We start from the raw sequence: 124,805 nt of genomic DNA, 5'->3' as shown, positions 1-124,805 counted from the left end.
TTCCTTGCCTCCTCCCTCATGCCCTAACGCTGGTGTGACATTAGTTGGAGGGGAGCGGGTTACAGCAGGGTGTTTTCCTCCCAAAACCGGGTTGTGTTCATGGAGGTCAGCACAGAGCTGATGGCCATATACAATCCCTTCAGTCAAACTGAAATGCTCTTCAGTTTTGATCTCCAAAAGTAGCCACCTGCTCTTGGGCTCAGGATTGTGTTTTCTCTGGTGAGTTTTCCCTTCCTCCCACCCCGCAAGGTAGACTGGCTGTGGGCTCTTAGGTGTTGGCTGGCTCTTCTCTTGTATGATACAAAGCACTGGATACGTCTAAAGCAAAGCGGAGAAATGCAGAGAGCAAAGAATTAAGGCAACATAGAACTGATTAAGGATTTTTTTTTTACATTTTCTTTGTTATCCTAACTCATGCGATTGAAGCCGGCAGTAAAAATGACTTACACCCCATCGTGGATGTACGAGCGCTGGCAGGGAGATAGATGGAGGGGAGAGTCTGGATACACACAGGATCAGAAGTAGCACAAGGCAGCCTGGAAGTGCCCATGTAACCACCACAGAGGCAGCTACATCAGACACACCCTCATCTTTCTGTTCCGCTGGGCTTCCTGCAGAAGTAACGCTGAATTATCTTCATAGCAAAAAGTCCACAACTAACACCATGAACAACGTAAGGGATGTATGGGAGGCTCAGTCGTACATTAGGAGAGGACAGCCTGTCGATGCAGGCTCGCATTGGCTTTTTTTTTCATCGATCAGAGGAAAAGCAAGACCGTGTTTCTAGTTCATGCATTATGGCAAACAGGAGCATGAATCTGTCAACCCAACGTGCAAGAAGTCAGTTTTATTAAACTTGTTCTCTGCCGGCACAAGCTGCGTGCTCTGTGTGGCAGCCGCGTTGTTTGCTATAACCTTGTTTTAAAGCTTGATACCTTTCACTCCAGAGTTTTTTTCATGGAGTAAAGTACACAGTTCTTTAGAAATAGGAGGTAAAAATGAGATAGCCCCAATAACCCCTGCACACACACACCGATGTACACGAGCAGCTATTCATATACAGAACCAAGCACTGTTTTCATCTTCTGTTGTGAGTCAGAAACCTCTTTGACCTATTCCATTTCTGTCGGTAAATATGCATAACATTTGAAATAGGTTAATGCGTAATGTCTGCTGGCGGGTGACCTGATAGACAGCCTCCATACTTCTCCAAGTGTGCTATGTGGAGACGAGTCATTTTCAGTCCCCTTTGTTAAATAATTTCTCGGGAACATCACACTTTAGAGGTACCTTTGGGGCATTTATTGTGCTCCCTGTTTCTACCTTGAATCCATCACACTTTGTGCTCTTCTAAAGTGATTTTCTAGCAAATTAAGGCATGATATAATGTAGCGCTGCTGCTGAAAATCGAACACTCCTGCCTGATGGTGGCATCTCATGAGGTGGATCGCAGGCTGAATAGCTGACCATCACCTTCAGGCGACGGAAGCAATTTCTGTTTGCTCCCTTCAGCATTTAGAGGTACTTGATGTTAGCACATGCCGCAGTGAATGGTGAATGCACAAAATAAATAGTTCAGTTTGGGTTTTAATTTTGTGTGAGTGTTATTCTTAAATAAGCGTCTGCAGTTCATGTTCGTGTCAACCCCAGTCCTGGCTGCTGAGCTGGAAAAACAGGGGCTTGCTGGGTTTCGGGGCAGCCCCCACAACAGGAGGTCCTTGCAGTCTGTGGGTATGCCAGGACAGCTTTCTGGTGCTTTCTAGATCCTTTCTCCTACTTGCATACTATTATAAAAAAAATCGTAGTTTACCCCCCAGAAGTACCCCACTGGAGTTGCTGAAAGGCTTAATTTTATAATCTTAATAAAACACTGTGCTCACCGGTGGGGACAGAAAAGAGCAAAGTCTATCAAAGCTGAAATGCTGAGCTGTATTCTCTCGTGAGATTTTTTTTTTATTTTTAAGGGGCTGTTATTCAGAAAGTGTTTTCAGTATTTAAGCAAATAATATTTCATGTCATCCTTGAACCCTTTAAAATCTAAATCTCATGGGTTTATTTTCTCAGCGCATCCACTTAGTACCATGACTGTTCATCAGCTGTTTTGAATGGCTGTCTTTGTTTTTCCTTCCCGGGCTCGCCAGCAGTGCACATAGCACTTCAGAGAGTAGCATCCTTGTAAATTTTGTTCTCTTTTTCCCCTGCATGCAAACGCCAAGCTGACAGGCACAGTAGGGCTCAGCATCTCTCACTTTCTGTGTTCACATGCATGCTGCTTTGTTACCAAGGGCTTCCTCATGAAGAGTGCCACTAACGGATTTCCTTTTCATCTCTTTAATTGGGCTTCCTCTTTTGCAAAGTAATATGAAATTAAAATTATATTTCAGGCAGCAGTGCAAAGCAAACAGTAGGTGGGACTGAATTTTGATACCCGCAAACCTGAGTCAGGTTTTATTTCAAGTTTTATAAAAGCATCTCCATAGGAGGGAGAAAATACAGAAACAGTCTTCAGGCACCTTAACCCAGTGAGCAAGACGTGACACTTGGGAAGAAGAAAAGGGGCTTGCTCACAGCTACTGTTTTAAAAACCAAGGTAGAATTGTGATAGGCAACAGCAAAACCGCAAGCCGGAGAGCAAGCGCCACTCAGCTGATGGCGCCAAGTGGGCATTACCTCACTGTGGGTGAAGTAGCTGTGAAACGTAGGTCTTGGGCAGCACAGACACCGTGTGCCGCCTCAGCACTGAGTTTCCACAGCCCTGTATGCGTTGCTGTAAGGTGACTGCTCTGCAGTGCTGCGTGCCTGCTGATGCCCAGCTTGGTGGCCCTGTAATAACTGATTGACAGCAATTTTTCCAGTTGACAAAAGCAAATATATATATATTAGATACATATTTTTAATAAAAATCAGTCCTTCCCCGTGTATAATCAGGCACACACATAAAAGGGGCTGAAACATCCCCGTTGTGCAATGAAGTGGCATGACAAAGAGCATACAAATCACAAAGTAAGGCTAAATAACCATTTCGCTCAAAGGTTGATGTAAACAGTAGAAGAGAGTAAGCAGTCTCTGAAGATCACATAAACTACTCAGAGAAGTTTTATAACCCATCCTCTAAGGAGATTCTCCCTGCTTAAAAGCCAAAGTGATGGAGACTTTGCTGTGTCATACTCCTTGTCTTTATGTGTATGGGAAATTCCAGAAATGGTGATGCTTCTTTGACAAACAGTTGCCTCTACAAGGCTAACTACATGTGCCTCAATAAATGAGTTTTTACGTTGCATTTGATTAGACCCGGCCCTCCAACCATGCATTAGCAGGAAAGAGCTGCCCAGACGTGCAAGCTTAATGCACGCAGCTCTTGCCGCCACAGAGACCGATTTGATAAAGATGTGCAAAGCAGCCCAGTCAGCCGCTCTCTGATACTCACTTCATGCCAGGAAAATTCCTTGGCTCCCAGGGGAGCACAGACACTGGGCCGGGTGCCCAACCCTGTGCCACTGTAACTTCTCTGTCCACAGAGCCCAGGGCAGGGACTTGGGACAGGCTGGTTCAGTCTTGGGCTGGGACAGCACGAAAAAGCAGAACTGGGCAGAGATCTGAGGCCTGTATTAATATTTTGAGTAAGTGGCATCTCAATGATTCAGCTAAAAAGTTTTGGCGGTTTGGGAAGAAAAGCCCAATTGTGGAGGAGAACTCCTCGGCGTATTTCAAAAACTCAACATCCAAATACATTGTGCCTCTAGTGAAGTGGTTATTAAGGGGACCAAACCTGTACTTAAAGTCCTTCCTTCACATGGGGATTTCATGCCCTGAACTCTTCCCAGCCTGGTCTCCTTGCCATTTGGGATGCGTAGCTGCAATAACACACCGCGTCCCCTGGAAGAGCCAGCAGCTCCTCTGTGCAAACAGCAACCGTAGACTGAAGTGTCTGATAACACTGCAAATGACATTTCACTTCTAAAGCTCTGGCTGAATTTCGTCACCACAGAGATGCCAGAAATGGTGGGGGGGGTCTGAGGAGGCAGCACTTTGCACTGGTTTTACGTTGCTCTGCTGAGGCCCACGTCTGCAGGAGAGGAGGGCAGTGATGGGCACCCACCCAGCTGCTCCCGTACCCAAAGCCTTCCCTGATGGCCAAAACAGGAGTGCGTGTCCACCACCCTCAACTGATAAAGAGTGGGACAGTCTTCTGGAAAAGGCCCTGTGCACCCAACAGCCCGATTCCTTGCCGGATGGCAAAAGGCTTTAGCACTGACAACCTACAGGGGTTTTACATGCCTATTTTTAATGATGTAAAAATACTGGTTTCCATAGTAACAGCCATGTGGGCCGGCATTATCCCAACTCTGGAGATACGTTGCAGAAGACTCTCGGAGGGTAAAAATCCCCGTGTGCCCCGGGAACTGCTGTGCATCAGCAGGGTGTTTCCAGGGAAAGCACTCCTGCTCTCCATAACCTCTCTCCACTAGATTTCAGCATAGCTAGTTTATTATTTTATTGTTCTGAATAAAGTTTTGTTGTTCAACTGTAGGGACCTCCACAGAGATCTGTAACACAATGGCAGCATCTCCTGTGTCAGCCTGCGATAACTCGCTAGTGAGACACAGCAGCTCTTTTCCTCCAGGAATGGGTTTTTGATCTCTTCCAACTTTCAGCTAGTCTAAACCCAGAAGTATTGCATCACATTCTGCTGGCTGCATTGCTGAAAAAGCCCTTCTAGTTTTATTACTTGAATGAAAAGCATACTGTCTTCAAGCCTTGAATTCAAAATGGCAATGTCTCTGCTGCTTAATGACAAGGTAAGGGAAGCGGAGCCGGTGACTGCTCCCAGCAGCGCGTGCTGAGGGAACGGCATCACTCATCCTGTCATGGGGGAGAAGTGTCTGCTGTCAGGCAAAAGTAACCCAGAAATCCCCTGCCCCGTGATGCGGCGGTGAGCCTGCAGGCAGCTGCCGGCAGTGGGAGGTTGGTGCATGCCCCCACACCGAGGTGAGAATAACCTCAGGGCTGGGGCAGCCAAAATGAGCTTTCCGTGCTCTGGCCTGCAACAGGCATCTCAGTCATGGGCAGCTTTGGATGGCATTGGCTTGTCTTGACCCATGTGAAATACAGCCCACCTAGTTGGGGGTTGGGGTTTTTTTTGCCTTTCTAGTTATATTTGTGCTGGGGAAAGGGGAGATCTTCACTAAAAAGCTTCCCTGTCCCTGCCAGGATGAGCGAGTGGATTTCCAGCAGCCGAACGCTGTTAACACAGATGCCTCTGGCACGACACGGCCAGGCTCCCCACTCAGCCCCTGCCCTTGGCTGCCCACATCCCCGGCATGTCACAAGTTCAGGCACCATCACTGGGGCTGTATCTTCATTCCCCAGAGCTGAAGGCTTCCTCCCTCAGAAAATAATACCAGAAAAATACCAGATTGTGAAATACAGCTGTTTCATAGTGACTGAAACACTCAGTGACCAGGAAAACCCTCACACACGCTTTCTTTTTTAATAAAGCAAACCGCACTGCCTTGTCATGTGAATTAATATCCCTGCAGCGTGGCTTTGTGTATTTATTCCTTGCTGATGTTGCTTGTGATCACTACTAGATGAAAATGAAATCTCGGATGCTTCGGGGCTGCTGTTAGGACAGAGTCAATGAGATGAAAACGCATTTCAGGAAATACCACTGAAGCCAGTTTTTGTTTTAATTTCCGGTGACACGCAGGGCTCCAGTTCCCTGGAGGCGGGAGGAATTGCAGTCAAAGAAAGGCAGGCTGAAAACACACATAAAAGTCTGTCCTTCCAACCCACAGAAGCAAATGTCATTCAGATGTATTGCTGTTATCCTCCCTCAATCACAAGACTCTTCCTTCTGAAGGGAAAATTTGGGCAATCCAAGTCTCTTTCCTCAGAGGGTTTTTGAAGATGATGTTGACCCTGAGCACAGACCGCAGCCAGGGCTGTAGCACCTCGGCACCCTCTCTACGTGCTGGTCCCACAGCCTCTATCCATCTGTCTGTCAGTCCATCAGTCTGCCCTGTCAGTTCTGTCTCCAGGTTACTCAAAAAACTCACTTCAGTGACTGACTTTCTGCCTGGCTCATAGCCTTGCAGGCAGGTCCCCAGCTGAAGGCATCACCCCTTGCTTGGGGGAGCATGGTGACTTTACCCGCTGCTGAGGTCCTCTTCTTACTCTAATATGGGATAACCTCCTTTCTCTTCTTGAGTTTATATCCCCACATACCCATCTGTGAGGTGTACCTGGTCGGGGAGGTGGTATGAACATCAGATGAGGCACGAGGTGCTCCTGTTACTCTACACTGGTAATTACACAACCGGCCTAAGGCAAATAGTGCCAGACCAGATGATTTATGCTGTGTAAATCACTGATTTTCACAATCTCCTTGGTTCAAACCTGACACCAAGCAGTTTAACCTACTTCTGAAGAAATGGGTCTCTCCTAATTTAAGAACATGACTGGAATCCACCGAGTCTCATAGTTAAATCTGGTCAAGAAAAAAAAAGAAATACTTTTCCCCATACGTTCATAGAAAGAAAAAATCCATATTTGGAAACAGTTTAATTGAAAAAGTCAGACACTCCATTATTGAACATAACCCAGATTAACAGTGACAAACTGTTAATTTTCTCAGAGGGGAAAAAAAAAATCGAAACCACTTCAAAATGAAAATTTTCCTATAAAAAATAGCATTAAATTGGGGAGAGCAGAACTTCTGCCCACATCAGCCTCCCTCTGCACCACAGTGGCAAGGGTCTGGGTGCCCTCACTGTCTCCTGCAAGGGCGTGGGGTGGGCAGGCACAGCTCTCTCCTCCTGCCACCCCTGCTGTGTCAAGGAGGCTTAAAAGGCCAAGAAATTTGGCCCCTTTGGGATTTTCTTTTAGCATTTCCCCGGCTTTCTCCTTATATGCATTGCACATAACCCAGTGGGTTATGACACTGGGTTTTCTAAACACTCATACAAGTAATAATAAAAAGCCCAAACCATCCCCATCTGGGTGTCTCACAGAAACAGTTTTGAAGACTTCATGGTCTACAGACAAGGACAGAGCCTACAGTGATGCTGACAAAATCCTAGCGCCCTGTTGCAAGGCAGGGAGGAGACCTCTGCAGCTCTACGGGGCCATGTTTCTATGCAGAGACCAGCATCAGTCATCTGCAGTATAATAATAAAGATATACAGGTGAAGTGATTGAGGAATTAATGAACAAATAAACCGTACTGCCTTCCTCCTGTCCAAAATTGTAGGTCAGGAGAGGAGGAGATAGCTGAGAAGAGTCCCAATGCCTTTGCAAAGCAAAAAAGTTGCCCAGAGAGGTGGTAGATGCCCCATCCCTGGAAACATTCAAGGTCAGGTTGGCTGAGGCTCTGAGCAACCTGCTCTGGTTGGAGATGTCCCTGCTTCTTGCAGGGGGGTTGGACTAGATGACCTTTGAAGGTCCCTTCCAACCCAAACTATTCTATGATTCTATTTTAATTACCCTGTGAGGGAGCACAGCAGCTGGGTGAGTCTCCTGCTATCCCATGGCAGGGTGTTGTTTCAGCATAAAAAAATACAGCAGAACAAATACCAACCCAGATGGGAGTTTCTGAAAGTCTCCATCAAGTCTTTCCTCTTTCCCCAGATAACCCGAGCTCTCTTATATGGCCACGACAGGGTAATTTCACCTTCGTTTAAAGCAGAAGATACTGAAATGGAAACCTGGGGGGGGGGAAACCCCTTCCAGATTGAAATCAAAACAAATCCCTTTTTTGCATATTAATAAGGCTCCTGATTGAAAGCATTCTAGTTGTTCACGGAGGAATATCAACAGTAGATGCATCTAATTTAAGCCTGGCTAATTAAATGCAGAAAGAAAAAAATCACTCCCCTAGAAACAGTCGCACGTACGACGCACTCACTCAGCACATTTCATCAAGCTCCACTTATTATATCTGGGTTTAGGGAAACAATCCCATGGATTTTTTTCTCTCTTACTGGCTGGGGTTTTCCCCCCGAATGTTGCCTCCAGCTCCCTGCCCCTCTGCAGAGCCAGCAGCAGTGACCAGTGGGACCCACAGAGACATCCGCGGATATGAATGGTTTGGGGCTTGATCAAGGTGTCACCGATGGCCCGGGGCATTGGTGGTGGCTGGGCTGGGAGCATCCCTGTGGCAGAACCTGTAATGATCAACAGATGCCAGAGTGGTGTTGAGAGGAACCCAGCACTTTGCTAAAAGTCCCAGTGGTAGAGGGTGAAATTAAAAGGGTTGTCTCTCTCTAGGGTAACCTAGAAGGGCTAGGAATACCCAGATTCTCCTCTGCTTCCTCAACCCAATAGGTGTCATCATGAGTTCGTCACAGGTGTGCTCTGACCCTTCCCCAGCTCAATGGTAAAAACATGAAACTCTGCCAGCCCCAGAACTGAGCCCCTAACAACCAAACCACATCTCACCAATTTGGCTACAAGGATACTATGGGATATTGTGGAAAAAAAACTCTGTTAAAGTGGGGAGAAATGCCATCCACCACCATCGCCCCTGGCCACCAAGGTGGTCGCCTCACCACAGCCAGCAATCTGGTCAGGTACAATCCTGCTCCCCCTCTCCTTACCGATTATGGATCAGTAATTGCGTTTGACAATGGCACACACAAATGATGCAAAAACTCCGGGAAAAAAAATGAATGCAGGCAAAGCGTAGGAAGAAGGAGGGCTGTATCCTTGACGGCAGAGCGCTGGCGGTGTCCAGTGGGAGCTGGGAGAGTGGGTGGCAGTGAGATGCTGCTTTCACCAAGCAGCAGTTTTGAAGCAGAGCTATTGTAGGAAAAGCTGCTGATGGGCTCTCAAAAAGCCACCGAGAGCTTTGTGCTAACGACTCAGAGGCGTAGGGTTTGGCCAGTGCAGCGGCTTTTATGTTCTAAAGGGATGAGGGGAAAAGAGTCATTTCTGTAACCGTCGGTTCTGCGTGGACTGAGGGTACCTGCTGTCGAGCAGTGCCCATCCGTGGCTGCTCTGCCAGGCGGTGGCCGGCCGGACTCATTTTCTCGCTACCCCTTCAGCAGGCATCCCTCTTCTCCCTGTGCTAATTCTGGGCTCTGCAGCCAGAGCAGGGAGGAGAAGTGTCTCCACAAGTCGGCTGTCAATCAGCATATTCGAACTCAAATGGGAAAAGAGGGGTTTTGTTCTCCTTTTTCTTGTTATTTTATGGTTATTTACTGTGCCTCTTTGAATTTGCATCCCAAGGGCTTCCATATGACAGAACGTTAATAGTATTAGTCACCGTTTTACACATTAGGGAACATAATATTTAGCACTCATAACAATTTCCAGCTTCAAAGTGCCACGCAAACATTAAAAATATACTCTATTTTTCCCTGTTTTTTTTCAGGGATAGCTTGTTCTTGCCTGAAGCTGTACAACTTCTCTTTGTATTGCCCCTCATGAGAAATGGGGCTTTTCTGTCATCACCTTTGTCACACCAGCGGATGCCGGTTTTCTGGCCTCTCACTCAGAGCAGCTCTGAACAAAAGGGATTTCCCTGGCTCCCCTTTCTCCCCATCCATCGACAGCTCCCCTGCACCGGCCTTATTCCTGGCTACTGAAGTCCAAGTCAAGCATTAGACAGCACCAGCAGTGGTCAATCACTCCTTCCTTTGGCAGCTTGTTCCATTGCCTGTAGGATAAAAACTACAAGATGTTAACTTTCTTTCTTCTTTTCCACTTGACGTTTTGCTCACTCTGAAAATAAGCTCATTCTCCATATGGGACTAGAGATACGTGTTGTAACCCCCCTCATGGCCCCACGGTTTGAGTTGTGACAATGGCACAGGTGGTTTGCAACAGGCACCGTTGAACAGCGGAGGACTGCTGAGCTCATGGAGGTCATGGTGAGGCTGCCCTGGGTCATTCTGGGGATCAAAAGGACCTTGTCTGGTAAATTTGTACCCTGAGAGAAATGCTGAATGCATCTAACGGAGAAATAATATCTATCACATTTATGTGGGAATATCCAACTTATGATATATACTCATAAGTTTCACTTGTATACTCATTAGACTGGAAGAAATGCAATTTATATAAACAGTGACATAACATTTTGCATGCTACGACATATTATGACTTCTTGGTCCCATACAGCAGCATATGAAAAGTGGTTAAGAGTTTAAAATCCATTCTCTTAACATCAGTGATTTTTCCACCTTTTCCAGTCTGAAGCTTTTGCAGGATCTATGAAATTCCTCCAAGCGTCCTCCAAAAGAAGACTAGGATAAACGAGCTTGTCTGTTATTCAGTACATGTCTGCATATATTACATTTCCAAAGGGCTCTGCACCTCTGCTGGGAAATGCTTGGGATCCCCAAATTAAAAAAAAAAAAAACACCTTTTAATGTCATGTCTCAAGAAACATTTTTTCATCCTATGCATAACAAGTCTTAATCTTGCCTTCAATTTTGCTGCGTTTAGACAACTGAGAAAGGAGGATTAAAAATACTGTCTCAGTTGGAGACATCACACAGGATTTGTATTCAGTCCCCAATGGTGATTTGTAGTGTGATGAATTCTCATGAAATATCTTAGCCTGGCAAGCGTATTCTTGGAAAAGAATGATTCAGGCTGGGGGAGATGTCTCTTGGGTCACCTAGCCCATCGCCCAGTAGTCATGGCCATGCTATGACAGTGATTGCTTTGAAAGGTCTTCAGTGAAAGAAGAACGAAGTCCGTCATGGTACGTATGTCACGTGCTAGATTTGAAAAACAGAAAATCCCAAATCTAAGAACAATGAAGCATATAAATATGCCAATTCAGGAGTCATAACAATCCACAGTTTCCACAAATTGCACGCATTTTTCTTCCACCAGCCCCAGCCTTACACGCCTCATGCATTTTAAAGCACACTTGCAATGCAAATGATTTTCCAATAATTCCTGTTTGTCAACTGAGCAAAACCCAAAAGTCTCCACCACAAAAAGTTCCCCCAGACTCAACAGATGATCAGCTGTGCTTCCAGCCTCAGCCTCTGCAGACGAGTTGGTGCTTGAGCTTTGGGGAAGGATGGGACACCGGTTCTCAAGCACGCTGCTTTGGGAGGGAACAAAAATTCACGACCAGGAGTTTGTTCTCTTGAATTAAATTCCCTACCTATCCACAATTGCCAGGTTAGAGTGAACTCTGTAGCCCATTTTCACAGAGGAATAAAACGTGCTGCCAGCCAACCACCACAGAAGCACCTGTAGTTTCTAGAGTGCTCCGCTGCGAGCCTGCAGACATCTCAGCGACACAGGAACCGGGGACCCCTATCAGCCCACATTCCTGCCCTCGCCCTACGGCACCAGCCCCTCGCCCCGTTCCTTAGTGCAGGCAGCCAGCAGCCAGGTCCTTCCCACGTTATTTCAACTGGTGTCCTCTGCCACTCCCTTAATCATTTCATTATGGGGGGACAGAAAAAGTCAGGGCTTATAGAATCATAGGATAGTTTGGGTTGGAAGGGACCTTTAAAGGTCACCTAGTTCAACCTCCCTGCAAGGAGCAGTGACATCTCCAACCAGATCAGGTTGCTCAGAGCCTCATCCAACCTGGCCTTGAAATATTTCACCAAGTGCTTCGTACAATGACTCATTTGCAACAGATGTAAGCCTGAATGGATTCTGTACAACTTCTTAGCCACACATGAGAAACTCCTCATCCTGACCCTCAAGGCACCGAGGTCCATGTGCACATCCCTCCTCTTTTCCTGGTTCCATGCAGGGACGGAGCCCTGTGGTGTGTCACTGTAACCCTCCTGCGGTCTGCAGGGCTCAGCCATCAACCAGAAGCTGCCCTGGTAAGGCTGCACCCACTCTCAAAATCTCCCATCAGATTTAGGCAGTGTCTTGTCAAATGAATACGTGTATTTTATCACCTGCAAGGGGAGAATAAGGGTATAGGAAAGAAAAGGCACCTCTAGTTTAGTTTTCATAGACTACCATGAAGTGCATGTCAGTGTGCACTGGTGTAACACACAGCAGGACCAGTCCAGGGTGCAAACCAGCTGTATTCGGGATCTTCATGGGGCTCTGCTTCTGAACCTGCAAAGCTGGAAGCTCTGTTTTGCAAGATGATGGATCTTACCATCATAGGAGATAAAAATGGCTTCGTGCAAATTATGTCCTTTGTTCTCCCAGTTTAAATTGGTTTTTAGCACAACTCCTACTACAGAGCTGCCTCCAGCCTAACTAGGCAGTGATCTTTGTTCCCAGGCTGGAGGAGATGTGGTGAAGTAAAGTCTCTGTGCAAGCATCAGATGTGATGATGTGTGAGAGCACAGAGGATTACTGTGGAGAGGACCATTGGAGCTTGGATATATGGGATCAGATCCATTCCTATGTGAGCCATGAAAAGATCAACTATATGAACAATCCTCATCTTTGGTTGCATCTTCCAAGCCCATGGGGTATGGATTTGACCCAGGGAACCAGAGGCCCATTGCAAGGTCACAGTTTTGAACAGTCTCACCAGCTGGGCTTGCACAGTCCTCTCCCAAACCAGTCATGGAGTCCTTGAGATTTTGCAGGGCTATGCGTATCTTGCTGATATTTAGCTGGAGATCTTTAACATATTTATTCATTTGCAATGGGTCAGAAGCGAAATAGGGCAGATAGATAGATACTAAACCACAAATCTGATACTTCTCCACTTTTGGGACAGATATTTGCTAAAGACTTATCTGGATGCCTGCACCCACTCGGTACCCAGCATTTTCCATATTCACATTTGTAAATGATGCTTTGAAGCATTCCAGTTCTTTTAGGGCAAAGAGATTTCTCTGAAAGGAAAACAAGTCAGCAATGATACACTGCTCTGCCTCTTCCCTTGGGAGCTCTCTGCAGAATCGGGATCTCGCACTGACAGGCAGCTGGTAAACTGCAGGCAGAAGTAACAGCCAGTTTTTAAGTAGCAGAGGTTGCCAATTCCAGTCTGCAAAATGCAGGTACGTGGCAGCACCTAGGATGCAATATGAGGTTAAATAGGGGTCGTAACCCCGCCCAGGCTCACAGCAGAAGCAGGTAATTCAAGGGGTTTTGTCAAGAGGCTTTGCTCCAGGCAGGCACCAATAGAGCAGCTGGGAGAGGGCAAATCTTCCCAGTGCTGGCTCCTCAGCATCAGGGCTGCCCAGGTCTACACTGCACCTCTTAAAGAAGTGGTAGAAACCCCTCAATTTCTGTTTCTCCGCCCAGCTCGCAAACCTCGTGACCCCCTCTCACGCAGACTGAATTAACACTATCAGTGAAGATGCCCTATTGGCAAAGCTAAATGGCTCTATGTACTGTGTTTGGACAATGCAAAGAACTGACAGAAGGCCCTGAACAGCTTTAGAACTATTAGAAGATGTAACCTTCTTCTCCACCTGAAGAAGGAGGCATTCAACCAGGGCCTGTTCATTCCCTATAACCCAAAAACCAGATGCAGGGCTGCTAACTGAGCAAACTGAGCAGAAGTAGGCAGCAAAGAGAATTTGGAGCAACTGAAGATCAGAACAGGTAGAGAGGTCATAAAATAAATAACGAGATAAGGAACCAGATGTGAAGCAGAGACGTCACGCAGAGCATCAAGATGAGCAATTGCCAGTGGGCAGCGCATCCATCACAAAGATGTGGTACATCGGAGGAATCTCACAGGTGATCTGGGCCAGTGGAAAAAAAGCCCTGCACTGCTACAGGACCTACTCCAGGCAGGGGGCTGTCCCTCCTCCAGCAGAAAACAGGAGCATAGGTGAGCACCAGCGGTCTCAGCCTTTTTCTGAGAGTCAGTTAATTTAATGCCCTTCACAGCACAACTCCACTAAGAATGCAGAATTTCAAGTGTCAAGTAAGTAAATTTGTATTAAAGTAACTGCAATTATACACTGCCAGCACTCGCTCCCACGGGAGGCTGTGGCAGGTTTGTGATGGACTTCACTGGAAGCAGAATTAGGATGATAATCGATACAAGCACAGCCATCATTTTGCATTTTCTTGTAGCTGCCAAAGCCTACGATAGTAAAAAGCAAAGGGCTTTTTAGATTGCAGATCAAAGGCCTGCAGAGATTTCAGCTACTCTCTGAATAATGGCATGTGATCAAGTCCTTTTGTGAACAAAAAAAAAAAAAAAAGAGAGAATTTCCCACTACGTGCATGTAATTCCAATGCTGTGATAAGTTATTTGTTTCACCGCTAGTTAGATCGCTGCACAGTGTTCGGTGGCACAGAAGGTTCTGGTCAATCAATGCATTTTTTCATCTCTCATATAAATACTGGTTTGTGCCTGAACTGTGTTAGCGGCAAATGGATCTCTGGTCTAACAAAAGCAAAACTAATTTTAGCGCTGTGAATAACCCACAGTGCTCAAAAATTAACCACTTCCTTCAATTACACACACACAACCAGGTAGCTGAAAAAGTCATTCAATATATTACGAGTTTGATTGCCTTTTTTTTAATAAAAAAAAAAACAGTAGTAATGGAAAGAGCAGCAGTTTGCCCATCCGAGTGGCAGGGGGCCAGAGGGCATTAATGGGAGGCAAGCAGTGCTGCGGGTGGGTGCCGAAGGTTGCTCCCTGGGTGTCTCTGAAATTGGTTGGGAAGAGAAAGGCTTGCTGAGCGCCACTGCCACAGAAAAGCTGAGGGCTGCGAGACTGAAGGTGTGCTTACACTGATGAGTGGCCAGTGCAAACGATGATCAGCCCTCCCAGAGAGCTGCGGCTTATTCCACACTACCATTCTGAAGATTACGAGGAAAATCCTCATTTGGCTGCTGTGCCCAGCTAACCTAAAGAAATATCCAGTCCTCTAAACAGAATTTATTTTCCAAGCAGATACCTCAACCTGCTTCAGGATGAGTTCAGACAATTCCCATGAAACACTCTCAAGGTGGACTCACTCACCATCTCCTCCAAGAGCCCACCCGACTCGAGCAACATGATATCCACAAAAGAAACAGATGGGAGAAAAGGAAGTGCTAAGCACCCGCTGTTCTTCCTCAGACACTATTCTGTAGCTTTCTATTGACAAGACCTCTAGATTTCAGAGGGTACCTACAGAAGCATAGCGAGAAGGATTTACAAAATTACAGAATAGTTTGGGTTGGAAGGGACCTTTAAAGGCCATCTAGTCCAACCTCCCTGCAGTGAGCAGGGACATCTTCAACCAGATCAGGTTGCTCAGAGCCCCATCCAACCTGGCCTTGCAAGGAGGCAGAAGCTCCCTTTCACATCCCAAAGTAGAAACTCATAGTTTGCTATGATTGGGGGTTGGTGATGTGACTCGCCAGAGAACTTCAGTAGTTATCACAGAAACAGACTCAGACAAAAGAGAGACAAGAAGAAAAGGCGGCAGTCCCACAGAACAGCGGGCTACCAGGCCTTCTGAGCAAGCTTGGGTAGTGTCTGTTTTGGAGGGGAGCAGTACAGAGGGCACACTTTGGGTTTTGACAGCTCTGAGAGGAGCTCGAAGACCTAAAGGAGATTGAAATGGAGAAGAGGCTCTATCCACCAGCAGGGCACACAGAGACTCAGCCCCAGCCAGGGTTAAAATCCACGTTGCACAGTGCTGGAGTTAGAAAAATACATATGCATGTGCACAAAGTGTCTCTTGCAGAGATTGGCCAAGAGCAGGTGGAGACAGGGAGGGAAAGATGGTAGGACTGTGGTGGAGAAAATCCTCACTTTAAGCTGCCATGTGGAAACCATTCAAAAGTAAGAGAAGAAAAGGAAGGTAATGACAATGAAATGAGTCATTAGGCTGGGGAATTAGTAGATTATTTTACCTCTGCCATATGTTGAAAGCTCGTGGGAGCTGCCAACCTGCTCCCTGCTGCCTGTTGGGTGCACACAAGTGAGGAACTGGGGAGTGGACCTTCATGGTGGTGACTCATGATGATACTGAGTGGGAGACAGAAAAAGGGGGATCCAGCTCCCTGGTTTCTTACTGGTCCCAAGGCAATCACCCTGCACTCTAATAAGCAAAATCCTTTCAGCAAGGGCTGGCACGATTCCTATGTTTTTTACAATCTTCGGGTTCCCTATATAGCCTTGGGGAGATCTAGTCTCCAGTTTCCTAAACTTCCTCTCTGCAAAGTCTCCTTCTTCACTGGTTGTAGAGAAAACCATGCCTCTTTCCTCCACAGCTGGAGTTAGAGGGGGTCACCATCCCCTCGGTGCCAGAAGGTAAACGAGACATATCTTCCCTTCCTCCTGCAACTCCTGAATTTTTCCTGGGAAGATGGAGATGAGCAGCAAGAGTTGTTCGTGCTCACTTTTTTTCTGACCCTGTGAGGATGCCACACTGCTGAGGATGCAGGGCTGAGACACTTGCAACTTGTCCTGAACTTTGCTCCTCTACCAAGAAAATGCCAGACCCTGAGAAGGTGCACTTTTCTTCCTTTCCCAATCTGCTTTGACCTGCACACAGTCGGGAGGAAGGATAGATCTGAAAAATAGTTGTACAGTTCTCTTAGTAGCAAGTCCTGCTACTATTCAACATGATGCTGGGATTAAAAGGATTTTGCAATTTTCAGCGCTTTCCTCTGCGTATACGCTCGTTTGACAATGTACTGTCCTATTGCAGCTATTTTGCAGATCTCCTAGCTATGTGAGAGAGGTGTGATGGGCAGATTTGGCTCTTGCCTTGTGTCCTCAGGGCACAAGGATAAGGGGGGTCATAGCTGATCTCTGCCTTCCCCCGGTTGCCCTGGGGTCAGCCAGACACAATGTTTGCAGTTTGATTCATTCACCACATTATCAGCGCAACCCACGACAACACGGGTGACATTTGTTGTGAGCTGGCCCCTTTTTCATTAAGAATTGGCCTGAATCCACACACATTTAATGGTAATTGCTAGGCAGGCAGTGCAGAGCAAATACCTTTTATTTCAAATCCAAGACAAGTCAGTGCTGGTTGATAGTTTGTTGGCGCTTTCCTACGTTAATTAAGTACCTCTCATCTAATATTACACGCAGTCTTTCTGAAAACCTCTGGTGAAAAGTCTATTTGTTAAAAGTGCCAGTTGAAGTCAAAACAACGTCCAATATTGCAAATTAGGATTCCAGATTCCAGGATGAGATCTATTAGTCTTTCCCTGTTTAACTAATTAAAAACATGGAGGGACAGAATTTGTTTTGTCATTCTTCTGTCTGTAGGACTCCTTACAGTAGCTAAGAAAAGAAAACGAAATTCCCTTCATTTATCTTAAGATATGGGCTGGCTTACCCATCTGTGAGCAAAGAATGTTTTTGCTTAGCTTGCTTAACTAAATGAATCTTGGTTCACTTGCTTGCAGCTGAAGACAAATTAGGCTGATTATATATGAAAGGGCATACAGTACATCTAGGAATTAAACTGTGGCTGGGTATTTAGGATGAATGAAATGAATAGGCAGCCCCAGCTTTGCGTTGCTCTGAACAATAAGCAGTCCCCTTCTCTCGCAATCTTTTTAAAGGACTTTCCAAATAATCCTTGCTGTTATTTTTGCATGTAAGTTGCTGGTTTGCAAGTATGGATTTTTAAAGAAACAAAAAAAAAAATCTCCCCACGCAAACTTTTTCCCCTCTGGTATGGGAAGCATTACCGAGCTCAGCAGCTCGCTGCGATGCTGCCTTTCACAGCTGAGCGGAGGAATTCCTGCCATGCCACGCTGCCGGGCTGCTCCGTGTACAAATGGCAGAGGCAAGGAATAACATCGCATCCTCCGGCACTTTATTTCCCACTTATCCTCCAGCACTTTATTTCCCACTTCTCTCTTACTCCATAGGACGCCGCAGAACGTATACTGAATCCGCTGCGAGTGCTTGACAGGTGTTATTTCACATTCACTGCTCTTGGTGGTACGGGGAGTAGGCTGAAATACCAAGTTCTTCACATGTCGATGGTTTTCAGTAATTAGCATATTTCAGCCCAAATCACAAACATCCTCCCTTGAAAAGAATGATAATTGGTGACAAAATCCGTGGCATGCAGTTTCATCAAATGCAAATTTGGGCTAAGAAGATAGACACTAGGCTGCACTAGGAAAATAAAATGCACCATAATTTTGGTAAAAAAAGTAATTTTTGCTAACATTTTGGGCATAATGATGTTTGAGAGGACATTTGTAATTTTAATGTTTACATGCTAAAAGCAGGGATTTGAAATACACAGACAAAATGTCTTATGGGACTGTTCTTGTAGCATATCATTGACATGAACCCATCCCTTGTACGACTGCTTCTCAGCATGACCGCAGAAGATCCATACATCTCAAACAAACTGGAGCTTTAGGTGTCTAGATCCCCTCTGAAACACATGCCTTCATTTGCGCTATTCCAAGTACTCACTGAGATGCAGTGGTTCCAGTTTTGTGCTCTCTCCCCTCAGTATGGACTCAAAACAGAGGTGGAAGACTGCCTCCCTGGTTGGTTGAGTCAACACAGGCTTAGGTTGGTGCCAGCTCCTCTGCAGCTTCATAACCCAAGCACAGAGTCAGGAAGATGTTTGCTTCTGTGATTGATGTCAGTAAGGGAAAGAAAAGCAATCCCTCTAGCAACAGAAAACATACACTTCTTGAATAGTGGGTGTTGCCCGTATACTGAAATCAGATGAAAACTGAAAGGCAAATATTTGTGCCCAGGTAAGACAAACCTCTCTTTTTGAAAGCAACAGACAACTTCTGGAAAAGGTGGCAGAGGCTTGAACTGGCCAGAATCCTGCCCGGGAAATTCCCAGGGAAATATCTCTAAACAAAGAACTACACTAATGTGTTTGGAGTGTGTAGACCAAACATATTCCTATATTATGATTATTTTAAGAAGAGACAGTCTTGAGGGACCCCTTGACTTGTATTTGCAAAAACACACAACTCCTCATCCATTTGATCTTGCATGCAGACACACTGCTACCTCTCAGGTGCCCATAGGCAACTGAAAGACAGAAATCCTAAAGTTGTTCCAGCTACTATGACCCAGGGAGCTCAAGCCAAAGCAAATACCGAACCCAGGTCCTCGGGGTCTCAGCTCACAATTTCAGCTTTTCTTCTCATCACACCTTTCCAAAATCTGATTTTTCTCTTCGTCTGCACCTGCTTTGCTTGGTTATCCTCTCGCCCTGCCAGTCCCTCCCTCCCTAGCAAGCGGTGACTCCATCACTATGGGTGCAATGCCCAATGCCTCCAACGCCTCGTGTGTTTCCTGCACTGTTCCAGCAGCACAGACAGCCATGGCAGGCTGACTCTTCTGCCTTCTCGTTTTGGCTGCTCTAACGCATATTCAGGCTATGCAGAAGCAATAGAGCACTATCTAGACCACAAGCACAAGCTTTTTTCTCTTACTAAAAATACCCAAACTACTGCAGCAACTGCAGACCCAGCTTCTCTCTGCCGACTGAAACGTGACTCTCATCTCAGTAAGAAATGAGAACAAAAGTTTTCTTTCAAAGACCTTCTGACTGCAGAAATATGGGGAGCAAATATGACAAGTCAAATCTCCAGCCCAAGATAACACAGTCGATACAAGGCAGGATTTTTTTTGTCTGAATTGGATGCTGTTTTATTAAATGCTGATAGGTGCTCACGAATATGAGTTAGCAGTTTCCTTTTATCTAATGTTTTTGTTTTCCTCTGATATGACAGGCTCCTGTTTTAGTATATAAACTTGCTTTTGATGTAATGATGCACCAAGAATTTATCAAGCATGGGGAAAGCAAGACAAGCGATCATAATATTGGGGTTTTTTTGTAACACAGCTGTTGAGCTTTCATGATACAAGCATCACAGTAAAATGATTAACTACATACAGGAGTGCACATCCAGCTTGCTTTTGAAAATCCAAACACAAACATATATATTTCTATAACAACCATATAAATAGCTACTCAGTCACATCCAAACTTACAAAACATACACGACTGGCAATTGGGGAGATAAAGCCTTGTCTAACACTGAACAGCTTTGTCTCTTCCCTCGCTACAATTCTCTACGTTTTCTCTCTATGTTGAAAACAATTTTGCATCTACTGCTGAATCCAGGCTCTGAAATCTGAAGGCTGCTATATCACCAGACTGTACAATCACCGAATGCCAGATTAAAATATACACAGGCACCGTACTATTCCATTATCAGGAGAGCACAAATACGTCTCCTTTCAAGTATTATTTATATGGTTTTAAGAAGCTGCATTTCTTTCCAGAAAAGACTGTTTGAGACTTTCCACCTTTATAATAATGTTACAGGTATCTAAAGGAAAAAAAACAAATGCAGCAATTCATTGTATACATATTTTGTACAAAATTATTAGCTTTTTAAAAATGAGGACAAAGTTACACCTGCCAGAGATATAAACATTTTCACAGAATCATAGAATCACAGAATCATTTAGGTTGGAAAAAAATCTTTAAGACCATTGAGTAATTTTGTAAAATAACAGTGATTTTCCTGGTGTCACGAAGGATGAAATTTAATTAAAATTTTACATTACTGCTGAAATACATTTAATGTAACAAAAAAACCCAACCCCTTAGTAACGTTAATAGCTAGCTTGCTTTAACAGCCGTCAGTAACTGATCCTCACAATGACTTCACGCAGCACAGAAAGCTGCAGCATCCCCAGAAGTCTACATGCAGGGAAATTCTTAAAAGCAGTCACACAGCGAGAGATAAACCAGGATTGGAACAAAAGTAACCCCAGAAACTCCATTTTTTGTAGCACTTGAGGCACGCCAGTCCTTCTCTTATCCACAGCATCGATGTTTCCTCGCGGAGCTGTGCCAGCGAGAGCTCGGTAGCCTAGGAAGCAGGCACTCCCGGGACTCCACATGGGTCAGGGAATTCTTCCTCTTTTCTGCTGGCTGGGCTGCAGGTACTGTGCTGGCGGTGCAGCTCGGGGATGCAGAGGAGGGAGATGCACTGCGGGGGGCCGGGGAGTTGAGGAGCACCTGGGAATAACCCAAGCTACACTGGCCTTCTGCCTCGCAGGCATTTACAGGAGTTTCAGTGGGAAAAATCTGATTTACAGACAAGACAGAGAGCATCCATCTTCTGTAACATCCACACGTGTGAAATTAAACCTACCTACACGCCGTGGAACTGCAGTCTCCATTCAGCTGCATCATTTTCCATTGCTGCTGGATGAAGAATAGCATTTAAAACCTGACATCAGCCCTTTTAGACATAGACGGCTTCCCCAGACAGATAACTGAACAAGGTGTCATGCGTATTTTTTGAGAATGTCTGTGTCTAGAAGAGACCTCTATGGCCACAATTTTCAAGCGATTCACAAAAGGCTACTTGTTAATAATCTATAATTTCTCATATAGGGTCTTCCTCTCCACTGGAAAAACTGAGGGATTCACAAGCTAAATGTATTTTTTTAAAAAAGGTTCAAAACTGTGGAACTGGCATCACTGAGATGCACAGACGAACAGCAGGGAAGGATGGTGTCACTAACTAGAAAGACTGATGGCTCCATCCCGACCAGCGTGTAACTGGGAGGCTTCCCTGGGGGACTAGCTCATGGAAACACCAGCAGATTCCTCATGCAATGCATGGAAGAAGAACAAAGGCAGAACTTGGGCTCATTTTTACCAACATTTATCTGTATGATGTGCATTCAGACATCAGGAGACACCAAACCTCTCCTGAGCCCAGCATCTGTGTGTCCCCAACACTGAGCAGACACGACACCAACATGCGAGCCACGGCTGGCAGTTCGTACAAGCCCACCACAAGGAACAGAAAGTCATCCTGGAATAAGTCAGTGCAAAACTTTTCCCAGGATAAAACTGGGTTGACTCCATTTTGGTTTCTTACTTTTCCTCATTATCTTCTGTAATTACCTTTCCTCATTACCTTTTTTGTTTTATGCACACTGACATTTCCCAGTTCTGAGTGAATCTGGACAGAAACACCAGCTCTCTTCTGCTGAAGCAGGAAAGCACAGACTGCTCACAACACTCCTGACCAAATTAGCAAACTCACTCCTTCCCCAAATCATCTAAAATATTTGGTTGCTGATTCCGATCTACCCAGCAAGCCCTCCATCCAGGATTCCCTGGAAATGACCAAGCTATTTAGGATACCTAGCAACTCTCTTATCTGGGAGGTTCAAAAGCTAGGAAAATAAATGTGTCAAAGGAGGATTTTAAAGGAATAATTAAGGTAGCAGGAAACACAAGCCAAAAATGGAGCCTGTACCTACTATCCTCTAATATCTTCCCTTTCATATTATCAAAAGATCAAGTTCTTAAGCCTGCTGAACTCCAATGGCTATGAAACCCTGAGCTCAAACAGAAGCTGCTAATGAGAGGCATTTCCTAAAGCTGCTTTAGCAGGTGTTTCCTGCTGAAACAGGGAGGGTCACAAATGTAAATCTCATTTGGAAAGTTTCTAACCCCGGGGACAATATTCAGTGATGCTGTCACTCTACTGCCATCTGCACTAGAAAGTGGTTCAGTCTGAACTAGATAGCACTTGATCCCACTGAGTGAGCCCAATTGTTTGCATTCTTGCACAAATGTGTGAATGGCAGCCTTCCGGCGAAGCAAATGCTGGGTCTGCTCCCTTCAAAGGCTTTGCCAGTGATCCTTGCCCTGCTGGCTTCATCTTTAATTGGCCTACACGGTGGGGAGCAATTAAAAATAAATGGTAGCTTGCTGCGCTGCTGTAAGAGGAAGTTTTGCGACTCCAGGCATGAGCGCAGCTACCTCAGTCCACTGCCTACGCCACGCACGGGGAATGGCAAGAGGAAAGGGGAGAGATCTGGCTATTCTGAGTAACCGCCAAGGAAATAAAACCACATTACAGGCTGCAATAAATTATCATTAGGCTTACAGTTAAAGGTTTGATTGTCTGGGGCAAAAGCACACATTCCCTGGTGTTTCTGCAGAGTCTGGGAACGGCAATTCCCATTACGCCTGTAGTCCAGAAATGGGATTTTTCATACCATCTTTGCAAGAGAGTACATGCTCCCCCCGCTTCCATACAGTCTCAACAGAGAGAGCAGAATGGCTCTTATCCACACGGAAAAATGAGGTTTCTTCAAATGAAACATCCAATACCAGAAGCTGTAAAACTACTCTTTAATGAAAGACGATTAATCTTGAAGAAAAGCAGTGTCCCATAACTGTGTCACCAGGCTCTCTGAAACTTTAATCATAGAGGGGGAAATCTGAAACAGTGATTAACTCGCCATAATCATCCGTACCAAGCAATGGAGTTTCTTAGATAATTTCTTATTACTTACTAATGAAAGTTTGCTATAAGGACGAACCAAAAATCCCAATCCATTATGGAATTAAAACCTGAATTAAAAATACCAACTTTCACTACACACCAACTCATATTTCTTTGACATTCAGAAGTGTATTAAAGCATAAAAAGGAGGAAACTGAGAAGCACTTAATTTTCCTTCGTTCCTTGAAGACATTTGACATGGACAGTGGTCAGCTTCACCTAGGAACTAACCAGGTAACTCATGTCAGCAGCAGCCATTATATAAGCACTGTGTGCACGTCATTAGGAAATGGCAGGTTTGCACACCTCTCTTGCATCTTGCAGCTTCACTATAAAGCATCTTAATGCTTCCTGTATCAGAAATGTGTGTGGTACCTTCAAGGGTGTCTCTTCATTCCACGGTGAAATAAAAAGGAACAAAGTCTGCACCGGAAAATCTCCAAGATATCCTTTTCTCTTGTCTCTCTTTGTTCATAATAAATTCAGGCTAACAAAAGGCTTTACACAGATGATATCCTAATCAATATGTTATGCAGTTTTTAAGAACTTAAAAGCTGGAAAAAGCTACCACTCATTTTAAGGAGATTCAGTGAGCATGGGATAGAGATAGTGTACGGACACACACTTCTTGTTGCACTCATTTTTATGCCCAGTGTTTAGAATGAAAATAAATACATACTTCTAAAAACTATTTCTCCTGTGGTTAACATGTGATGTTCCAATGTCTGCAACACATGTTGGGAAGGAGCCAGAAAGGTGCGTTTGTTACATGCCAGCCCAATTCAGCCTCTGTGATTATAGAGAGCTCCTCTCTCCCAAGAAATTACCTACAAGAAGTGGTAGAGAATTTTTTTTTTTCAGTAGATTTCATCTTCAAAAGTGAAACAGGTTATATAAATCAGATCTCCGCATAGAAATATCTTGTGTCATGTGCTACAATGTAGCAAACCATCTGAATTGCACTGACACCGTATGATTTACTCAGCTGCTGAACTAGGAAAGCACATACATTTGATATGCAAGCACATACATTTAATATGTTGTTTGTAGGCACCTCCAAAATTCACCTTCTCCAAAACAGCAAGATTTCAACAGCAGTAGGATGCCATGGGGGCTGCAGAGATGCTTTTCATGTTCTCTCCATAGAGGGCTGGAGAAGATAATGTAATCCATAATTCTTCAACAAAGAAATCTCACTTTTCTAAGGCACTTTGCTTTTAGTCCATTAATGTACGGTACAGTTTCTAAAAAACAAAAAGTTCGAAATGATGCAAATCTCTCTAAACCAGTTCTGAGCAGAGAAACAGTGAGGGGCCAGTTGCTTAGTGATAATCACAAAGGCAGGGAAGAAAATACTGCAAGCCCTGCTCTATCTGCACAGTCAACATGACGAAAAGGCCGTGGCCTTGCAAGGGAAACAACACTGAGCTGCTTTGTTGTGTTGCTTGTGAAGATTTCTTACAAGCTCATACTACTTGATTGCACTCCATGTTGATAATCAGGTCTTTTGACTCCAGGGTTAAAAACTTCCTACTAAATAATGTTAAGGTTCTAATATATTGTTACTATGGCCTTTGTAATCAGGTATTTAAAAGTCAGATGGTATTTCAAAGCACAGGGTAATCCATAGCATTTTGCAAATGCTTTGTGTTCCTCCCACATACTTGCAATACAGCATTTAAGCACTATGGAATGTGTTTAGATGAGGCACAAATCAGGCTAAAGATATGAAAGCTGCCCTAAAAAGTTTGTCTGCTCAGAGGTAATTAGACAAATTCTGTGTCAATAACTTAATATTAAAAAATTACTATTGTTAGGGCTGGTCTCACCAGCCATTGGGTCCCTTCCCCATTTTTCAGGAACCTTGATCCCCTGTTAGTCACTCATCGGGTCACAGGCAACTGGTCCTCCATGAGGCAGGAGGACTCAGCAAAATTTTTACTGATCGCTGCCAGTGTCTTCCTGTTTGAGAAATGCAAGCCAGAGCTTAGTGAACACTCACATTTTTTTAGGGTCAATTCCTGAGTATAGCACTTGTGATTACAACAGCAAAAAATGTTATTTTATAAAACAAATATAAAAATCTCAGTTTTGCTTCCTAAACTGCTAAATGCTTTTCACATTTACAGGTCACTCCAAAACAGCAGAGTATGAGGTGATCCAAAGATTTTTTTTCTTATTTTTTTAACAAAAGGGTCAATAATTTTTTAATTAAGAGTGGAAGAGGACTAAGAAATGAGTGTGTGCATTATTTCTAGCCCCAGAAGTATGCTGTATATTTATAGAAATTACGCAAACCTTGAGGTAATACAATCAAAGCCAATATTGCACATGAACTAAAGATTAATGCAAACATAACAAAATGCCACAAGGGGAAATTCAGATTGTGCAGCACCTAAGGAAGAAATTTTTTACAATGAGGGTGGTGAAACACTGGAAGAGGTTGCCCAGAGAGGTGGTGGATGCCCCATCCCCGCAAACATTCAAGGTCAGGTTGGATGGGGCCCTGAGCAACCTGATCTGGTTGGAGATGTCCCTGCTCTGTGCAGGGGGGTTGGACTAGATGACCTTCAAAATTCCCTTCTGACCCTAACCATTCTATTCCATGATTCTATGCATATGTGTAAACCACTTCCACATTGCACCTTGACAGCTTCCAGTGTCCTTGGGATCCTTTTTCCCTCAATAAATTTTGTATCTCAAATTGCGCATCACAAAGAGCTGGACAAGAGCTGATCCCAGGATGAGACGCGGTCCTGGGCTCATCCCTTGTTCATGGCCACCAGCGCAGCACCATCTGCTGGGAACTCACATGCTTTGGACAAATCTTTCCAGCACCAGCACTTGTCCCCAACTGTATTCCTAAACACAAGACACCCTGAAAACTTCCACCTCTCTGGTTGTCTGCCATTCTTTTCAGCAAAGATAAAGTGATTAATCACTGCAAGTTAAGCAGATTGTTACCTGAGCAACTGGCAGCTCAGAGGACTTGGGAAAAAGCATGGTACGGCCTGCAGAAAGTTTGGATTTTAAGGTCATATCCAATAAGTCATTTTGATACAGTGGACTCTAATCTTGGTGGGCTAACTTCACAGGTAGACATTTTCAAGAGACTGGGACAGGCTAGTGATGCCAAAATGAAGCCAGGAACCAGAGGCAGGGCCCCTCAGACTGAGCAACGGTTTGGGGTGTTCAACCCTTCTGAGAAGACTGGTTTCAGACATCCAAGTGAGATAGAAAAGGCAAGGGTTAATTCAGCAGAAGGTGGTGCTAGATGAGAGATCTAAGCTAGTAAGCATAGCACTGACTGTGTTGTTTTGCCAGCATTAAAGCTGTGGAAGAATTAGTCACATTCCTACAGTCAAAATTAAGCTTCATTATAAAGTAGGACATCAACATCTTTATTAGCTATGAAAAACACCATGCATCCTCCCCACATAACAGCAAGAGTCAGCTGGAAATTCTTGGCAGGCTTTTTTTTTTCTCTTAGAATTTTTTTCTGCTCAGAAAAACAGCCATTGGAGGAGTCTGAACCTTTGATGGAAATCAGAAAGTTTCCACCCTGAAAGGGTACTCCAGGACAGAATTTCTGCCATCTCAGAACGGCTGGTTAGGGTTATGGACAACACGCTGATACAGTCATACTGCTGCTACTGTGGGAAATACCTCAATTTGTCCTTCCTCAGGCATCTCTCCACCCCATCCCATTGTGTGGCACAGGCAGGGCCAGAAAGACATTCCAGAAAAATGGCCAAACTTTTTTCTTGAAAGAAATACTCTGGTCAGTGATACTCATAAGATTTTGTAGTTTTGGGGTGAGGTGGGTTTTTCTGGCAAAACCTTAACTGGTTGGATCTTCTTTAAAAGATCTTGGATCTCCACTAAAAGGAAAATAAAACCTCTAAGAGCTAAGGATCCCTTAGTAAGATGTAGGTAAGAGTGAGTAGAACTAAATGACATTATCTTAAGGCATAAAGTTTAGATTGAGTAAAAGATCTAGGAAAGACACCCATGAACCCCTCACACAGTTGTAGGCTTTATTCAGTTGTGCATGCCGTGAAGTGGTTCAAGATGACAAAATATATCAGAGACTCAGAGACCAGATGCACTTAGGAGAGCAAATTCATCTAGTTTGCTAAAGAAACTCTTTTCCACTCTTATTAGTAATCCCAGTGGACCAAGTTAGCACAGGCAAATCTGCTTCTGTGTTCAGACTTTCAGGGAGAACCAACTTTTTATTCACTGAGAATCTCATCAGTGAACCCTCAATCAAGAAAGGGCCATTCATTACATTTTTCAAATAAATGTTTCTTGTTTACAGTTAACATATAAAAATGTTACTAGGTTTTCATCACTATCTGTCTACAGCTTTGCAAATTCACTACACCACTGTGTCATTTGTGCCACGATGGTACTTGCAAGTAGAGCAGCAATTCACTCCTGAAAAAGCCAATCTATAACCCACAACTTATATTTCTCCTGAAACATGATTCTGGAAAAAAAATTCTATCACGAGAATTTAATAAAATAGCAGGGAAAACTGAGTGTATAAATCTATATAAATACCAAATTATAACAACCTCTGCCACTTTAATTCAAGATAGTTTAGTTTCCTCCTCATAAAAACAGTTTCATTTCACAAAAGGTACATTTTAACATAAGGATTACTATAGTTTGAATAATGTGAATGACGTTCCTGAATAATTCTTTTTCCAACTACTTTTAGTAACAAAAAAAAATGAACAGGAGGGAAGGTCGCTGTGACCAACAGTGTTCTTAGAATCCAGCTGGAGACTGCTAGCAGTAGCTATTTACAGTTTTAGAAGACAAATCCACAAGCCCCAAATATTTTTCAAGTGCTAAATCAATTAGTCAACATTTAAAGGCCATATATGATAAAACTCTTCATTCAGTTGCCCCTGCAAATGTTATTGCTATTATCTCACCTGTACAGGGTACAACGGCAACTTGCAGGCTCCACCAGCTGGTGCTTCACACCGCAAGTCAGACACCCAGAATAATGGTCCCTGACCCAAAAGCCTGCAGCTTAAAGGGCAAGTCTCCCCAAAAGAATGACATAAATGAGGGCTTATATAAGAGGGGATAATAAAAATGTATAGGTTGTGCATTCTACTGAATACTATTGCAGTGCATATAATTCCTTTTCAGAACAGTATCTCTGAATCTCCACCCGACTAATGAAACGCACTGTTTTAGTTTGCTTTTAGTTCACATAGGCTATGTACTAATTTATATTCTATAGCTTGAAGCCTTCATGCATGGTGCAGCAGCAAGCAGAGGAGGGAAAAGAAATGCCAGTCTCCTTACAGAGCATGTCAGTATTTCTCTCTCCAAAGTCTCCTTGCTTCTCCATTTACTTGTCCTCCCAAAATGCAAAGTTTTGTAGATGCATGAAGTCTGGCTGTGGTGGCAGAGCACAGGCTCCAGCTCACGGAGCCAGCACACGCTGGTTGAGGAGGCTAGCTGTCACTCTGAAAGAGAACAATGCATACAAAACCTAAGGTGAGGGTTCAAGCCTACCGGTTCTGGCATGGAGGGATTTGCTGTATGAACAGTAGTTTTCATTCACACTGGGGTATGCCCTTGGCATCTACTCATACATAAAAGATGATGACATAGGTGTCAGGGAAAGTGCTGGCCAGCCATTGATTTCAAATAGCTTTCAGCTCATCTTTAAATCCTTACATCACTTTATTGAGAGAAAAACATGGTCAAATGCCAGGAATGTGGGCACTCATTCAAAATGAAGGGTCAGTTGAAACATCACCTGAGGCTTCAAACCCCGAGGCCAGTGCTCCACAGAAGCAAGAGCAGGGCTTCCTCACAGCCCCCAGGCTAGCACCGGAGGATTATGCCCGCCAGAAACAGGCACTGGAGGGTCTTGTCTGATTTTCACATTTTAGAAACATTTGTGTTGGCTTTTGACCTTCTAATAATATCCAGTTGTCGTAGTTCAGCCCCGACTGGAACCAGACTATGCAGTCTCTCTCTCACTCTCCCTACCCTCTGAGAGAATAGGGGAGACAATATAAGAAAAAAAGGCTCAAGGTTTGAGATAAGGACAGGGAGAGATCCTTAATGTTACCATTATGGGCAAAACAGACTCAGCTTGGGGAAAACTATTCATTTATTACTGAAAACAAATCAGGATAATGAGACAGAGAACAAGATAACCTCCTCCACCCCTCCCTCTTCCCAGGCTTAACATTATCTCTACCACCTTCCCCCTACCAGAGCGGCACAGGGGGGAAGAGGGAATGGGGGTTACGGTCAGTTCATCACGCGTTGTTTTACACCGCTGCTTCCTCGTCAAGGGAAGAACTCCTCACATTCCTCCCGTGCTCCATTGTGGGGTCCCTCCCACGGGCTGCAGTCCTTCTTCAAACTGCTCCGGCATGGGTCATCTCTCCCACGGGGTGCAGTCCCTCCAGAACAGTTGTCCCAGAGGGCCCTCCATGGGCCACAGCCTCCTTCAAGTACCTGCCTGCCCCGACGTGGGGTCCTCCATGGGCTGCAGGTGGATCTCTGCTCCTTCGTGGACCTCCATGGGCTGCAGGGGGACAGCCTGCTTCACCATGGTCATCACAACAGGCTGCAGAGGAATCTTGGCCAGGAGCTGCATTACTCCTCCCCCTCCTTCTTCACTGACCTTACTCCTCCGCCTTCCTTCTTCACTGACCTGCAGCCGTTCTTCTCACAATAAATTCTTCACAACAGGCAGGCTGACGCCTCTCAGGATCTCTTCACATCTCATCTCCTCTCCATTTTTTGCAGCTGGGCTGGGCTGAGTCAGACCCAGTTGGTCACCTGGCAGGAGGCCAGACGGTGAGGCCTCCAAGGCCCACAAGGCTCGCGCCTCCCCCTCTCTGCCCCTGCTCAACATCTTCTCTCCTTTTTTTTTTCTGTTTCTTAAATACGTTATCGCAGAGGTATTATCATGGAACATTCTGCTACCAATTGGCTTGGCCCTGACTAGCAGCAGGTCCACCCTAGGCCCGGCTGAGTCCACTGGACAAAGGGGAAACTACTTCTAGAAGCTTCTTACAGAAGCTACCACCATAGCTAAATAAAAGCTACCACCGTAGCTACCACCCCTCACTAAATAAAACCAGAACACTAGTTCAATCCAACTGAAATTGCAGTCTCAGCCTAGCATTCACTGCTCAGGATGCCTGGGCGCAAAAGGGCATACCGGAGTGCAAGGGTGTTTTACTAAGAGATCAGGCAACGACTTGCATGGGACCATTTCATTGCTATTTGTCTGGAGTTAAGCAATACCAAAAAAAAAACCTATCGCAGAACTCTACATGACCCCATGCACAGCCTCTCAGCAGTATGGTACATCCAGTAGCACCAACAAATTCCAAAGGGAACTTAGGCACTCGATGCAGCCCCTAAACTACTTACAATAACCTTCCCATCTCACTCCACAGAAAACATTTATTTAGGCAAAGAGAAGAGGAGGTTAAGGGTATCAGAAAATAGGTCTCTGAAAAAGCAGCATAAAAAATAAATGCTGTACATAGTGCCTGACTTTTTTAATGAGGCAGCAATTTTTTAGTTCTGTTTTAATAAATATAGCCTATAAAGTAAGGGAACATATTGTATTTGCAGAAGTCTGTAACTACACCAAAGGAAAGATGGTAGTTAAAAATATCCAAACAGATTCCTCATTAGAAATAATTATTTGTCTTTGGTTACAAATCTTTTAATTTCCTCAATGGCCAGGAACAAGAAGATAATACACCCCAGGAAGATCTCAGTGTAGATTTATGTGACAAGCCACTACCTGAAAATGAAATGTAAATGTTATGGAAGGGTGGGGAAAGGACAAGGCACCAAGTGTATCCCTGCACCACAGGTAGAGGTTTCAGTTCAGCATTTGCCTAGCCCTGATCACCTGAATCCCTGAAGGCATCATTCTTAGCCCACATATGGCAACTGACTGATTTCACTTGTCTCTTTTCAGACTGTTGAGCATGCAAAATGAATACCAATTATTACCCGGCTCTTTTCAAGGCTCAAAACAGAATAGGAAACACAAACATAGGCTGCAAAGATAAATGACTATTTACATATTTACAAGAGCAATTTATGTACTTTTAGTGTAAATACAGATACCGTTTATCTATAGTTATTCATAGTACTATTACACAACACAAACTATATATACAAATTATTTTGCTGTAAATTCACATGGACCAAGGCAGAGGCTCAATTATTGTAACAGTCCTGAAAAATCATTCAGATGGATCATGTCTAGAAACGTATTAATTCACACATGGATTAATGCTGCTTTGCAGCTACTAGCCTGAGTGCCCCAACTTTAGGAAACCTTCAAGAACATTTAAAGCCTTCTACTCATGAAGCTCTGCTAAGAAGTGTAATTCCCACGGGAGCTCCCTCCCCTCCAGCAGGTCTTCTCATAAGCAAGATGTCCCTTGACAGTAAGCCCTGCCTGAAACCCTTTTCAAGAGCTTATAATTAGAAGTTCTGTAAGCAGTAGGACAAGACCTGATATCTGACATCCCTCTTTTCTGTGGATTTTCTGATGTTTAACAAAGGGTGAGCCTTTCGTTCCATGGACAATTTCTCATCTACCTGGATGTCCATCTTCATGAAATATGCAGGAACTTAGTAGCTCTGTGGTCTCAACCCCATCACAGTCAAATTTAGACAAAATTGCCAAATGTTTGCTACTTACTCAGAGGCTAGGAAGGAACGACTGACATAAGCAAGGCACACAAACAGTGAGTGCGGCACCATCATTGCAGCCAAGAAGGAAACAGACTGTTGAACGGTGACAACATCATCGCTATTAATGGAGAATTATCACTTACTGCCAGCCTTACTACAGGTAAGTAAGCTTTTCAAAGAGGGGCTCCCAAGGTGCAAGGAAGGTAGTCCTGCATAGATACAGTAACTTCAGAAAAGACCTGCTCTTCTTGATTTCTGTACCCTATGCCATGCAAATGTGTAACCTCACTTTTCACCTGATCATCACAATATGATTAATGCAAAGCTCTCCAATTCTCATGTTGAGCAACATGTCAGATAAGCAGTGAAAATACAGTTCTAATTATCGTAACGAACGAAAGTCTTTAAACCATCCATGTACAGTTTCTGCTCAGAAAGTCTTCATAAAACTAGCACTTGAAATGGCTCATTCAACCATCCTCAGCTGACTGGCCTGGGCACCAGAAATATAATTACTCACTTTAGGATTCTACCAATGTAATAGTAATACTAATATTATTCAGAAAGCCTGTAGTGGAGTCATGACTCATAATGGGGTTTCAGAGCTGTTGTGAGCATTATATCATTAAAGGAGTTTTTCTTTATTTAGAGTCAAAGGAATTGCTCTAGAAAGCAGCAAGGCTGAAGGGCAGTCTAGCAAATAATTCCTCCTTTAACAGTGACACATCTGATTTCTTCAGAAAGTACATCTTTGTCTACACCTTACAGGTACAGAGACATTCTGATCAGTTCTCTGAAGTCACAGAATTGCTGTTTGTGGGACACTGACTCCAGAAATAACACTTTCCATTATTTTTTGCGTGCCCAGTCTGACTCACTGGATGACAGCCAAGCAGAACAGTAGACACTCTTGTTGTTAACAGAGTATGGAATCTGGACCATCACAAACACATCATCAATCCTCTTGCTGTTTAGAATAATATTTATCTAGGTGAAGAGATGAAAAAGGAATTATCCATCTCCAAATGATGGTTAAACAGCAGAGCACACAGGCAAGGAGTATTTACATTTTAAACGAACCTATCTTCTCATACACAGACCACAAATAGCTGAGATACCACTTGGAGGTTATGATCCAGTCATTCAGCTCATCAAAGTATGAAGGTATGCAAGTGACATTGATATTATCTGAAGAATTTATGCTGGATGCAACTCCCTGCTGAATGGGTGCCTTGCAAGGCACTTAGCATCAATGAATTTTACCTCAAACCATCACTACAGCACCTAGCACGTGCCTGATTTATCTGAAGATCATTTTCTGTTGTTTTCAAATAGCATAACTAATTACATAAAAGGAAGTAAGCAGAAGTATGAAAGCAAAACCAGGTAAATCTCTGGTCTCCTCTCCCCTTCCCTACATAGCAATTTGTTGTACCCATGAATCAATAACGTCAACTTTCATGCAACTCTTACCATAGATTACCCTGGATAAGCCAGTGGGAAAATGTTAATGGGTTAAGTCAGTATATGTTTTTAAATGGTTGTATGCTGCTTTGGTTACAGGAAAATTCATAGTCAGTCCATTGCTCAATACAGTCAGCAGCCATTTCCTCAATCTGCAGTTCTAAAAAAACTCACATTCAAGTTCTGAAAACATACAGTAACTGCACATACACTTCTCAGGTTCAGAACTATGTATATAATAATATATTGGGGGATGTTGTGTGATCTGATGCTTATGGATGAAACACCCAAGGAAGAAAAGACACAGCAAGTTACTCTGAGGCTCCACACTTTTCATGTCAGCCACCTTGACGCTATTAAGCAGACAGAGATGTAAGGCCTTAATGGATGACCCTAGTACAAGAAATTGAACCTAGGAGACAGTCACTCTTAATGCCCAACAGCAAGATTAATCAGGATTCAGATTTGGATTCTAGCTTGCAATTGATCACAGTCACCATTCAAAGTTCAAGGCTTTCTTCACTTTTCCTAGGAGCAGTGCTGAAGATGATCCTCCACTGTTTCTTCAGTCAGCTTGAATCACAAAAAAAAAAAGTTCCTCATTACTGTGTTTTGCCTGCATCTCTGCTTTCTTTTTTTAAGGGTGATTTTCTGAAGCAATTTCCCATTTTATTTGGTCTGATTTCTGTCTAGCACTGTTCTCCCTGCTTATCTACTGGTTTATCATATTCTGATCATACCTCACCCAACCCCCACCATTTCTAATCCTATGCCTTTTCTAGCTCTGATTTACTTAACTTCTATTTCCTCTTTTACTATCTTTAATTTTCTCATTTAGAAATCACATTTCATAATCCTTTTTGGTAGTGAGACAGAAGTGTCACGTAGTTGCTGGTGTGCAGATGCTTTCCTCTTAGTCCAACATATTTTTCATCCAGCCACTAAAACAAGCTGATTCAAAAGGCAGATTTAGTAGTAGGTGCATGGTTACCTAGTTAAAGCAAAGGTATACTTTATTTGGAGAATTTTAAAATAAATTAAGACTGAATGTGTAGTCTCCTATTTGACTAGTTAATTCCTCTACTGCATCTGTATTGTTTGAATCTCAAATTTCAGCTAGCTAGCTAGTTTATTTCTTAAACTCTTAGCAGTGGAAGTTTTAGAAAAGAGCCACAAATGAAAGGGAATAAAACGAAATACAAGCCTAACACAGAGTTCCCTCGTGGAAACTTAAAACCAATTAGTGCCATTTTGTAAAAGGTTCAGAACAGATGTGATCATCTGGAAAGCTGGTCTTCCAGAGTAAATGTCAAACAGCATGATTTCTAACAAAGGGCAAATGGTATAGATGATTTTCAAGGTTTGCAAAGCTCAGCATGAGAGGTCCTTACCCCTCCTATGACTGTCTTTTGACAGAAACTGAAGGAGCACAAAATGTGCCAGAGGGAAACACTGATTCCACACAATCAATAATTTTGATTTTCATGCTGTCACAATTCAGTAATAAATTACGAATTAGAAGATCTACAAAAAAATGCCAGATGGTTCATTGTGAAATACACCAGCTGTCCTTTTTCCTCTAACATCTCATTTTAAACTGGTGGAAAACAAAGTTACTTTAATCTACTCCATACAGCTCTGTAATAAAAACAGCCACCAAAACAAAGCTTGAAATATCCAGCTACTCACTAGATTTACCTGGTCTACCATCACAGTGTTACAGAGTGCAATCATTCAGCTACTTTGCAAAACAGATCACTGAGGTACCTCTGCTCTCAACACCATACAGGCTGTGCATCAATTAGTTGTTGTATTGTTAATATTTTTATTTCTAATAACATCAGCAGCATGCTCTTTGGTTTCCAAGTGTGTCCATTGGGTTCTAAGCGTGTTCCCTGCCTAACAGAGTTCATAGTGTAAAGGTAAACAAGTAGACAAAGAGCTGTTAGTATAAACTGGAACCACACCTATACAGTTGAGCTACCAAAGACGTGAGTCGAATGTGAACATTGTACCTCACACATAACAAGGACAGTTGGCATGATTCTCATTAGATGTCAAGTCAAAGGTGGCTCCTGTGTTAATGGGCTCGCAACGGAAAGCAAAGGCAGTTTTAATGAAATATACATGAATGACTTGAGACAAAACTCCTTAGTTCAACAGGTTAGCAATACACCTATTTCCAAAACACCCATATATTTGAACAGAAGGCAGGAGGTAAAGAAGTTACTTCAAAATCAGGTCTATGTTTACTATCCTCGGGTGACACCTTTGCAAAACCAATAGCTCACAACTATTAATAAAATAAATCCTTTGGGTTATAAAAGGACACTTTCTTAGAGATATGGGACTAAAACTCCCATTTCATTTTAGATGTATTACTTAACAGATTAATTTGGTGCTTGTTAAGAATGTAACAGACTATTTATATTCTTCAGAGCTCAGTCTGTTATTACAGCACAGCCAAACTCTTTCCACTAAGGTTTGCTAGAGATAACAAATCTATCCCTCAGCCAAGCATGAAGATGTAAGCAGTGCAAAAATAAGTGGTCCAGGGGGACATTTTTCACATTGCCTTACAAAAAAAAACCAATTCATTTTCAAGTTAATTCTTTTCAGTTGCCTAGCTAAAAAAAGACGACTTAATTCCTGTTGCTAGGTGAGTGTATTAGCAAAGTCTAAAATACAGCCCAGTAAAAAAATTTATATTATTTGCTCATCTATATACCTGGTTTATGTGTTCATAAATTTCAATCCTTCAAAAACTTTTGGAAGGTTACTCAAACATATCACTGTCAGATCTGCAGGCACAGTTTCTCCACATCAGTAATGTATACTACATTATTTGGGGGGCTAAGTGCACACACTTATTCCTCTGAGAGAATAAATAAATAATAATTTCATGGACTTTACATAAATGTAGTCACACAAGTTCCTTTGAGTGTACTGGTTATTCTGTAGGGAAAAAAAATGTTTTTAGGCACCAGGATCCCCTTTTTACTTTCAGACACTTGGTACCTCACATTTCTACTATTGTGTTTAAGTGTCTAGGATGAACAAGAAACCAGTGAAACTAAGCAACAGATCAGCAAAAGCTGAATGAGTTATAAAGTTTAAATATGGCATTGAGATATAGAACTTACAAAACTGAAGAGAAGCAAGCATTTTTCTTTACTTCCAAAAAAGACAGAATTTTGAAACAAAGTTTAAACCTTTCCTTGTAGCATTACTTAATTCGTATGTTGTTGGAATGTGAAAATAACTAATTTTTCCCCTTAAGCTGTTTATATGATTTTTTAAAAGTTATTCCACTTTAATAACCTATGGTTTTAATAAACACTTGACAGAGGTTTCTGCAAATAATACGTCTAAGTATTAAAATTCTCTCTTCTTTCAAATATGTTTAAGAGATGGTTAAATTGATCCACTTTACAAGACAATGTTTATACCACCTTTTTTCAGTAGCACTATAAACTGAACGCAATCTGTTTTTTAACATAATCCACAGCTGCTTCAAAATGTCCTTTCTGAAGCTCTAGCCCTTTTTTCAAAGGACTTTCACAAAGAATGTATTTAATTAGTATTCATTTCAAGTACGTTTTTTATTCATTTCATAAAAATTTGGTCTGAGTAGAGTTTTTATCATTGTAAATAACTGACTAAATATTCAAATCTTAAAAATGATACTGGAAAGCAGTAAGAGAATTCATACACTGCTCGTCCAGATCTCCCCTACTACTGCTTTTCCACATATCTTTTTCTTTCTTGTCCTGCTATCAAACTTAAAAGACTACGTTACACAGTGGAGAAGGTTCTATTTGAACTGGAGAAGGTTAAATTTTGCCAAAGCTGAATGTTTTATGTAATACTAGCCTTGCAGAACACTGATTGTAAATGCTGTGCAGTTAACTCCCTTTTATTGGGTCCTTTCTGTCCCAAGGACCTGAAGCACAATACTGAGCCAGAGGAGGAACTGCCTAAAAGCTCTGTATTTTTTGCTTTGATTAGTTTTAGTTAGCCACTCACTGACATTTTTTGTTGCACTTGGGCACATACATGCAACCTAAGGAGATAATAAGCAACCGAAAGTTAACGGCTTCTCAGCCTGCCTGTTCTTTCCTCATCTTTGGAGAGCTTTTGCTGAAAATCCAGTGTTCTCTGTCTTTATTTGGACAGCGATGCATTATCTTCACCTGTAGATGGAGGAACAGAGATAAAGTGAGTAACCTAAGCTGAAGTCACAGAGCAAGCCCAAGTCAGCTCGTAAAATAAGCCTTTACTCTTCAGGGACTCTTTTACATCTAGAGCACTGCACGTCTAGGAAGCAGTGACACAAAAAGCTTTATTTCTGTGTACAGGTCTCAAATTAGGACGCAGGACATGTGAACACCGCCAAGCACTAAGTCGTGGTGAAACTAATTTGAACAAGGCACTTCATCCCTCAGAGACCACCGCTGAACAGAAAGGGACCGCTTGTAGGACACAGTCTTTTATCAACCACCTGCGATTTTGCTGATCGCATTGTTGGCATTGAAGTATCACCTTATTAAGTTTAATCATTTATTACTTTCATAGCACTCATCGTTTTGATTCAATCTTTGTACAACATTGTTTTGGTAAGCTAACTTCACATTATCATGCCGTGAATGGTCCGAAAGGTTTGGTGTCCTCCATTTGTGTTAGAATTACCACATTTGAAGCCCAAACACCAACTTTGGCTTTCCCCAACTATAGTCTAACTACTTGAGCTATTTTTTTCCTAACTCCAGTCCTGAGAAACTGTGTTATTTGAAATAAAGCGTATTGCCCCTTAATTTTGGAGAGCTTCTGAACTGCTGTGGACAGAAGAAGTAATGCTGTTTCACTGAGGTGGATGAAACACCTGAAGAAACCATCAAGCTGGGCAGTGTGGGGTCGGGTTTTTTTTTCTACTGGACTCTCAACTCTGGGCGAGCCGAATGTTTGCCGCCATTTGGCGCTTCGGGGGGGTTTTGCAGCTCCACACAGAACCCTGGCACCTCGGGCCGCTCCTCCGTCCGCGGCTGAGGCCGGGCCTGGCGCCCTCTCACCCCGCGGCGCTTGCCACCCCCGTGCTCAGCAGACGGGTTCCCGCCACGGCCGTGGCACCGTTAACCCGGCAAGAGGGGGAGCGCAAGAAGGCGGCGGCCGTTCCTCTCCTCCTGCCCGTGAGTGTCCGCCCGCCCGGCCGCTGAGCCTCCCTCGGGGAGCCTCCCTCCCGCCGCCGCCGTCGGCTATCTGCCGCCATTACTCCCCGCGGCGGCCGCCCCGCGGCTCTGGGCGAGCGGCACGTTCCGGGCAGGCGGCGCTTGAGGTGTCAACGGACGGATCGGCCGACCGGGCGAGGGGAGAGGGAGGGTGGCGGGGCGGGGGTAGGGGGGTGAGCGGCCACTGTGGCCGCGGGGTTAGCGCGGGAGGCGGTGCGGGGCTGTTTTCTCCTTGCCCCTTCCCCCAGGTGAGGGGCTGCTTCGCGCTGGAGGGTCGGCAGTGCGGGGGTCGCTAGTGGTCGTGGGCTTTTCAGTCTGGCGGACTCCGCCCCGGGTGACTCCTGAGGCAGTAGCCGAGGGAGGTCGTGCTCCTCTTCCTGTTCGGGCCCGTACCCGCCTTGAGCGGTGGGCTAGCTGGAGCACTGTTAAAGGTACGCTGGTGAGTGGATTTTGAGGATTTTGTTGCTGTGTCTAAGCTTCTGTGATGCCACAGTTAAGGTCAGGGAAAGTGGTAACTGCCAGCAAGGTGAAGTCCGCCAACAGGAAGGTCACCAGCCCAAGCTTTCAAGGTGCAGGGCTAGGACGTGAGCCAGGGAAGAAGTTGGTAGTCAAGCAGAGTCCTCACCTGGCACCAGAGAGAAAACCTGAGCAGCCCTTAACTTCCTGTCTGCAACCTGACCTACTTGCCAGTGTTTCCTGTGAGCAATCTGCTTCTCTTGTGCCCATGCAGGAGCAAGGTGAGAGTAGCCAGAGACTCCCAGGTGAAAAAACCAAGAGGACACAGCGCAGGAGGGCTGCCAGAAGCAAGAAGGCCGTAGTTCTGCCAGTTTCAGACACTGCTGCATGTGAAGGCTGGCCAGCAGTGACCACGGCTGCAGCAATGCGCTGTGAAGAGACTGTAAGGAGAGGAACAGGGCAAGGTCAGCAGCTATTTTTCTCAGGAGCTCCTCTGGAAAATAGAATCTCAGCAGGGATTGAAAGGAAAGAACATAGCTCAGAAGGACTGAACCTCTCTGGTTTCCAGGAGAGTTCAGGGAGCTCAGGAAAAAAAGGCAAATATTCCTATATGGAAGTAAAATTACAAATCCCATCCTCAGAGGAGGAAATTGGGAGCATTGAGAAACACGGTATTTCCTGTTCGCCAGAACCAGAGGTGCTGCAACCCCGGATGGGCACATGTAGTACTGAAATGAAAAGCACTGATTCCGTAATGATATTGAAGGTGCAAATCCCAGATCGTAAGAAGAATTTAGGGACTCGGGAATCCTTGTATGAACCAAAACCTCAGGAAGAGGTAGATATGCCAGCAAAGTTAGATGAGTGTTCTTTAATTGGATCAAGAAAGGCAGGGACGGAGAAGAAAGGAAAAAGATGCTTGAGCAAGAAAGGTGGGACATCTTTGGTCAAACCAAAACTGCAGAGTCCCAGAGAGAGGTGTAGATCTGCCTTGCTAGAACTGCATACACAGTGTCCAGAGTCCAAGAAAGGAGCTACAAGTCTGATGAAGAAGGGCAAAAACACACTGGTGTTACAGCAGCTGCAGGGTCTAAGTAGCCAAGAACAACTAACAACCAGAGGACAGGTGGGCAAGCATTGCCTGGAAGAAGAGCAGAAGAGCTCAAGCCCTCAGAAAGGAGCAGACAGCCTGGAGGAAAGTGGTAAGCGCTTGTGCCCCATTGTAGCAGTACAGGTGCAGAATTTGGGTTCACCGGAGAAGGGATTGGTGCTGTAGTAAGACTCCATTAGAAAGTGAAAAAACAGGAGATAATTTTTCTTTTGCAGGTGTGTCTGTGTGGGATGAAGCCATGGGGGTAGTAAAGAGTGGCCTCTACCCTCAAAGTGACTCTTAGTGGGTGGATACTAAGTTAGCTGAAGAAGTGCAGAGATAAGAGTTAGGGTCTGCTTTACAATACTGTGAAACCAGTCTTACAAGGAAACAGATTTTTAGGAAGAGGAAAGGCTTTTCTTGAAGGAGAAAAGCAGTTCTTTTGCACAAAGGAGAAGAGACCAGATACCCTTTTAGGGGCTTGGGATGTCTGCAGAAACAGGCCCCAAGTAAGAATTTTTTTTTTTTCCTCTCAAAACCAGTCAGTTCATTTATGTGTAGAAGGTCAGGCACAAGCAGGAAAGGAGGCAGTAGTTTCAGCAAAGCCAAAATAAAAGATAGTAAATTCTTAGTTCATCTGTTTATTATTTTATTATTTTTAATATGTATCATGCTGTCTTGCTTTAGTGCCTGCCTTTATAGGATGCTGGGTTTTGTTTTCAGAACTTTTTAATTGCTATTTTCTGCAAAATCCTGAAAGATGTAGAAATAAAGATTGTGATTTGGTGTTTTAAGAGAGTGTTGTACCAAACTGGAACAATTTTGAAAGGGGATTTTTAGCAGTATTATTTTTTTCAGGCCACTTGCCGAAAAGACATTGTTCTTACTTTCAAAGTGTGTGCATTCAAATGACAAATATTTGCTGTGGATTGTTTTTAATAAATATTTTATCTAGAAACCATATTCTGAAAAACTGATGTATTGAAAGCATATCTTTCTTACTTTGAAAACTAAGATCTAAAAAAACCAACATTCTACTAGTACACCCTTGAGTCTATTCTCCAGACATTTTCAGATGTACACTTTTTTACATAATCTGTATCTACTCTTAAAAAAAAAATAGTCCTTTATAAAAATACAAGTCCTGCAGTTTTTCTGGATTTTCTTGAAAAGCCAGATGGATTTGATTGGACTATATATCTGAAATAAATCATTATATTCTTATAAACAAGCTTCCTTATTATAGAGAATCTACTGTGTAAACAAAAGATTTTAAGGCAGAGTGTGCGAACTGTATCTGCATTTTCCTGTTAGACTGGCTCTAATTTGGTTTCCACCTGTGTTTTAAATATGCAACTTCCAGTGTCCTTTTGACACCTTAAAGTTCTGTTCATCTTCACATTTGCTGAAGACAAAACATCATTCGTTACTGTAAGTCTGCTAATAGTGCTCATTAAAAAAAAAAAAAGTGGTAAAACTTTACAGAAATGTTTTAGTCTTACACAGTGTCATGTTCTTTGGTAGCTTCGAATGTTTCTTGTTTTCTTTATAAAATATTCCAATTCTTTTTCCCTTAGTGTATTCTTTAATTACATTTCTTTGTTTTTAATCAGGAAAGGAAGAATGGAAAGCAATTGAGCAAGACTCCAGTACAGAAGCCATGAAGAAGCTTAAGACAAATCAAAACACATCAGAAGATTCCAAGGAAAAGGAACCTCACTACTCTAAATCTCCTACAGTTGCTACATTAGGTGACACTCAAAGCAAGAGCTTTCTGTGCTGTCCTGTAACAAAAAAGCCTTGTGTGCATAATGAAAAAAGGAAACCCAGAGCTGATCAAATCAAGTGCTTGCAAAATTCTAGTGTGACTACAGATGAAAAAGTGAGAAACAGATCTGCAAAATGTGATGCTGAACGTTGCAGAAATGCCCTAAACCGTTGTAATGGCTTGTGCTGTGCAACAGAAAAGAATCCATTTGTGAGATTAGAGGTCTGTAATTACATCAATACATTTTTGAAGTCTTCAGCTAGTGGAACTACGAGCAGTTACAAATTAAGTGGATTCTTCCACGTAGCCCAGCATAAAAGAAAGCATGTTTTTCCTGATGGTAGCGTAGAACAGAGTGATACGAATTGCAGCACCAGTGGAATGCAAAATGAGAGATCACCCATAAAAGGTAGTTTGTTGTTTAATAAAGAAGAAAAAACTCAAAATGGAGAAGGGTGTTTTTCAAGCTGTCAGAGTGAAAATAATAAGTGTTTAAGGGGAAAAAAGTGGAATATTGGTAGAAAGCCTAGAAAAAAGATGAAAATCACCGAGAAATCAGCAGTGCAGAGTGCTTTTACAGACGTGGCTAATGAATGCAGTGAGCGTGAGTTACAAACAGAAGCACCAAGCTCCTTTGCAGTCTCAGAACTAAATCATAAAGAAATTGCTTGGTCGGCTTCATGTGATCATACATCAGATCTTCCTATAGGAAAAAATACTCATGAAGCACGAAATGATTCAGTCTGGAGAAAAAATAGTGCCAAATTACTTGCATTTGAAGATGGCTTTAAGAAGACATCTGAGCTTTCTGTAATAGCAAAAGAAGAAAATTCAAACAGTGTGGCACATCATTCTGCCACCTCAGGTAGCCTGAGAGTGCTAGCTCAGGTCCATGATGTTTCTAGTCGTCACAAAAGCAAGACAGATGAAAAGTTGAACAAAATTAATAAGAAATTGCAGCAGTTTACCTGTCAAAGAACAGTACCTATGACTGGTAAAAATGTTTGGCCTTTGGAATCTTGTGCCAGGACTTCTGTATGGGTTCATAAAAATCATAAGTCTATCTCAGAAGGAAGAAGACTTTGGAGGGCTGCCTTTGAGGAATCTTCTGATAAAAGCAGCGTTAAAGCTCTAGGAAACAGTGCTGAGACTGGGGATGTAAGACAGCTGGATTTGCATACGCCATCAGAAGAAATTAACAAAGAATCTACACGTAAAATAATGGATCCAAATACTAAATGTCTGACTTCACTTGAAACTCTAGAATCCTCTTCTGTGAATATTTTTGAGACTTTGAGGATGAGCAATGAAAATGTGGAATCACCAGTTAATATGGATAGAAGTGCTGTGGCTTTTAGCCATCCTGATGTGCAAGAAGTTCAAGCAAGCTTGAATTTTACAACAAAACAAAAACATAAAAATAAAGGAGCTGTAATAAAAAGAAACCTGTCTATGACAGTCCAGAATGGTACATCTACAGGTAACAAAAACAGAATAAACTTCAGCCATAAAGCTTCAGTAGTGAACCAGACATCATCTGATTTAAAGCTAATGAAAGTATTAAACACTGGAAACCTGACAAAATTCAAAATTCCTTTATGCAGAAACAAACCTGAATCCAGGAAATTGGAATCTGTCCATTCATTTGCAAGAAAAACCTGTCATCCACCAGAGCTTGACAGCACTAGTGTTTCAGGAAGGCAGAAAACAGATGAAGAGACTTACTTGGTAAATTCTGAGCAGCAACCTCTTCCCCTCACGAGTGATGCCACATCTACAGCTTCCATGAAGAAAAAAGCAGGTGAGATCACCAGTAAGGACTTCAATCATAATAGCCCTGAAAACCTTTTAAATGAGATGTCTGTGCTCCGTGAACATTTTTCTTTATATCCACATCCTTTTCTTGACGGACGACTAGAGTCATCTGTGCCTAATTTCTGTGGTACTGAATGTGTACTAAAATCTAACTTTCCTGATCATTCTTGCAATGCAGTTGACCACCCTGTTGCATTAGAAATAAATGATGATAGCCAATCAGGAGGAAATACTTCACAACACAAAATTAAAAATTTTCCGGATATTCTTGAAGCTTACGAAGAAGATGTTCTTGTCATTGATGTGATTCAGGATGACCCTGACCTTTTTGGAACCAGCAATGAGGAGAAGCTTGCACTTGCAGAATGTGAAAATTGTCCTGTGAAGACGTCCTGTAGTAGCATCTGCATTGAAGATGAAAAGCAGGATCTTAAGCCTGAGTGTCCTGTTATCTCAGAAGATAAAGATTCAGTAGGTTATAATTTTAGGTATGCATATCTTTCTTTTTATTACAACAATCCTAAGCACTTTGTTCTCAGTATACTTTGGTTGTAGTGGTCAGGGTTCCTTACAGAATTTCACTAATTTCTGGGTTAACTTTAAGTGTTGGAATTTGATTAAGATATGACAGTATTCCAAATGCAAATAAATTAATTTGGGTTTTTTGTAAGAACTAGGATAAACTCTGAATCAAAAGAAAATGTAGTCCTAAAGAATTGATTTAGACCAAGTGAAGTGAAATATGAAAGTATAAACAAAGCAAATAATTAAGAGTAACATTAATAAATAACTTAATATTTTTAAAAATATCTTACTTGATTTGAGATAGCGCATATCCCTGTGAGGGTAGTTTTTTAGTTGTGAAGTGGTATAATAGTTGGAAATATTTTCTAAGTGTAGCTTATTCTTTTGTTGGATTTGTATGAGTAAATGATTCTCTCTACAATAGTATTCAGTTCTGCCATTCTCTTTCCCTGCTTTTCACCTATCCCCAGACACGTGAATAGTTTCCAAATCTGTAATTTGGCTAACACGTTCTAGATATTTATGATTCTGCGTCTTCATTCAGCAAGTTCCTGGTGTATATCATCAGGCATTAATGTTTTTCTGGGTTTTGAAATTATAATAAAAGTCACTGAAGGAGGAAGAGAGGTTTAAAGTAGAAACAAACTTTTGTAAAAGAGGTGGTAGACCTTTGTGGGATAGATTAACTCATTAACTGTCTAGTCTGTTTTCTCTCTAAGCCTTGATACTTGTGTTTGATAAAGGAGTTTTAAGATTGAGTTTTTAATCTTATGAAGAAAAACATAAAACTTACATAGAAATAGTACAAGATTTTCCTCTGAAGATTAGAGGTTTTTATTGGGAGAGGTATTTTAATGTTCTTCCTCTGCTTTGGGGGCCTTTATTTTATCCTTATTTTAGACAATGTTTTAATTCTTTTCAACATTATACCATCTTATAACTGCATTCGTTTTTCTTGCTCCTTGGTTTCCTTATCCTTTCCCGTTCATTAAACTCATGTGCAAGAGAGGAAAGGAATCTTCTCTGAGGTGATGAACAGTTTTTTAGACATGAAAATATAAAACTTTTGAATGTTAATAGAATAATATTTCTGCTGAAACAAGCCTTTGAACAACAAGGCAAGTCTTTAGTAGGAGCATCCAACTTTTTAAGAAGCAGCTAGGCTGCATCATAGTAAATTTATTAGAATGAGTATTCATTTTGTGTACAGTGCACATTATATACACTGTATAACAGAATGAGGATTTGCTGTTACACCAGAGTAATAAGGGCTGTCCAGATGGTTTCCAGGTGACTGTCTCCAGACACCTGTTGCACAGAACGGAAGACCAGAACTTCTGAGCCCTGTTACTACTATAACGAATGCATGAGTGTAAAGTTTGCTCTTTATATATATGAACTGAAAATTTTACTCGATCTTGTAAGTACTTTGTAAGGAGGACAAATATTCCCTTTAGTAAGTAGTGACATTGAGTTAGAATACCATTATCACAACCATTAAACAGATAAAAACTGCACTTGTTTGAAGTCATATTTCAACTTTCTGCATGGTATCTGCTGAATATGCTTACCATCAGCCAAGCCAAGGAAAATAAAAATTCATGGATCTTATTTCTTAGAATTTCCCCTTAATTTGCTAAAGAAGCAGGCAAAATTGTTTGGTTTTGCTTTTTACCTTCCGTAATTTGACGCAAAGATCGTTAGAAGCTGACTAATCAGAGTTGGTAACAGCCAGGAACATATTAATTAAATGAGTATGAGAATATTGAAATAAGGCAATAGACCTTACCACAGTTTTATAAGGTAGCTTATGATATCACCAGATAACATCATACTGCATATTTTAAAATAAAATATTGTTTCTGTGAATATCTTTTTTTTTCTTTATAGATAATCTAGAGTATTTTATATGTTTTTCCTTCAGTTTTGCCTCATTGCAGTATTAGTTTGTAATGCCACTTCAGTCTGTCCACGTAAAACAATGAGTCAGGACTGCACTATTGTAAACCATCTCTAACTTGTAAAAATACCAGTTTATATGCATGTTTTGTTTAACGTTTGTTTGTTAGCCATTGCACTCTAGACCAATGTAGTCTAGGTGATCTTAAGTAGAAGACAATTGCAAGTACTTAATGGCTGCACGTGGTGGTTGGTGCTGAATGTTTTCTTTAACTGTATCAATACATAGCTTTTGTTATGATTTCCCTTCAGATTAATAAGAGCAGGCAGATGGTGACAGAAAGAATTTGGATCTTTGCTGAAACTGTTCTAGCGCATGTGTGCATGGGGATGGATTTCAGTACATGACTTCTTGTGTACTAATATTTTAGTCTGGCATTGGTACAGAGCAGTAAGAACTGTATTTCTACTAGCAGAGAGTTATTCTGAAAGTATAGCAGAGTTGTTGAAAAGCTTTTTAAAATGTGTTAAGTGTAACTTACGAGTTTAATAGCATTTAAAATGTAATTGTAAAGGAAATGACTGGTGCCTTAATTTGTGGTGTTCTTCCAACCACAGAAATCTGAGATCTGGCAACCTGTCAAAATGACAGTTGCTATAATGAAGTCGTACTTTTTATTCAAGTTTCGTTATGAAACCAAAGCACTGAAACTTTGTGAAGGATGGACTCAGTTGATTCAGTAATTGAGAAGTGTTCAGTGGCAACTCTTAGCCACTGTGGATGTGTAACTGTTAGTGTGGATCCATTTTGTTTGAGCTTTGAATTTAAACACCAAGAAGTGTTTAACCAATGACACTTTTCACCTTTGACTGTGACTCTGAAAGCTGGAGGGTTTTTTTCTAGTTCTGAAAATTCAAGGATTTTTTCAAGGATTTTTGATTTCCAGATTTCAGATAATGACAGCATGTGTCCTTCAGAAGTAGAACATACTAGTTGCAACAGTGATTGAGGTCCAAAATTCAAATAAGACTTTTTTTTTTCTTTTTTTTTTTTTTTAGCAAACTAACAAAGCACTCGGCAACCAAAGAGGCACCTAAACTTGCTATACATCTCTCTGACTTAGAAAACCAAAGTTTCCTGACTACTGTGGTCATGCTTTTGCACGTGCCTAGAACTGATGTCGCTGAACAAGTAGGCTTAAACAAGACAAGCAGATCCTGTCTCTTAATCCAGGAAGATTCAGAAAAGGCTCTGTGTGTGTATGACCTGAATGGTTTGATTCAGTTAGCGTGCTCTGACCTTTAGGATAAGTAGGACTGGTTATTCCTCTGGGCTTGCATTTTAAGAAAAGAGTGAGTGCATTACTTGCCAGTCACCACAGAAGGATTCTGGCCATGCAGCCTGAATGGGGCAGTGAAACTCAGTTTTCACATATCCTTCTGTTTGCCATTTTCTATTGCCTACCCCTAAGTGCAGGTTTTTGAATCAATCACCTCAGGTATTTCTTTCCCATCACATAGTGCATCTAGACACTTAACTCTAAGTGGCATCCAGCATGTCTTTTCATCCCAACAGAACTAGTAGGGGCAATGGATACTTTTGAAAGCACATCAGCAGCCATTCTTGCTGTTAGGAGACTTCTGTATTTTACTGTTTTCCATTTGAATAAAATGCCTAAAGTTGAATCTATTTTTCATATGCAAAATAGCAAACTGAACACTGTGGTTTGTGTAACTTGTGCTGTAAAGAGAAATCTGTTTAAACTTAATTAACCAGCAGCATGTAAGAGCATCCATATTCTGAAATGGTCTAGTTTGTCTGCATTTCTAGATCTCTAAAATGTGTTGACTTTTTCTGGTTCTGCCAGAACTCCTAGATTTGTCAGGTTGGTGAGCAAATGCCAACTACTGTAATAAATGTAGTTTTCTATATGTTTTAGGCACCTTCTTTACAAGAATTTACTAAATGCTTCTGTAGCTATTTCACACTTACACAATTAGCAGAATCTGGTAAAAATCTGGAAGTGGCTTTTGACCTGTACAGGAAGATTTCCGTCTCTTGACACTGTTAAATATTTTCAGTTTTAAGCAATGTTTGTGAAGATGACAGATTTCTGGAACTGTTTGCACTGCAATTTTACAAAAAAAAAGAAGGCCAGTTGTTGTAGGCAAAACCACTCAAACTTTGCATATTACATAAAATGTGAGGGAGAGAGGAAATAAGCCTACAGAGAGCCTGCGTCTGATAAAAAAATCTCTCTCATCTCTGCAAACTTGCTGTAACTTACTAAACGTAAGTTAATGTATCTCATGTGTGTGCATAGATATCTGTGCCTGAATGTTTGTATAGTTTCACGTTATGCATACTGGGGAACTTTTTCATTTCCATTAGGTTGTTGCAAATTTTCATTGTTCCATTTTACAAGGCAGCTTGCTGTCATTATACTTATGTCTTTCACCAGATATGAGCTTCCAAAATCTGTCATAGGGACGTTGTTCTGTGTACACTATTTTAATATGTATTTTTACTTTCTGAGCTTTTCTAAGGAGAAAGACTTTGTTTCCCTCCAACTTATATTTAAAACAGGTGAAATAAGTATCTTTCTGTGAACAGATATTTTTGTTACTCTCTTTGAGATTCATTGTTATGCAAATTTTCTTGAATGTAAAATTCCAGTAAATCACATTTTGTAGAAACTGATGAATTGGCTCATTACTACAATATTTCCATAATTTACTCTACAGAGAAGATTTCCCTTTTCAGTATTTTAGGCAAAGGTGAAATGAGTCAATGAGCTTCTACTGACAAATTTGGGGATTTGGAATGTCTTGGTTTTACTTAACATATTTAGGTGTATATCTATCAGGATGGACATAAGAAAGCTGAGAGAGTTAAGAACAGTCCTGTAACAGTGTGTTGTACGTAAGGATCCTGTCCATAGCTAAAAGTATTACTGAGAACTTTAATTTTATGTGACTGGTTAGATTAATTCTGCTTGTGTGCAAGATGGAAATTTTAAATACACTTTTTGTTCAAAACAGACAAATTACCATACAAGAATGTGGAGTGTCGAATGATAATGAAAATGCCAGTGATTGGATGCTCAAAGGTAAGAATCTTTAGAGATTTTTGGATGCGTAATCAAGAGAAGAAAGTAACCACAAAGATACTCAGTGGCAAAACCTAGGACTTTACTTTCCACGTAAAATGAGAACTTCTCAGTTCAGTAGTAGCTTTTTATTGTAAAAGCTATTTGTGTCCTAATGCATATAAAATGGATGTATTTTGAAATGGTACCAACCTGAGCCTTACAGGGAACATCTACTTCTCTGTAGTACTTGTCTGTTGGTAGTACTGGGAGGTTGGGTTTTTTTTGTGTTGGTTGTGGTTTTTTGACATCTCTCTCATCCTTTAGGCAAGGAATTCTGTTAGTTGATGAGATGATAATAAGACACTGAGTACTGTGATACTGCTTTGGAGTTTGACTCGTAATCTCACTTGATCATTCTCTTGTGTTCATCAGCAGACAGAATTTTATAATGGGTTTTTTCCCAGGTTGTACTTTTGTTTTTTTGCGGATGCTATGCCCATTTCTCTGGCAAACTGTTCTGTCTTTTAAGGAGACTTTTTTTTTTCCTTTTTAAGAGAAGGATAGTTCTGACTTAATGAATTTTTTCATCCTATTTTAAGCAGAACAGTCCAACTAGGCAGCACCTGAATGTGATTTGTTTTGTTTTCTATAGCTTGCATACAGACCTACTAAGCAAGGTATGTCTGATGTGGAAGTTTCTCTTAGATAGGTTGTAGGAACAGGATTTTGACTTTGAACAGAAGCGCGTTACTGACACACTAGAGGAGGCACAGAGTGCTGAGACTGGTTTTGAAGGTTCTCAGTGTTTCCCTTTCTGGTGTCAGTTTGTCAATTTGCTCTTAAACTGGCACTCTGCCATTATGTATTGATTTTGCTGCAGGCTTGAAAAGGGTCTGTGACGGTACCTTTTGTGCTGTTTTTTCATGTGTTCAGCCCCGATCGGGACCAGACTATGCAGTCTCTCTCTCGCTCCCCCCACGCTCCGAGAGAATAGGGAGAGATGGGAGATAATATAAGAAAAAAAACAGCTCGAGGTTTGAGATAAGGACAGGGAGAAAATCCTTAAACTTACCGTCACGGGCAAAACAGACTCGACTTGGGGAAAACTATTCATTTATTACTACAAACAGCAGGATAACAAGACAGAGAACAAGATAACCTCCCTCCACCCCTCCCTCTTCCCAAGCTTAACATTATCTTTACTACCTTCCCCCGCCCTGAGCAGCACAGAGGGGGAAGAGGGAATGGGGGTTGCGGTCAGTTCATCACACGTTGTTTCACGCAGCTGCTTCATGGTTGGGGGAAGAACTCCTCGCATTCCTCCCATGCTCCATCATGGTGTCCCTCCCACGGGCCACAGTCCTTCGTGAAACTTCGTGAAACATGGGTCATCTCTTCCACGGAGTGCAGTCCCTCCAGAGCAGCTGTCCCAGCGGGCCCTCCACGGGCCACAGCCACCTTCAGGCATCCACCTTCCCTGATATGGGGTCCTTCACGGGCTCTAAGTGGATCTCTGCTCCTCCGTGGACCTCCATGGGCTGCAGGGGGACAACCTGCTCCACCATGGTCGTCACCACAGGCTGCAGGGGAATCTTGGCCAGGAGCCGCATTACTCCTCCCCCTCCTTCTGAACTGACCTTGGCGTCTGCAGCCGTTCCTCTCACAAGAAAAGTTCTTCACAACAGGCTGGCAGATGCCTCTCAGGATCTCTTCACATTGTCCATCTCATCTCCTCTCCACTTCTTGCAGCCGGGCTGGGCCGACTTGGGCCCAGTCAGCCGCCTGGCAAGAGGCCAGAGGGTGAGGCCTGCAAGGCCCATGAGGCCTGCGCCTCCCCCTCTGCGCCTCTGCCCCGGCTCAGCTTCTTCACATCTTCTCTTTTTTTTTTTTTTTTTATGTTTTCCCCTTCTTAAATACGTTATCGCAGAGGTGTTATCATGGAACATTCCCCTACCAATTGGCTCAGCCTTGGGCAGCAGCGGGTCCGCCCTAGGCCCGGCCGAGTCCACTGAACAAAGGGGAGCAACCTCTAGCAGTTTCCTCCAGAAGCTACCACCTTAGGCCCGCCCCCTCACTAAACAAAACCACAACAGTATGAATGTGTTGTGTTCATGTAGAAAGAGTGAGTGGTTTGGGCAGATGGAGCCCCTTGGAGAAAAAGGAGTAAACAGTGACTATTTGGGGGAGAGAAAGTTTCAGGCTTCTGTGATTAGAAGGCAGAATAAAAGGTAATGAGGATTTAAGAGCTCAGACACCAAGAAACAGACCCAAGTTCCCTGAGGAAGAGTAGGGAGGAAGTACACAGTTAGGCCTCTGGTGATGTAAAGAGCCAGAGGGGTCTGTGGCATGGCATCTGCAGTACTGGGGTGATTGAAAGCAAACCTGGGAACTAGTCCTGTACTATATAGTAACTTCTGCATTTTCTTAGGCTATTTGTTGTTTTACTTCATGTTCTAACAAAGTTTGAAACTAAAAGTCTTTGAGTCTTTTTGTGGTGCTTAAAATAAAGAAAAAGCTTTAAGTAGATCCTTCATCCCAGATCTGAGAAACTTAGGATCACATCACACTCTTAGATTAATATGCAGATGGTAACTTAGGTATGACTTTTAAAAAAGACCTGTACAGAACAAAAGAAAAGTGCCTGGTTTTGGTTATTACTGACAATTCATGTATTTGTTTAGAAATACGTATTCCTGCTTTGGTCTCTTGTGTTACATATTGAGGTCATGACTGCTTGACTCTGGCTTCACAGTCTAAGAAGGGCAACAGATACTACAGTTAAGGTACTCTGGATGACATCAATCCTCTTAATCTTTCAAGTGGAAATCTTATGTACATTGTCTTCAAGCAGATGTGTCTTGTACTGATGATCATACAGAGACCAGTGACTATAAGATAAAAGGCTTTCCAATAATAATCTGATTCTTTCTTCCTGTATCTGGACAACACAGTGCAGTTGAAATTCATTCATGTGATCCAATGAAACAGTGAATTTCTTTTCTATGCAGAGCTCTTCTACTGTACATAAACAGCTGCTTCAGAAAGCTGCAGTCAGGTGTTCTGTTCATTTCCTGTGGCATCTGCAAAAGGTGCTGAAATTTCCTGTCACTGAATTCTCATTGAGTTTACTGCATTAAAGGAATTTGGAGTCTCTCTATATTTAGTTAAGGGCTGCATCATGTCATTACAATTAACTTATCCCCTTCTCCAGCAAAGGCTAAGTCTTTATTTGCTTAGCAAATTACCATATGTATCTTTGGCTGTGTTTTAATAACAAAGCTTAACTGAATTTATTTCTAAAATACTAAATTCAATATTATGTAAATAAACCTGTTGTACTGTTCTACAGAGACTATTACAGAACCTACAGCTTTGATAGAATTTTAATTGCAGATTCAGTTTAATATTTATTTGAAATGGTTTGTACTTTAAAGGTGAAATAATTTTACATACAAATTTAACATTTAGGAAGTCCTAGAAGTTCTTAAATTAGTATTCACTCATTAGTGTTATGGCTTTGTAATATTTAGGAAATGAAAGCTTTGTTGTCTTGTAGCATGGGAAACATCTAAAGGAATGTGTTTATACATTTTCAGCTAAAGATATTAAAACTCACAACTCGTCCAGAGGAAGCAGTCCTTTGGGAGGTGTTACTGGGCACTTTCTTGAAGATGAGCAACTGAGAGAACTAGATGAAATTTTGAAGAGTTTTGATGTGGATGAAAAGGTACTAAGAAATCATGCTTTCTGTCACTAAATAGTTTAAGAAATGATAGTTCATAGTTCATGTAATTGGATGGTTTTAATTACTAATGCTGTTTTATCAACAAAATTTTTTATTTCCTGTAATAAAAAGAATATTAGCATTTCATAGATTACTGTGCTATTGACAATGTAAGTTTTGCTTGATGGAACTTTTTTTTTACTTAGTCACTAATAATTCATCTTCAAATTTGAAATGAAACAAGGTTCTGTTATATCAGCTGTTACAGTAATTCTGTATTACTAGTTGTACGAAAATTACTGTTCCAGTGAACACCTAAGAGTACTACTGTATGTATGTGACATTTTTACTAACATACCTAGTTTTAAAAGTTGGTGTTAAACGCATCTTACCACACAGTCTCAGAAGTATGGGGTGGTATTGGAAAGCTGGGGAGCTGCACAGCCGTCATGCATCCAAGGAGGATCATTCTGTGGCTCATTACTTGGGCAGAAGGGCCATTACATTAACATACCGACTTCTGGCAGTTCAGAGGGAACATTAAGCCATTTTCATGCTCACTGACTTTATCTGACCTTTCTACTCTCTCTGTCCTCCTTCCTCTAGATAATAAGTCTAGGTCTTTTAAGACTTGCTGAAGCTTTATGCTATTTACTTCTTTGATAATGGATTGGAATTTACATCTCTCTGCCACTCAGACATAGCTGCTGATAGCATTTACAGTTTTCCATTGCTTCAAAAGTAGATAATGGTTTTAACTGGCTGAGTTAAACTGTAAAATTCAGATGGCTAAAAACTGGTAAGTAATTGATATGGTAATCAAACAGTAGACAACTAGTTTCCCTGACAAAATCATTATTTAAAAGCAGAGTAGAAACAATTCCTTCAGGAATTGGGGCTGCTAACATCTGATTTACAAAGTGAACAGCACCATTTTGTTCCCTGACCTCTTAGAGAGAGTAAAATGGTCTGTCAAATAGTATAGCTTACTGGAGGTGTAGTACTTGCTGCAATATTGCCAGTCAGTTGGGCTACTTCAGAGTGTTGTGGCTTTATAAAATCAAATGTCCTAATGTTTGCTTTTCTGTGCTGTGTTGGACAATAGTAAGTATGTACAACTGATCTCACCCAAACCTCAGACTTAACCAAACTTAAGCCACAAAATACATGCTGCAGCCCTAAACCTATTCCTATATTTAGATGAAAAACTAGACCTGCTGACCTGGGAAGGGAGTGGAATGACAGAACACTTGTTGCAAGTATTCTACCATTTGGGTGATTTTGGGGTTTTGGTTTTTTTGATGGCTTTCCCAACTAATAATTCCCAACTAATAGGACAAAACTAACCATGGAGAAAACCTTAACAATATGTGGGTAACTGGTAAAATGAAGTTTGGAAATCTGATGAGAGCATATCCATCTGTAATTCTTTGGCTATCCTAAACTTGTGGTATAATGTGAAGTGCAAGTTACTTCATGAATAATGGACAAAACAAAGCCAGGATTCTGTGACTTTGTTCTTTACTAGTTGTTTCAGATTCTCACCTCCAAATATGTTAGATACTGTCTTTTTTCTCCGTATCTTTGGGGACTTTTAACCTATACACCATGGCGCATAGCTGAGCAAAAGCTTAGATTTCTCCTTTATACAGCTTTAAATTTTCATTAAACTTGATGGAATGTCTTTTGTGGGTTTCTACACATCTGTTAGGTGCAGTTAAAATCAGGCAGTAGGCCTAAAAATTGCTGGGATTATCAGTGGGAGCAAAGAAAAGTGAAGTGAAGACAATCACGTCACCTTTTTTCCAGCTAAAAATCACCGTTTAAAGATCACAGAGTATAATGGCAGTTTGTCCATGAAAAAGATTGTGTAAGAGTAATCCTACAGTTCAAATTACAGTTTTACAGTCAAGACTATCTTATCACACCTTCTCCAACGATCACTAACAGTTTTAAGTCTGTAGTATAAGGCTCAGTAGTGTTTTGCTGCATCTGAAAGTACATTTTAAATATCTTCACAGTTCAACTTTACAGATGGAGTGCCTGCTGTTAAACAAGAAAAAAAGAGTGAAGCTGAAAAAAGGTATATATACTGTGTCTTTCATGTAACCTGTGATGTTCCCCAGTTACTGTACAAATGAAATGTAATGTTTTTACCAAAACACCATCAGCACGTTAATTTATTTTTCTTATGTTATTGTATGTGGTCAAGAAAATTAACGTGAAATAATATACTTTCACTGTGCAAAGTAGAAGACCAGTATAGTCATAGCCTGACAGGACAATAGAGGTTGTTATGTCCACAGCCTGGTGACAAAATAGATCCGCTTTATGCCAGTGTCTCACCTTAGCATCTCAATGTGAGGTGAGTGTAGCATAAGATACATTTCCAGCCACAATAGCACTTACCAGAACTTAAAAAAAAAAAAAAAAATCAATGAAACTTTCAGCTTTCTTTTCTGTCTCTTGGGACTTTCTGAACTGATGAAAGAATTGCAAGATCTCATTCAAATTGAGGCTGCCAAATATTGGAACAGTAGTAGAAGGCGGCACTTAAAACATGGCATGTGGAATTACGCATGTGCTTTATTGCTCTCCTAGCTTCAAGCTGTGCTTACTGTGTTTATGGTACATACGACTTACAGTGTCAGACTAAGAAACTTCCATTCAACATCAGCCCCAAAATGAAGCAGAAAAAGACTTTGTAGGAAAAGTTTACTTAACTAATGGAATACTCAAGTAATTAGAAGATAAATAACTGATATTTCAGAGGCGTTTTCATAATAATCAAGAAACCTCAGCTGGCATAGAAAAGGGTATTGCTTTTTTCCAGCACCAGTCACATTTCTGTGATGGACTCGAAGTGTACCAGAAGTACATTAAATTGAGAATATTGCATCTTTTTATTAATTCACTAGAGAGCTCCAGGCTCCTCCTTCTGGTAAAATACACATTTAAATTTACCTTAGTAGCATAAATAGTTCTTTATGCTGTACAATAAGTAGATTATGCTGGATAAAATGTGTTTGTGCAAGTGATACTGCATTACTTCACTTCCTTGGTTGAAATGCAGCACTTTCTGCAGTTAGAGAAGAGACATTTATTTCTTAATTTGGAGCAATTTTTTTTTCTCTAGTTTTACTCTAAAGTCTTACCATTGCAAAGTTTTATCTAGAAGAAAACACAATTACTGTTCTTATTTAGCAAACTCCACTTCTAGTGATGCTGTTACTTAAATAAAGACATTGTAGAGCTATATAGTTTACAGTTCCTGGCAGAATTGTGTGTAGTTTCATGTCTAGATTAAAAAAGAGAGCTGAGATTGTTATCCTGAAGGTGAGTTGCTATGAAAATCCTGTTGTGTCAGGTCTGAGACTGGCATCACAAGGAAGCGTAAAATAATTTTACATGATAACTTGAAAATTCTGAGTAACAAGGTCTGCAGATTTTTTTCCTCTGGAAACCAGTACAACACATTGACTAGAATAAAAATAAAGGTTGATATTGAAGAATTCGGGTATATTAGATAGAATTTATTCTTCTTTGCTGTCACATTTTTATTTCAAACTGTATTAAAACCAGCCTACTATTTAGGAAAGATTTGAATTATTCTGGCTATGAGAAGTATTAAATAGCTAGAATGTACCCCTCATAGGGGACAGCAAATCTATTTCTATTTCCAGACAGCAAGCAGGCTGACATATCCTTTGTACTGAACCTAGATTCTTAATTGAAGTGGGGAGGGGAAGAAGATCTCATGAAAGGGGCTTTATTCACAAATAAGAAAGAGATCACTAAGTATTTTTCTAGCAATATATGTAGCTTGTTTTGGAAAACATCACATTTCTTAGTTTAATAGTTTAATTATCTGGAATGTAAATATTTGGAATAGTTAAAGGCAGAACAGTCTTTAATTGGAGTATTTATTGAATTTTCTGTAGTTACACTTTAGGATAGAATACTACTAAACACCTAAAAAGGAGGGATAATTTTTGTTGGTTTTTAATATTCAACAGTGACTGTAAATACAAGGATCTTGTGAACTGTGAATTGCTATCAGGATTACCATTGCATGCCCCGAAAGTAAATGTCCTCAGTGAAGCTACAGTGATGAAACCCCGGACAAACGGTATTGTATGCTGTATTGGTGAACCCTCCAGAATTTATTTTTACATGGTTTTATTAACCTATAAAATCTTAAGGAATTTCTTCCATTCCTGAAGACATTGGCTGTAATTTTTTTCAGTTTGCATACACAGAACAAAAATGCAAGCTCTCATATGGTAGGCTAGTGGGGTTTTTTGGCTTGGGTTGGGTTTTTTAGCAGAATCCTATTTGCTAGGTCAAATAGCAATCATTCTATCTTGGTATTTCTGTTTCTCAGATACTTTAATGGTACAGCAATGCGTGCATTCTTTGTATTTTGACACATTGTGTTTGAGCCACGTTATTGGCAAGTAACTTGTTTTTCTTTATTTGTAGTTAGAGAACGTGACTGCATGTTTTCTTGGTTGTTTGTTATCTGTAAGCAAAACTTGGCTGAGGCATTTGCCCACCTTGCCAACGGTCAGAACATTCTTGTTTATGCCAATTCAAATGTTTGTGAGGCAGTCACTAGACTGGATCAAGGGAATTATCTAAATTTAAAAAGCAACACTTCATTTTGACCTGGGACAGCTACCTCTTAAGCATCTCTGCCACCAGAGAAATCGTAATGTAATGGAACTGTAGTCGAAGTTTCCTTCTCTTTTTCTCTGCACATAACAACTCTGACATTTAGACACAAATGCATAGTTTTACTTGGCGTACAAGACAGAGAAAACCAGGAATTGATTACTTATGGCTAGATATTGGATTCTGTTTCTTTGCAACAGCTGTTTTGTAAATTTGCTTTGAAAAAAAGCTGTGGGATGGCATGCCAAGGTTAGAGAGACACGGTAATAGCAAGGGCCCTCAGTCTGTTGCTCTGAGATGTGTGAGTACACTGCAGCACACCTGAAGTCTTATGCAGATGAGTGAAGGGCTCCTGGGGCAACGGGAGCCAACAGAGAAACACCAGTGAAATACCTCCATGGAATTAAGGGCTGTTCCTCGAAGAAGGTGATACGGCCAACAGCCCAGCTAAAGTGCCTCTACAATGCACGCACCATAGGCAACAAACAGGAGGAGCTGGAAGCTGCCATCCTGCTAGAGATCTAAGACCTAGTTGCCATTATGGAAACCTGGTGGGATGAATCCCACGACTGGAGTGGCTGTCGATGGCTACAGGCTGTTCAGAAGGGACAGGCGAGGAAGGAGGGGTGGAGATGTTCCCTTCTACATCAAGAAATGGATTGAGTGTGAAGAGCTGTCTCTGAAGAACAGCCATGAGCAGGTTGAAAGCTTATGGGTGAGAATTAGAGACCGAGACAACAAAGGGAACCTTGTGGCTAGCGTTTACTGCCGGCCACCCGATCAAGGGGACCCTGTTGACAAAGTCTTCTTAACTGCAGCTGCTGGAGGCATTGCGCTCACTGGCTCTTGTCCTGCTAGGGGATTTCAGCCACCCCGACCTCTGCTGGAAAAGTGGCACAGCGAGCTGTAGGCAGTCCTGGAGACTCCTGGAATGCATTGGGGATAACTTGTTAAGCCAGGTGATAGACAGCGCTACCAGAGGGAATGCCATGCTCGACCTGTTGGTCGCCAGTGCAAGTGAGCTAATCGGTGACATCAAGATTGGAGGCAGCCTGGGCTGCAGTGGTCATGCACTGGTGGAGTTTGCAGTCCTTAGGGAAATGGGTAAGGCAAAGAGTAAAGTCAAGACCCTGAATTTTAGGAAAGCAAACTTCCAGCTCTTCAAGGAGTTAGTCAGTAGGACCCCCAGGGAAACTGCCCTGAGAGACAAGGGAGCAGAACAGAGCTGGCAGATCTTTAAGGATGCCTTACATAAAACGCAAGAGCTCTCAATCCCCAGGTGTAGGAAAGCAGGCAAGGAAGACAGGAGGCTGGTATGGCTGAGTGGAGACCTGCTGATCAAACTAAAGGACAAGAAGGAAATGCACAGGTGGTGGAAGCAGGGACAGGTATCCTGGAAAAAGTACAGGGACACTAGGAAGGCCAATGCACAGCTGAAGCTGAGCTTGGCAAGGGACACAAGGAATAATAAGAAGGGCTTCTACAAGTATGTCCTTGCTCCTTGCAGGGGAGTTGGACTAGATGACCTTTAAAGGTCCCTTCCAACCCAAACTATTCTATGATTCTAAGTATGTCTGCCAGAAAAGGAAGGTCAAAGAAAGTATGCCATCCCCTGATGAGCAAGACTGGTGAATTGGTAACAATGAATGAGGAGAAGGCGGAGGTACTCCTCAGTCTTCCCTGGTAATCCCTCTTCCCACACCTCTAGAATGGATGGACCGCAAGATGGAGACTAGGGGGAAAAGTCCCTCCCACTGTAAGAGAAGACCAGATTTGTGACCATGTGAGGAACCTTGTGAAGAGTTCTTATAAATCTTCCTTCTTAAAATAATTTGAAATGGTTGCTGAAGCAAGAGTTTATGTGCTAGGAGAGGGGAAAACAGCCTTTTTTTCCTCTGGACCTGTTCAGGCAGGATTGGCTATTTCACTTTAGTGCCTCCTCCCCTATAAATTTGACATACAGCTGACAGGGAGAGTAGAAGCTGTTGAAAGAACCTAGCCAGAAACTCTGTGATGTGGGCATGGCAAGAATCTGGAGGAAAGATTTCTGAGCTCAAGTTCCCAGTTGCATTTTTCTGCAGCTAGTGATTGACCATTTTCTCAGTCTTTTTCCTGTCCCTAAATTTTTCCAGTCCTGGTTTTACCAAATTGCTCACCATCACTGCACAAAATTATGCAGCTGTGACAGCACATCATATTTAGATATTTAATTGTTCTACTTTCTATGCTGTCATAGCCCTATCTGTTTAAGAAGACAATGCAGATTAAGAACCATATACCTAGTGCAAGTCTCTAGGAGAACATGCATCATTATAGAATCATAGAATGGTTAGAGTTGGAAGGGACTGTTAAAGGTCATCTAGTCCAAACCCCCTGCAAGGAGCAGGAACATCCCCGACTAGATCAGGTTGCTCAGAGCCTCATCCAGCCTGGCCTTGAACGTTTCCAGGGCTGGGGCTTCCACCACCTCTCTGGGCAACCTGTTCCAGTGTTCTACAACCCTCATTGTAAAAAATTTTTTCCTAATATCTAGTCTAAATCTACCTCCCTCTATTTTAAAACCATTACCCCTCATCCTTTCACAACAGGCCCTACTGAACAGCCTCTCCCCATCTTTCTTGTAGGCCCCCTTGAGGTACTGGAAGACCGCTATCAGGTCTCCCCGGAGCGTCCTCTTCTCCAGGCCGAACAGCCCCAACTCTCTCAGCCTGTCCTCATAGGAAAGGCGCTCCAGCCCTCTTATCATCTTCGTGGCCCTCCTCTGGACCTTCTCCAACTGCTCCATGTTCTTCTTATGTTGGGGGCTCCAGAACTGGACACAGTACTCCAGGTGGACTCTCACCAGGGCAGAGTAGAGGAGGAGAATCACCTCCCTCGACCTGCTGGCCACCCTCCTCTTGATGCAGGATGCGGTTGGCCTTCTGGGCCGCAAGGGCACATTGCCAGCTCATGTTGAGCTTCTCATCCACCAGCACTCCCAAGTCCTTCTCCTCAGGGCTGCTCTCAATCCATTCCCCGCCCAGCCTGTATTTTTGCCTGGGATTGCCACGACCCAGGTGCAGGACCTTGCACTTGGCCTGGTTGAACTTCATGAGGTTTGCATGGGCCCACCTCTCCAGCCTGTCAAGGTCCCTCTGGATGGCATCCCTCCCTTCCAGCGTGTCGACAGCACCACACAGCTTGGTGTCATCGGCAAATTTGCTGAGGGTGCACTCTATAGAGTGGATGCTCTTTAGTAACTATAGTTTGTCAGAAAGGGCTAAGCACCTCGCTTGTTGAATACCCAGTCCTTTCAAGGGTCCAGATGGGAACCCTAGAAAGCAAGGTATTCAAAAGATCTTATTTCTCTTTAGATATGGAGTTGAAAATTTGAACTTTTATCTTCCAATAACATTATACATTTTTGCAGAGAATGAAATCCATTATCAATAATAATTAAAGTTCTAAAACTAAGTTTCATGGGTTAAGAAAACTTAACATTGGGCTTAAGCTTGATATTGCACTGCTTAAAACATAGAGTATGAAAGGTTTTATTTCCATTCTGTAAAAATAATAATTTAAATTTATGGCTAGTGATGTGGGAATGCAAAGATTACTGATAAAATGGGTTGGGTTTGTTGGTTTTTTTCCCTTTTGAAATTAAAACTTCTGGTTATTTTTATGCCATTTCTTTTCTTATCTCTGCAAGTTCAATTAGAAACCTTGGATAAAGTAGTGAAGTTTTTAATTTAAATGTACTTACTCTTGAAGTTTGTGTAAAGTCTTAGGTTTAGAATAATTAAGAAAACTGTAACTTAAATTACTGGCTTTAGATTGGTTAATGAAATTTTCATTAATCATTGCTGTGACTTGAAGGAACTAAAGGAAAATAAGACAAATGAGAGTGGTTTCAGTATGATTCATTTTATTACATGATCAATTTATTGCACTCGTCCTAATTTTTAGATTACAGATTTTCAGGAAAAAGTGCTTTACTACCATTGCAAAATTACGGAGATTCTGAGCCATGGAAGATGGAAAAAAATGCAATTGTGAGTTCTTAAATCCTTAATGATTTCTGATCCTTTGGCACTAATTTTGTTACGGATATTCAGACAATTCTCCATATATCTAGTCAGAAATTGTGAATCTATGTATGATTGTGTTTCTGTGCCTCTAAAGATGTTATTACTGAGTAAATACAATTTCTGAAAACAAAATCAATGATGAGGGGACAGCTATTCACAGTGGAGCTTTGTTGATTTCTGTTGCTTAAGCAAAATCAAATAATGCTTTTTGCTTTATTGTTTTTGTAGAACTGAAAAGCAGACAAGGTTTCACATGTTTAAGACAGACTGCATTATCCATTATGCTGGGCACTGAAAAAGGGTAAAGGAAATTGATGCACCAGAATTCTCAGAATTATCCAGAGCCACGCAGGAGTTTGTCATCTTTCTTCCTCCTCTCTACTCGTTGTCCATCTCATTTAGCAGTTCTTGCTTTCTTTCTCTCCATGGTCTCCAAGACAGGTTTTTCTTGTGTTAGACACTAACATAACATGACAAGAGATTGATCTTGGTCTGCTTCAAAATGCTGCATATACAGTATAGAGATGAGGGTTGTTTCAAAGGTTTAATTGTAGATCACTTTTTTTTGCTTTTGTATATAATTTGTAGGTATTTTGAAATTCTCAAAAAAAAGAGCATGCCTGCTTTCAAAAACTGTTATCTGTTGGATTCTTTCTGCTTGTTTTAATTTTATTTTAGGCTTCTCATTCAGTCCAGCACATCCTCGAGATGATTGAATTGCCCCGTAAATATTGCAGATTTTATTTCTCAACTTTACGTGGGTGTGAAAGAGCAAAATGCTGGTTTGGGCATGTTCCTGAACAAGGGGATGAAAAGGTAAAGAGATTTATTGAAGAAAGAAAGAAATTGTAAATGTGAACACTTTTAAAATGCAAAATGACATCTCCTTTGTTCATTTATTTTTGGAAAGGGAGTAAATTTCAGAGATTGCTGGATCAAAAAATGTTCAGAAATTCTTCCTCTCAATGTCTTTTAAGGTTCTTTTTTTAAAAATCGTAGAGTTTTGAACTAGTAGACTTTTTAAGATAACAGATATCAGCAAAAGAGCAAGTATTTGGCTGTACGAACATAGAGTAGTAGAATGGGGAGATTCTGAGACATTTCTATCTCGAGCATTGGAGACCTGTAAGCAAACCTAGATTTTGTATGCATTCTTGAAGTCCAAAGCCATCTGTGGTGTATTACTTCCTGCAAGTTTTGTGCAACAGGGGCATGTCTGTTTAAAAATGCTGTAATCTCCTTAAATGGAGCAGCAATTCTCATAATATTTGCCAGCAAAAATACTTTTCCAGTGGTGGGCAAGGTAGATATGTTTTCAAACCATTTAACAAAGAAATTATGAGTCTGTAATACTTCTAAGAACTGTACAAGGCAAGCTAATTGTGCTGTCATGTAATAAGATTTTGGAATTGGCTGTATGAAACCAAGACTTAGGTGGTTCAGTATGTCACTTGGAAGCAAACAAAAAATAAGGACAACTAAACAAAGATAAATGTCTAAACTTGTCCTCCTCTGATCTTAAAACGTTTATTTTTTATCTACCATCTTATTGGTATGAGTAAGATTTTATCATTGATGTCAGTAAGTAAGAAATTACAGAATCAAAATGTAAAAAATAACTTGTGGTGAACTTGTTAGACAAAAATACTAAAAAGGGGAAAAAAAGGTAGCATCTAAAGGGGCTTATCTGTCTCCTTCATATCTAAAATGTACTGTGTCAGATTCTTTAAAATACATCAATGTAATTTTATTTTTTGTAATGTTTTCTCTTTTCCTTTTTATCCCTCAAAAAAGAGCTGGTTTTTTTTTCTAATGCTTTGTAACTCCTTTGAAAATACATATGACAACTTAAAAATACTAAGATCATTTGAGAGTAATTTTGTATGGGATGTTTTCAGTTTTCCTCAGTTGTGAAATATCTTTGGCAGGCTGTAGTGAATATCAGTAATTTTCAGCTACTTTGTATGAATTATTGTGGTTTGTAGTACTTCATTATATACAGACACATTAAAGAATTAAATTATTTGCCTAAAAATTTAAAAAAATCTATTCAATTTTATTTTACTTGTGGTCCAGCATTCCAGCACAGTTACTATTCTGCCCACCAAACCTAGTCTAACTTTCTTGGTAGTCTGGAAGTATATTTTGAGTTTTGTTTGTCTGCGTATTTATTTATTTTTTTAGAACTGTCTATTTTAAAATTATAATAGGCCAAGCACCTCATGGTGGCACCAAAGTACATAAATGGAAGACAGGTAAAGCAGCAACAAAAGCATCTAGGCAAATAGAGGGGAAATAAACTTCTTTAGGAACTGTTATACAGACTCATAGTCCACTTGCTTAGTATTATGTTTTCAGTGATGATTGTTACGAGAATTTGTGAAGGGAAATACCTTTCCCCATAATGGAAATTCCGTCCTTTTTGTTAATTAACTGTTTGATGCTTTATGGCTTAACATAGTAGGATTTAGTACTCTTCACAGTTGTGTTTAATCAGACAACACAGCAGTGATTTAATTCATAAAAACATCATGTTTTGAAAATCAGCATACTCTTGAGCTCAGCAAGTTCTACATATTACCAGATTTTTTTTTTTTAAGTTGCCTTTAATGTCACACAGTGAAATCTTTTTTGTATTAGACAAAGTAAACAAAACTGTTAAGACTGTTTTAAATACTCCCGGAAGTATTTAAAGGGTGTATGTTAACGATATGTATAAGTATCTGATGGTCCTGAGCAACCTGGGCTACTTGGCCCTGCTTTTAGCAGAAGGGTTGAACTGGTAAACAGAGATGCCTTCCAACCTCAGCTATTCTCTGATTCTGCTTATGGTTTTTGCCATAATACTTGTAATATGTAGTACGGTCTTGAATGACACTTCAGATTGTAGAATAGATAATAACTGTACAGTTACAACAAATAAGTGGTTTGAAAACGTATCTTTATGCAAACTGCATTTCTTTATCTGATTTTATCTTTGTTTTGTGCACCTTGCTCATTAACTTTTTTGGATTCATGTTGTATCCACTAAAGAAATGTTTACTTTTTGTGATTTGTTACTGTCTTTTACCTCTATCCTAAGAACCTCTAACTAACTGGATACAGAGTATGAAATAGGAAGATTTTTTTTTCTTCGTTAATGTTGTCTTGGAACATTAATGAAGAACTGTTTTTTTTTTTTTAATCTGGCTTCCCAAAGAAATGAGACTTAAAGTTGCACTGTCATTTCATGACTGTTTCTAACCACCTTTAGATAAATTTTAACCTGTTGCTCAGTTTCAACCGCATTTAGTGTGGCGTGCCTATCTCAAAGATGCCACAAGGCTCATAAACAGAATCTCTTGTAAAAAAGATCTTGGTTTTGATCTCACTGAGCGAAGGACTGCAGCGTGGGGTTTTCCCACTTGCTAAGTATCAGAGTGCACACTGACTGGGAAATGCGGAAGGATTTCATAAATTCTGGTGCTTGTTTTTCTCATTTAAGCATCTCTGTGTTACTGCAGTAGAACTGTGTTTTACTGGGCAGTCAGTTGCTTGTATAAAATACACAGCCCTTTTGTTACATTTTTTAATCAAATTGTCTTGTTAAATGAATGGTGGAATCAACTGATAGGTGACAGAATAGTGTGATCTGTGCTATCTTTTGAAACTGGGAATTGTATCTTTCATGTACCTTTGTTCTAAATCTCTTATGATTAACTCAAAATTTAGAGAGTCTCACATTTTCACATGGTCTGTAGGTTCAGTTATACCTTTCATAAATTGAAACAAGTAAATCAAGTGAAGCCTCCTGGAAGCTGTAAATGAAGAACACAGTCAGTTTCTTTTATGAATGTAATGTAACATGTCCCATGATTAAATACTACTACAACTGGATTTTCCAAGCAATTTCACTAATACTTGGAACAGTCAGAGCTCCAGATGCAATCTTGGCTTTATTTTGGGAGTCAGTCCAAAGAAGGAGGAAAACAGATTTGAAAAGAAAGCAAACTAATTTACATACTGTAAGCATGTGCTAAAGTTTGTTTTGGAAATGCCGTCAGCCACCTGGGATTGTAGATCTGGATTAAATGAGTTCACTCATTGCCAAGTGACACTGCATATATATTAACGATCAAAGATTCTACATGATTTGCTGAAACGTATATCTTAGGCGACAGTTCAACAACATTATGACACTTTCAAAACAAAACCAATCAGCTTTATTTATATTCAACGTACTTACACATACAATTTTGGTGTTGTTTGACTTGATTATCTGAACAGGTTAACAGTTTTAAGAAAAGAAAGACATCTTGGTGACAAGCCCATATCCAATATCTTCTGCTTTGATGATAATTCGTTTGCTGTGTAACAAACTCCATTAGTGGATCCTGCCTAATTTTGGAGTTACATGTAAAAATACACCTGACTCAATTCTGTAATAACATGACTCCTAATTTAGGGGTTTTGTGTCTCTTGAATTTTCATTATTTCACAAATTAATATTAAATATGACCCATTTACATTGTTGTGCAGAAAAACCGGAAGTGACAAAAGGTATCTGAAAGGGTAGGTGTTTTTTTTTCATAACTTGGAATACTAAGATTTAATTTCAGTAGTCTTTATTTCTTCATCTGCAGAGGTGGAAAAAAATACCACTGCAAAGCTGACAGCTTAAAATGTTAAGACAAGAATGTTCCAGTACCAAATAACATATTAAAATATCTAGATGTAGATTTTCTTTTTTTAATCAAGTGGATCTGGGTCGAAATGGTCCATTAAATTGAGTTAGTTCTGAGGTTTTTTTCTATGTCCTTACGAGTCCTTTGTGACAATCAGTGTTGCCAACTTCATTTCTAGATGATTTTTTGACATCTTAGTTGGTATATTCATGTAAATTTTGTTTATCATGTTTTCACTTTCACTTTTTTGCTCACCTTTCTCTGTTTACAGTCTGCCATGTTTATCCTAATTCCAAAGTAACTATATTTTCAGATTCTTTTTTTTTGTTTGCTATGAGTATATACACAAACAGGCATGCAGTTGTGGTCCCAGCAGCTCCTTTCCCAAACTTCATTGACATTCTTTTTCTGTTTGATTTGCTGTCCTTTTGACAGCGCCTTTGCCTACAGACCCAATTACCTTCTTATACTAGTTGTCAGTATGTATGCGTTAAATAGAAGCAATGTAAAGCTTGTTTCCTTACAGAACTCATATTGTGGGTAGTTCCTCAGTAAACTCGGGTAACATTTTACTATGGATTTTTTTTCCTTTTTTTCCTAGATTTGCATGGCAATACTTAGGACATATATTACTATCAACGAATTGGGCCTTCTAAAACGTGCAGGTATGATACAGTAGTAGTAGCTTTTGATGTGTCTTTGATACTTAGCTTATTTAAAGCAAATTAAATAAGCTGTCAGGAGATAAACGGGTGCCCCTTCAAAAATGAATAAGAAGTTCTGATTTTGAAGGAGTACATCCAATTCATGTGTTCTCGTGTTCCAATTTCCCACTGAGGCTAGGTATTTAGATACACAGTTATCTCAGGAGGTTGTTATAAATCTTACTTCCACAGAAAATGTACTTAGCCTCAGTGGAACTAGGCTTGAGAATAGAAATGAGTAACTGATGCAGGGGGGAGATTTAACAGAACCGAAATTTCTTTAAGGTACTTTTGAACACCCTGGCCAAACATCACAAATCCCAAAACTTTAGAATTAAGCTCTTGAAATGAAGTGCTGTCAAGGTACCCAAACAGTTATCATTTAGTCCTTTCACATTACCATGTATGCAAACAATTGTGATTAACACATTTTAGGGACTACCATTGATTGAGATCCAACTGAGCTTTTGAGTTCAGTCAGAAAGGGCTAAATTTTACTCTGCACAGTCAATCCTTTTGTACCTGTCCCGAGCACTCTTTAAGTTTTTGAAAGCTTATCAGAGCATAGTACAGTGTGAACGTGGGATCTTGTTGCACCCTGTGCAGTCGTGTTCCCCTGCTGACATACTGAGCGTTGTAATGCAGATAACACGGTACCAGCAGGCTACAGTATGTATCTGTCGAGGCTGGCACTGGAATGGCTAGTATGAGCATATACCATGATAACACTGCACTCCACTTTGTAGATCTTGATTTCTGGAAAGGCCTTACTACCTTGATACGTTTACCAAATCTAACCTGGTTTTGTGCATTTTTATTGTGCTGCACCAAATCAGCTAAGCTTTCTTGAAAACTACAGAGCTTATGGTGTTCAGCTCAATGACGTGAGAGATGTCAGAACAGTCAGTCTGGGTCTAGTAAGATTAACACTGTATTCAAACTGGGTCCTTTTATATCCCTGTCCCATAATATCCTGGATAATTAGGGGTTTTTATACTGTATTTAAAATTTAAGGAAATAACTTGTTTAAATAGTTTGCCCCAAAGTGAAATTATTTTAATTGCCTTTTCAGTCCAAATATTTGTGAAATACTACAGCGAAGTTACTCCTGGTGTGTATTTTGCTTCTGAAGTGTTGAATGATCTTCTCATTTCTTTGCTCAAGAACCATTTATTGTGGGAAGTATTTCAGATATTGAAAGTAACTGTACGAATCAATACAGTGGTAGGTGACCTTGTAATATTTTTTTAAATCTTTAATCCATATTTCTTAGTTTTTTTAGTACTATGCCATTTGTAGTAGTAAGTTTGTTTTTTACTTTGGTACTCAAATCTTGGGGGGAAAAAGACCAATTCAAAAGTTCCTATTATAAAAACTCTAAGCTTTCTAATTTAATAGAGTTGCAAAACTGATTGTGCTTTTTTGTCTAAATTAGCCAGCTGTAGATGTTGTTCTGAAAGTCTTTGAGCATGTGGCTTCTTTGAATATACGAAATGCGGTGCCTACATTAATCAGTACCTTTTGTAAGGTATGAGTTTGATTGTACTACTGCTACTTGTTGGAATTTCTGAAATAAGCTTGCCTATTTTAAACTCAAACATATCACTTTAATATTATTTCAGTAGTATTTTTTTTTAAGTTGTATTATGACTAGCTGAATTTGTGGTACGGGTTTCCATTTATCATTTGTTTTTTTGACTGAGATTAACTGTGACATATTTTTCCCCACTGTTGTTTGCCACTTGCCTCTGGAAATATAGGAGTGATTACAATTTTTTGTATGCTTACTTTTCTTCTTCTTGTTTGATATTACAGCTAATTGATGCTGGTATGCTCCTTGAGTTTGAACATTTTGACTATATTATTAAGTTGCTTCACCAATTGCACGCTTCCAGTCAGGAACTAAATACTGTTTTGAACATGAAATCCAGGTATGTCTTTAAGGAACTTTTTTGTAATTATATCTGTCTAGTTCCTTCTTCAGGTTCTATTTTTATAACTTTATGTAAAACTTTAAAGGGCTATTAGAAAATGTAAATTTAGTGTTTTGCATGAAAATACCATCATATCATGCCTAATTGTATTTTAAAGTGCTGTCAATCTACTGATTTTCAAAGGTCAAGGGTTGTTAAGTGAAAACTTAGATTCTGACCGCAGTTATAATTAGTTTTTTTCCATATTGACTATCATTGTACAATCTGTGTAGCTGTGCTACAAGTTTGTATAACTGTAGTCAAATTAGAAACATCGTGGTTAAATATATCATTTCAGCCTGCGTAAGCAAACAGTACTTCTGCAATAAACAACCCTTTTAAGCAGTAAAAGGATTAGTTATAATCTGAAGTAGTTTTTTCATTTCTTTTCCTGTGCAACTGCATAAACACTTAGCCAACACAACTAGGGAGGAGGTCGTTTTTTAAGCACTGCTGGATTATGCTGGGCAAAATGTGAAGTCACAACCCAGATGTGTTCCAAAACCATTGGTGTCTCCCTATCACTTGCACAAGATTGTGATCCTTTTTTTTTTTTTATCATCTGCATTATACATGCGCACACAAGTTGAGAAACTAAACTTGCGATTCATAAAGCAACCTTTGATTCTTAGAGGAAACCAAATATGCGGCATCTACTGCGTGAAAACAAGCCATCACTGTTTCAAGTGAAAGAATTGTAGAAATTGTTAGCCGATTTCATACTATTCCCATAGAGTACCTTTCAGCCACAGATCTCAGCGTTTTACCAGTGCAACTTACCACACATGTTGCAGTTACTTTTTATCACTTTTCAGATCAGGAATCTCATTCACAAAGGAATGACCCCTTCCATGTATGTGTTTTCAGCACAAACTGAGAAACAGTCTGTATCCATGAAGACTGACCAGCTGTGCTGCTTCAACTACATGTGTTAGCTCATTCATGTGTAGGTTATGTATCTCTGCATGACAGCATCGCACTGGGTAGATGTATCCCATGTTTCAGTGGCGGCATCAGAATAAAGCATGATGCTCCTAGGTATTTGAAGCTGAATAGCACTTTCATTCATGTAATTAACCTTTTTTTTTTACCTTTATTTCAGAAATACATACAATACACTTCTGCATTTATTTAATGGATTGAAGTTCTTATTCATACCTTTTCAGTTACGTTTATACTGAGACAAGGGAATATTTTCAGTGAAAATAGCTCTGCTCATTTATTTGCATAATACATATACTAACTTCCCTTGGCATGATTGTAAATATCTGTTTTCAGTGTCCAGATTGCACAGTGTGTAGTAAATAGGATCAAAAATCACATGAGTTTTTAGTTCATATATGATAATTTGTTAATCGCCTTCTGCTAGTGCATAGTTTAGTTCAACAGGATATCTTAAAGATAAGTATTAATATTTTTTTTCTTATGGAAGATTTCAGGAAAGATATTTTGGAAAGAACTGGCTTTTTGACTTCAACTTGGCAGTGGCTGAAATTCAGGTATAGTATGTGCATTCTCCAAGGTTTTAGAATGCTTAAACCATGACTTCTAAATCTACAAGAAATAGCAATTGCTGCATCATTTAAAATTAGTGGTCTTTATTATTAAACATATTGAGATTATGATAAAATATTCTTCTGCAAAGCCATGTTTGAGAAAGATTAACATGCAGGGGAAAATAATCTTTGGCTTTTCTGTAATGTTGTTTACATACTGGTAGTTTTTATCTTGGTTTTACATCTAATTCAAAGATTTCTAACTTTAAGCAGTCACCTCCTATGCCGTATATTTGTTGTGCTTGTAATTGGTAGTGGTACATCATTCCTCACCAAAATAAAATTATTTAATATATTATTTAGCAGATAGAATTCATATCTAGTATAAAAAGGCACAATTGTGAAAGGCTATAATTGCCAACACTAAGCAGGTATTTTAAAGAATAAGAAAATATTATTAAAAGTTCTTTAATTGGACACCATGCATCTTTCATATTCAAGGGCAGATTACTTATGCACAATTATAATATAGCTTACATATTATCACTTACATATTATCACACTTACTGCACAGATCCTGAGACCAAAATTTAAGAAGGAGAGACCAGGACTGATTCTTTACTCCTTTAACACCAAAGTTATCAAGTGATCTGGCAAGCAAAAGACTGATTCATACAGAAAATAACCATCAGTTTGGCATGCATTGTGAAAAAAAAAAAGATAGTAAAATATGGGATGAATGCCAGTTCTTAAATAGAATGAATAAGTTATGAGCTTCCCCAGTTGAGGTCATGACATAAATGGAAAAAGGATTTTAATTTCTTGAGAGACAAAAGTGATTAGCAGTCCACGCACATTAGGCAACATGTAACTGAACTATGTTGCACGTGGAGGTTCTTGGCAGTAGTATTTCAGCTGCATATTTTTTCTGCTTTAAGTCTATCCCAGGTCTCTCTTTTGAATTTCAATATATTTTCTGTTTGGTGTTCTGGAAGCAGGTTTACTTGTATTTATCCCTTGCCTTCTTTGCAGCATTGCAAGGAAAAAAGTGATTGGACAAAGCTGGGAGCTTTGTATGTTAATGCAAGAACTGGATGTGAACATTTTCATGATCTTCAGAAGTTGTCTTTATGTATTTCTGAAATACTAACCAGAGATTCTGAGACAGACAGACCAGGAGTTCCTTTTTGTGATTTTGCTGATGCAGGTAAAATTAAGATGCAACAAATGCTTTTTTTGTTCATCCCTATTCTTTGTGCAGTTTTTAAAAGAGGTAGAAAAACAAATTTATATACTGTTTTCTGAATACTAATTTCAGAATTTCTTGAGGTGCAAATACAATCAGCTAAAATGCTCAACAGAAGCCACAGAACTTAAAGTTCTGAAAGAAGAACATTTGATCTTTGTGAAGTCAAGAAGAGAAACGAAAATTGGTGGTCATTTAATAAGAATGTCCTATTCTCAGGACAAAGGCAAACATATTTAAGTATTGTCATATAAAGTGTAACACTGTTAATAGCATAAATAAACTTCAGAGCTGTAAATACAGATATATATATGTGTGCATTTCAAAACACATTGAACAGGGTTATATCATATCTATCATTTGTACTTGGTTTTTTTTAGTAGTTTGAATTTCTCTAAAGAATGAAGTCCTTAAAAGACCTTCTAGTTTTTTAACAGTTCTGGCAGATTTTCTTACCCCTTTCCTCCCTATGCCACTTCATTTCCATATCTGTATCATTTTTGCTAATAAGTTTGCAGAAAACTGAGGCTCAGTGGAGCATTAGTGGGATATTAAAGCATTTTATAATGAATGACTCAGATCTTTTTCAACCTGTATTAGCTACTAAAACATGATGAATATTTATTCCACATATGTGACATGACCTTTTTGACCACAGACTTTCATATAAAATAGCTATCACAGCTTCTAGTTGTGACACAGACAGGAGATTTTGGTGATGCTTGGAACTTAGTCTGTCTTCCCTAGAGCAATGGTCTCCAGACTGATAGGCACCTCTATCTGTAAAAAAATTTTGAGCACTCACCCCCAGTTTGTTTATTTATTTATTTATAAATTATATACATGCACTACTGCACTAATATATTAAGTACAGTAGAAAACATACACAAAAATAGAAATTATAAAGATGAGATAAAGATTAAATAAACACTACTTTAATTTTCTTTTATTTTTTTGTTTTTTAATGGTAGAAAAAAAAATTTCTTCCCACACCTGAATGGATTGTTATGCTCACACTCCACTTTGGAGACCACTGCTCTAGAATAACAACAGTGCTTCCAAAGTGGTTCTATAACATGGTTGGAAAAACTTGTAATTACTCAGTTTTATAATTCCCAACATGTCTTTATGGTGCCAGAAAATGCAAAGCTTACATTACAAATGATGATGTTACTAAATTATTCCATTACATGTCCAAGCATCTTATGGATGAAGTAGACTACTGTGAAATAGTGTCTGAATAAACTATAGTTATTTACCCTAACTCTGGTTTTAAGACTTAGGAAGTTACTGCTTTTAATGGCAAGTATTTCAGTAAGTATATTTAATATTTTCACAATTACTGTGTTTTTCAAGTGTGTAATTTCTTTAAAACTGCATTTACATGTAATTTTTTTAAATGTATTTTTTTTTCTTTCCAGTAATAAAAAATTCACAACATAATGAAGCACACAGAATTTTCATTGGAAGGACTGGAATAAGTGTAATGTGTTCTTACCACAAAGCACTGCAGTGGATAAAGGTATACTGGACTACAGGAACCTGACTAGAAGAAAAAGAATGAATCACTTATTTCATCACTAGATGTTAAAGTGTGTTTCTTTAGCTGAATGGTTAAATGTGCCACCTGCCTCCCCACCATCTTAGTACTTCTTAATTATCCAGCTGAATCAAAACATTTTATTATGCCTCTCTGAGCAGTAGTCTTCTATGAAGCCTATCCTAACTTTGTCTTGCAACCTAGAAACTTGATTGTTCAGGTTTAGCTTTTTACTTTTCTGAGTTAAGGATGAATCTGTTCATTCTGATTCAGTTCACTGAATGTTTTACACTCTTTAGGACTTGTGTGGTATTGATCATAAGTACACTGCAGCAAGATCCATTTCAATGATAAATTTATCTTTTTCTTCCTGGAGGGAAGAGGTGTATACCAAGCTGGATCTCCTATACAATCTGCAACATGACCAGTGACAACATAAGAACTAATACATGTATTTTGGTCAGTGATCACATTAGAATCATAGAATCATTAAATGGTTTGGGTTGGAAGGGACCATTAAAGGTCATCTAGTCCAGCCTCTTTGCAAGGAGCAGGGACACCTTCAACCAGATCAGGTTCCTCAGAGCCCCATGCAACCTGGCCTTGAATGTTTCCGGGGATGGGGCATCCACCACCTCTCTGGGCAACTTTTTCCAGTACCTCATGACCATCACAGTCATTAATTTCTTTCTTATATCTAATCTAAATCTACCACCATTTTCTAGTTTAAAACCATTACCTGTTGTCCTATTGCAATAGGCCCTGCTAAAAAGTTTGTCCCTGTCTTTCTTATAAGCCCCCTTTAAGTATTCAAAGGCCCCAGTAAGGTCTCCCCAGAGCCTCCTCTTCTCCTGGCTGAACAACCCCAACTCTCTCAGCCTGTCTTCATAGGAGAGGTGCTCCAGCCCTCTGATCATCTCTGTGGCTTTCCTCTGGACTCAGTCTAATGTTCTGAACTTACCTTTGTGTCAATGGGCCTGATCCTTACAACTAATAATTATGCTGTACTGGGATGTTCTTCATCCCATACAAGATGATTTCCAGTATGTATTTTTATGAACAAAAGCAAACACTCTCCTTGTCCCCTTTTGTCTCTTGGTTTTTTTTTTTTGTGAGTTATGGTCAAGGAACCATTTCTCGTTTGCATCAAAGGATTACAATGTCTTCTGCACTATTATCTCTAGGAAATGACCTTTGGGAATTCTGTTATGTAAAACCTATGCATGGCTCAGTCTGTTTCCTGGGTCAACCCAAGTCCCAGGAGATATTTGATAGAGGTGCTTGGTCTAGAGGCAATACACCTGTTTTGATGAATCATTAATTTTGCAGCATCAGCTTGTTGAGTTGAATGTTCTTTAACAGCTGCAGCACAGTGTGGTACTGTTTAGTAGTGCAGGGATGGAGAGGGGGTCTTTGCCTTAGCACTTTTGTAGTACTGTACTAGAACTTTTTAAAGCATTTTTGTTCCACAAAACTCAGCAGTTAGAACAGTTAAGATATTCCTGGCCATAGAAGAGGTAGTCTAAATTTTTGGCATTGAGGAGTGATCGGTGCTCGCATGCCTGTCAAAGAGCTTAATTTGGCTTGGGTTTGGCTGTCTTCTTCAGCAGAGACAGAATATGTTCAGTGTTTGTAGAGAAATACCCTCATACATGTCAGCTATTTTCCAAATCTATCTCAAGGGAGATTCTGATACTTGGATTGCAGGACCTCTGATATTCCAAGGAGGTTCATCTTCATGTCCTAATTTCAGAGGTGGAAGATATCAAAACCATGTGTAGTGTTTTTCTCGTATAACAGGAGTTACTAGAAGTAGACAGTTCTTAGAACACTATGATTTTTTTTTCATGTCTAGAGCAAAGATCATTGCTTCTTTGAGAATGTTGTTGTGCACTGAATTATTGTTGTGCAGGTTGTGCACTGAATTATTTTTATCAGAACTGGCAGATCCCAAATTGATCTCTGCTTCGGAGATGAACCAGTACTAGCGTTCCTACCTGTCTCCAACCAGTTTTGCTTCATTATATATCAGATAAGTCCGTAATGCTGTGGTTATGGGCTAGTATCTGCTTGATCCCATGTCTTTCTTTTTCCAAGAAGTGGTCCAGAAAATAAGACAGAGTGAAGAACTTATTCTTCCTGCTTGTGCCTGAAGTAATTTTGGCTTTAGGACATGCCCTATGCCATTTTAAGAATATTTGGGACTGCCTAAAGCTCTAGATGTGCTTTTCAGATCACTTTCCCTTCCTGAATATCAAACCTCTTTATCACATAGCTTTGATGCTGGTTATGTCTCAGGGGTAAAATGTGTACCTGTGAAATGTGTAAAAAGGGGTAAAATATGTATGCTCCTTGGTCCTGAAGAGAATATTCTTTGTAAGAGCTAAGGAAAGTTCGTAAAAGAGATGTACTTTGAAAAAACATGCAGATTTGAAACGTGAATACGTCTTCCATGGAGATGGCTCTTCAAGCAACAGTAGATTACTTTCTGGATTTTTACGTGTAGAGAATCCTTCAACTCCTTTGGCAACTGTGGTTTCCATCTTTCTATAAAGACCTGTTTCTTAGTGGCACTTCCTTTTTCTAGAAGGATGGAACAGATGCAGATCTTCCTTAATTTTGTATTTTCTCTCTGGTTTGCACTTAGATTTCAAGATTGTATTTTACTGTCAAATTTTCACCTCAGTCTTTCTGGTATGTATTTTTGCCCTTCAGCCACATGCATCTACAGTTGAATGGGTTCTTTACACTTTAAATATTAACTGCAATGATGTAGCTAGTATTCTTTTATAGGTTATGCTAAGATAAACCATTGCAGGTACCTGTAGGCCTTCCAAAGTCTCCAGTTTTGAGTGTATGCAAATCCACAGTATGTATGTGCATATGCATAAAAAAATTTCAAAACATTAACTTCTTAATAGCTAAGTTTCATTTTCTGTCAACTCCTCTGTTCTCCTAAACCTCCCTTTCCCTCTGCCTTCACGACCTTCATTCCGCCACCACAATGTGTGCACACACATGGCCACGATTTTTAATAAGCCACCTCCTTACTGATGCACACACTATGCAAGAGCTGAGACATGTCTACTTTTGAGTTTCATTCTGTGGCATTTTGTGTAAATATACTCTTTGTTCACTGATACCATTGCTTTCTCTCACCTTTCCCCTTTCCCTTCTTTGCTCTTACGCCAGGGAAGGAAGGTTTTGGATAAACTGCATGAGCTACAGATACATTTTACAGTTTTGAAAGGACTTACAGGTGCAGAGAGATTTGCATCAAGATGTCAAATTGTTAATAAAGCTGCAGAAATTTTTCTTAAAACTGGAAGTCTGGATGGAGCGACATGGGTATTGAGAGGTAAGCTTGTTTTATAAAAAACTGAGTTTTGACTTAAATTTGAACAGTCCCCGTCTATGACAGATTTCAGGTAAAGGTTAAAAACTGGTCTGTGTTATGACATAAAGACTGGGATAACAAAAGTAAAATGTGATCCATCTTACTGGTTAGTATTCTTCTTGATATGTGTAAGAAATACTATGACTAATAACTTTTCTGAAAAAAAAATTGGTTTCACAATAGTGTGCCATCAACACCATTCTACTCAAAAGCCTACCATAATAAGGGAGGAGTGCACCTTGGAAAGTGACCTACCCCATGTGGTTTTCCTTTGAGCCAGGTGACATTCAGTGTCAAAAAATTTTCAGGCTTGGGTCAGTGCAGTGTTTCTTTACCCCTCAGAGTATCCACGTTTAGGAAAATAGCTTTAGAATAGTACTATATTTCTGCAATTAAATAATGCATTATTACTGGCTTTTTGAAATTCTGATCACGCAGAAGTATAAACAAGAATAGGTGTTCTATAAGGTAATATAGAGGATCTAAAATTTGCTTTTCAATTTTTATATGTACACAGATATATACATATTTATATACACACATATATGCAACTGAAAGTCCATTTTACTACCCTGATATTTAATAAAAGGGCTTATTTACAATATAAAGGTTCAGAGAATCCATCTGAGAAATACTGGTGATAAGGAACAAATTGTTAATAACTAGAACTTCATTTTCTGTGAAGTTCTGAAATTTGTTCTTCGCTACAATTTACAGTATATTCTTAATGGCCAAAAGTCTCAGCACTATGTTATTCATAGAAATAACACTGAAGTGTTGTTTGCCACAGAGTCAGAGTGGACCATAAATGCACCATTGTGGCCCTGTGATAAGATGGACATCCTCAATCGACATAATCTGTTATGTACGCTGGTGCACAAGTGCTTGAAGAAGAGTTTATACAGGCAGGCATTTGAAGTTCTGCAGAACTTACCAGGTTTTCAAAATCACTCTGGTAAGTAAAGAAAAAGGTACAGTGCTAAGAGCAAAAATTTTAATAGATGAATCTGTACTGTTCTGTTTGTTTATTTCCCAGCTAAATTCTGTTGAAGAAGCAAGATCGTTTTATATAAGCCCGTTTTATTTCCAGAGAGTGTAGTGTCAGTTAAAATATGTATTCTATTCTGCAGTTCTTGCTGCACACATGCGCGCACACATATGCATGTACCGTACACACAGAGTTTATACATCTGTCTTCTTTTCCCAGTTGGCTCAGTTACACAGGGGAACAGGAAAGACCCACTAAATTTTTAAGGATCATACACAGTCTATACAATAAAATAGGGATGTCACTGGAGCGATTAATTTTATCTTACTTTCAGATGAATGCATTTGGTTTTTCCTATAACTGAGCTAGCTAACCTAGTCTTATTTTACATACCATGTTAAGAACTGAGTGTTCTTTTGGGCTCAAGTTATCTGACAAATTTTGGATGTGTACTTCAAGATGAGATGCATAGTTACTTAGGCTCCATTGAGGAAACCTCAGCTGATTCTGTGTGTAGATCTCGGTCCTATTACCAGTGTGTGCTTTTAGGTATGTTAGGAGAGCTTAGCTGGAAGATCAGCTGCTTGGAAAATCCTAAAAGGATCTAGTCCTTTGAGGCATGAGGTGGATACAAGGCTGCTCAGTCCTGCCAGCAAGGAGACAGTTGAGAGGAACTAGACAGTTCAGAGTAAGAGAGAAGCAGAACTTGAAGCACCAGTGTGATTTTTATTGGTGCAAATTTTAAGTCTGAGAGATTGGGTGAAGATTGTATTTATAGGCTTGGGCAAGTGAATATATTTTTATCTGATCCAGTTGGTTTTGGCAGCAAATTATTACTTAGACTTTAACACTTCTCTTTCACAACATGAATGAACTAACCATGAAAAGACTTCAGTGAATAAAGCATTATTGTAAGTTATCTAAACATTGTTCCATTTTGCTGATAGAAGCAAGACTCTTGATTTAGGTACTGATTGAGAAGGGATTCTTCAATTAGATTTGCATTTGACTTATTCCAGTAGTTAATGTTCTTCATTTCATTTCAGATACTGTAGATGTTTCTCAGTACAGCTGCCTTTTTAACAAGCTGATAAATGCCTGTTTTGAGAGCAAGAACCTTGGCGTCTCATCTTCTGCAGTAGACTTCATGCTTTCAAAAAACATAGCTATTGATTTTATTTTACTTAGAGGATTAATCACAGCTTTGGGAAGAAGTTCTTTGTGGTCTAAAGCTAGGACCTATTACAAAAGTAAGTTGCTTCTTAAACAATATCATTCCCTGATGTTCTTTGGATAACATACACTCGTAACAGCTCAGTATGTCGGGGAGAAATGGATAAGAGTATACTTTGTAAGAAGAAAACAGTATTTTCTATGTCAGTATCGGGAGTTTATTTGTAACAAAAATGTCTATTAGGAAATAGTGACAGTTGAAAATATGAATCAGTGTATATTACCTGGCATGAAATAAATGTAATTCTGATAAAATTAATTTTTTTATGTTCAGTTTCAGAATTTTAAAAATGTGAACCCTGAAACGGTTATAAAGTGCATCATCCTCACTTTTTCATCTAGGAAAACTAGATTTCTTTATATTTCTGTTTAGAGCTGTGGTGGTAAAATTATTAATATTTAAGATTTGAGAGGTCTGCCTAAGAAGTTTCTCATAACTAAAAGAAAGTTCCTTTCAACTGAAAGCTAACAGTCTGAGATTGTTTTAAACTCCCCACTTCTGAGCTAAGATAACACTGGGTGTGCCACTCTGATAGAGTCCACCAAGAGCCATCTCTCCATATTGTCACATTATTTAATGTTTTGAGTCTGTCTTAGAATTGTGGTTAGCAAGCCGCTTAAGGAGTCCATCCCTCCTGGAACGGATACTTGGCTTTGTTAACATGGACATGATTGTTTTTCCTCACCTCTTTTTTTTTTTTTTTTTCTTTCCCTGAAGTGCTGTATAGGTTTGGTCTCTGGGATCAGTTGATAGAAGACAGGGGAGCAAAGAGGGAGATGCTGTTCAAATGTCCTCTAACTATGATGGTAGCTTCTGCCTGACCTGTCCTAATTTGTACTTGTATTATTACACACTTGGAGTCCCCAGATTTCTGACAGAGCTTTTTAATCATCGCTGATAATATTCATTGATAAAAGTAACATTTTACAACAGTGACTATTACGAGTGAATCCCATTTGCTGTGTTCTCAAATCAGGGCATTTCACAGGTGAAACAGTAAAATCCATTAAGAGTTTGGGGGCTTCTTTTTCCACATTCCTAGTCACATACTGAAGAAAACAGATCTATGTTCAGTATTGGGAATCCTAATTCTTTACATTTCTTCATTTACTCTCAGGTGCTTTATCATTGGGTTGCTACCCACCACTGCAGGGAAATTTATATCACAAAGTTTTGACGATTCCGTCTTACCTGTCTGAGGTTGAGATGCTGTTGGCCATTGAAATATTTCTTGTTTCAAATGCCAGTGATATTCAAAGTCCAATGGTTTCTAGTCAAACTCTTCAAATAATACTGAAAAGGTTTGTTGTCAGATATGTACCATTTTTATATTATTTATCTGTGATCATGTAGTTAATGAGAGATCTTTCTTTACATTGGCTGGGAAAGAGAATGCTTGGTTTTAAACTTGTTTTTAATCCTTTTTATCTATATCGGTTATAGAACAGTAAATGTTTGGGAAGGGGGGTTTATTATTATTAATTTTACATGTGTGTAGCAGAAAAGTAATTGTTCCAGACTGATATTGCCCTGTGTTCCATAACTGAATGTGTCTACCATGTTAAGAGCGTGCTTTATTTTCAAAAGCAGGGTAGCTTGATATCTTGATGTATAGATTCTGGTGGTGTGGTTAGGCAATGGAGTAGAACGGCACAGTCAAAATGTTACTCCTTTCAAAAACCAACTCTACTATTTCTTGGCTGTTTTTGCAAAGTGTGTGAAGCCATTTTACTTTATTCTCTTTATCAGGGATATTTCAATATTAAGATTTTTTTTCTCCCTTCCTGTAAGACTTAATACTTTCAGATAAAAGTGTGGTTTGTTGATTTTTTCCTTTGTCCATAAACCACCAGCTACTGTCACTAGATTATACCTGTAATTTGTTTTTCAAGATCCCATTTCCTCTGAGATTGACTGGCTCAGCATCTGAATGTGAAACTGCATAGAAAAGTTACATTTCTTACGAAGGATGAACAGGGGCATCTCAAACGAATACTTTGTCTTCCTTCCCCACTACCCTTCCCAAGGAATACATCTCTTAATTTTGCTCTTTTGATAAATTAGAAGGTTTATATCTCTTGTTTTTATGTGTATGCTATTGTATCTCCGCTTGTTTGCTTAAAGAGTAAGTTCTGCTCTTGCAAAAACATAGGCATGTCACTTAGGCACATACTTATTCCAAAAATGATTACATGCCAAAAATGAGTAATCCTTTTGGATTCAAGTATATACATGAATTCTTGCTATATCCAGTTCATAAAATGGTTTACATTCCTTTGCTGAATTTTCCAACAGTCGAATATTTCTTCATGAAATGTGCTATAAATATGGCAGACCACTGCACTGGCATTAAGTCCCATTGCTTTTCATTACCATAAAATATGTTAAAAATACAATTTTTCTAACTTTTTTATTCTTCAGAATAATCAGCCAAAATTTGTCTAGAAATTAGGATAATCTATTATAAGTTAAGTGAACACAGGGCATTATTTTAATGTTTTTATAGTCTTGTTGCCAGTATAAAGCATCAGGCAAGTAACACAGGGCCTGTGTGGTACCTAATTCTGTATTTGTGAAAATTCACTTACAGATGTGAAGATCAGACAGTTCAGAATAACAGTGACTATCAAGCGGCAGTGGAGAGACTGGTCCTGGCTGCTCGCATATCTGATCCAAAGCTTTTTCTTAAGCATATGACAATGAATGTGAATATGGAAGAAGTTTACAGCTTGGAGCTCACATCTGCTCTAAAATGGCTTCAGGAGAATATGAAATGGGCTGGGAAGGTCTGGCTGTTTCACTAGTCCTTAAATGGTAAAAACTTTTGGGTTTTAATGGTTAAAGCAATCATTGTTGAAAATAATACAAATTAATAAAGGCAGTTCCCACTGTGTTGAGACTGTGCCTTACTGTTTTACAGCAAGGCTTCAAACTTAAGTTGTTTTTAAATACTTATATTAATGATAATGAAGATAGTAGCATAGAAAGAGTATTTTTTTCCCTGACTATAAGACTGTCACACTGACTTACATAGATGTTTTGTAATGGCATCGTTAGATAATGAGGAAGCTGCAGCCTCAGAACCTGCATTCTCCCTTTTAATGGAGATCTAGCACTAATTGTTATTCTTCTCCCAGCAGGTGGTAGTACAGAAGTGCACTGATTGAGTGTATCTACTGTTCTTGAGTGAGACATTTTCCGCATTTCTTCAGTCTGTAGAAATAATACAAGTTTCCTTTTGTCTTCCTCACAGTATCTTTTGAGGATGTTGTCCCATCTGTGTGCCCCTTAGATCTTAATTTCCTTTCTCCAAAAACCTAGTGAAAAGCACTGAGAATAAAATAACTTAAAATCAGTTGAGACATGCCTGACTTAGGATACCTTCATTCACAGAACCGAGAGAGTCTACACAAGTTGCTCACAGTTGAAGGTTTAGTTGTGTCTTGATAATAACTTGTATATGGCTTCACATTTGTATATATGCATACTTCCAGTGAAAAGGAAAACTTGCTTTCTCCTTTGATTGTGCTCTTAGAGGGAAGTGGTTCTGCCCATTTTTTAGTTTTTGCCAGTTGGCAAAACTACATGATGAGATGGAGGCTTCTAGCAAGCTGGTTCTAGCATAACTGGTTCTTCAGGAATTCTTCTTTTTTTCCAGCTGCAAATCCTGAATCAGATTCAAAGCATGAGTTGCTTAAGCCACACTTCATGTACTGATCTGCAGCTTGAGTAAGAAGAACCAAACATTTCATATTTGAAAACTTGTGTGGCAAACCAATGGCATCTCTGTCAAAGTTGATACTTTCCTGAGCTCCCCAATTCTGTAGTGTTAGTTTAGATCTCCAGTACCAAGATTCACAAACATGTCAGTAATACAACTCATCTGGACCTGCTCTCCATCCCCTTCAGAGCTTTTTGTGCTGAAAATTTCTGCTCTCTTGGGTATAGAAGTTCCTAGGTTTTTTTACGGCTGTTCCATCTTAAGTGAGATCAAGATGGTGGTGTACGTCCTCAATGTTTGAAAAATATTTTTCTTCGGGGCAGCATGAGTCTCTTCCCAGTTCCAGCAGCATCATTGCAGGTGTTCTTTGTGCCTCTGAATCACAAAAGCCATCATGATCTTAGCGCTGGACAGTTGTGGAGGGTTTTGGAGGGTGTCAGTGTTTTTTTGTTTGGAGGGGTCTTGAGGTTCATGCCATTAATCTGATGTTGTTAATCTGATCAACAGTTGTTAGATTCCTGACCCTCTTCAGGGCCAGGTCCTGACTCTTCGATATCACTGCTCATCCAGTCTGTCTGAGAGTTGCTACCAGAAGGAAGAGGATTGAACCTGATGACCGCCAACATCACTGCCTTCCTCCTGTGCCGCCTGTACAGAAAAATGCAAGGATGGAGGCTCTTGTGTTTTCAGAGGGTATCATTCTTCTGTAGGGATCTCACCTGCTTTCCTTCTAAAAAATTCTAGATTCAGTACTAACAATCATATAGAATTTCTTTAAAAGCCCTTTACCTCAAAATTTCTCCTAAAAGAACAGCCGGCACTAGTTCAAACAGACTTTGGATTCCACCACTTGGTATTAACCAAGGTGGCTTTGCCATTCGTAAGGCTATCCACTGGGTCTAATCCAGCAGCATTCTGCTGCTTTTGTTTCGCAGTAGCTGAAAGACTGGATTAAGAAATGATCGGGTTTCAGATGAGGGATCTAAACTGCTATTCTTCCAGCCACTACAGCATTACTGGCAAGAGCAATTTTGGAAGGTTTCAACAAACTAAAACTGGCAGTGAAAAACTAAGTCATTTTTGCTAATTACTTTTTGTAAGATCCTTTGTAGCTTAATCTCCCTTGGAATTAGACAGAGGCTATCTGAACCCTAGCTAAATCCCACATTTCTGTAAGCGGTACCAGATGTGGATAATACTGTATTTGAGAGACGCAGAAAGACAAAATTCTCTTAGTAATCTGTATGGCTTCAAAGCTTGGGATGTTATAGAGACAGCATTATTTTTTCCATTATAAGCAACCTTGAATTTTCACTTAGATCATCCCCAGAAAAAAATTCCAAATGTTGCTTTATTTTTCAGATAGAGGTTAATCATTGACCTTCTAGCTTAACTTGAAACTGTGTAAAATTTGTGCAATGTTTTGGCTCCATCTCCTGAGTATCATCTTCAGCTGACAGGATGCAATCTCAGTCATGTTTTATATTAACAAGGAATGCAAGCTCCCCACATCATTGCTCAGTTGTTTTGTTACAACTGGTGTATCTGGTGTTTCTGTTAATGTAGTGTTTCTCCCTATCACCATGATAAACCAGTAGGTAACTTAAACAACTTTACTGTTAACTCCTGTATTTCTGGGTCCACTTGAAAATACCATACAAATCTGGTCATTTTGATGTGTATCAAAATGTCAGAAAGGTTTCTTGAGCAACATTCTCAGTACCATTTTGGTGACAGAAATTCTATGTGCTAAACAGGACAAAACTCCAATGTGGAATGGAAACGAGCCTGGAAAGATGAAAAAATGTTTAAAAAAAACCAAAAAGTTAAGTACAACACAGACTGAGATTTGCAGAGCCAGGCACTTGGTAGACAGTATCGTATCTTTGCTTTTCCCCATGTATAGGTTACTTCTTCTTAGTAGCTGAAAGGACTTCTGTATTTGAGATTAAGCAACTCGTTTGCTGTATTTAATTTTTCACATAGGAAATAAAATGTATGCTTACCTGTTTGCAGACAGAGACAGGAAAATGTGCAAGAAGAATGTTTCCTGTGCTGCAGTCAGTAGCTAGCTCTAGACAACGCTGTGCTCCTTCAGTATGTTGTTAGATGCATGAGAAATTCCCTTTGTGAAAATCTTTCTTCAGTTTTCACTGATTACAAGGTATGCTCTTGGAAAGATTACTTTTGTTAGGTATGGATAGTTTCTTGTAACTAAAACAGAATAACGTTGTTTGGAAGACTTAGCAACAGTTTTATTTCAAAGCATTGATAGTTTTGAGTTTCTTAACTTGCATTGGGGATGGAGGTGAGAAGCTAGAAATAGAAGCTTGATAGTTTTACAATGTTTCCTAATACATATAGAGCAATTGGGGGGATCATTTTGGAGAAGTTGTTAAGATGTTAATAAACGTTTTTTATTCTTTATATTAAGTATCCAAGCTATCTGTGAGTCAGTATTGTCGTTAAATTATTTCATTCTGTCCAGATCCTTATAATTAATATTCTGAGGTACGCAGGAGGATAGACAAATGGCAAAGCAGACGTGGAGATTTTAATATCTCGTAACTGCTACAAGAATCTAGAGTATGATGTGCTGCATGAGGAGGTTAAGAAGTGTGAAATCAGTCAGATCATGCAGGTTTTCACCATGCCAGAGCACATAATGTTGCAAATGCTCATGAATAAATGAAACTCCCAGCTGTGGACATGGCCAGCTTCCAGTTTTAACTGCAGACTCGCGTGGAGGCTACAGTGAGGCCTGTGGGCTGTGCTCAGTTCCTGAAGAATTCTAATGGATGTTAGTGTTTCAAATGAAGAGAAATAATAAAATTACATGTCCCTAGTGCAATAATCAAACTTTTAATTACCAAATCTTTGTGCTGTACTCCTCAGCTTAGTAAAATATGGCCACACTAAGAGCAATTACTAATTCACATTTTTGTGTTTTCACATTCTCCAGATGCATCTTGCATCTTTGTGGAGGTATATTTGGCAAATCCTAGGTCTACATTTTTCAGTCTTAACCCCCTCTGCATAACTCTTCTCTAAAACGGCTAGTATGAGTAGTGGTATCAAAAATTAACGCTGACATCACTGGCCTCAGTGCTTCTGTGCCATTTTGTGTGATGGGACTGAGAGACTGATGCCACTTTTTGACCATCTGCAGACTGAAGACCAGAACAGAAACAAAGGAGCAAGAAAAAAATGGCTCAGTTGCTACTTGTAGCAACTTTATTGTGATGTTTAAAATTCTCCTTCTGTTAGCGTACCGGAGGTAGTCAAAATACAAACTTCTTCAGATGTTAATTTTATCTAGTATAAAACAAGCTTTCAATTCGGAAATGTCTCTTGCTGAGCCAGTGGAATGTATCCCAGGAACTGATGGGGAATAACGAGACCAGATAAAGCCACAATACTGCTCCCACAGAATATTGTGGTGATACTCATAAGCAATAACTGTTGAGACCTTTAGCTAAGATGTAGGCATTAATTCCTGTGTTCCAGGGGCAGATTGCTCTGGCTCTGTTTGAAAATGGCTACCCTACGCAATGGAGTCGGTATCTGGCAGTGCCACCTGCTGATTACCTCTCCCAGTTTATTCCTCACCAAGTTAAAAGAAGTCCCAGGTGAAATGAACAGCACACTTTTCTGTTGAATCAATTAAATTTATTTTCCCATCTGCATAATTACGCAACCAATTTGCTTACATAACTGATGGCTCCTGTCAGGAGGCAAAAAACATGCTGCATGTTATGGAAATTATGCAAATCTCCCAAGGGTTATGAGAGTGTTAACTTGATTTAAAGCTTCACTGAACTACAGATAGTTCCTCAACCTTGTCAGTCCTGTTTTTAACCTTTCCTGCCAGCAAATGCAATAGATTGTATGCAAATAACTCCAATCCCTAACAGTTAATCTCTCTTTGTTCTGAAACTCATCAGCAATAGATGTTTTTGCTCTGAGGTTGCATGTGTCTGCATCAGCTGTTTCTTGACACCAACCACCCTGAAGAAGAATAATAGATGTGTAAGTGTACATATACATTGAGCATTAGTAATTGCAGGAAAACAGGTTTTGCTTTCCCCTTGGGACTGCAGAGCTCACAGTTGGTTTTTCTCCCACTTGGCGTTTTTTTTTCCTGCAAAACAAAGGAAAAGCACACGGGAATACCTGGGCAACCCCTTCCCTCCTCTTTGGAGAAGAGCAGCAATTTCTTGTGTTGGGGATTTTCCTTCCATGTCCCCGAGTACCAGCTGTGGGCGTAACTCTACTATGACTGAAATGGAGAGGGACTGCTTCTCTAGATGTTGTGTTACCGGCCTTTGAGAAACGGCTGTCACACCACCATTCGCACTTTCAAGATGGGGTGCAGTTTGTAACCAAACAGGACAGCAGCAACACCTAAAGCGTGAAATAAACGTGTTTGTTTCACCTAAGCCATTTTGCGAAAGCGCAAGGCACGACGCCGGGCTCAGCGCTGTGTTCACCCCCAGGCCGGGGGAGACCCCGGCAGCCCTCAGGCGCGGCGCGCGCGTGGCCGCTGGCGGCTGCGGACCGCGCCTGCGCAGGGGAGGGCGCGCGGCCGCCACGTGAGCGCGGGGAGCCGGCGGCGGAGGAGCCGCTCGCGCAGAAGCCGGCGGGGCTGGGAGCGCAGGCGCGCGCCGCCCCCGCCCCCGGTAGGAATCCCCTCGCCCGCCGGCGCGCTGCCCCGCCCCCTCCGGGGCCGTCGGCGGGGGCGGCTGCGCCAGGAGATGGGGGCCGAGCCCCGGCGGGCGCTGTCCGGCCGTGGCGGTAAGGGGGGCCGGGGGCCTCCGGATCCTCCGCGAGGGGGGACACCGGGGAGAGTGGAAGGGAGGCAGCGCGACCCCACCGGGGAGCCGGCGAGGCTGAGTCTGGGTGGAGGGGCTGCCGTGAAGCCCGGCCGGACTCTGTCGCTGCTCCTGCGGTGGCGGCGGGTCCGTGCGGGCGTAGCGCTACGTGCGCGCGGGCACGCGCGGGGCGGCCGTTGGGGGCGGCGCAGGCTCGTCAGGTGTCCGGGGCCGCCGGTGGCTGAGTGGCGGGGCACCTGCCGGGGCGCAGCCGGCGGCCCGGGGCGGTCAGCACCGGCGTTCCCGAGGGCTGCTGCCGGACGGTGATTCCCTGCCTTCTTAGTGGGGCGGGGGGGAGGCCCGTGACAGACAGCGCTGACAGTTCAGAGGCTGTCGGAAAGACCGACGTCCTTACCGTTAGTGAATTTTAAACTGAATTTCAACAGGACTCGGCTTTAAGTAGTTAAAACTGCTAGTGGCTGGATGACTAGAGCTTATTTTCTTTCAAGCAGTGCGACAATCAGTTCCACCGAAGCTTATTTTCACTGTCGTTTATTTATGTGCTGTTTTCTTCATGCTGTCTTGCGGGTCAAGCGCAGGTAGACGGCTGAAATAGATAATCTCGCTTTGAGCAGCGAGGTGCTGGTGTGCAGTGTCGTGTTTCCAAAGGCTTTTGCGAAATGACTGCAATGTACTACTTTGTTTTGTGTTAGCAAGCATATCTTCTGAGGTGTGGTGCAGGTGGAACTTACTCAAAACCAGGAGATTTTGTTTTTTGACTGAGCAATGCAACAATTTCTGAGCAGTTAAGAGAGCATTTAAAACGAGAAACAAAGATGCCTTTGTCTGGTTATATAAAGTGTCACCACAGATTAGTGACATTCTTGTTTTTTTTTCTGTCCCCTGTCCAAATCCCTGAAGCTAAAATTACAGAGAGAGAAAACTGTTCTATTACCAGAGAGCTTGTTAATGTATTTAAGTTAGTTTATGATTAGGACTGTTGTTAGGGACATGAAAAATAAAATTATTATTGTCTTGCCCACCTAGTCGAAAATCGGAAGACAAACATTATAAAGTATTTTGGGAATATTTTAGCTCAGCTTATTTTTTTCTCACCCTGTTCACCTCTAGTAAAATATTTGGTAATCAATTTATATTCATAGTTAAGTATAGTTGTATTAGTAAGATGCACTTATAAAACTTCAAGTGTTCTGCAAAACAGCCACAGGAGCTGTCCTGCTGTATTGGAACAGAGATGGTATTTCTCTGATACTCTGATTTCTCTGACAATGCTCATTCCAGGTGCTTTAAGATGGCATACTTAGCAGGAACATGTTATTTTGAAAAGTGCAAAGAAAAGTATATTTTCTTTAAAAAGTGCATGAAAACATTCCCAATAGGGAACTTCCCTCATAATCCCTAGTAATTAGGTATATGTTTGCACTCTGACATGCTAAGTGGTTTATCTGCTGTTGGAAAACGCTCAACTACAGTTGCATAGTGCAGGTGTTACTAGTAAAAATTGCTGATTTGTTTTTATGAATGCCATAAACTTTTGCTAAAGATTTCTGGGCATTGCTGTATGACAGTGTCTTTCCCTTTGGTTTTACGTTGTGCCCACATAAAATAGTGGCATATACATTTTCAGGTGTTATTGTTTGTTTGAACGTTTTGGACTTAGAGTAAAAAATTACATGAAATTCCACAAGCTGGTATATGTTAGTGCTTCAAGAAAGCGTATCTTTTTTTGTTTCAATACTGAAGACAAAAACTGAACACCAGGAAGAGTGGGAAACATTTTCAATAAGTAAATTTTTAGGTTTTTTTCCTAACTGGAACATCTTTAAATACTCATCTTCAAATCAAATTTGTAAAACTTGTTGCTTATAGAGGAAACTGAAAACATTCTTATGCAAAACTTAAGGTTTTATGTGTGACTGCTCAAGTTTGTGTTACTATTAAAAGTTATCAGCTAGGATTTGGAGAATGCACGGATAAGTAACAGGGGAAAATACTCATTTCTAGTACTAAACAGGTTTTTTTTTTTCTTGTTTTGGTTTTTTTTTTAAGTGAGTTAGTGGATGGCTGAAAGTTAGCTTGACCATTGAGTTGCTGACATGTTTTGCTGCTTGAGAGCCGTGAGAAGGTATGGCATATTGCTGACCTAATTTACCTTTAGCATATGTTTAAGTGTTTGCTTATGACTTGCATATATGTAAAACTGGTTTGGTATTTTTGTTTAATGCTTATTTTGTTGGCTTTCTCATCTTTACAGCTTGAAGCTTTCAACAGAGCATCCACAGTTGAAAATCCCCAAAAGTCATATGTGTGTCCTCCAGTGAGATATTAAAAAGACTCTCAACAAAACAAGGGGTTTAAAATAGCTTAATTATGGGAAAGTGGTAGTCTGAATCTGAATATGATATCAAATATATTGCTGCATTATTGAGTTATTAAAGCTCAGTGTTTCAAAATGAGAGAATATATCTGTAATAATGGGCTTAATTTAACAAAGCTTTTCAGTGCCAAAGCTATAAGCCAAAAAGTTAAACTTCAGAGATGTGAAGAAAAAGTAAAAAGAAAGCTGGAGGGAATTATTTAATCAATAAATTAAATCTGTCCTAGCATATGATTGCATAATGTGTTCTAGTGGAGATTGTGTTTCATATCTTTCATGAAGTGCAGACGGCTGTCCTCAGAGTGGTTGTGACCTTGATTTAAACATAAAGCCTTTCTCTGCTCTTCACATCTGAATGAAGTTCTTGGAATAATCCTTACTCCTTGTGAGCAAAGCCATAAGCATCTTTCTTGCATTTTCTCTCTCTAAATTCATTTTAATTCACTTGTTTTGTCACTTCACTTGAAGGATGCCTCAGAGTTCTGTCTTTCACCTTCAGTGAATGAATTCTTCCTTCTGTCACGCAGACTAATTCTGGCATTTGAGCGTTTCTCTTTTAAGCAAGTTCAAAATAGACTTTTGGCTGGAATCCCAAGTCTTCCTACTAGCATGACAGTGTGGCTTAGATAGAAAACAAGGGAACTGAAGTTAACCATACGTGGCCATTTTTCTTGTACAACACCAGATGGAAGTTTATGATTAATAAACTTGGAAGTATGATTAATAGTTTCCAGGTATGTTGGAACTTTTTTTCCTAACTGCTGGAAACGGCATGCAGTGTAGCTCAAGAGTGAATGTGGGAAGTGGTGTACGAATAAAGTGAAGAGGGAACTGAGCTTCTTACTTCCTTCTAGCAGCTGGGTCTAGGAGGATGTGAGTTTCTTGCATGGCTGTTAGTCAAAACTGCTATCACATAGGTAGCTGGTTGATTTACTGTTTTTTTTCTTTTGCTTGAAAGAACTTTCTTCCTTTCTATCACCTAGTGTCCACTTGCTTCAAAAAAAAAAATATTTTTTAAAAAAATTCTCTGCTATTTCCTTAGCAGGATGACTATTTTGATGTTTCTGGATACAAAATGGTAAAATGTGTGACAAGTGGACTTTTATCCAGTGTGCTTTGCTTTCTTTCTTGCCAGGTCAGGCAGAGGTTTTTTTTTTCCTGCATCACTGAGCAACTCTGGCATTTCTTGTCATTGAGAACTTTTGCTCTCGGTAAAAACATGATATTGCTGTGATACTTCACCATCTCCAACTATTTTGAGTGTGATCGTCGGCTATAGTAATATCTAGTCTTAGAGTCTCTCAGATGCAGGCAGCAAGGGGGTAGAAGTGTTTGCCAGTAATACATTTTGTCTTTTTTTAATCTTCCATTTAATCCACACGTATTAAAATTGTTTTTAGTCGCAACAGTTTGAAATTTCAGCAGTCATCTTACATTACAGATTTTATATTCCACTTTTTTACAAAAATGTCTCCTGCTTTCAGCAAGCTGACTTTCAAGACCTACTAATTAAATATTTGCCAACCTCTTAGGCAGAAAACATAGCTTTTATTGCTTTAATGTTTGTAATTGAAGAGCTGGAAAGGTTTACAGAAAAAAAGGTAAAGTAAGGGTCATTGAATCTGCTTGACAACTCAACTGTTATCATTTACTACCATTTGCCAAAATGAAAAGTAGCACATATTTTCTGAGGACAAATTTGGGGATTTTTTGGAATTTTTTTTTTTTTTAATTAATGAAAGCAGGCAGGAAGCAGCCTTGCATGTTTCTGTGTAGAGGACAATTATTTGGTCTAGGATGATGAACAAATAGCTCTTTGTAAAACAGTCTTGCTTGCTATTATTAATAAAGTTACTAGTTTTCTGTTAATTTGAAGCAGCTTTGCCTCCAATCTGCCATATATTTTCCTCTTTGGGGCTTGCAGTTTGGATGAGTGATGCAATACAGTAAGTATTGCTTAACAGAGCAGAATCCCAGCCCATCTGAGTTGCAAACTAAAATGAACGTTAATCACAGATAAAATGGTTGACCCGTTGAATTTGTTAGCCTGTAAAATTGGCTAAAGGATAAATCTGTTACTAAGTATTTACCAATTCGCATTTTCTTTCCACTTTTTTATAGAATGTCTCTTGGTAATTAGTTTGCTAACCTGAGCACCAGCTTTGAGCTATGGCAGGAAATTTTGGTGGTCTTTAGTTCAGAACTTGTTTTTCCTTCCGTTTCAGTCTTCTGTTACACAAGTGTGGGCTTTGCAGAACTGCTGTTTAATTTATGCCTAACTGAGGATATTCCATCTTTTGTACTTTCTGAACTTCCTAGAACTTCTTCAACTTAACTTTTCCTTAAGTGAAACAGTCTTCCTATCACTGAAATTTCTTTTAGTCCTTGTTTTCTTCTCTTTCAGAGAAGATCAAAGTACAAAAAAAGTACTGTCTTCTTACTTTGTCTCCTATAACAGAGTATATTTGGGGAAGTCGATTTTTTTTTTTTTTTTTTTTTTTTTTAAGAGAGCACAAGTGTGTGGACCTCAAAATAATGCAAAATTTCTTTTGATTGAATTGTGATTATTACTTTTGGGTAAAATTTAATATTCTTTTGACACTCCTTGAAAAATACTGGTTTTGGCTTTGAGATTCAAAAGCATGTAAAGGTTGGTTTTTAAGAGCAGCTTCAGCAATAGCTACAAAAAATACCACTGAAGCCAGTGTTTATCGTTGAAACTACTTAACTGGGGAATTTTTATTTGAGCCTGCTTTGAGAAAGTAGAGGAAAAAGTAATTGTACTTATTTCCATGTCTTTAATGAGCCATTAGCATCCACTATCTCTCAAGCCTGTTGGATTTGCTCCGTGTAAATACAGCTTTGTGAGTTCCAAGGGGAAAAATCCATCACTCAGACTTCTGGTACCAGTTTAAATGATTATATTTGCAACTGTGAATGTTTACTCCGTTCAGTGACATTCTAATGTAATTTATATCTGCTTGTAACTTGATTGGTTGCATCACACATAAACACTTTATTACTTTATTAGGTTATGTCTAGAGAAGATATTGCTGCAATGTGTTCTTCAGTCAAGAACTTTGTCAGGAGCTGATGCTATCAATGCTCTCAGACCTTTCTATTTTGCTGTGCATCCAGACTTCTTTGGCCAGCATCCCAAAGAAAGGGTAAAAATCTTTTAGTGTGCTTTCTTCGTAAACGTGTCACGTATCAAGGATAGAAATTTTCTGCTTTTCTTGCTGTCGGAGAAACAAAAGTGGTATTAGAATTGAATATGATTGTTACCAGTGAACAAAAAGATGCACTTCCTTTATTTTTAAGAAGGATAGATCCCTTAAACATCCATTATTTATTAGTCATATTTTCTGTTTAATTTTTGTAAAGAAAATACAGAATCCTTCCAGTGTAATTTATAATACATATTACTTGCTTTATCACTTTGAAATGCTGTGCTTTATATCTGAATCAATGGGTTTCTTTAAGCTTGAAAGCTTTAAAAGTGGTATGAAAATCACACAGTTTATGAATAAATAAATATATCGCATGAATCCTGAGAATATGAACTATATCACTACTTGTTAAAAGCAGCTGGCAGTTTGTAAAAACTAATTCTGCATGTAAGATTTTTAAAAGTTTAGATGAAAAATGGCCAAATTCATAATCTCTAATGTGTGGTTGGTTGGTTTTTTCTTTTTTTTTAAACAGGAAGTAAATGAAAACTCTCTGAAGAGGTTAAATGGCTACTTGGAGAATCTACAGAAACCAGGATTTCGCTCCTTTAAGCCAACGCAGCTTACTTTTTATGTAAGAGAAAGAGAACCAAACTCTTCTAATGTTCAAGAATCCTTCAGTGCTTCAGGTGCTTTTATATTGTGCAGAATGTATCTTCCTGTATTGAAATTCTTTCAGACCATTACTTAGCTGTGTGCAGTCATAATGACTTTGCAACTGAATAAAATCCTATTAAACCATGAAAATATGTATTACATCAGACAGCTAGGACCATCCCAAGTAATTAAACATCTTAAGCTTTAAAAAACATTGAAAGAATGAGAAATTACAAAGCTGAGGTCATGTTACAGTATGAGGAAGTAAAAAACATAGGTTGATGTAGATCATAATGTTACTACATTTAATACTGTTGTCATCTTTAACTGGAACCACAGTTGGATCCTTGGTTTTCATTGCAGGTAATGTGTAGTACACAATGTCAGAGTGCTTGTAGGATCAGTAGGAACTTACTCTGTAAGCAGAAGTTCTATAGTGTGTGAAGCTTCAATTTACCACATTGTCTCTTAGCTTTGAGACTACAGAAAATATTAGAGTTTGGAATATTGGCTTGATTAATTTTATTCTATGTATTTATCTGTAATGTACCAATATGCCTTATCTAACAGATGCATTCTATGTTCTATATCCTGCTAGTCAAAACACTTGAGCAAATTGTGAGGAACTCTAGTGCTAGAAAACAAAATCATACCGTTTTTCAATAAAATAGTAGTGTTATGCCCAGTCTGCTTAAAGTAACAATTGAACTGGCAGCTGTGTTCTGCTCTTGAGTCTAACGCATGCTTTCTAATGGGGCCATTGCACCTGATAGCTAAGTGATGGGACTTGGTTTTAGCCAGCATGCAGATGTAATGTTTTGTTCTGAAGCTTCTGTTCATAGCCTGTGAAGAGCTGTTATAGTACGGAATTTCTACAGTAAATTATATCTAAAGTGATGATCAGTAATAATGTGAATTGTGCAGAGCTGTTGGCCAAAACTGCCACTGATAAAGTAAAAGCATCCTTGTTTGAGTTATGCTGCATCTGTAGCTCGGTTTCCAGTTTGTCCAATGATTCAGAAAGTTAAAACAGCTCTATTTACATTTTTGGACACATAACAATTTTAAAGGTTAAACTGCATGTGAATTTTGCAGTGAGTATTGAAATAACAATATCATAATAATTTCCAACTGTGTGCTCATTATTTGGGTTCTTGTAAGATGAGAGAAATGTGTATGTGTTTTGAATAATTTTATTTAAATATTGTTAATTTTGTGGGACTTGTATTTTCTAGGTTTTCGAGCAGTCAGTTTTACATTACATACCAGGGATCTCCTGAGCACAGTATTAGATATTCTCAACTCCTGCAGTTTATCTACAGAGCATATTCAAAGTTTGAATGTGAACTCTCAGCCCCACAAGGAAGCAAAAAGCACAGTGAACAGACCCATCAAATGGGATAAGACTTACTATTCATTTACTGGATTCAAGGATCCTGAGGAGGAACTAGAACAAGCCCAGAGAGTGGAAACCACTTTAATGTATGTAAGGCTTTTATTTAACTGATTTTTTTGTAACCTAAAGTGAGCTTATTCTAATGCTGAGGTTTTTTTAAAGGCAATCAGTAAAGATTCTGAACAATATAGAACTTTATTGTCCATCATGTAATTTTGTCACACTTTTAATAATTAAAGTGAGTTAAGATAAGCTACTGGGCTAACTGTATTGCCAACTAAGCTGAGGCATTCTTATCTCTTTGCCCAGCATTCATGTTTGGTCAATCTAGTTTTGGTTGATCTAGTTTTTCAGTTTTGTGGAATATTGGTGGTGATTCAGAAGGAAGCAGAGGTTCCACTTGCTCCAGATAGCCCTGTACCTTTTACCGGACTTCTGTAACACAAAACTATATGGCTGTTAACTTTATTGTTAGTGTTTAATGATCATGTTCTGTTGGTGGTGAGGTGGGAGATAATACATGAAACTAAGATAAGAATGTTTTAGTTTGCCAGATATGTTAGTGTTGCGCTTCTGAGTTGTAGTTCAGCATACAAACCTTAATATTTAAATTGAGGCAATTATAAATACTGAACTTGCATTAAATGCAGCGTAGAATCATAGAATAGTTTGAGTTGGAAGGGTCTTTAAAAATCATCTAGTTCAGCATGTTGTGTATTTGAAGTTGGTTGTTTATAAAATCTGTATATGGTCATTTTAGGGAAGGGTGAAAAATACTGCCTTGAAAAACTTTTTCTACAAATGAAACTTAGATGCCGTTTGAAAGAAATGCAGAACTGCAGCGGTAGTATCTTCAGAGCAAAGAACACCCCTCATCCTGCCTAGCACCTCGCAGAAAAACTACTGTAATATATGCTGCTGTTAAACACTTAACTGAGATTTAACACACTAGAGAGTATTTTTACTTATTTTTACACATTTACAAGAAATGCCATGAACAGTTACATATTAACAGTCTGGTTTTAATACCTAGCCATTTGGCATTGGCCTCTCTTTTTGCTTCCAAGTCTGAAATTTTTTTTGCTTAGAATACAGTATGAGAATGGAAGTATTTGTAAAAATAAGGGTATGAAAATAAGTTTATGCTATGAACAAAGGCTGAATCTCTTCAAGAGTAGCTTTTTCCTAGAAATAGGATGATCTATTTATTGAAAATTTTAGATGTACTCCATGAGTCATGTTTGCCTGGTTGTGATTATTGACAAAAGAACTGTAAAATTTTGACCTGCTTGATCTATTCATCTATTCATCTCAGCTCTGTAGGAGTTCCCTAACTTAGCTCTTTAGTACCACCTTCCTTATTTGATAGTCTACTTTGGTTGTGGGTTTTTTTTTTTTTAAAGGCAGATGTGTGGGAACTTCTTTCATTAAAGCAGTAAGTTCTGAAGCTGCCCCGCTAAATCACACTAATCTGCCGCTCTACACCTTTCACACCTGTGAGTCTTACAGTTGTAACGCTGTCAGTGTATTTTGATTCAGTGTGATTCCCTAGTCTCTCAAAGATGTTAAGCACTAGGTTTTCCTTTGTAGATATCTTGAGGTGAAGTGTTTAGTAATTTCAGTTTCTGTCCTCTACTTTTATAAAATCCCGTTACCTGAGAACTTGAAATAAAACATTAATGTTAACGGTAAGAATTCAGTTGTACTGTTTGTGTGAAAGATAATACAGCATGCCTCTACTGTTGAGTTTTTTCCTCCTCTTCTTTCAGATCCTGGCTAGATTATAATGAAGCAAGTGCAGTAAAAAAGCTGAAAAAGAGTTTGCCACTTAGAAAAGAGCTAGAACATTTAAAATTTGAACTCTGTCGTCAACTCCAGCTCTCAGATATCAGGTAATAAATTAGATTAGTTGGATTTGAATTAAGAAAGTCAAAGCAAGGAAGTGTTGTATAATACTAGCCATGAGCATTAAAAGCTTATCCAGCAAAACAACTATATTTCATATACGTAAAAGTGTTACTGCACTGAATAATATTTTTCTAGAAAAAATCTATTGGGACAAAAGTTTCCTGTTAACAATCTGCTCAAAAAAAAAACCATAGTGTTTGTAACTAATAGCATAGGCTCTATGAAAATAGGCTCCTTGAAATAGGAGCTGTGCATATGCATTAGTTGGGTTGTTTTGCTGGATAAAATTGCTCTTCCTGAATTCAAGTGAATATCTACAAAGGTATTAGATTGCCAGTGAAATGTAATTTTGCAGGTGGCACATACTGACATCCTCTGAAGGCTTAACAAAAATATTGTTCTTTCTAGTATCTTGTTTCCCACACTCTAGAGGAGGAAAATATTTGTTTGCTTGCCTGGGCTGAGTACAGCTGGTGATCTTGCTTCTTCAGAATATTTTCCAGGAAAAAAAATTATGATCCTTTTTTAAATTTTGTGCCTTTGAATGAGGATGTTCTGAAGTGGGATATTCAGGATGGAAAAATGGCAGTGAGGGTATTCAACAATGGAAAAATAAACTTTGGGGACTTATTTCAAGGGTTAGTCTGTTAAGTTCTTCTTTTAACTCGGAAAGAGAGAGCTGGAGCTTCTGAAATCATACTTTTGTTCCTTTTACTGTGTAAAAGACCCTGGCTTCCTTTAAGCTGAAGCCATCTTGGTTTTTTTTAACACAATTTCTGATCCTCTGCAGCTGTGCTGTGGTGGAAGTTCAAGTTTCTGAAACAGTCTTCAGTATCAAATGCATAGGTTTGGTTTTATTCATGGTTTATGTTTAATTTTCTTATATTTTATGCTTTTAAAATACATTACAACTATTGTGTTCTGTGAAGAGTTATTAACCTTTCAGGAGTTACATTGTCATAGTTCAGAAAAGAGTGTGAGTGTCAGAAATCTGACAAGCAAGTATCTTGATAAGAAGCTACTACATGTGATCCTGCAGCCTAAGGCTGTTCACAGAGGTTTGAAAAAATAACCAAGTCATTAGCTTTATTTCATATGTAAGTTCAGAACAGCTGAAGGGTAGGTAGGATCTATAAGCCATGTCTTTACATTCCTGTCTGGTGATACTGAAAGCAAAGTGATATTTTTAGGTAACAGTAAATAGTTATTAAAATGACTTGCATTAGATAGAATTGCAATTAGATAGCATCCCAAAGAGTGGTTTTTTTGCCAGTTAGGTTTCCCTAAATGAGATGATGTGGGTTGACCCCACCCAGCAGCTAAACACCCACGCTGTCACTCACTCATATGCCCCCAGTGGGGTGGGAGGAAGAGGATAGAAACAACAAAGGCAAGAATACTCGTGGATCGAGGTAGAAGTTTAATAGGTGAAGTGAAGCAAAGCTGTGCGTTCAAGCTAAGCAAAAGGAGCAGTTCATTCACTAGTCCCCGTTGGCAGGCAGGTGTTTAGCCCCTTACAGAAAGCAGAGCCTCAGCATGTGTAATACTTGCTTGAGAAGACAAACGCCGGAACCACAAGGGTCCCCCCTTCCTCCTGCTTTCCCTGAGCGTTTATTGCTGAGCACAACATCATGTGGTCTGGAATATCCCTTTGGTCAATTGGAGTCACCTGTCCTGGCTGTGACTCCTACCAGCTTCTTGCCCACCCCAGCCTGCTTGCTCATGGAGGGGAACAGAAGGTGAAAACCTGGACATTGTGCCAGCATTGCACAATAGCCAAAACAGTGCTGTTATCATCACCATTTTAGTAAAAAATACAAAATACAAGAGAGCTATGAAGAAAATTAACTCCATCCCACACACCCAGTACAATAAGGGAACGATAATTTCCTGTTTTGAGACAGTTTTATATCAACTAGAAGTTTGTAAAAGGACGTAATTTTTCACTACACTGGGACAACTTTACAATTTAAATGCTTTCTGGAATTTAGTTAGGAGTTTGTCTGATCTGAATGTGATGGAAGAGATGTCAAAACTATGTTTATTAGGGTCACCAATGTAACACCTAGCTTCTGTATGGCTTAACAATTATTTCCCTCTAAAATATGAGTATATATATTGCAGCTTACCACTGGAATCGTGGTGATGTTTTGGGCTAGAAACTAAAAGGAAAAAAAAAAAGACAGTGTCCTAATGTACAGTATTTGCTTCCCTAGACAAATATTACGCAGTATACAAACAGAAACTGCATGCCACATGACTGAACCAAATACTGAGTTGTCTGTTGATATTTACTTACTAACCTCCTTCTTACTGGGGGACAGATGTGCAAGTCCTGTTCTGTCTACCAAGTTTTATATTTATTTTTCCTATATCTGGTTTTATTCCTCCTTTGATTTTGGTTTAGTTTTTTTTTTTTAGCACTCTAAGAAAGACTGAAATTTTATTTAGGCTTCTTATCTGTTCAAATAGCATATGACATGGGTAGCTTTTTCAGTAGGCCTTTGCTTTTATTACTCTTGGAGTGTTATTTTGAGTTGTGTTATAAGGCTTTCAGCTGCATCTCAACTTCTGCTATTTTCTTATTTTAATAATGTTGAGAATTAAATGTTTTCAATTATATTTTTATTTAGGTGGCAGAGAAGCTGGGGTGTTGCTCACCGTTGTAGCCAGCTACACAGTCTAGGCCGCTTAGTCCGACAGAGACCTGAACTGTTAAAGAATGTTAAAGGTATTTCTGTCGTTCATTTCATGTATCCTAATACAGTATTGATTCGAAGATGAACATGACTCTTCTGTGACAAGGGACCTCTAGTTCTTTTCACAAATGCTTTTGATAACAGCAAAAACAAACCTGCCAGGCTTACCAGAAAGCTGGAGAGAACTTAGATTTTAAGCTACTGGCTGTCTTTTAACTTTTAAAGTGACCTTTCCTTGTAGTGTAGTTGCTACACTGAGCTTCTCTCTTATTTCTTAATAAACGCAAACTGAGTGAGTTGAAGGCCCTAGACTTAGTACTAACAATGGAAGTAAAAAATTCAGACTGAACCTCTGAAAGGATGGATGTAGCAATAGATTGTTACCCATGGTGGATTCACAATAAAAATGCAAGTAGCTCTTTAAAGAGACGATATAAGGAGAACTTTTATAGAATACCATTAAAATGATACTGTCTTCTCTTGTCATGCATATTCCATAAAATACCTATATTAAAGTCTGTATTTTCTCAGGAAAACCAAAATATTCTGTAAACCTGACCAACCATTCTTCTCAAACAGCTGTTTGATCTGTGGCAGTAGCTGTTTGCTCTAAGTGTAACCACATTTTATGCCTGTCTGCAGATACTCAAGTTTTGAGTGGCTTTCATTTGAAGGTTCACCTAATCCTTTGTCAAAAGAGAGAGTGGGTAGGACAATAAGTAGTAGTTTTAAATTGTATCGTGTTTCAAATTAGTTTCTTTACCTAAGCATGCTAAGGATTTAAAGTGCTAGAGAAGTCTGTCTTATGAACCCCTTGTAGTCTCCATCTTTGAAGATCTTTGATAATATACTGGATAAGTACCTGTCAGTAATTATACAGGTACAGTTGATCTTGCCTTGGGGTACAAGGATGGACTAGATGTTTTAAAGTCAATGTTGCTCACTCTTAAGGATTTTGGGAAAACGATTTTGTGAGAGCAAGAGCTTCTCTTTGAGCTTTGTCTTATAGATTAATACATCACACTGAAAGCTTTTGTGGAAGCTTATTTTGATAAATAGTTGCCTCTGCTTTTACCCTAAAGAATTGTTGAGGATCTTTGTACTTCACTTAAAAAAAACATACTCAGACTGATAATTGATTTATCCCCCAAAAGTAAACCTAGTATTATCCTTTTATGTTGTCTCTATTATTTCTTTTTAAAAAGAGCAAAAACCTAATGTCAAAGCATTTCTTACAGCTTGCATGATGCAGATGGTTCTGTGGAAGTAGTGTTGAATGGCTGTGCTAATAGTTCTTTGACCAACCTTTACCTTACTTATACATACTTTAAGCGTATATTATGTATTTCCTACTGTATACATTATTTGTACAGATTCTTTGAATTTGCTGTCTAAGATTTTTCTCTTACTTTAAAAGTAATCTTTGTAAGAAAAAAAAAAGTCCAGTTAACTAAAAATCTATCAAGTTTAAACAAGCAAAAGGCAAATGCTAGGTAAGACTTATATGAAAAAAAATATTGAACTGAAGTTTTCAAGAGTCAATCTTTCAAACTTTGAGAGTGTGTATTTGTGCTGCAGAAATGTGTTGCTTGTGACATTAGTAGCATAGTTAAGCCTTAAATAACTGTGGGAATAACTGCAATAACTCAAATTAGTAAAGAGCTTTGTTCGATCTTTAGGACGCACGGTAGTATTTACAGACCGTTCAGGTATGAGTGCAGCAGGTCACGTAATGCTGGGGACCATGGATGTTCACCATCACTGGACCAAAGTAAGAAGATTTCAAAGTAAATGATAATGCCTCTTGTTATGACATCCTTTTTTAAACTATAACCAAAATATTAATTGGTGCAGATAACTGATGAGTAATTTAAAGCAAACACATAGCTGCTATGTTTAGCGTAACTGTGTACATTGCATTCTAAATTTAGTCCTGTGGAGAACTGTTACTAACAACAATCTTTGTCAGATACTTAGTGAGTATGTGAATTCTGCTGCTACTTGTGTAAAGTTCAGAGTTGACAAGCTTTCTGTCATTATAAATGATAAAGTATTATATGCAAAGGACCACAAATAAAATCTGTAGTGATACCAGCATCTCACTTAAGGAAATTTTCGTGGATCTTGGTTGCTGAAATATTATTGATAGTTCTATCAAAAAATATTTCTTAGTAAAGGAGGTAATCGGTGGAATTTCATAGTTGGGAATTTCACCCAATTCAAATATCAGAATATTCTAGTTCTATATTACAATCAATGAATAATATTAAAATTTAGCACTCAATCAGAAGCTTTCTCTGGTGGTTGTTTGAATTTTTGCCTATATGTTTCACTGAGGGAGAAAACAAACTATGGTTTGTTAATGTGAATGATTTACAAAGAACTTAAACTGAGAAACTAGAATTTAATGCAAAACTTTTTACTCTGAGTTTTGAGAGTGTTGATAGTCATTGGAATAAGTGTTATTCTGATTAATGCTAAAATAAACACTGTCTTCCTTGAAAAGAGAAATGCTTCCTCTTTGTGAGCTTTGCTGAGGGATTTTCTGAAGGGGTCATATATCCACACAAAGTATTGTGCAGATGGGACAATGTAGTTAGTTGTGGTGATGGTACTTGCTTTGGAAGACAAAGGAGAGTTGTGTATTTGAACCTGAAGTCAAAGGCATTTTATTTTAAAATGCACTGAAGATCTATCCACAGAAAAAGTCAGTGAAAATCTTCATGATGTTCGTTAGCCACTTGGTTTTTAGAAGGCAGATTTTTTTGTCCAATTCTAACCCATTTTAGAAAGCTGTTCTAAGTGCTATTACTTTTGTTACTAATTATTAGAAAAACGAAGCAGTAGTGTCTGAATCAGTCTGTAGAATGTTTGGTCAGAGGTATAGTATTTAAAGGATTTCTGCAGTTTTTCTGTGTAACAAATGGAAATGCTGAACCAGTAGTTTTTTATTGTGCCAAAAGCTGTTCTGATTCTAGTACTCTCCTGGGTTTCTGAAGAGATTATTCTGAAATCACTTGACTTGTTCTAGCAGCAGTATTTTTTGTATGGAAAACTATGTTATAGTAATAACTGGGTAGATGGTAAGTAGTGACGACTACTGCTGCAGACTTTCCCTTTTCACTTGGTACCCAGTTCCAGCCTTCTCCCTGTCACATCTTCTATGTCTTGACTCACAAGTCTGATCACTTCGTAACCTTTTCTGATATAGATTTTCTAGATCAGAGATCTGATACCTTCCTCCTTTCTCCTCTCCCTTCACACTCAAGACGAGCTAGGTTATCATCCAAACCCTTCCAAAGAACTAGTTTCAGCAACAGAGACTCCTCTTTTTTGAGAATTGGTATAAATTAGGCTGGCAAAACCACTTCTGACTGTGTTTGGAATAGCTCTACCACTGTATTTGTGGTTATAAACATTTTATGTAGGCCTGAATTTATTTTTATTTTTTTTCTTAATCTTAGACTACTAATTCCTGTATATATAGAGAAAGAGGACATCCATCAATCTTGTTACAGCCTTTTGGTGTGTTTATAGTATAAATACTGAAAATACTTATAAGCTTATTCCATTATATCTTGTCCCAAAATGTATATAGTTGATATTTCTGATTTTTTTTAATCATTTTTTTCTCTCCACTTGGGTTCCATGTTTGCATTGTTAGGTGTCTCTTCTTTTTCTTGTTATTTTTTTATCTTTTCTTAAGATATAGTTTTATGCTTTGTAACATAGGAAATCTTTATTTCTGTGTGTGCACAGATTTTTGAGAGATTGCCAAATTATTACAAACTTCAGAAAAGTCTGCTGTTGTTGGAAGAACGGATAAGCCAACTTCTGGGAGGTATACAAGTAATACATATTGAAGAACTACAGCCGCTGATGACTTTAGAAGAGTACTACGAGACTCTGGACTCTTTCTATAATAAACTATGTGACAGTAGACTACCTTTTCATCCTCGCAGTCTGCGAGGCTTGCAAATGATTCTGGAAAGGTAGGTGTTGGCAGGAAAGGTTTCTTCCTTTTAGAGCTTTTACTCTTTTTTTTTTTTTTTTTTTTTTTTTTTTTTTTTTTCCTTCTTAAACTGGTTATTGCTCACTAAGAAGAAAACTAATGTAATCTCAGATTTTAATTATGTCAAAGCCTTTTTGTTTCTAAAGGTATTAAGTGCCTTCTTATGGGTTAAGAAGGAATCAGACTGAAGAAAATCCTGCTTAATTTCGTTCCAGTTAGAGTCAAAGTTCTGTATGTATCTTGGTGTTGTGCTCAATTAAATCAAAGGTTTTGTGCTGTCAGGTCAACGCTCAGCTGTGTATGATGGTGCTGTGTTTGTATTTTTTCAGTATTGTTGACAGTTGCTTTTGAAATGCAATTTAAAAAAAACTATATATGCTGCTTCTATATTCTCATGAACCAAGCCTGATTAATTTTTTACCAGTTGTTTTGATTGTGATTAATTGGTATTTTAGAGTTCATTATGAAAGTAATTAATGTAAATCCTTGCATTAAAAAAAGATATGTTGTTTTTTACTTCCATCATGTTTCATTAGTGACAGGTATGCACCAGGCTTACATGAATCTGGACACTTTATGATCCCAACGGTCTGTGATCCAGCAACCCTTCAATGGTTTATTTTTGCCAAAGCACAGGAAGCAAGAGAGAATCTGAAAAGAAAGGAGGAGTAAGTGTTAATGTGACTCAATACATTTAGCTCATTAAAATCTTTGCATGTCCTGTGTTTTATGTGGAGGAGGAGGAGAACTTTGAAAAATGCATTCACGCTCTTTTGGTGGAAAAAAAACCCTTCTGTTTATAAAATAGGACTTACCCATCAGCTTTACTGAAAATAAAAAATTTCAGTGTTCAGTGAACACAAACAGTTGTTAGAAAATACCCATCCTTCACCTTGCGGAAACTCTTATTTCTGTTATTCAGAAATGGAAGATCTTTGCTTACAAGACAGAACTACATAATTTTTTTACAATTACTTGCGCAGAGGAGAGGTGGGGTTTTTTTAAGGAAGACAACTTTTTTATTGTCTAAGAAAAGCAACAAACTTCTATTAATGTTACTTATGTTGTGACAAGAAAACAGTAAAAATCTAAACTAAAATAAGAGACGGACTAGAGAATTATTATTTCTAGTTGTTTGTCAGTTAGTTGAGAAAAATATTAGTTAGCATCTAACAAGAAGAAGAAAAATGTGATAGAATGCTGAGAGAAATACCTCCTTGGTACTCTTGTGAGTGAGAGGAGAGAGATTACAATAGTGAGTCATAGTACCATACTTAATATTAAGTCTATTACTTGTAATACCCATCAGAACTGTAAATTTTGTTCTTGACCTTGTATGTTGAATGTGTCTTTGAGGATTAAGAGCATGAAGCAGAGATACTGGTGTTACTGTCCTTTTACAGGTTGTTACTGCAAGTTTATTTTCTGCTTTGGAAAACTTTTAATGAATTGTTGAAATATCATGCTGTCATAAATGTATATGTCATATATAGAACCAGGTATTTTTTTTGGTGAAGGTTATTTTAGGCATGTATCTTACTGAAGGCTTTATGGTTTTAGCTCTGTTAAGACCAGATTACTTGGGAGGATATATTTTGGAGATGGACTTCGGTAAAACATGGAGGTTTGTTGGAATTTTTCCATAACCCTAGTCCAGCTTTTAAGTTAATTTATTTTTACCGTGTAAGTTGTAACTGCTGAATAGCTCTCTATGTAGCTGTCCATATGTGACAATTGGGAAAGTATTGTCTGTAGAGGTTGGGAGGGATGTTGTAGCAAATTCTGCATTTACACCTGGGTAACTCAGTCCCCAAAAACCTCACACTACCCCACATTATAAATACACTAATCCAGGAAAAATGTGAGGCTCCCCTCAGAGTATAAGCAGGTCTGTTATAAGAATGCAAGAGCCAAGCTGCATGTGTCAGCTCTTCTGTTGTGTGTTGGATGATTGCTGGTTTGTATAAAATAAAGAGCAACTATACTGGGTCATATTGACGGTCTGTCCCCATCATTTGTTAACTTTCAGAAAGGCTGTATGAATGGGGAAAAAAATACAGTGGGTTTTTTTACTCTCTACTCCTCAGTTTCTGCGTGACTGCGCTTGAGAAAATACTTGAAGCTAGAAACATTATCTAATGTTAAGACTATTCAATGGACTTCCCCCCCCCCGCCCTTAATTGTCTAATAATTTTTTTAGCTGATTTAGTCTTTGTGGCTCCAGAATAACCCATGGTAGCAAATTGCAGAGTTGAATTACATGTAGCGTGCGTATATGAAGGAAGGAAGATATGTTCTTTGTTTTATAGACCCACAGCCTAATAATTTCATTTGTCACTCTCTTGTTCTTGTGCTGTAGCAGATAAATACAGAATGACTGTTTTGTATCACCTCAACTTTTTTTTTTTGTGTGTGAATGTGTCATATTTCCCCTTAGTTGTCCTTTCATTTAAGCTGAAAACTCCTTTTCCACTTAATGCTTTCTTGAACAGAACCCATGCTGTTCTTCTGGTTTTTCTTAGCCTCCTGTGGTTATTAAAGGGGCCCTGAGATTAAGGAAAATATTTTGAGATGGACTGGATTTACTTTGCACATGCAGATTAATGTTTTACATGCGGTAAATATATAGCATAGCTGAAATTCTGTATGACCTGATGCACTGGGGAGTTCAAACACTGCTGCTCTAGAACATTGTCTTATCTGCGTGGATAATGTCAGTCTTCTAGTAACGCAGGATTTAGTATGAATCTACTTTTTCTTTCCTTGCTTTTGTAAAGTATCAGTTTTGTGTTGTGATAGAAGTGTAAGCCTCCTTGTGGCAGTGACTAAAAATAAATCTCACTATGTGCTGCTAACTTTATATCCTTCAAGGGAGCCTGAGGTTTCACAGAACAGGAAAGCTCGGTGCTAAGGTATTAGAGAATGTGCTCAGGAGCGTGGCGTGGATGTGGTCGGTACAGATGGCAGGCTTGCTCCATGTTAACACATTGGCTCAGTTCCTCCCTGACTGGAGCTGGGCTGGGCGCTTGTACACCAATCCGAGTGCCTCAGCAGAGCAGGGTGTCATGCAAGTACATGGAGATCCCTACTGAGCTCTGGGAGTAGGGGTGTTGAGCCCCTGCAGTAGTGTTTTCACATGAGTCAAATAGTCTCAGTAGCTGTGTCCATGCTTAGCTTGGGCTGCTTCACATTCCAGTGGCTCTGCAAATGTGCTGCTGCTTTGCAGCACCTCCCTTGTAGGGCAGCAGTGGTGCTGTTTCTATAACTATGCTGGCTCTGGAAGTATAGCTGTGTTAATGTGCCTGAGCTAGCAAAGCTTGCTGAACCTGAACTGTCTCTGGGTTAGATGATCGGTCACAGTTCCAGGCACTCTTAATTAATGCTGCACATTAACTTTATTTCTGCGTAGCTTGGGTTTGCCGTGTGGTGTCTTACCACTCTTTGTCTAGGGTGAACGGCAAAAATAATCTGCAAGCTATGAATACAATATTCAGAGAATCATAACATCATTTAAGTTGGAAAAGGCCTTTAAGATCATAGAGTCCAACCGAATCCATATACTTTGGCAATTAGTAAGTTATTAATAGATTTAATGTCCATCGGGTGACTGTACCTGTCATCCATTGGTTTTGATGATATGCAGAGTGCTGGTCTTAGTTAAGAAGACAGAGTAGTTACTGACATGAGTTTTATTCTTAAAGCTTACACTTTCAAGGTTGTTTAAGTACTTTCATCCCTTACATTAAAAATGGAGCCTCATAGGATTTTTATTTTTATATTTTTCCCCGTTACCTGGTGAGCAAAAGCAAGTAATGGTGCCAGCTTTCAAATGTTGCCCATAGTCATGGAAGTGTGTTCAGTCTAACCTCCGAGGTAGACATGGGTATCAACCTGCATGAAAATCTCAGCTGTTCCATAGCTGTGCATGAAGTGACACCTTTGTTTACATGCATATAACCTACAAATATATTATTTCAAGGGGTTTTTTAAACAGATTAAGTTCTAATTTTGTCTCTCTGTTGTCTTCATTTGCTAGGATGATGATGACAGAAAAAGAGCTAATTGATACTTCCACTGAAAAATTTTCTTTGGATCGGCTATATAAGGAACCCAGTGTTTCCAGTGCACAGATGATAGATTGTTGTAAGCGACTGCTAGAAGAATCGTTGCCGTACCTACAAGGCATGCACCTTTGCATTTCGCATTTCTACTCTGTGCTGCAGGATGGAGACTTGTGTATACCTTGGAACTGGAAAAACTGAGGACATATCTGATAATCAGATTAATTGTTTATTTTCTGTAAGAGGCTATAAATATGAATGTTTTTAAGAGTAAATTATTTAAATCTGTATTTTGTTATTAGTGTCCAACCCACAAATTTTCTTCTAACTGCTGCTCAAAAAGGATTGGAGTCCTAGACAACTTGCACAATGTTCAGTATTGCCAGTTCTGGGAAAGACATCTGTACATTCTCCATACTACTGTAGAAGTCCCAGTATATGGTAGCAGTTGTGAAACTGCATTTTTGTAGTGAATTATGAAAATACATTAAATTGCAAGTCTGCAAAAATGTGCATGTGTACTTTTAATATACGTGAATATTGCCAGGTAGATCATCTTACATAAAAAGTGTACCTCTCAAACTAGACATTACATGTAATCTTAAGGGATTCATTGAATGCAGAAGTTGAGTACATCAGTTACCTGGTGACAATATTGACAAAACGAAAGGAAAAATATCAGAGTACTTCTGCTTTGTAGAAGAAAGCAGTATAGTAACTTGGTCAAGTACTGTTGCCTTAGAATTTAAAAATATGCCAGTTGTGCTGTCTGCAGTTACTTTAAAGGAGATGTCATTCTCTTTTTGTTTACTGGCATTTGCTCCATAAATACAGTCAATCACTGCAAGAGATTGCAAATCCCCTTCACAACACTTAAAACTTGAGTAGTTTAATGTGACATTTAAGGAAGGGAAGCATTGGTTTGTGTCAGATTGTCTGCAAAAGTAAGTACTTCTCAGTGAGAGCAAGGAGTTTGCAGTAAGGCAAACGTGTGGATCTTTATTCCTTGAAAGAAAAATGAAAATGGGAATGTACATCAACATTACTTCATTGTGATACATGCCAAGATGCATTTTGTATTAGGGTTACTATTTTGCAAAATATCTCTTGAGAAGAACTAACTGCTTAACATTTCTGGACTTGAATTCATGTATAACAACTAGGAAAAAAGGAATTGTCACATGCTTAGTTGCCTTTTATTTGTATTGAGCAAGGAAATTGTGGTTCTCTGTTTTCTCCTGTTAAAAGACTCAGTGTCAAGTTGCTATAATGTTGCCAAAATTAAAACAAAAACCCTCACTGTGATCTCAAACATGTCCATTTTAAAAGATTGAGACAGAAGCTGTGGCTTTCTCAGGCCTTTAATTCAGCCAAATTACTAGCAATTCCTGCATAGAGTCTGAAGATCAGTTGATAGTTTCTGCTAAGTCGTTAACTTCCATTGCACATGACTTCCCCTTGCTCCATCTAGCACTGATGATACTGTCTGTGTCCTAGTTGTGCTAAGCAAGTGAGCCAGTCCTGTCAGTTGTGGCCTAGTAATATTCCCTGTAACAGCTCTTTGAAAGTCAGATGTCTTCAGGAATAAAAGCTGAGTGTAGTAGGTTTGGTTTTTGTTTTTGGTTTTGGTTTTTTTTTCTTGTTTGAATTGAATGACCCTTTACACATCTTCAGCAAGAAGCAACTGCCAGTTTGACTGTAAAGATAAAGTCTGAGGGAAGGTGAGTAGATTTGATCAAGAGCCTGATGCGATTGTGTGAGGACTGACGCTAATGTCACACAAAGCAGTGACCAGGCCTATGGACCTTCTTTTTGCAATGTAGAGGAGAAGGACTAGAACTGGGTGGAGGAGGTGATGTAAGCTGTAAAGAGCCTTTATGAAATAGAGCATGGGATGTTTTCACAGCTAAAATGAGGCAGTGGAGACTCTGACCTGGAATGGGGATTGGAGACAGGGGCAGGCAAGAGGGAATGGGAGTGAGTTTAAATGTAGAAGCAGAGAAAACAGCTGCTGTTAAGTATTTCCCGTCTGGGGTAGATCTGAAGAGTCTCACTGTTCTTTCTAAGTAGCCAAAATCCTCTGGCGAAATGTGTCAGCCCTCAAAGGGTGGCATGACAGCCTGCTTTGCTGACAGTTATCTCCAGGCTGGAGTCTTGGGTCTGTGTAATAAGCCAAAGAGTTCCAGTCCTGCTGCTAGCCCACCAGAGAGGTGGTCAGCTCAGGTGCTGTGGGGCTGGTTCTTCCCTTTTCTGTTAAGTTTTGGGGTTTGTTTTCCTGAGTTCTGGAGGAGATGCTTGTCAGAATCTCTAAAACTGCTCAAAAGTTGAGCAATATAAAAATTAATGTTGCATATAGGTCAGTAATTCGGCATAGTAAGGTCTGGGTCTTAACAGTTATTTTGTAGTGCACTTTCTGTAGGTAAGTTTTACTGGAGAATACTCAAGTTGACTTATATGGGCCTCCCAACATTTTTTAATATTTTTAGAGAAGCAGTGGAAAAAAACAAAAGGATAAGCAATGTACTTGTTGTAGGTATTTTTGACAAGTTTGACTTATTTTGAAGACTGTCCCAAAAGTAGCAGAGAATTGTCTATTTAGGTAGGTGTGTGTGGGTTAAGTCTGTCAGAATTGTATTTTGCTTTCTGACATTTTAATGAGGTGGAGAGAAAAAAAGATTTAGAACTCGGAAAGCCTTTTGTCACGAAGGCAGGATGGAAATGGACAACAATTTGAAACTTTTGTCTGGTTTTAAACTGTGCAGAACACCTCAAATACTATTCAACGGGCTGTGCTATCAGCTCATTGTGCAAATAGATTGGAATTCATATTAACATCTACTGTAGTTTTATGTAATACAGAATTCCTGCTTGCTCTGCGGCCAACAACCAAACACATGCTTGTTACAAAGTTTAAAAAAGAAGTTTTTCTCTTTAAAAACAAGTCCTAATATTAAATTAGGTGGAGTTGAAGTCTTGCAGTTTTTTTATCATTATTGTTTGGTTCAGATTTGAGTTTTTCTCCTCCTGTTTAGAAATTTGCCACAAACATTTGAAAGATAACTAAGAATCTCTACCAGTGATCAAAGACTTGAAACTTGTGCTGGTCATCCATCATGAGTCGATAAAGCGTGATGCCCAGATCATGTCATTCAGCCTCTGAGAATGGTTTAGTATTTTAGTACAGCTGCCAGAAAGAAATGCAATGCTAGATTCAATGCTAAAATAAAAGAGAGGGAAATTAAGACAAAATTTATCACTTTAACAAGTTATTTTGATGCTGTTTAATACTGTGACCTTGAGATGCACACATTAGCAAACAGCAGTTCCCATTTTGTCAGGTGTCGGCATAACGTTTCACAGTATCAGTTCTGTGTGAATTCCAGTGTTATGGGCTCCTGCCTGTGTTTTAACAGCTTAATAAATGATTTTTATTCTTAGAGCTGTATATGAAAATTGTATGAAATTGTGTGAAATAATGCCCATTTTGTCATTGTTCTTTTGGCTATTAATTGCTGTGATACAGTCTCAGGGACTAATAGGTTTGTATTCATGTTTTGTAAGACATTCAAAACGTTTATAATCTTGAGAAGGACTTAAAAAGGGAAAATCTTCCAGAAGATTAGAGCTAATTTATCAAAGCATATCCAAAATTAATCAGAACTTTTCCTGGAGAACATAAAATCTCATCTAGTTTGTGTACATTACAGCTTTAAAAAAACCAGTGAAATGTTAAAGTTTGTTAATTTAATGTTTTCTGCGAATATATAGTATTGTCTGAACAGTGTTATCTCTGATTCCTGGGACGTATGCATGTACTCTATGTGTGTACTGCGTGTATCCAAAGGTGAGACTTTCCAAATATTTCTTTATAAGCTTAGCACTATACTGTTTTGTGATGGAGCAGGCCAGTTGTTTTGTGGTGCGGTTGTTTGTTTGGGTTTTTTTGTGGTTGTTGTTGTTGTTTTGTTTTGTTTTTTAAAAAAGCAGCCTAGCTGAGAAAGAGAAAACATAGCTGTAAATACAGTAAAAATGTTAATTTAAAAAGCTCAGAGATGGAGATCATGCTTTTCTGTTGCTTATAAACACTAGAATAATTTGACTTAAATTACAGTATTAAAAGCTGGGATCTTGATTCAGTGCATGGAAAAAATGTTTAGGTATCTCCGTGGAAGGCCCTGTTAAAACTACAGTATATGCTGAAGTAACAGGAAAATAATTTTGTTTTGCAGTTTGTCCTTTTTAGATACATATTCCTTACACAAATACTTATATGCTGAATAATTTAGTGCTTCATTTTTGCTGAATCCTCCAATGGGCACAGTGTGTGTAAGTAGTCAGACTGATTGATTATGTTTTCAGTGATGTCTTTAAAAAAAAAAAAAAAGCAAGCTTTTGAAGATCTTTTATTTAGTAGAGCTGAAATCTACTATTTTCTTGCCAGCTTTCATATTCTGAAAGTGTCTTTTCTGTGTTCTTCTATTTCTATAGCTTTTGGCTATTGTGTGGCTCCAAAGTTTAACAAGGTTAAATATTCTTTAACCCTTTTCCTAACATGTTTGCCAAAAGAACACCGGTTTAAATTGGCTTCATCTATGCTGTGACACTGTGGACCCCGCAAAGATGCCTTAAATTGAGCTGCTTAACCCCCTTGTAAACTTCTCTTGGATTTTAACAGGGAATAAGATTTTGGAAAAGTGAGAGTTGCCAAAGTTTGTGCCAAATGTAATGGCTGCAGTGACAATATGAAATTGTGTTTAACATCAAGGTTAGATAAAAAGCAGTATTTTAATTTTTTTCCCACTTTAGTTCCAACATCCCTACCTAGCTGCTCATGAGAACACAAGGCAATATGATATAGCTTAAGATACCAGTCAGCTTTAATCTCTTTTTAATTGTTTCTCTTTAATCATCTACTTTGTCATTTGATTTTAAATGTTGCAGGGGCATAGTTGAGCAGTCAGCTAATGCCTGTGGTAGCTGTGTGCACCCTCTCTCTGTAATGGGATATTCTGGAACCATTTTCTAAAAGCAGCAATCGGATGAGAACCTGATGTCCTCCCTCAAGACTGCTCTGTGATCTGGCGGCCACAGTCCAAGATCAAGGCATTTCCTTGGTAGTGCTTTGGCCAACCCACACGTTATTTTACCCATCGGTTTGTCATGCTCCTGGGAACCTCTCGTTCTGGGTTGTTTTGTTTAATGGGATATTTCAAGTTCATTAAATCAGTGGGTCATAGTTGTAGATTGAGTTTTTGAGTCCTGCTTGTGTTATGATCCAAGGGCATGGGTAACTTGTGTCTTCAGCTTGCATTGATTTCAGACAGTCCATCAAGACAAAGCTGTAACTTCTACACAATCACACAATGCTCAAAACAAAAATTAAGAGTAAATTAAAATCCCTCAGTTTCACACTTAGTTAAAATTACTAGGAAGTACTTAATGGGAGCACTACAGCTAACTTTAATTTGATTTTTCTCACTAATCTACAGCCAGAGCAGCATTGTACAGAGTCTGCATGATTTGGGGCTCACCCTGCTCGCAGGGACATGCAAAGGCTTGGAGAAGCAGAGCTGCCAAGGGTGAGTCAATGCTGTCTTCATCAGAACTGCCTACGCAGCCCAGGGGGAGGGCAGCCTCTCTGGTGGAGTGGTCTGAAGACCCCTCCTCATTTTTAAATAAAGAAAAAACACACCAAAAAATCAAACCGCAGCCAAACAAAAAAAAAAAACCTTCACAAAAACAAAAGTGAGGAATGTCCTTTCTGAAACTGCTACCTGACTTTGTGGCAGTGTTGAGAGAGTAACAGCTCATGGTCTTATGAGCCAATTCTTTGGTGCAGTTTTGCACTTCAAATAAGGGAAGATTCCTGGAGGATGATGCTGCTGTCTTCAAAACGGACAATCCCCTCTAGCCAGGTGATATTTAAACACAGGGCCGTCAATGTATTACATGATCAGATGCACACTCCTCTGTGTTTAATCTTTTAGCTTGTGAGACCTTTCTCCAAAGGTCACAAGGCGTTAATCTAAATGTTACTAACTCGTTCACAAACGTTTTAGCCACAGGGAATCTTGTCTTGGTTGGTATTTGTATGATGCTTGGAATAGCTAGATCTCTTGCACTCTGTATTACCACCAAAAAAAAAAATCAAATTAATGAATCAGAATTTAAAAGCCTGTAGGGTTGCAAATGTTTTTTCACTGCTCAGATATTTGCTGTCCTCGTTTGACAGGCTTTACAGTGAAAACAGGCTGTGCTGTAAACTGGGTGATGTACGTGCATTCTGGTCTTAGCCAGAAATCTATGCTGAAGCCCAAGATTCCCCGTCTCGATTTTGAGATGGTGAAAAGTAGGTGGGACAAAAGGCCCTGCAGGACTGATTCCCTCCTGGCCAAGATCAGGACTTAAAAGAAATACATAGTATCTCTTGCTACTGTATGGTTCATTCCGTCTCCGTAACTGTAATCTTCTGGCAAGAACCGCATTTCATCTACAATTTATCTGGTGTAACAATAAGGAAAAGGAACAATGAGGTTTAGGATTGCTGCAGCTTGGCACTTACAGTTTTTGCCCACCTCCTTCCTAATGCAGTTTGTCATGGCCGGTACTGAATGGCAGATCTTAAGGAGGGGTTCCAGCTGAGATTTCTAGGTATAATTTAGTAGTATATCACTTACCTAGGTGCCAGCCTTTTGAAAGCCATGGAAACCTTCATGCCTTTGCAGGTATCTTCAGATGTCTTCAACAAGTCCTAGCTCACAGGTCTTTCTTAGAGGCACTGAAACTTAATTATGTCATAATTTTTAAAATTGTTTGTGAAAAGACGCTCTCTCATCCAAGTAAAGCTGTATAAGGCTGTATAGTGAGTGTAGTATGTCTGCATAGCTGGTTGGCACTGGAAGTTTTTTTCAGAGAAAAGGACTGCTGTTCTGGCTAGGTACGTGTCCTGAATTTCTCCTTCATCAAGTTATCCTTAGTAGGTACAAGCAACAGAGCAGTTTATTCTAAATGTATGTATTCAAAAGTGGCTAAGAAGAGAGTGTGAAGGGATTGGGTGTTGAGCACATCTCTGTCTTCCTCCTTCTCTCCTCTCCATTTGTCGTCTCAAGCACTGGTGCCATTGGCTTCTCCATCTTGAGTGAACACGGACCATCGGCTGCAATGGTGACAAAGAGTTTGTCAAGAAATTACAAACCAGGGCTTCCAAAACTGCTTTCTGCTTCTGACAAAATAAAAGCTTTGCTGGGTACCGACTGTCACTCTGTGTCTTAAACCCTCATGCTCCATCATAGCATTACAAAATGTACTTGACTTGACCTGCATTTAAATACATGCTAGTGTGCTGCTCGTCTTGGTGGTAGGCTGTAGAGATTCTATAGGAATACAGAGTTATTCATGGCATGTGGGGTATTTGGTAACTGCTCTCTTCTTCTTTTTTTTTTGTTTTTTTTGTTTTTTTTGTTTTAAGGTTTCTGCTGTTTTGTCACTCTTCATTGTTACCTTGTTTTATTATGTTTGTTTATTCCAAAGGTAAACCAGCCTTTCTTGGGGACAGAGTTAATATTAGGTGAAAGACTATTAGGCAGCGATTAATGGCAGCCTAGGTGGAGTCAGCAATTACTGAAAATGGACTGGATTTCCTAATGATTACTCTGTTCTGTACAAATTTATTTTGCAGACAACTTATTATACTGAATTCCTGTTGGATAATTATTTGTGAAACATTTTCAGCATCACCCTGAGGTACTAGCAGAAATTGCCTCCTCACTAGCCACATACGGCAAACAACTAAAATGGATAAGATATTGCACATATCCTGCGCTCTTGAACAATTTCTAGGGGGCTTTTTTTGGGGGCGGGGAGGAGGTGGTGGGGAAACGTGACCATGTAAGCGAGGAGAACTGCACTGGAGAATTTGAGTGTTATCTTCATGGTGTACTGTTAAAGTCATGGAATATGTCTTCAGGTAAGAGGCACAAACAAATGATACATGAAAACCAAATTGGAGTAGCTGTGAGCTCTCCTAATGTTTCCCTTTCTGCTTTATTAGTCATTGTAAACCTCCTGCTACCCGGGTTGTAACCTTGGGATTATTCTGTATGCGATGAGAATAGAGTGAAATTTTTGTGTCCCATAACTTTAACCATAGCATACGTTATTAAAAATTAATTTAATGGTCCTCTAGGATCCAGCTCCGGCGGTAGCAAACAAGTGTCTCGGTTATATATTGTCTTCAATTATTCATTGAGAACGATGGGGATTTTCTAGAACATCTCTCTAGTGAAGCTCAAAGCTGTTCTCCTAATGCCAGCAACAAAACTCTGCTACTTAGTTTAACAGAAATGGACATGATTTCCCCGTTGGGTTTCTCTGTTTGAACTGTGTAATATTTTATCACATTTAATAAAGTTTATTACAAACATGACTTGGTAGAAGAAAAATCCTAGTGGTGAGGCTAAAGCATAATTTAATTTTGAATGGACATTTTGCCAACGAGAATTTTAATATATCACCGTGTGTGTGAGCATAATAAATAGTTTAACATGCAAATTACACAACATCATTATGAATCATTTTCTTGTACACAAGAGCCACTTTCTCAGCTCTTTGGACTCCCAATGACGTTTCTTCTATCTTCAGTGTTATTCTGGTTTGGACTTTGTAGTTGTTGCCGGGTTTTGGGTGGGTTTTGTTTTGTTTTGTTTTGTTTTTAAAGTAAACCTGTTTTTCTCCAAGAAGCTGTTTAATTATGGAGCTGCCAATGCTGTATCCTTGCTCTGGAAAAGGGCCTTTCTCCACCTGGTGCATCAGATGTGCAGTTGCACAAATGCATATGTGTCTGTGGGAAGGGTGTAGCTGGGAAAATGTCACCAGTGTGAGGGCCAGAGTTGAATTCGGGACAGTTAAAACAGTGTCACTTCTTGTGTGGATACTTGTTTCAGTATTTCATTTTCTTTTTGGTTGTTTTATTTCCTTAAACATATATGCTTCACTACAAGTAAACTTTTAAAAGTGTATTAACTGTTCCAGAAGTGAGTTCCCAGTGGAGCATGACACCAGAGTTACCGTAAGTTAAATGTATGCTTATAACGCTGTCACTTTTGTGATGACAAGCCCTTGCGTGGCTTCAGTGAAGCTGTTTCTGATTTACACCGCAGCTGATGCGTTTTAAAATATTTCCCTATTCCTAAAGGATTGCACTGGAGTTCAGTGTTTCTGTAGTCCCTGTCGGATGCTTTGCATCCAGCAATCGCTGTTCAAACAATAGGGCACCAAGTGTCCTGGATTTCTTTTTGTAGATTTTTAATTCCTGCTATGAACAGGTCAAATGCATTGATTTTGTGGAAAAAAAAATATTTTTTTCCCTCTTTTTTCTTTTAACCTCTTGTTTTGAAGGGTAGGGGTTGCTTTCTCCTGTGATTTTACTGCCCTAACAGGAGGGTAGAGCACAGGGAGAGGTGTGTGGGGAGAAGATAGATTGGTACCATTTTCAGCACAATTGTAACTGAACTTTCAACAGAAGCAATGTGACTTTACCGCTGTCTTTGTCGATGCAAAGGCAGGAGGGCCTGGGGGGCAGGCCTCGTGCTTTATCTCCATAGGTTTGCCTTATCTCCAGGCCTTACAGGTTGCTTCTCCTTCCTAAGTGCAGTAACAGTCAGCAAGCAGCATCCCTAAGGTGCTACCAGTGGAGGACAAAAGGGTTTCAGAGCAAGCGTGCTGTCACAGCAAACCAGCCGTAGAGACCCCATCATGGTTCTCCACCTCCCTTCAGGTACCTCAGGACAGGCTGAATACCCCACCTTTCCATCACCCCCACCTGCTGCCTTCCTGGAACGCGAGGCAGCAGCTCCTCGGTGCTCGGCGGGATGCAGCACCGTGCTCCCAATGTCTCTGTGGGAGAGCATCCCCCTGGGAGCACGGCCGGACGCCTTGGCTCCAGCTGCTTAAGTTGCAGTGCAAGACATGCTGTTTAGGGCTGCATTAGCTGGTAAAATGAATTATATTCTGTTGTGGTTTTTTTATATAGCACATTCAAAGACAGAAATTTCAAGAGTATTGGTATATCTTGAGGGCTGCATTCAGTCTGTCTGTCCACGTGAAATCTTTGGGTCTTCTTCTCAATACAAAACAGAAAATGTCTATTTTTAACTTATCTGTTTTAAAGATAAATCTACTTTGAGGTGTGATCTATCACAGAATGAATCTCTAAAATGGTTTAACAAAGGAGAGGAGGGTGCGTGAGACCTGGAGCTCTGTCCTGCCGGAGGAGCAGCCCCAGCAGCGTGATGAAAGATATTCCACCGGGGGATTTCTGACACACGCTGCCCCTGCATTTCTGGTATTTATTATAGAGGGAAGGGAAGACAAAAGCTCCAGGGAAAACAAAAATCTAGGTCTGCCTCAGGTTATTATAAACTGAGAATTGATAGGCAGTCTCAATTGCCTGTTGCTAAGCAGCCAAGAGAATTGGTTGACCATACCCTGGGCCTTTTAAAAAAAAAAAAAAAAAAAAGGCGGAAAGCTCTGTGTGTGTGTGTGTATGTGTGTGTTAGGGGCATATAAAATAACACGTAAATATCATATTAGCATACAGAACCCAAATTCTTTTTTTCATTGACTGTGTTTGTGAGGTGCTGCTCCATGGATGTTGTGAAACAAATCAGGCCTTGGGCGGACAGGATAACCTTTGCTTTCAAATAGAAAGAGACAAGGAGACAAAGAGAGATTCTGCCATGGCAGCAAGGCCAACCAGCACTTCACTGGGTTTTGAAGGGTCCCTTTGGGGCGTGATCTTGCATCCCTCTGAAAAGCTGCATGCCGATGGTCGCTGGGAACAATTCCTGGGGATTCAAGTCCCTTCTCTCCCAGCCACTGTCACCAAAGCAGCCTTCAACATTATTTTTTTTTTTTCAAAACACCGAGGTATAAAACAACACAAAGCGTGGAAGAGCCACCACTCCTTGTTCCCACCAGTGCTGCTCCTGGCTTGCTTTTGGTGGGAGCTGCAGGAAAGGTGGGATGCAAAAATCATACTGGGCGAAGCAACACCCACTAAGTGGGTCCCAGCAGCCCCTGCTGCTGCCCCCGGGGAGGGCAGGGAGAGCCCAGCCTCAGCCCCTGCCTGGGGGACACCCCCCAGGCTGACAGATCCTGCTCAGCTCCCTGCTTTCCCACTTGGCACTCCTGGCCATTGGGTAGCTGGAGCGGGAGAAAAGCGACGTCTGCCTGGCAAAATAGTCTGCCAGAAGGTTATGGGGTTTTTAAAATTATTTTCTTATGGCTCAGCTAAGCTGAAGTGGTAAAATAAACTAGGCATTATGCTTGGTGAAGGGGATGTTGTCTTGGGAGCCACCTTTGCTATCACCACCCGTGGTTATTTCACCCTCTTTTCCTTATTTCTGCGAGCATGATTTAAACAGAAAAAACCCAGCGCCTATGTTGTTTTGCAATAATCAATCTCTAAATCGATGATTTCCATGTTCTGCCTCCCAGCAGTCCCTCACTCGCCAGCAGCGCAAACGGGGTTATCTCAATACTGAACAAACATCTGGAAGTGGCCGCACTCCTTCGCACCAAACTTTGTCTTTCCCCGCGCCACCCAAAGCGAATCCCCTCGGAAGCTGCTCCCTGTCCGAACCGGCTGTGGCACGTGTTCCTCCTCCTCACGCACGTCAAGCGGATGGGGCGGACATCAGTCTAGAGGGGATTTGGGTGGTGAAAGTGTCCCAGTACCAAGCCTGGCTCGCTTCGTAACTCAGAGTGGGCATGGGCATGTGGGGCCATTGCTGCGACGTGCAAACAGGGGCACGCACAGGGGAGGGAAAGCAGCAGAGCTGGACTATGGGGCAGGGTCAGGCCACCCCTGGCCCCCCTCATTCCCCAAGCACGGGCCTAAAAATAGATGTAATCAGGTTTCAAAGAGGAAAAGAAATGAAAAGGTCGAGTGTCACGACCTTAGACAAGCTCTGAGGCTTCTTTTCTCCCCACGTGGCTCGCCTTCGCTGGGCCTCCCGCCGGCGTTTCCGGACCAGAAGCGGCCAGGGCGCGCGCACGCCTTGGGCACGGCCATCAGCCGTGGCCTCTGGTCAGGGGGTTCTTCCTTTTTATCCCTCCCCATCCGCCTTCCTGCCGCCTGCAACCGGCTCCTTCCTTGCCTAGGGAAAACCACCGGCAGGCGCCTGGGGCTCCATCCCCGGCTCCTTGCTGTAGTTGCCTCACAGGGCCGACGCACTGCATTGATTTTGGGGGGCTTGAGCCCTGACCTGTGCCAGGTGGATGCAGGGAGGCACCCAGTGTTTTCCTGTCACGAGCCCACAAGCATTGTATTTCTGCAGCCGGCCCGCATGGCCACGCTGCTCCATCTGATCTCGCTTAAATCACACTGTCATAAAGTGGCACGTTTTGTGCTGGAAACTCAAGACCCAGAGCAGAGAAGGCAGAGGACACAGTATCTTTGCAATTTCAGTCTCATTTTTCCCAACTGGTGAGAAATCCCTCCATCTTCCTTTGCTTTTCCCCTGCTCAAATAACTTCTGAAAATTCTGGATAACTTATTTTAATACATATGTGCTCTGTGCAAGCATGAGTCAGGACTCATGCTTTGTCTCATCTTTGTTTTTGGGGCAGTCCAGTGAGGAGCACGCAGTCCATCATCCGACTCCAGCCAAAGAACCACACAGAGCATCCTCTGCCTCCGCCAGCAGCGACTCTGCCCCAGCACTCTGCCTTTATGAATGTGGCAGCAGAAGATGCCATATTTCAGAGTTTATCACTGTGTACCAAACTGGCATGGTAACAAAAACCCACTCTGTGTTCTCCATTTGCAGATCTCTGCATTTCCTATCGGGAGCATTTTACTCAATGGCTTGGTTTTCTTGCAGCAGGAGAATGTAATAGCCCAGCAAACTCAACCCTTGAGTGCTTTCAGCTCAGTGCATCCCCAGGGCAGACAAAATCCGTAACGCGTCCTGGCCGGTGCCTGTGGATGCAGGAGATGGTGAAGTGCAATTGCTTCAGCCAAAGCTCCGATAACACATTTCTTCTGCAGGGGAGAGGGGGGAAGGTCTGGGTTTCTGGGAATGTCACGCAGCGCCAGTGTGGGAGGAGAGTCCCTCACTCTCCGCTGGGCGTGCAAAGCGCTGCCGCTCCCTCCTCTCCAGGGCTGGGGGCAAGAGGGCAAAAAAGGGACATATTAAACAGACCTCAACGTTTCTGAGGTGTGAATGGTTATTCTAACCACTTGAAATATGCAGCACTGTAGTACTGTCTTCAGTGCTTTGCTGTCCCCTCTCTTTGTCCTTGTCCCCTGCTTTTGTCCTAAGAAGTTCCAGCCGCTGCGTTCCCAGCGATTGCCTCTCACCCGCCTGCGCCTCAGCCCACCTCCCGCATCCTGCATACCTGGGATCCTTCCTTATAAAGCGCAGCGGAGGATTTCAAAGCCAGTTTTCTCCATACCAGTCCACCCAACCTTGCCCAAAATAACCGTGGCACACAGGGAGGTGGTGGCTGTCATACAGAAAATAACTGTTTTCCAGGAGCAGCGAGTAGCTGTGTGCACACTTTGCACAAGCTGTCCTGCTACCAGAGTGTCCTGGACGGATGTGCGGGGGGTCTCATCGAATTTCCCCTTCTGTTTGCTCCCGCCAGGGCTCAGTCCCCCGCACAAACCCCTTTCACCCTGCCAAGGCCTCCCTACTTTTGCATCCTACACAGCTGCCCCCCCCATCCTCTCCTGCCATTGTGCTAAAGCTGAATGAGGTTCTGCATAAGTTTATCGTGAAAATAAGTAAAGAAATGTTATCTCATGCAAGAAGAGGAAATTCTTGGAAAACAAGAACTAAAGGCAGGGAAGAAGCTGACAAGTTAGAACTGTATTTGTGGCTGATGAGCACAGGATTGGTTTGTTCTGCTTTTCAACTAAATATATTTATTATATTGATACAATAGATCAATATATCAACACACCAATATACAGATTGTACATTATATATCAACAATTTAGTTGTTACTTGTTTAAAAGCCAAAATGTTAATACAAGAAAATCACTCTGAAAGGGTATATTCAGAATTATACCCGGTTTTCTTTACACAATAAAAAATATCTTCTAAACAGGCATATTCTCTGCCTTAAAATATTGGTTACTTCTGCATTTTTCTGCTTCTGTAGATTTTAAATCTATTCTGGGCACGTGCCGTCTTCCGTAATGATGTGTGGGAAGACTGGTGCATGTCATTTTACTGGTATTTGCTTCATCTACAACACCAGGATCCACGATCCAAGGCGAGATTTGCCTCAGGATCCTTAAAAACCTTTAGCTCAGCAAATAAATCAAAGAGTTGCTTTAAAAAAATTAAAACCAAGCCCTAACAGTAGGACTTTTCCCTGTCCTAGATGGGATCTGCCATGCAAACTGATGAAAATATGTCTGTAGGAGGCTGTCTCAGCCCGGCTGGAGGTGCCGAGTGGTACCTGGAGACATTGGGTGTTGCACAAGCTCTTGGCCATCCCAGTTAAGTGTAAGAAAGCTCATGGGCATCCTCAGACCTGTAAGGTGTCTCCAGGCAGCAGGTACCCTTGCTCGGGGTCCAAAAGGATGTGTGTGGGCCATCATCTCCAAAACATCTTACGTGACCTGGTGGAGGAAAAGCGAGGCGGTGTTATGAGACCGCAGGGTTAATGTTCTTGCACCTTCTTGATGAACGATTTGTAAAATGGGATCCATTTATTATTTTTTTTATTCTTCATACCGATCAATTCTTGCTAGGACATATAGATGCCAATGCTCTTTTTCCTGATGTCCTCCTCTGGGACATCAGAAGTAAACCCACTCAGTGCCAGACTATGTGCAGCCCCAGGGAAGGACATGGGGGCTCGCGGGGTGCCATTCCCATGGGGCTCCTACAGACCATGCCTCAGCTGATGGGGACATCAGCAGCAAGACCCCTGTGGGCTCTGGGGACCCCTTCCCAGGGATAGCAGCACCCCAAAGACTTTGACAACTGGTTTTATGGCCTTGAGCACTGCATGTGCTGACTTAGCATGCCCTGACACAGCAGCCCCATGCCTCTGGTCAGCAGGAAATGCTATTTTGGGGATCAAAATCTTGCTCTTACTGCGCTGAGGGGGCTGTCACAGGCTCACTCTTTCCACTGGAGCTGGGGGAGGTTGTCAACCAAACCACATCTTGTCAACCACACAACTGTCGAAGTGCGTAGGGCTGTGTCAGTGCTGGGAGTCACAGGATTACCTCGTGTCCCATCCAAAAAGAAAAAAATCTGTGAATTTGTATGAGCATAGATTGTAACTTCTCTGTAATCTGATGAAAACTTTTCCCAAAAGCTGAATTGCTCATGCAAGGAAAACTTCCCTCTATGTCCATCTTAGCTGAGCATCTTGAGTAGCTTGAACATGGGCATTGAGCCTGCCCAAGCAGGCTGAACCCAAACCTCGTGATGTGTGGCGTGACCCCTCCAGGCAGACGAAGAGCCGTGCTGGTGAGCTGAGCCCTACATGTTTTTCTCAAGGTTTTTTTTTTCCCCACAGCGTTGGCTGACCTTGGCCAGACCCTCAGGCATTTACCTACAAGCAGCAGCATCTCAGAGTACATGGCAGGGGAACAAGATGACGGTAGCGTGCGGTGCAGTGGGTTCTGGTACACAAAGCATGTGCCCACGGTGTGCACCACTCTAAATCCTGTGTTAGGGCTTCTGACATTCAACAGAAATCCAAGGCGCTTGTGCCCCATCTGCTTCAAATTTCTGCTCCAAGTGGCACAATTACGCGCAGGCAGGGTCTGCAGCCTGAGCTATGAACTGACATGTCCTGCAGCTCAGCCCAGGGCCTCCTCAAGCAGGAGGAGGGTCGGGAGCCATCAGCCTGGGCACGGTTTCCCTACTGGACTGTTTGCACTTCTACAGCAGCAAATTAAAAGCAAAACTCCCGGGCCAGAGGTTCGTCTTCAAAGGTTGTGCCTACACAAAGAGCAGTCACCGGTTCAGTTCCTCCTGGCTTGTCAACGACGCTGCTAATCCCTCTATGCCTGGTTTTACCCATAGTAAATATAAGGTATCGTTCTTCCTAGACCCAGGCTAGACTGATTCTCTCCCTGAGGGATGCATGAGGCATGTCCACGGACAGTCAATACCTCCACAGGTAGTTTGCCCATGATTTCATGCCTTCCCAAAGGCAACACAGCTTTCTCACATATGCAAACCCTTGCTTAGCAAATTAATGTGGGACTCGGTGTACTTACTTCCTCATGTTGGACCGCCAGTTGGAGGAATTGGGCTGGAAAGGATCTGGTAGTGAACTGTGCTTAGAAGAGGAACCAGGAACAAATATCCATTTTGCATGGATAACTCTTCCCAGCCCCTGATGGGAGGAGCATGATACCTCTGAAACATGGAGCTCAGGTTTCTTTCTGCTGCTTTGCCGTCTGGCTTGGACATGAAGGGACTTTCTTACAATCTCCAGAAGTGAGATTATCTCCCGGTAAAGTCAGGCACCCAGAGGACAGCACCGGTTACCTGACACCACAAAACAGTGGAGGAATCTGCTCTTTCCAGATACGATTTCTCAGGACCTGACATCTTTGCTAAAACTGAGAGCCAAAGCAGGGTCATCATGCTCTGGCTTTTTGACAGGGACATGTTTGTAATCCACAACACAGCAAGCTTATACCTCCAAGGTGTGTTCAATCCAGCAAGGCAGATCTGACACATTTTAACAAAAGCTTTTTAATTACTCTTTGGGAAATGCTGAGAAATTATCAGGAATAAAAGTTCTGAGCTGGGTGTTGTCAGAAGGTGCAGAGCAGCTCCCAAGGAGGGATGGCAGATAAGCCTTGCTGAGCTCAATTGCAGTTAAAAAATGAACACTACGTAACAGAAAGTAAAAGAATGACGACAGTGGGTCAGATCTGGTGTGTTTCCTCATCTCGGACCTCCCTTTAGGAACAACAAGTAGCAGATGTACAAGGAAAGATGAGAAACAGGGTAAATGCAAAGTGATCTTC

General features: G+C 40.3%; 2 protein-coding genes across 3 annotated transcripts; both read left to right on the top strand.

Annotated features, from left to right (window-relative positions):
- Positions 1–39,087: 39,087 nt before the first annotated feature.
- TOPAZ1 (testis and ovary specific TOPAZ 1) lies at positions 39,088–77,696 on the top strand. The gene is made up of 18 exons (XM_086741957.1): positions 39,088–40,261; positions 41,763–44,220; positions 49,199–49,266; positions 52,845–52,975; positions 54,994–55,055; positions 56,989–57,101; positions 61,592–61,677; positions 62,392–62,529; positions 66,979–67,042; positions 68,154–68,305; positions 68,517–68,609; positions 68,897–69,012; positions 69,487–69,489; positions 70,487–70,553; positions 71,583–71,757; positions 73,218–73,318; positions 76,529–76,694; positions 77,524–77,696. Exons 1-18 carry the CDS (start codon positions 39,088–39,090, stop codon positions 77,694–77,696), a joined length of 5,340 nt encoding a protein of 1,779 aa, XP_086598083.1.
- A 9,646-nt stretch (positions 77,697–87,342) lies between these two features.
- On the top strand, positions 87,343–108,297 carry TCAIM (T cell activation inhibitor, mitochondrial). Of its 2 annotated transcripts, XM_086741584.1 has the most exons (12): positions 87,343–87,470; positions 89,558–89,633; positions 92,917–93,052; positions 93,591–93,744; positions 94,948–95,194; positions 96,878–97,000; positions 99,650–99,747; positions 101,395–101,486; positions 103,475–103,707; positions 104,264–104,395; positions 105,288–105,351; positions 107,764–107,901. In XM_086741584.1, the coding sequence occupies exons 2-11, from the start codon at positions 89,605–89,607 to the stop codon at positions 105,340–105,342; spliced, it is 1,299 nt and encodes a 432-aa protein (XP_086597710.1). In that variant the 5' UTR covers positions 87,343–87,470; positions 89,558–89,604; the 3' UTR covers positions 105,343–105,351; positions 107,764–107,901. The 2 variants fall into 2 exon arrangements, with proteins under 2 accessions (XP_086597710.1, XP_086597709.1); XM_086741583.1 differs by lacking the exon at positions 105,288–105,351 and having other exon boundaries at positions 87,358–87,470; positions 107,764–108,297.
- Positions 108,298–124,805: the final 16,508 nt, after the last annotated feature.

The sequence above is a fragment of the Chlamydotis macqueenii genome, chromosome 2, assembly GCF_036417535.1.
Source record: "Chlamydotis macqueenii isolate bChlMac1 chromosome 2, bChlMac1.mat, whole genome shotgun sequence".
Taxonomy (NCBI): Eukaryota; Metazoa; Chordata; class Aves; order Otidiformes; family Otididae; genus Chlamydotis; species Chlamydotis macqueenii.
Note: the sequence above shows the minus strand (reverse complement) of the source record. Positions and strands in the feature narration are given on the sequence as shown.

Coding starts and splice junctions, on each gene's coding strand:
- TOPAZ1 (XM_086741957.1), top strand. CDS start 39,088: ATGCCACAGTTAAGGTCAGGGAAAGTGGTAACTGCCAGCAAGGTGAAG. Junction 62,530..66,978: donor CTGAACAAGGGGATGAAAAG/GTAAAGAGATTT, acceptor TTTTTTTCCTAG/ATTTGCATGGCAATACTTAG. Junction 68,306..68,516: donor CTGTACGAATCAATACAGTG/GTAGGTGACCTT, acceptor TGTCTAAATTAG/CCAGCTGTAGATGTTGTTCT.
- TCAIM (XM_086741583.1), top strand. CDS start 89,605: ATGTTTTGCTGCTTGAGAGCCGTGAGAAG. Junction 89,634..92,916: donor TGCTTGAGAGCCGTGAGAAG/GTATGGCATATT, acceptor TTACTTTATTAG/GTTATGTCTAGAGAAGATAT. Junction 93,745..94,947: donor AGAATCCTTCAGTGCTTCAG/GTGCTTTTATAT, acceptor TGTATTTTCTAG/GTTTTCGAGCAGTCAGTTTT.